Source organism: Chamaea fasciata, unplaced genomic scaffold (genome assembly GCF_029207755.1).
Source record: "Chamaea fasciata isolate MVZ Bird 193981 ecotype frontalis unplaced genomic scaffold, bChaFas1.0.hap1 SCAF_65, whole genome shotgun sequence".
Lineage (NCBI taxonomy): Eukaryota > Metazoa > Chordata > Aves > Passeriformes > Sylviidae > Chamaea > Chamaea fasciata.
Window position 1 is genome coordinate 90 of NW_027094150.1, and position 142,203 is coordinate 142,292.

Consider the following 142,203-nt stretch of genomic DNA (forward strand, 5'->3'; position numbering starts at 1 on the left):
TTTCCCCATTTTTTTACCCAAATCTGAGGGATTTCCCCCCATTTCCTCACGTAGGGGGAGGGGCAGCTCCAGCTCCGGCGCCTCCTCTGCGGCAGGAGGGGAGGGGAGAGAAAAAGTCACAGAAATCGTCAAAATTGACCCAAAATTGACCCAAAATGAACCAAAATGTACCAAAAATGATGAAAAGACACAAAGTGGTTCAAAATTGACCCAAAATTGACCCAAAATTGACCCAAAATGGCCGAAAAATGACCCAAAAATATTCAAAAATGAGTCAAAATTGTCCAAAATTGACCCAAAAGGAGCCAAAACCACCCAAAATGATAAAAAAAATCAAAAATGTCAAAAATGTCCAAAATTTGGCCCAAAAGGAGCCAAAAAATAAGCAAAAAAAAAGATCAAAAAATTGACCAACATTGACCCAAAAAAATGAGGAAAAAAAAGGTGAAATGCAATAGGCGAGCAGGGGCCGGCAGCCAGCACGGAGGGGCAGAACCCCGCAGCACCGCTCGGAGCCCCTGCCTACAGCAAGAGGCACTCGAGGGCAACAAGAAGAGTCTTGGTGGGGGCCAGAACAGTCTGCAGACAGTCCAGCTGCTTCTAGCCGAGTGTTCACACCCCTAAGTCACCCAGATGTCTGATCAATTATCCTTCTCTGTGCTGCCAAATTCAGGTCCCTTGTTTTGTGTACAACGCAAACAGTACCTGCAGTAAGACGGATTCTCCCCACACTCCCCTTTTTGATTAAAGTAGCTAAAGCATTGCTATTGTAAATGTACATTGACTCTTTTTTACATGGCAATAGGAAGTTCAAGTATTTAATAAAAACCTGAAGTATGTATTTACACGGTGATCTGATCCATTGATTTTGGTCAAAAGGTGATAGATACAGAAACTACACATTTACTGCTGGAATAAAGATATTTCAGATCCTGTACATTACTTATCCTGGAATTCAAATGTGAACATGATGTTGTGACTAAACCAAACCTTGTCACTCTTCCCCCATCACCCTCTCAGCCACTGAAGGACTAAGCAACAGTTTTCAGTTACTTTGACCAATTAATTCTTCACGACAGTAAAATCAAGGAGTCGCACAGATTTCTGTGCCACTTTCACAACAATAGATTAGAATCCCATTTAGATCTATTTCTTATTTCTTACCAATATTGTCACTAGTTAGTCTAGTCACAGCTAATGAGAAAGTTTCATTAGCTTCCAGCTGTCTTTGAAAACAGATGTAATCATCATGTGTGCATATACTTACATAGATTTACAATGGGCAGCTTAAATTCCTTCAATGCTGTTAGTGATGCAGAAGCCCAGAGAACTTTATTAACCAATTATCTGGTATCAAACTTCTTTTGATCCGCATGTCTGAGGATCAAGGGTTTACAAGATTTGCTGAACTGACATTGGTTTCAACTAAATGAACTCAAGAACTGAATCAGAACACTTTCAAATTCTCCTTAGTTTTACTGTTGTTTCACTCCTCTGGAATAAAGAAATTGACCAGTTGAATGTTAATCTAAAGCAAAAAATATGCAATATTATGGCCACCACTTAAAACCCAAACTTTTGTAATAAAGCATTATTCCATGCACATGTCAAAAATGCTTAATCAACCCAAAGATCAGAAATAATATGCAAGAAAGGAAATAAACATCTGAAAGCCCTTAAAGCTCAGTAACACTGGATATGTTCAATAGCAACTAAGACATAATTGGCTTTATTTTTTTTTCAAGCTCCATCATTAAGAGACTGATTAATTACACAGTGCAGAAATTAAAATCTCATGGCAACTCACTCCAAACAGTCTGCACTGCAAAGCATCTGTAATTCAAATAGAAGTTTCAGATAAATGTAGTGTGCAGTGAATTCCAGCAGTACCTCAGGCTCTGGGGTACTGGGTAGACGGAACCACACAGATGCCAAACCCTGCTGATCTCTCACACAAGTGAGCCTGTGTGGCCAAAGGCTTCTTTTGCAAAAACCCAGATGCTTGTGCTGGCAGGCAGAATGTAAAACACAGTGGTCTGTAGCACCTGCCTCTTCTGCATCTTCACATTGGTTAGTCCCCAGAAGTTTTAGTTATGTCTGCTTTATTCTCTGTTCCAGTTCATGCTTGTGTTTAATAAGCCGTTCTATTTCTGTTCCTAAAGTTTGCAGGTTTTCCTTCGTGGGAGGGGAAAAAATGATAAGTTATACAGGGAAATTAATCCATCAGCACAAAATGCACTAATAAGTCAAAATTAGTGTTTATGTCAGCAGGTTGATACTTTCAAGTATCCAGAACAAATGCAAATTATCAGAGTCAGAAAAAAAACAAACTCATTTCAATAAAAAACTCAAAGCTCTTGGCAAGTCCTTTTTTGCAGTTACCAGTACTCCACAGGATGCCCAGAAGGTAGAATGCTAGTTCCCCTAAGCATTTAAGGGAAATGATGATTACAGGAAGAGATCTCCAGCTTGTGCACAACCCTGCAGCCCAGCTGGCAGCCTGCACACCATTTTCCAGCCTGCCAGCTCTCCGTGGCAGCAGAGGTGCTGCCCCAGCAGCTCAGGAGGGCCAGGCAGGCAGAGCCCATGCTCCTGGTTCCACATGCCCAGGGGAGAGCATGGAGAGACCCTGCCCTGCTGAAGGCACAGGCACTCCAGGTCTTATCTCAAGCAGCAGCCCATTAGTGCAGCATACTCTGAGGGTACCAAACTGGAGGAACATGGCATCATGTCACGTAACTCCCCGGTTAACCTCAATGCTATCAGTGGCACCAAATCACAATGAGCTGACTTCTGAAAAGCCTTTCACAGCATGCAGTGAAGGAAGCATCTAAGAACCACAAGAATGTGCACAAGAACTGGCACAGCTACTCACTTTCAATGTAATATTCTTCAGGAATGTATCTTCTAACACAGCCTGAAGCTTCCTGTTTATCTCTAAGGAGAGTTCCAAGGTGAGCCCACTGTCTGCAGGGTGAGATGTATACAGAGATGCCATAATCCCACCACGCCTGCTCAAGTGAACTTTGTTGAAGTCAGAGGCCTCTGATGAGAGGGTTCCAGCCTCTTCCCTCAAAATATAGCTCTGAATAATTCTGGAGGATAAAAAAATAAAAAAACCAACATCATAGCATTGCAAGGCAGAGAAGAGTCTGATGCTGAAATAACTTTAGATTCCTGACATGAGTAATTTTACTTTCAAGCAGTACTGTATTACCAAAAAAAAGCAGTAAAAGTTTACTCCTGCAATTTCTATGCCAGAGGAAAACCTGGGATACCAGTAGTGATACAGGAAATGCTGGCAAATCAAGAGACTACAATGTGCAGCATTTACTTATTTAAAAGTATTCTGAAAAGATACTGGGACAAGAAAGATCTTTCTGGTAAAAAGTCTACTTTTCTTTGCTGAAGGACTCCAGACACGGAATCTTAAGCTTTCTACACATGAGAAAAAAATTACAAAGTCACTTCTCAAGAGTTTAGGAGGGGCTGGTTCAGCTCAGCCTTGCTGATAAAGCAATTTGGGTTTTTCCTCATCAATCTGTTTCATTAACTACAAATGCAGAATTGGAGAAGTTGTTGGATATTTTTGCGTTTTTCTGCAGCTGGCGGCAGGAGACTTTGCTCAGACTGGGGGTTGGGGCTGTCCAGCCTGGAGAAGAGAAAGACCTGGGGAGATTTCACTGGGGCCTTCCAAGACCACAAGGGAGCCTGAAAGAGCTGCAGAGGGACCTTGGACAAGGACCTGGAGTGCCAGGACAAGGGGGAATGGCTTTAAACTACAGGAGGAGAGATTTAGATGGGATCTTGGGAAGGAATTCCTCCCTGGGAGGGGGGGGAGGGCTGGGCTGGAATTCCCAGAGCAGCTGTGGCTGCCCCTGGATCCCTGGGAGTGTCCAAGGCCAGGTTGGAGCCCCTGGGACAGTGGGAGGTGTCCCTGCCCGTGGCAGGGTGGGGCTTGAAGGTCCTTCCACCCCAAATTCCATGATTCCAACCCAAAGATAACCTGGATTGGAGGCAGCAGTGCCTGGGGGCTAAAGCACCTTCCCAGCTGTTATCAGAACAGGAGTTGCAGACATTTTATCCCTGGGTTTTCTTCATTGTCCCTCAGCTGGGAGGTGATGGGAACGACCAGCAGGAGCTTCCCCAGGCCCTGGGAGTGGGACACTGGGAAGGGGACACTGGGAGTGGGACACTTTGGGAACGGGATACTTTGGGAGTGAGACACTGGGAATGGGACACTGGGAGTAGGAGACTGGGAATGGGACTCTTTGGGATACTGTGGGAATGGGACACTTTGGGAATGAGACACTGGGAATGGGACATTTTGGGACAGTTTGGGAAGGGGACTCTTTGGGAGTGGGACGCTTTGGGAGTGGCACTTTTACAACCACTATTGGCTTTGTGGTTTATCCTGAGACAACAGACCCAACCATAAATTGTCACTTCAGGGCCAGCATTTAGTGCCAGCTCAGGGAAATGCAGGGTGGTTGTGGCAGGTATTAAACACCCCCAATAAATCCTGGAGGAGGATCCCAGGGTAACAATGCCTGCTTGCCAAATCTGTTTGCAGAGCGCACAAAAGCAATGAGGAAAACATTGCAACAGCACAAAGGTTTTCTCACAGCTCCACCACAGGCTTCTGCCTCAGCAAAGCTGATTGTTGGTGCTTTTCTTCCAGCCCCAAACTGGGATTGAGCCAGGCCCTGCATCCATTGGGACTGGGATGCTGTGGCTGTAGGATAAACCCCCAGCCAAGCCCCGCAGGGAGCCATTTATCCTGTTTGGAGCCCGTTTATTTTTCCTCCTTCCCCTGAAGATGTGTGTGAGGAGCAGAGATTCAGCCAGGCCCTCTTCCCAGGCCCATGGGATGTGTGTTTCTTTCCCATTTCCTGGAAGCGCTCGGTGTTTGGGGAAGGTTGCTGGGCCACGAGGAGCTGCTGGACACCATCCACAGCCCCTCTCAGGCATTTTCTGCTGGGTGGGACTCCCTGAAAATCCCTTCAGCTTTGTAGGGAAAGCACTTTTCCTACGGGGCACACAGGGTGTGAGGCTGGCTCTGGGAAAGAAATATTCCCAGGGAAGAAAGGCTGGGAACGTGCTGACGGCAGCACTGCTCTTTCAGGTGTCACTGTAAGAAGCTTCTAAAAAGCTCCATTTCTGCTTGGTGGGCAGAAAGTGCAGGAAAAAGTGCTGGGAATGTCCACATGGACTTCAATTAGCATCAAGCAGCATCACAAGTGGTTTCGTCCAGGCAGGAGTCACAGTCACTGTGAGGTGATGAAAACGGAGATGGGATCTGCTTGAGGCGGATGGTGCAGCGGCTGCGCACCTGCGACGTGTATCCCTCAGGGTACCTATTTCTTTAGAACACTATGAAGACTAGAGGGAATTGAAAGTCCACTGCAGTTTAGGTTGTTCTTCACGAGATTGTTCAAGTCGAGCACAGCCATTCTGTTCAGCAGACACACGGGCAGGGGCTTCTTGGAGCGCTGCTCTGGCACCCATTCTTTGGAGGAGGGGATTGCAGGAAAGAAGAAAAGAAGCTCATCAACTACTGAAGAGGAAGAGTCACTGACAGGAAGCAGTGGGTTAAGAAATGTGAGGGGGAAAAAGGCAGAAAACATGAGGTGACAAGTGTGAGAAATGGGAGTGGAAAAAGGAGGGAAGTGTGAGGGAAAAAAGGGAAGGAAACCTGAGTGGGAAAGGCTGAGAAAACTGAGGGGAAAATGGTGAAGACGTGAGTGAAAGTAGGAGAGGAAGGTGAGAGGAGGAAAAGGCAGGAAATATGATGGGAAAATTCTAAGAAACATGATCATGGAAGGCTGAAAAACATAGAGGAAAAAATGGAGGGAAATGTGAGGGGAAGAGAGGGAGAAAATTACTGGCAGAGAGAGAGAAACAGGCAGCAAATGTGAGGGGAACATTGTGAGAATCCTGAGGGGAAAAAAGGGAGAAACCAGAGGGCAGAAAAAGGCAGAAAACATTAGGGGGGAAAAAAGGGTGGGAAGTTGGATGGGAAAAGTGGCAGAAAACAGGAGTGTAAAAAGGGCAGAAAATGCTAGAGGAAAAGTAGAAGCAACATGAGGGGGAAAGAATGATAAACGTGAGGGGGAAAGTGGGAGAAATATAAGAGGGAAAGCCTGGGAAACATGAGGGCAAAAGTGAGAAACATGGGGAGACAACTTGGAGAAAAATGACTGAGGAAAGGAGAAAAGCATGAGGGGAGAAAAGGGCAGGATAAGTGAGGGGAAAATTGTGAGAATCGTGAGAGAACAAAAAAGCAGGAAAAAGCGGGAAGTTGGGGAAATGTGAGAGGCAAAGCGTGAGGAAAGGGAGCTGAAAAGGGTGGGGAAAATGAGTAAAACTTGGGAGGCAAACATGAGAGGAAAACTGTGAGACTCGAGAGGGGGAAGGGGTGGAAATGTGAGAGGGAAAAGAACAGGAAACGTGAAGGGAGAAAAGGAGAGAAGGCAGGATTGGCATGACAGCTGAAATGATTCCTAACACATTCCCCCATGCATTTGCCCATTTATTGCACTAGCCCAGGGCTTCTCTGTATGTCCGTCTCCCCCTGTGCCTTGATTCCTGTTCGGAAGCAGTAGAAGTGCAGGATGTGCCCACCAGCAGGAGCTGCTCCAAGCTGGGAAGGGGCCAGGTGGTGCTGATTTCCAGAGGCTTCTGTGTCCCAGGTGAGGCCAAGGCAGGAGTGGGTTGAAAGGTGCTGCTGCTGCTCCTCTGTGCCAGAGAGCCCTGGCCGGGCAGGGCACGGCGCCCACTGCACTGCGGGCTCTTTCTCCTGCCACAGCTGGGCACACCTGGCAACAAATCATGACGACTTGTGGGGAAACCAAGGGCTTTGTGGAGGCTGCCTTGCTCTGCACACACCCGGGCCACCTGCAGCACAGAGCTTTGGCCCCCAGAAAGGCAAACCCGAGGGGAACAGCTGGAAAAGGTTTCATTTTCACCTGTCAATAGATGACTTCATTTCAGTGCTGGGTGCGTGGGGAATCACTTTCCTAACACGTGCTCAGCCAGAAATCCCACCTACTCATTAATAACCATGGAAATAAGACCGACTCATTACTTTGCTGAAACTCACAGGCTAAACATTCCCTCAAATTAGTTGACATATTTAAATCACTTCTCAGAAGTTACTGACAGGAGAGTAGGGCTCTCTTGAGAGTCTCGGCTGGTCATTTGGGGAACATCCCATTCCTGCAATTCTCCTCTGATGCTCAAGAGCCTCCTACAACCACTCTTTTCCCCCTGAATGCATTCCAGCTACATTCTTGGGAAGACTATTCTCAAGGCTAAGGTAGTCACTTGCACACATCAATCACTGCTCTGGAGGAATAGAGGGCTCAACAGTCTGTTAATGCAAAGGGAATTCACAATTTGTTACAGTTCAATATTTTCTCAAAACCTGCCTTCTCTGGGCATTGCTCACAAGCATTTCTTTAATTCACCTTGAAAATGTTTTTGCTGACTGAAGCCACATTGTGTCTTTCCTTCAGCAATTCAGAAGAAAAACACAAACTGCCTGCTGAAACCCTTCTGCTCCCTTCCAAATCAGTTCACTGCTCAAGCACGAGCCACAGGCTCCTGCCCGATTCCCTCTGTGAGATAGGAGGTAATATTTTGCTGCAGCTGCAGGGTTATGAGAAGAAAGAACGAAAGCTGTTGGTTCTTGGGGTTGTTATTTAGGGTTTGGGTTTGTTCTAGTTGATTTGTTGGGTGTTGCTGTGAGCTGGGAGAGGGGCCAGCGTGAAGACCAAACCAAAAGGGAAGTAGGAGAAGAGGGGAGGGGACAGAAAAGGAGGCGGTGGGGACAGAATACAAGTTTCCTATTTCCCGGCCAAAGGGAAAGGGGACACGGTTCGCCCTGGGCTGGGAAAGGCAATAAAAAGCAGCATTTTCTGTGTGTGTGTTGTGTGTGTGTTTGGCTCTTGGGAGAGGGAGATACACACCCAGCTCAGGTGAATCCATCCTAAAAAACAGTTCTCTTTGGCTTTGATGACGTTGTCACCCCATTAAATTTCATCTGACAGTTGGCTCCTCTCTAACACCTCTCTATCTCCCAGCAGCTCAGAGCTGCATTGCACAGTGCTTGCTGTGTGCCAGAGAGCTCAAAGCAGGCTGGCCTGGCGCCCCGGAATATTTCTGCAGAACACTCTGCATTTCACTCTTTTGCTCTGGCTCAGTGCACAACTCCAGCACTGCAGGCGCTTCCTCCCAGAGCCGTGTGAGGCCCCGGCTCCTGCAGATGTGAGCTGACAAGCTGTCCCTGCCTGCCGCTGGCCTCGCTTCCCCCGGCAGAAGCGCCGTGCCTGAAGGAGGCTGCCCTGTGCCGGAGCCTGCGGAGCAGCCCGGCTCCCTCCCCTGTGCCCAGAGCGCTGCACACACTGCTCACCTTGGCCAGGAGTTAGAGGGCAGCCGGCACAAGGGTGGCAATCCTCAGCCAGGCCTGCAGCCCTCGCCTGTGGTTTGCCTTTCTCTGCTCCTGTGCACGCTCCGGACGGCCGATGCCACCGGTCTGTGCTGTGCCCAGCACGGCCACGCTTCCCCTCGGGAGAGCCTTCCCCACTTTCCAACTGTACCAAAGAAGCCATCAATGTCACTCTCCACCTCTAAGAAAAAACTGACACTTCAGAAGAAAATGTTGAGCTTTCTCAGAGGCTCAGAAGGAGGGGAATCTTTGAAAGGAGTTGAGGTTTCACAAACTTTATTTCCAATCCTATGCTACTATCCTACTCCACTGTCCTAGCTGCAATCCTACTCTACAGTCCTATTCTACAATCCTTCTCTATACTGGTGTTGGAGAAAACAGTTGTCTGATTCCTGTCTCCTCTTTCCACTCTTTCACTGAAGTGATCAGTGGCACCAGGCTGGACACAGGCTTGGCTGATGTTACAAATGGATGCTGCAGAAAGAAAAAAAAAAAAACCAAGAATGAACCATTACTTTGCAAGCTAAGAGCCTCAAAGGCAGGGCAATATTTTTCAAAGGAAAAGGAGATTGAATCAGAGTACATCTAAGGAGCAACAGTGGGGCCACATTGGCACAGCTTGCTGCAAGAGCTGCTATGTGCCCCAGGCCTGGAAATATCTCCGGTCTGAGCATCCTGATCTCTTGAAAGAGGTCCCTGGTCATATTGCAGGGCACTTGGAGCAGATGACCCTTACAGGCCCTTGCCAGCCCAGCCCAGTCTAGGATTCCTGACTGTTCTCATTTGAACAGCACCAAGAGTGGAGGTGAGGAGGAGGAGGCTCCCCTGATGCCTTGCACTTCAGTGCAGGAGGAGCCCGTCCCTGGGACACTGTTTCCCCTGCAGCCCCTTGGCATTTTACCTGCAGCAGCTCCTTGGCAGACCAGCGCCGCGCCTCGTCTCTCTGCAGGCAGCAGCTCAGGAAGTCACGCAGAAAAGGGGAGAGGAGCTTGGGCTGCTGCAGCTTTGGGATCCCTTTGGTGGCTTTCAGGAGTTGAGCCTGGAGAAAAAGGAAACACGAGTTTCTCACCCGCTTCTTTCACGTCTGGAACTGCTCTCCCAGATCCCATTGTTTCAGGTGCACTCTGCAGTGGCACTTTCTGCCGTGGCACAGAGGCAGAGATGACTTTCCTGACCAACAAAACACCCAAAGCCCGATGCAGCCACAGCTTTCCCAGCATCCAGCAGCTCTTGCCTTGGCAGTTGATTTCATTGACTGGCCTTGTTAGTGGAAACAATAGCAGCAAAAGCAGGTTTCCTTCTCTGAGGGTTCACCTGAGCAGCTTGACAGGCTATTTGGAAGAGGCACTTTGCTCTACTAACTCACTCTACTATTTCCAAAGATAATTACATGAAAAGCATCTCTGCAGCTCTTGTTGGTCCCTTAAGCACAGCTGCCATCAAACCAAAGCCATCAAGCTTTTTCCTTGGTTCTTGAAAACAATGGGAATTGCAAGCACAGAAAGGAAATCCCTCAGTTATTCCTCAGGTAAGGAAACAAACATTTGGAATCTCATCTTCCACACAGACACATGAAGATGCATGCACAAATGTCTTGGGACGAAAATGCCTCTTTGGGCACACAGGCAACACCTGCACCTCCGTCTCTCATCAGACTGCAAATTTCAGCTTCCCTTAGGCAGCAAAAGGAAAATTTTGGTGGTCAAAGCAGAAGAGGGAGAAACGCCATCCATGTGGTAGCCCTCTGCTCATTTGGACACTCAAGTCAATGCATTAATGGCATGGCCATCCTAGAAAGTGCCTGGAAACAAAGGGGTGGGTTTGGCCGGCTCTCCACATGGCCAGGCTTCATCTTAGTGACATGGAGGTGACGGCTTGGGTTAGGAAAGAAAGACGGTCACTGAGTGTTTCAGCAGCACCGCACAAGAAGCACAAGAGACTCTGTGGCCTTCACACCCTCTTGTCAAGGTTTCAGGCAAATTTCCTTGTGAGAAGAATGGGGGTGCACTTCTTCTCTCCAAACCACTGTTTTATAAACATCCTCGGGTTTGGGTTACTTTCCTTCATTTCAGGAAAGATAACACCACTTCTAAGATGCTTGTTTGCTGCTATTAGGGCTGTCTACAAAGCCAAAAGAGCTGGAACGACTTCTAAGCCAAAGCCCAGTGTTGCCTGAGAAGGGAGATTGTTTGCCTGGGCTAAGGCTTGAGTTCCCCCACGGATGCAACCAAAACCCCAGCAGATGCTGATGTGCTGCCGGGACATTTTCAGAAAGGGACTGTGGTGGAAGTAGTTCCAGCGGATGGCAATGGCATTTTGTCCAGTGGCACACACAAAGTGGGATGGGGGAGAAAGACAGCGGGATCAGAGAGTATTTACACCTTACCATGGCAGAATTTTCCTCCCAGTCAGGAGCTTCTCCTTCCACCATTTCAATGACCACGATTCCCAAAGACCATATGTCCACTTTGGGCCCATAGGGTTCACCGTTCACTTCAGGTGCCATCCACTGAAGAGTCCCGACCACCGATCTCCGTCTACTCTGCTCAGGGGTGAGTTGAGCAGAGAGGCCAAAATCAGCTGGGGAGAGAGCAAAAGACCGTTTCTATTTGAATCCTGTGCAATTAGGAAAGCACGCAAAAGAATTTCCCGGTAGAAGTTTGAGAATGTGCTCTTGAATCTCCTGGACAACTGTCCCTGCTCTGTTTCCTCAGGACTTTAGCCAAGGAAATATGGTGCTGGCTGCTTCAGAAATCCCCACATTTTTTACACTGCCTCCAGCAGGGGCTTTTCAAACTTTAGACATGTAGCTCCCTCCCTCTGGAAGGGACACGCACAGAGCAATGCCACTGTGGACTGCTCGAGCCTTGCCATAGGTCTGTGCACGTTGCCACCGCGTGGTCAGCTCACAACAGGCTCCCTGCACTGCCACCAGCGCCATTTTGGGGGGCTGGCACTCACTCAAAAGCAGCCCCACAGCCCACATATCCCTGGAACGCTGCACCTGCCCAAGAATATACTGACCCAGCTTGACAGAGCCATCCGTTTTGAGAAGGATGTTGAGGCTTTTCAAATCTCTGTGCATCACGTGGTTGGCGTGGAGAAAATGCAGTCCTTGCAGGCACTGAGAGAGAAACCAGAAACAGGAGGGCAAAAATCAGTGATGTGATTTCATCACACAAGAAAGGAAACAGCTCTCCAAGATTCCCTCTGCAGGGGAATGAGGAGTAATGGCAGAACACAGTGCCACTGAGGGGAAGAGCTCGCTGCTCCAACACAGGCAGAGCAGCACCTTTCTAAAGAAAGGCATGTCAGCTTGCCAAAGAGCAACAGCAACTGCTGGTGTAGACTCTGCCCTGCAAACCAGCCAGGATGACTGCTGCTGCAGTGGATGTGCTCAGAAGCACACAGCACTCTGGCTGCACTGCTAACCTTTCCAGCTGAGGACTCAGAGAAATGAGTCTCTCTTTCTTCTTTGCTGTTCCTTTCAAATGCTCCCACCATCACCACCTTTGCTTTTACAGGCAAGGAATGCAGTGCCAACAGACCAAAGTTTAGAGAGGCAAGATGGAGAAGAGCAAATACAAGAGCCAGAGTGAAAATGCAACAGCAGGAGACAAGAGGACAAGAACAGAGTCCAGTGAGTGCAGGGGCACTGGCAGGCAGTTCATTTGAGAGGCTCTTGCTTGCCCAGAGCATATCAGCCACACAGAAACAAAGCCTGGCTCATGGTATCGCCCCTGTTCTGAGCCCCTTTCCCAGACAATCCTGCCCAAGCTCTGGGAAGCACAGCTGGGATCCCCGACTGACCTCCCGACTGATGATGGCAATCTCGTCTTCTGTCAGGCGAGTCTTTTGGATTGTGTCGTAAAGACTGCCTCCATCCATGTACTCCATCACCAGCCACAGTTCTTCATGCACAAGGTAGCTGAAAGAAGGGAACAAGGCCATGCAGATGAACATGCATTCGTTGGCTCCTTTGCTTGATTCTTGTTTCCGGGTTGCTTTGTGACAAGGACAGAATTAAAAGAATTAAAGACATTCCCTCCGGGCTGTGGGTTGTTTGCAGTCTGTGCAGTCTCAAGGAGAACAGCACATCTGTCAAAAGGAGATGTCTCTGATGGCCAGCAATCAAAAAGTGCAGTTTAGTAACAGCCAAGATGAAAAACCTGTCCCGCGTGGTATTTCTGGAAAGAAGCACCTAGTGTTCCTGGCATGGCCAGCCCTGGAAAAGAGGGGCAACAACCCAAGGGAAATCCTCCCTAGCATGCTTCATCAGCATTGAAGAAACCTTAAAAAATCCATCCTGAGACAACATGGAGGCAGCCAACTTACAGGGTACTGACTTCTTATGGTAGAGTTGATGCAGGTTTTTGAACAATTTTTCAACTATGTGTTGGAAAGCCAGGGATGACTCACGGAGATAAACTGCACTCTCTTCCCATCCATTGGAGATGAGTAGAGAAATAATAATGAAGCAATAATTAACAGCTTTCTTTTCTGCTAGTGTCCAAAGTGGGGTTTTAACCTTGCATACTTTTACTATGTAAACAAACCTTCATGGGATGAGACCATGACCACTCACCCGTCTAAATAATGGACAAGATGGGGACTCATATTCCTCTTCATGACCGTGATTTCAGTAACAATATCCTCCATCTCGCTCGGTCCCCGAAGATAGATTTTCTTGATAGCCACCTAGAATGACATTGAAAATCAGTAACTTTAGAAGTTGGAGGAATGAGACCAAAACACACATGGGGAGAGAGATTTTGCAATGACACCGCCAAGCCGTGCCAAAGTGCCTTGTAATTAGACAAAGGAGTAATTAGGAAGTGACATTCCTACAGCCCATTTCTCTGCTCCTTTGGGGGCCAGATCCAGGACACGTGGCCACTGACCACATTTTGCCTTGTCCACTTGTTAGCAATGGTGTGTCAACTCTCACCCCCCCAAAGCTCTGAGCACACTCTCTGTCTGTCTGTACTTGAGAAGAAGTAATGCGTGACTTGGTACTCTGTGGATACATCTCGGGCTATAGGCAGGGCTTGGGGCTTTTAGGGACACCTTGCAGATCTCTCCCTACGTGCAGTTCCCAAGTGCAGCACTGCAGGTGGCTAAGGAACTGCCAGGAACATTCAGATGTATTTGCTGGCAGCCAGAAATGAGAATTCAGGACTCTGAAGCCGTAGCCCCAGAGAGCAGTGAGATGCTCCTTTGTTGGAGCAATTGAGAGCCAGGGAGAGCATCCTTCTCTGAAAGGAACCGCTGTCCTCCTTGCCTTCCTTCTGGCAGCTGAGCAGGACAAAGACTGCCCCAAATGCAGCTGGCAGGCTGGCACCAGTCTGTGCTTCTTGTGCCTTTGCAGCACAGCTCTAGCCACAGCTGCAGCCGCAGCTGACACGAGACAGGAAAGCCCTGGAGAGCAGCAGAATCTGCAGGGGCTCTTGACATTTACCTCTCCGCCCGTGGCAGTGTCGATCGCTCTGCAAACCTCTCCAAAAGCCCTAGAAACAAAACAGCAGCAAAGAAAGGAGAAGCCATTTAGACCTTGGAGTGAAAGCCAGCCCAGACAGGAGATGTCTGCTGGAAATGCCTCCAACCTGCAGCATGCAGGAGGGCACTGCCAGAAGGCAGATGATGCATGTTCCTCTCCAGTGCATGGGCACTGGGCCTGTTTCTGAAGCATTGGGGTTTAGTGCCTCAGCTCCAAAGGCCAGGTGATTCTTTCATCGTGGATTTCAGTTTCTAAACTGGGCGGTTTTTATCCTCACCACAGACTATTTCCTTCAGCAAACTCTTGGGAAGAAATGCTCCTGAGAAGTGTTATCTGACTGCTATGATAGGGGGTAGGTTGCTGTTTCTGGCAATGAAATAGAAGTGTCTTTGATAATGCCTTCTGACCACACTTCCAAATTCTGGCCGGTACTGAGAGACGGGGCAGACTAACCCCAGTGTCTGAATATGTTTGCAGCTTGCCTGACTTCACACTTGACAGATATTCCAGCAGCAAATCAGCTGCCCTGTGATTGTGTAGAAGCAACTGTGGTTGGACTCACCCTCTGCCAACAATTTCCTTTTCAGTGTATTTCCTCCGGGGATTTTCTGTGCTCACCATTTGCCCTGAGGGAAACAAAATGCAAAATGCTCACTTGAAAGCAGACATCCCACCATCCAAGAGATACAAAAGGCAGCCCTGCTGGGGCTCTACAGTCTGGCCTTCTGAGTCCTTTGTGGCCAGCTGGGTAACAACAACAACAACAACAACAATTGCAACAAGACAGGCAGCTCTGCAGTACAAGCAGGTCAGCACAGAGAATGATTTTCTACAGTCCTTTGAAGAGATGCCTTGGCAGAAAACAAAGCACAGGGAGATGCATTCCCAGGAGAGGAGGGCATCTTCCCCACCTTGCAGCAGTTTCCCAAAGGAATGCCTTTCCCTTTGTAAACCCAAGCAGCTCATGCTCTAACCAACCCCAAGGGGCCTTCAGCAGCAGGACCCTCACCCTTGATGAGCAGGCTGAGCTGGAAGACGCCCTTGCCGTGGCCCACGTGAAGAACCACACTGCTTCTCCTCCCCCTGACAGCAGGGATCAGTCCCTGCCATTGCACTCGCCCTCTCAGCCCCGCACACGTGCCCACCTTCCCGCAGCGGGCAAGGGCAGCAAGGACAGCAGTGCTCCTCAGGTGCCGGCGGGACACGGACAGCTGCCCAGAGGAGATGCTGACCCTCTGTGAGCCCAGCCCAGGCCGTGCAGGAGCCGGCCCAGAGCAGGGGCTGCTGCCTCGGGGCAGCTCCGTGCTGCAGCGGCCGGCCGGCAGCGGCACTCTCCCAGCTAAGGAAGGCTCCAGCCTCGGCGCTCACACCAGCCCTCAGGGCCAGGGCAGCCACCGCCACAAAGCTGCCAAAGCCCAGGCACCAGCACTGACAAGCAATGGCAAGAAGGCACGGCCACACCCAGCCCCTTCCAAGCCGGTGCCCCCACTGAGGACACAGCAGGATTGGCTTGGAGAGCAGACACACCCAGGTGCACGTCAGTGCCCTTTTGTGCCAACAGGTGATGGGAGGCAGAGAGTCAGCTGGGCTCTCTTCTCAGCCCCACCAGGTCTTATCTGAGGGCACAGGACGGGCAGCTGCTCTGGGCAAGAAGCAGCTTCAATGACTTGTGCTGTACAATCACAAAGGGCACTGAGATGAGGAGGATCAATGGGTCCAGCTATGCTGACACATGCTCACAATACACTGTCCCTCAGAGAAGAAAGACACAAGACGTACTCATGAACCCCAGGAAGTCATCCTCCTCATACTCCATCTCCTGTTGCTGAGCAGCAGCTTTGTCAGTGCTGGAGATGAAGGAACTGCCCAGGCTCCACTGCTCAGCTGGGGCAGGCCAGGCCCCTTCAGGTGACACTGCTGCTCCTGCTGCTGCAGCTTCAATAGAAGAGCCTGTGGAGATCTGAGACAACAAAAGAGTTTGTGTCAGAAAAGTGGCTGGCAGAGATTAGCCCCAGATCCCATTTTAAATGCAAGCCCTTAGGAAGGTGCTGTCAGCCAGTGACTGGGAGCTGCTGTCAAGCTCAGCTTTTTCACCTTTCTGCCCACAATTCACATTAATTCAGCCACTTCTTTCTGCTTCCCTGCCCACCTCTGCTTCCATTTTACCAAAAGAACAACCTGGCAACCAAGGCACCAAAATCCCTGACTTGAAGCAGAAGCTCCACGTCCCCAGTGTGTCTCTGAAATGCTCCCAGGTAAGCACAGCCAAGAAGCTCGTGGGGACAAACCGCCCCAAAAAGCTTGTGTTGTCACATCAATACTTCTTGTGCCTGTGGGTACTTGGCGAGTCTGTGGAGGGGGACAGGTGTCCCCAGACCACAGCGTCCCCTACGTATCCACCAAGGCTGAGCACAGTGCCTTTGACATGCTCCCTCCTCTGCAGACAGGGAACCTTCCTGCTCCAGGCTGGCCTCTATCAGAATCCCAGCAAGCTGGGGCCTAAACATGGCAGCTCAAAGCCCATTTTCCAGCTGTCACTGGCTGAGGGGAATGGCTAGGTCTGGCAGGACTGCAGCACTCGGCATCCTCAGCCACCAACAGCAAGAGCTGGCTGCTCAGAAGCTTGCAGCTCTGCCTCGCACTAAAGACAGCGCCCTCCAGAAGTGGCACTTACCGTCTTGGAAAGTTGCGGCTGTGGTGTGACCACAGCTGGAGCCTTGTGGTCATTTGGCTCTTCTTTGCCTTCTCGTCCAGGAGCAGAGGAAGCCAGAGGAGAGTCTGCTCTTGGTTCTGGGATCTGTGGACAGACAGGAGCGTTAGACACAGGCCATGACCTATCATTTAGAACCTTCTTTCTCTTCAGCTCTAGAACCAGCTCTACTAAGCACAAATCATCAACTTGCAGAGCAAGGGGATTCTAAGTCCCTCAGACTAAATTCTAATGGGCTGATTCAACTGGACACTGCAAATTGCTCCAAATTACATATTCCCCCCTGACTACTATCAGGAAGCACATTCTCTCTGCAAAACTTATCTTTTAGTTCTTTTAAAGCTCTGAAATGGAAAATTAGGAAATAGGCAGTGATGCCTTTGCTCTTGCTGCTGTAGACATGGAAATGGATTTTCTTGCAGCCTACTCAGCTGGCCCTCTACACTCTACTGCCACAGGCCAAGCTCACAGCTTGCTGCACAATTCTTAAACGCCAAGAACATCAAATGTTCTTTCCTTACTCACCTTGGGATCAGCACCTCTGAATACCCGGCTCAGGTGACCTGCAGTGGGCAAGGGAAAATGAAGCAGATGCTTTGAGAAAACTGGAGACAACCAGAGCATTTTTAGAAGACCTTCCAAGGCCTCCCAGTCTACATTTTCAAAGTTGTCCTGCTTGACCCAGCAAGGGAGGAATTGGCAAACTCTGCTGCCACAGACTCTCCAACAGAGGGAACGCAACCCCTGCAGGCTCCCTTGCAAATGCTGCCCGCACGGCCGTGGCTACACACACCCCCTTTGGAGCTGAACATGTTGACAGGAGCTTTACCCAAGCGGCATCTGGATGGCCTTTCTGTTTCCAAATGAACTCAGTCACTAAGAAAGAGTAGGAAGACACAAAAACCAGGTTAGGTGACACTCAGGGAAAACCTCTACTTACCTGCCAGGTTAGTTAGGAAATAGCAGGAATAGGCAACTCCATAAACAGTGAAAACTGCAGCGGCGAGTTGCCCAATCATTGTGGCAACTGCTGTGCAAGTTTGCAGACTGCGCTCTAACGCTAGCTAAAAGAAGTCTCCTGTCAGTCAGCAGCTGCCCCCTGACAAAAGCCTCAAGCACAGGACCAAGTTCCTGCACTGAGCAAGGCCAAGAGCTGCTCTGACACCCCTGAGGCCTTCCGTGCACCAAGGCAACCTTGTGATGTCACCACGACCACGTGACAACCGTGCCCTGACATCACAAAGCAAACGCTCTGCCTTGATCTGGATGGATGGAGGAGGGCACGTGGACTCGACTACTGAGGACTCATTGCAGATGCTAGAATTAAGGGCTGTCCTTTGGATCATTATGAATTGGCCTGATCAGGGTGTAAATATTGTCACAGACTCATGATACGTAGTAGGGGTGGTGCTGCGGATTGAGGATGCATTGATAAAGGATATAAAGAATGACAGGTTATGGGAACTTTTGAGGCAGCTGAGGCAAGCTGTTCGGCTGCGCTCAGCTCCTTTTGCGATTTTGCATATTCGAAGCCACAAATGGTCAGAAGGTTTGGGTCAGGGTAATGCCATAGCTGATCAGTTGGTTTCTGTTGCAGTACCACAAGACGGATTTCAGCAGGCACGTATTGCTCATGAGACTTTTCACCAGAATGCGCGAGGCCTAAAGAAACAGTTTCGCATATCTCTGAATGATGCCCGTGGTATTGTCAGATCCTGTCCTCTCTGTAGTCAGCATGGGCCTGGACTAGGGATGGGAGTAAACCCACGGGGCCTTGGACCCAATCAGATCTGGCAAATGGATGTAACTCACGTATCCTCCTTTGGTAGATTGAAATATGTGCATGTTACAATTGATACTTTCAGTAAATTTATTTGGGCTTCAGCGCAGCTGGGAGAGAAAGCTCTCCACGTGGTACGACACCTAACTACTTGCTTTGCGGTGATGGGGGTGCCAGAACAGATTAAGACAGATAATGGCCCTGCATATGTGAGCAGCAGGATCCAAAGGTTCTTACAGAAGTGGGGTGTGACACACATCACAGGTATCCCACATTCACCAACAGGTCAGGCGATTGTGGAGCGAGCCCACCAAACACTCAAGGATTATCTGTTAAAATATAAGGAGGAGGTGGAAGTGCAGACCATGCTATCAAAAACACTATTTGTATTAAACTATCTGTGTGTAATGGGGGACCACTCGGAGCCCCCTGCGGTCATCCACTCAGGCGGAGTAAAGGAGGAAGCAACTAAGCCATTGTTTAAAGTCATGTACCGAGATCCCAAAACTGGAGTATGGGAAGGTCCCGCAGAGGTTCAGTACATGGGTAGAGGTTATGTTTGTGTTCTTACCCCCACAGGGCCCCAATGGATACCTAGTAAATGGATCCGTCCTGCTAATGACCCTGCAAGAGCGACATCGATACTGGACAGCCAGGGTTAGAGGGGGTACACTTAATTGAAGACTTAAGGGCAAGAGAAAACCTACAACTGTTCTGGCAGTTTGACAAGGTAGTACAGAGAGATCACTCCATGTCAATTCATACCCAAATAGCTAAGTTGTAAGAACTCACTAGTCATTTGCAGCAAGACACAGGCTTGGCTTTAACAGATTGGCTATGATCTTTCGGGCTAGGGCCTTGGATAACCTCCCTACTGCAACATGTAATCAATATTGTGATTGTTATTATACTGCTTGTACTTTTTGTATCTTGCTTTTTTTGCTGCTTGCAACAGATGATGTATCGCATAGCAGAAACAGTAACTACTCGACACGCTGCGTTTGCTGCACAAAATAAAAAAGAGGGAATTGTTGAAGAATGGTTAGCAGAGCAAGGCCACGGATCATTAGAGGCCTCATGGCCCGATACCAAGTGCTAGCAGCCTACGCGCTGCTAAGATAAGCTGTCCTTGGGACAGCAGTAAGCACGGATACAGGCCAAAGATAAAAGAACTTGTGCTTAATAGAGCGTAGCAGTAAGCACGTATACAAAGTTTTCAGCATGCCAAGAGGAGGAACCTTCTCACGCTTGATATAGCCAATCAAGTATAGATGAGTAGTGTATGCTAACCAATTATAATTTGACAAGTATGCTGAATGCTTGGGGCAAAAGTATAAGAACGGATGTTATGGGCAATAAAGTTGAACAATGCTTTACCAATCATATTGATTGATTGCATTCTTCCCTCGCCGAAATCCTCCGCAGTGCAGCACATCCTGCGTAGGAGATGGTCCTGGTGTCCCAGAGGACACCTAATTGATCTTTGTGTCTAGTGAGTTGTTGTAGATGTTGGCAATAAATTAAGGTTTTCTTAACTGAAGTGGATATTTCTATATTTTTACATAGCATTGTTGTAAAAATCTAATAAATTCCTTTTTTTAAACTTAAATTGACATCAGCATAGTTCTGTATTGTCAGCGCGGGTGTAGCGATTTGTAATAAATGACATTTTTCATGTGAAATCAATTCTGGTGTATTTGTCGATCAGCAGTGCAGCTGTAGGAATCTGCAAGAAATTACAATTGTCAACTGCGATGGGTGTTTTGTGATTTGTGCTGTCCAGAGCAATGAGCAGTTGTAAATACTGGAGGATTTTGGCCATGGAAATCTCCATCCGTGCCCAGCACGTGCCCCACTTGCACTCAGGCTGGGCAGGGCAGCTGCAGATTTGGGATGGCAGCAGAGCCACACCTTGGCTGAGAACTTGCTGCAAAGGCAGCTGAGAAAACTCCGGGACTCCACGGAGCATCCAGCTCCAACCAGAGCCACCCGGGAGGGCAAATCCACCCACCATGCCACGGGCAGCTCTTCAGGAAGCGCTCCACGTGTCCCTCTGAAGGTCATCCTGGAGCCCAGGAGCCAACAGGGATCCTGAGCCAGCTCCGCTGCCTTTGGCAGCACTTTGCAAATGAGCTGCAGCAAGGGGGAGGCCGCAGGGGCTGTGAGTGCTGCAGGCTGGCGATGAAGGAAGGGCCATGGACACCTGTGCTGACATGCTCAGAAATCCACAAGGATGGTGAAGAACTGGCAAGCAACAAGTTCCCACAGCCACAACAGTGATGGAAGCCCTTGGTGTGAAGTTCCCTGGAGGAACTCCCAGGGGAGTTGCTGCTCGGATCAGCAGCAGCAGAAGCCAGCAGGATCTGCTGCTTTTCCTGGCTCTGTGTGCAGGGCACAGGCTGTGATGGCCCCTGCCCCACAAAGCCCTTGCCCATGGAGGCTGCAGGCTCAAAGCAATCCCATTGCAGAGAGAGGCTTTGCAGTTGAAGTCCACTGCCCTTGTGTTTCGGGCTGGAGTGGCTCTCGTGCCAAAGCACAGCAGGTAACCAGGGCTTTGGGAGGCAGAGCCTTTAGAGGGAAAGAGAGGTCAGGCACTCACATGCCTGAAACTCCTTCAGCTCTCTTCTTTTATAGAATGAGAAAGCAGCAGGCTGGGGGGAGGCACATACAGTCCTTTGAAAAAACACGGTGTCTAACAAGTCCTGTGGCAGAAGAAAAATAGCTGGCAATCTTGCCTTGTTTTCATAGCCTGCATCTTCTGCAGAGGAGACAATGGGATGGGCAGGAGGAAGGGAAGGGCAGGGGAGGAATGACTGTGCTAACCCAGTCTGCCTTGCTGTGTCCTGCTATACTTTGTAGCAGTGAACATTAGAGGTAATGCCAAATTCCTATTTAGCACCATGACACGCTGCTGCTTCATTGCAAAACTGCCTCAGTGTTGTTATAAATACATATTAAGTGTTTGGCTTTTTACAAATATGAAAATGAATCTCATATGCGTTATGGTAGAAAGTTATGCTACAGTAATATACCCTCTTGTAGTAGTGGGATAAATACAGTTTTTAGGCTATAGCAGATGCTTTTTGTAACTAGCTCAAAAAATAAAAATAAAAGAACCAAAACCAAAAAACAAACAAACAAACAAAACAAATGGGAGAAGCAATTAAGAAATTCCTCACAGCATCTCATGTGGATAGACATAACAGCAAGGACACCAAGGACTCCAACAAGAAGAATTTATTGCCTTCGTTATCAAGAGATTTGCGACTTTGTGAAGCCACAAAAACTTTATGTGCAGGAAAGAATGGTGGGGGAGAAAAGTTGCAATTAAGCAGAAACACCTAAAGTCAAAAGGAATGTTTAAATCGCGGATGAAATGTATGAATATGCCATACCTATGGTATTTAAAGGTCCTTTGCTGGCAAGCCGTGCCTTGAGTGGAAACACCAGGCACCCAGATGTCTGTCATTTTGCTTTTCTTATGTCTCTTCTTGTCTTATTGTTTATTATTAAACTTTTAAAATTTTAACAAAAAATGAACCGTGTTTTTCACAGAGAAAGTCAGCTGAATTTCTTGTTAGTTACATTAGGTGTGGTGAGAAACAGTGACAGTGAGTCAAACAGGTTTTCTAGCCTCATCATCCAAAGGGAATTTAGTGTTCCCTTTTCTTCATTGTATGCACAACATTTTGGAGTTGTTCTGGATTCTTCAAGGGGGTATCCACTACAGACCAAAAAAGAAAAGGGGGATTATTGCATTCATTCTCTTTTAACACCTATTTGCACTAAGTTGTAGCTTCAACTTAGTAAGGAAAAGGAGAGATTTTCTTTAGTCATGCAGTGTGGAATCAATGGTGTAGAACAGCCACCATCCCAGCTGTAAGAACAGCGTGTTCTTGCTCTTAACAGCACATTGTGGACAAAAAAGCACCACAATGCTCATGATTCACGTCTTAGGTAAAACCAGAATGGTTCATGGTGTCAAACTAGCAGGTGATAGAAATAACAAATGTCCCTGGGCTGGGGCAGAAGCAGAAGTTTCCCTCTTTTCCCCCGTTGCCTGAGGTACTTGAGAGTTACATACTTCCCAGAGTGCCCAATACCCAAAATTCCTCCTTAACGTACAACCCCCTTTAAACTTTGAATTTTTATGGAATTTATGGGGTTTCCCCATTGTTTCTTTCATCTTTCAACATCCATTTTCATTTATCAGCAAACCCACCATTTGTTTGTGAAGGCAAACATCTTCTTTTCCATTCATCAATCAGTGGGATCCTTCCCATTGTTTCTTTTCTCTCTCAGTGCTGGTTTTATCCACCAGCAGACCCAGAGTTTGTTTGTAAAGACAAACCTGTCATTCCTCTCAGAAGTGTCAATGTAAAGATAAATGTCAATCTTTAGAAAGGTGATGAGTGTATTTTCTGATTGGGACATAGTGTGAATAGTAGAAAAATTCATTTTTTCTTTGTGACATCTGAGACTGACCAAGCCAACAATTATGAGGGAGAGGTCATCACCCTACATAAAAGCTGCTGGATTTCTAGTTTCTCTATCAAAATAAAACCAGCCAAAACCCATGTTACCAAACACAATAAAAAGGCCCACAAACAAATCGATCAAATAAGATAATTAGCAAAACTTTAAACAAGCAAACAAAAAGTTTTAATATCTATTGAATATGCAAAACAGCAATCCTTAAAAACACAGCCATTGAAAAGAGAAGGGCGTTGCTTTCTGGTGAGGCACCCCAGCTGAAACGTTTGCTCTTATGTCTCCTAATTGTCTGTCTTTAATTTTTATTAAACTCATAAACATTTGAAAAGAGAGTGGAGCTCGTTTTTCACACAGTGGAAATGAATTCCCTCCTGTCCTGGCAGTCCCTGATGAACACTCCCACTCCGGTTTCCCTGTAGATCTTTCAAACACTGCAAGTTTTCTCTTCTCCAAAGTCATTTTGTTCTTGAGCTCTTTGCTCCAAAAGGTTCTTGCCATATTATTCAAACCCTTGAAAAAGCTATTTTTTTTTAACTGTGAAAAGCTCCAGTCTGCTATCAAATTTCATCTCCTTGCACCAAAAACGACCTGAATCCTGTGTGCCCATCAATTGCTTTCTGATTAAAAAATGTTCTTCTTAAATAAAATGTGCTTTTAACGAGGCAAAACCACATTAAAAAACCTCTGGATTGAAGCCAGAGGATTTATTTACCTCTTCAAGGTGTAGAAAGCAAAGGGCTGAGTTTTACCTGAGATGTTGAACAACACGTTCACTTTCCAGCGACTCTGGCATGAATTTGAGAAGGAACCACAGAAAAAGAAAAAAAAGTCAAAACAACTTCTCACAACACGCAGGTATCATGTTGGGAATCAGCTGCAAACTCCTCTTGGACATAAAACGCTTCATTTCCCTTGATCCGTGTCTTTTCAGAGATCTGTCAGAAGAGAACTGTGTTATTAAATGGATCGCCTTCAACTGCTCTGAAGTGGTTTCGATTCCTGGAAACCCGAGCATCTCCGTTTGCTACAGCTGCTGTGAAAAACACGAGCACGAATGACAGGGCTTCGTTAGGAAAGGAGTTGTGCAACAAATTGGGAAGTTTCAGGGACCAGCTCAAGGATTTCAGTGACAAACTCGAGGGGTTTTGTACAAAACTCGAGGGTTTCTGTGACAAAGTTGAGGATTGCAGTGACAAACTCGGGGATTTCTATTGCAAACTCCAAGATTTCTATGACAAACTCGAGGATTTTTATGACAAACTCCAGGATCTCTATGACAAACTCGAGAATTTCTATGACAAACTCGAGAATTTTTTGTAAGAAACTCAAGGATTTCTGTGACAAACCCCAAGGTTTCAGTGCCGCTTGAGGGAGCTCAAAGATAATTGACCTCGCAGAGCCACCTGGAGTTTCCTAATTCCAGGGAAACAATTTCTATCCACAGATAAAACGCATAACTTTGGAAAGCTAAAGCTAAACCGAGCCTGGGGTTGTCTTTTTCTTGTTCTGTGTAACACCAGGCTCTTTATCCTAGGAAGAAATCTCAGCCACGTATCCGGAATATTTACCAGGAGAAAAGGACGGTTTTCCATTTGCTAATTCCCAAGATTTGCCTTTCTCCCCTGTCACCTTCAGCTTGGCTGTGACCTTGCTGTGCCCGTGATATTCCTGTGAGTTCAGGCACATGCCTTGCAGGGGAGTGTTTATGTGCCAAATAAATACAGTGGATCGCTCTTAAACTCAGCTTTAGGATGTTTGTTACAGATGGAGTTGCTGCCTCTCTGTAAATCAGAGCACTTAAAGTGCCATAGGATCCCACAAAGGCTGTGTTTATCAGCAGTAAATGCAGGAAAAGCTGTGTACAGGACTTTCGAGGGGCCATAAAATCCTGCCCTCCTTGCAGTGCAGGTGCAGGGAGCACTGAGGGCAGTAAAAACTCCCAGGAGACAAGGATGAGTCTCGGGGTTCAGCTCCTCAGAGTTATTGCTGTCTTTGGGAAGGTGCTTCAAAACTGCAGCCAAGCAGGAGCTGTATTTCACGTGATTAAATGGACTCCACCATCAGTACCCCATTATCCAGTTTCTGGAGGAAAAATCTCACGTTTTCCCCTCAGAGGATGAAGGATCTGTCCCACACAGGCATGCAAACAGTTCTGAATCACTCCGTGTGCTGAGGAATGGGTTATTATAAACCTCTCTGTATCACTCGAATGTTATTGGGCGTTTATGCACCATCCCAAGACAAGTCTGATGTCTTCAGAGTGCTGGGAAGAGGCTGAGGGAGCTTTTCTGCCCCACAAATCTCAGTGAGAGCAAAGATCCTGGCCTGAGGAAGCTCCTGTGCCAAAGCAAACAGCTCCTGCCTCTGCTGAGTCACACCAGCAGGGTGGGTTTATGGCTGTCCCACACTGTTAAATGCTGTTCTGCATCCTCCCCAAAATTCACAGCTTTTCCCGAGGGCAGCTGGTGCCAGGCTCCTTCTCCAGCAGCCAGCTCAGGGAATGGAGTGAAAAACACCCCCTGGGAGAGTGCAGGAGCACCAATAATGATGTGCAGCTTCTCAGCTGAGCCAGGACTTCCAGGAGGAATTTTTTTTTTTTTTTTTGATGCTCCAGGTCATGTTGGACAGGGCTTGGAGCAGCCTGGTCCAGTGGAAGGTGTGGTGAATGGTTTGAAGGTCCCTTCCCACCCAAACCAGTCTGGGGTTCCTTGATCCTGGGAATTCAGAGCTTTGGGCTCTGGGGACCAGAATTGAATTTCTAGGTAACACCTGAACTTGGCTCCATGCACAAACTTTCCTGTTGTGCCTGTTTTCCTCAACATACACAAACTCCTGGAGGATCTTCCAGGTTATTTGGTGGAAATCCTGAACAACTGCAGCTGCCTGCGAGCCACTGAAGCAAAGCATTTCCTGGGTAGTTCACCTTTGAAAAGATGCATTCTGAAAAGATTTAAACTCCTTCAAACTCTGCAGTTTCTTCCAGCGGGATGGACACGAAGGATTGCGTCGCTAAGGGCTGGAATTGCAGGAGGAAGCTTTGATCCTGAATCAGATGCTGGAGGTTGGTGTCACCCAGGCTGGGAGTGAAGGAAGTTCCCAGCCTGGGCAAAGGCTCTGCTTCCCTTCTCTGGCTGAGGGCCGAGGAGAGCTGGTTGTCACCAGGGCTCCTCATCCTCTGGGAGCACAGAATGGATGGGACAGGGAACTGCTCCCCACGTGGCAGGGCTGACACAGAAACCATCCTGTTCCCAAATCCAGGGCTGTGGGACAGCCCAGCAGCTCCTCACTGCAGGCTCCTGCTGTCCCCTCTGAGCTCTGTGTTCTCTCCCTCAGTTCTTTATCCCAAGGGCAGAGCTCCAGGCAGGCTCCTGCTTCTCCCCCGCCCAGGGCTGAGCGTTTTCTGCACATCCAGAAGTTCCTCCTCAGGCATTTCCTCTGCCCTCCAGTGCCTGAACTTTGCTGGAGATTTTCCAAGACCTGGCTGAGGTGGGCTGGGTTTCTTTCCTTCTCTCTGCTGCAGCCTGGAGAATTTCCCAAGCAGACAACTTGATTCAGTGCTCCCCTTGTTTCCTCAACTTGAATTCCTTTGCTGATACACCTGATCCCTCACTTTTAGATTAATTCCTCCCCTCTGTGGAATTCCTTCTCAGCAGCTCTGCCAGGCCTTGGATCTGAGGAAATTCAATTAAATTCTACCCCTGTAGCTGACATGGTTGTGTTAAATATTCTCATTGGGTTGAGATGGTTTAAAATAAAACCCAAAAAGAAAAGTCACAATTATTCCAATAATCCTGAGTCATCTCCACGTATCCTGGTTTATCTCAGAGCATGAGGCTTTGCTTCATAACCCAAGAAAGTGATACCATGGGGGAAAAAAATGACAAAAAGCTCTAATTTGGATGAGAAAAGGGTGGGAAAGGGGGAGCACAATCATTTCCTTATAGGCAAAGAATTGGAAACAAGCTGGAAGAGGGGAGGAAAAAACCATTTCACAAACTGATAATTCAAATTAGAGGACAAGAAATTCTGCCTAGGTATACATTAAAGTAAGGAGCTGGAGAGGGAGGTGAAATGCAATTTTCTTCTTTATTTCCTTCAAAGAGTGAATGAGAAATTATTTTGCACAGCAGAAAAAAATCCCTAGTGATCTAATTCTGAAAATATATTGTTTCCTTTAGAAGCATCTTGCTCAACACTCGATTTCAGAGTTTCACCCACAGATTACAATTCTTTGCATTTTGATGTCCCTGAGCTCCCCACCTTGTGGTTTTCAAGTGCAAACAATTTCCTCAGTGTTATTCACGGCCTGAGAGAAGGAAACGAGTGTGTTCACCTTGCTGTTCCCCACAAATGCCAAGTGTATAAAACACAAATCCTACAGGTGAGTATCTGAGATATTCCCCTGGCCTTTCCTGGCACCACAACCAGCTCATCCCCACTCAGGAAATGTGAAGGGAATTATTCCCAGCCCAGAGTTTCAAGGAAAGATTCATCCCAGCTTCCTTGGCTTGCAAAATTTGGTCATTTCTTAGGGGACCTCCAGGACTCACCTTCTTCCCCCGAGGCAGGAAAAATGGTGCTGTGCTTTCACCTGAGTCACAGCTGGGCCTGGGCTCCACATGCTCCTTGAGAAGGAGGAAAAAGAACAGGATTCATTGACAAGAACCTGGTTTGAGCAGAAGGAAATGAGTAAAGCAAGTTCTCGGATTGTTTTAGTGGAAATTGTGAGAAGCTTTCCCTCACAACTTGGTTTCTTTCTATTTTTAGTTCTTCCATTTGGGCAAATCCTGAATTCCACCCACCCCTGACCACCAGCACGAGGAATGGACATCCCAGCCTGCAGTGGAGTGTTTGCTGCCTTGTTTGAGCTGCCTGGCAAACTGGGAACTCACACTTCTTATGTTTCAGCCCAGAAAGAAAAGCTTTGGGGCAGGCCTTGGCTCCAGGATGTCCAGCTGAATTCCCTGGATCCAACTGAACATGGAGCCTGCTGGGGAACAGACTCCTCATTCCTTTGGGAATTCACCCCTGGGACTCTGCCCAAGCCCTGCGAAGCACTGGGCTCTTTTCCTTGGCTTCTCTGAGTTTACATCCCCAGCAAAAGTGGAGAAACAACCGATGAGGGCTTTTGTCACTCCTTCAAATCTGATTCTTGCGGGGAATTGGAGCCAGCAGATGCACCGGAGATAAGGGGTGGGATGAGGCCCAGCTGAGCCCTGCTCTGGGGGTGCTGGGGAGGAGGGGATGGCACCACCACAAAATTCACAGCACAGCTCTGACAGTCAGGGACCCCAAATCTGTGTCTTCAGGAGCCCAAACACGCTGCGAATCGGTCATAATTCATCAGCTCTGTATAAATTCTTTTGTCTAGAATTCACATGTTCAAGCTTTCTCTTCCTTTTAAGGCTGCCTGTTCCTTCCCTGCTGAGCATTCCTGCCTCCAGCCCGAGCTGTCCCAACATCATTTCAGCTCCTACTCCACACATTCCCAGCACTTTTTCCTGCACTTTCTGCCCACCAAGCAGAAATGGAGCTTTTTAAAAGCTTCTTACAGTGACACCTGAAAGAGCAGTGCTGCCGTCAGCACGCTCCCAGCCTTTCTTCCCTGGGAATATTTCTTTCCCAGAGCCAGCCTCACACCCTGTGTGCCCCGTAGGAAAAGTGCTTTCCCTACAAAGCTGAAGGGATTTTCAGGGAGTCCCACCCAGCAGAAAATGCCTGAGAGGGGCTGTGGATGGTGTTCAGCAGCTCCTCGTGGCCCAGCAACCTTCCCAAACACCGAGCGCTTCCAGGAAACGGGAAAGAAACACACATCCCATGGGCCTGGGAAGAGGGCCTGGCTGAATCTCTGCTCCTCACACACATCTTCAGGGGAAGGAGATAAAATAAACGGGCTCCAAACAGGATAAATGGCTCCCTGGGGGGCTTGGCTGGGGGTTTATCCTACAGCCACAGCATCCCAGTCCCAATGGATGCAGGGCCTGGCTCAATCCCAGTTTGGGGCTGGAAGAAAAGCACCAAAAATCAGCTCTCCTGAGGCAGAAGCCTGTGGTGGAGCTGTGAGAAAACCTTTGTGCTGTTGCAATGTTTTCCTCATTGCTTTTGTGCACTCTGCAAACAGATTTGGCAAGCAGGCATTGTTACCCTGGGATCCTCCTCCAGGATTTTTTGGGGGTGTTTAATACCTGCCACAACCACCCTGCATTTCCCTGAGCTGGCACTAAATGCTGGCCCTGAAGTGACAATTTATGGTTGGGTCTGTTGTCTCAGGATAAACCACAAAGCCAATAGTGGTTGTAAAAGTGCCACTCCCAAAGCGTCCCACTCCCAAAGTGTCCCACTCCCAGTGTCCCACTCCCAGTGTCCCATTTCCAGTGTCTCACTCCCAAAGTATCCCATTCCCAAAGTGTCCCACTCCCAGTGTCCCTTTCCCAGTGTCCCAGTCCCAGGGCCTGGGGAAGCTCCTGCTGGTCGTTCCCATCACCTCCCAGCTGAGGGACAATGAAGAAAACCCAGGGATAAAATGTCTGCAACTCCTGTTCTGATAACAGCTGGGAAGGTGCTTTAGCCCCCAGGCACTGCTGCCTCCAATCCAGGTTATCTTTGGGTTGGAATCATGGAATTTGGGATGGAAGGACCTTCAAGCCCCACCCTGCCACGGGCAGGGACACCTCCCACTGTCCCAGGGGCTCCAAGCTGGCCTTGGACACTCCCAGGGATCCAGGGGCAGCCACAGCTGCTCTGGGAATTCCAGCCCAGCCCTCCCCACCCTCCCAGGGAGGAATTCCTTCCCAAGATCCCATCTAAATCTCTTCTCCTGTAGTTTAAAGCCATTCCCCCTTGTCCTGGCGCTCCAGGTCCTTGTCCAAGGTCCCTCTGCAGCTCTTTCAGGCTCCCTTGTGGTCTTGGAAGGCCCCAATGAAATCTCCCCAGGTCTTTCTCTTCTCCAGGCTGGACAGCCCCAACCCCCAGTCTGAGCAAAGCCTCCTGCAGCCAGCTGCAGAAAAACGCAAAAATATCCAACAACTTCTCCAATTCTGCATTTGTAGGTAATGAAACAGATTGATGAGGGAAAACCCAAATTGCTTTATCAGCAAGGCTGAGCTGAACCAGCCCCTCCTAAACTCCTGCCCCTTCCTTGCTTTGGAAACCCAGCAAATGGAAAGATGGAAACAGATGGAAACACAGCAAAAACAAAAGAAGGAAGGATTAATTTGGTTTGATTTTTGGTATTGACCTTCTACCCCCTCACATTTCTTTTAGCACACATCCCATTTCTGTTGCCTTCTCCAGCTCACTGAAACCTTCTGTGACTGCAGTGATGGCCCCTCCTGAGCCAGGCTTCTCTTGCCCTGGGGCAGAATTGTTTTCTGTTCCCTTCATGTTGAGCAATGAGATCATTGCTGCCAAAAAAACCTGGGTGAATTCAGCCCAGGTGCTGTGACTCTTCCCCTGGCACTGCCAGGCGTTTCCTCTCCCAGACACATGAAATATTAACATCCCTCCCCTCCCTTTTCAGAGTCTTGTGAAGAAATGGCAATTTATCCCTAAATCCAACTTACTCTGCTGCCCCTCAAACCCTGCAACCACCACAACAAACATGGAAAGCTGATCATTAGACTTCAGAAGGCTGGGAAAAGGAATTGATTACAAAGAAATCTCTGACCTTTGGAGCTGTTCAGAGCAGTGTAACTCCCCCAGCAGCACCTTCTGAATGAACCAGGAAGGTGGATCTCGGATGTCTCCTTGTGCCACTGGAATACAGGAGTTTTCCAGGTTGATAACAATTCCCTCAGGGAAGAGGCTCGTGGATCCCGAGGCTGGAGCAGAGCCAGAGGATTTGCCAGGGGAAGGAAAAGGGCTCGGTGGTGAGGGGAGCGTTTCCCATGATTGTGCTGTAAATACCCTCAGCACTCACTCCCCTCCCATTGTTCTCCTCTGGAATCAAGGGCAGGCAGGATCAGGGGAAGAAAGGAAAGTAAAATGTCAATACAGGTTGGAGCTTTCTGCAGGGAAACTCTGCAATGGCTAACACACACAGAAAGGGGAAAGTTCTCCCTTAAATACTCAAAGTAAAAATCCTTCCAGAGGAAAAGGTGGGTGATATCAGGGATTCAGGCACAACATCACTTCAATCATGGGTTACACTATATATATATAGATGTATTTATTTATAATTTATGTAGATGTGGCACTGTGGTGTTGGTAAACACGTCACCAATCTAAAGAGATCTATGCTTAATAAATAATTATAGCAGCAGGCTCTTAACTGGCAGCAAACTATTTCATCTGGGATAATTTCATTCATTTCATCCATAAAAATAGTTCAGCACATTCTAGAACATGGAAGAATAAAATTCCACAATTCTGAAGGGATTTTTGTTTTGGAAAAAAACCCAAATTACCTAACCCATCCTGGACATGGTTTTATATCCTAAGCCAAACCCAAATATTATAACCCAAATCCCTCCCTGGGAGGGTGATGAGGGCTGGGATGGAATTCCCAGAGAAGCTGTGGCTGCCCCTGGCTTCCTGGAAGTGTCCCAGGCCAGGCGGGAGAAGCCTGGGACAGTGGGAGGTGTCCCTGTCCATGGCAGGGCTTGGGAATGAGAGATTTAAGGTCCCTTCCAACCCATCCAGCGTGGAATTCCATGGTTCTGTGAACATTTGAAGGTACCGAATCCTCATTTGCCTCCACCCACCATGCCACTGACACCACATAGAGCAAATAGACTGCCCTCATCACACAGCGCGCCCATATTAAAACACAAATCACCCATAAATTTTAAAAATAATTACAAACTGACCAGAAAAGAAAAAAAACAACAACTTTAGTCTCACAGACAAAGAAAAGCAAGAACAAGTGACACAAGCAAAAAAAGCTCCTTCGTACAACCAACTGCCGGCAAAAAAACCACGCTACGCCCTTTTCACTGACGGTTCCTGTCGCATCGTAAAAATGAACCATAAGTAGAAAGCAGCCGTATAAAACCCCACACGACAAGTTGCAAAAGCCACTGAAAGGAAAAAAAAAAAATCAAGTCAGCTTGCTAAACTCAAAGCTGTCCAATTAACCCTTGACATTGCTAAAAACAAAGAGCAGCCAAAGCTCTACCTCTACACTAATTCGGAAGTAGCAGCCAATGCTCCGTAGAGTTGGCTAAAAAAGTAGAAAAAGGCCAACTTGCAACATAAAAAAAAAAAAAAATCTAGGCTGCTGATGAATAAAAAAACATTGCCCCTCGCATAAAAAACTACCTGTAAAAATCCGCCACGTAATTCCCACATGTTCCCAAGAATCAAGCTAATAAAAAACAGCAAAATAATAAGCAAGTCAATCAAGCTGCCAAAATAAAAGTATCAAAATTTCAATTAGCAAGACAGAAAAAAGTTGTTCCTAGCTCAATAAGCCCATAATGCCTCGAATCATCCAAGCAGAAATGCCACCTCTAAGTGAGCCCAAAACCAAGAAGTAAATTTAACCATAGACAGTATTTCTCAAGTTATCCATAACTATAAAACATGTGCTGCAATCAAGCAAGCCAAGCAAGTAAAGCCCTTATGGTATAGTAAGCAGTAGTCCAAATATAAATATAAAAAAACCTAACAAATTAACTACATCAGCCTTCTCCAAACCCGCCAGGGCAAGCGCTATGTACTAACGATAGGAAAAGCCATCACTAAATAGTTAAAAACCTACCCTGTGCCTCATGCTACTGTCCAAAACACCATTCTGAGCCTAAAAAACAAGTCCTGTGAAAACACAGCACCCCTGAAAAAATCAAATCAAACAATAAAACCCATTTCAAAAATTGTCTTATAAGCACCTAAGCTAAAAAACACAGCATTAAGTAAGTATGCCATATTCCTTATCATGCACCAGCGGTCGAAAAAATTAAACAGTGCAATAACCTGCTTAAAGCTACCTTAAAAGCACTAAGTAAAAAAAACTTTCAAAACCTAAAGTATTAATTTAGCAAAAGCCACATAGCTAGTAAACACTCAAAGTTCCACCAACCGAGCAAATCCTGCCCAATCTAAGCCCGTGCAAACAACAACAAAAAATAAAGTTCCAATAGTACACATGAAAAGTATACTGAAAAAACCTGTTTAAATTAATCCTGCCTCCAGCAAAAAAAATCTCATCCGTGAAATTGTCTTCGCTCAGAAACCAAGTTGTGCCTGGTAAATAATGCAAAAAAATAAAAAAAAACCCCCAATGCATACCTCAAAAAAACCTTGTCTTAAAGTAAACTATCCATGACAATGTGACTGTATCCATATTTGCATGTATATATATATAAATATATATATATATATATTACAGTTTAAACTCAATATAATATGTTAGTAGGAAAAAAAATTCAAAGTAGATAATGTTGAGAGTTAGGTTTGTTCCTTCTTTCTCTAAAGAATTTTTTCCCCATAAGTTACCAAAGCAACCAAATGTTAAATACTTCAAAATACTTAGCTGAAACAAAAACAGAAACAAAATAACAAAAAACCCCCACACAAGTAAAAAACAAAGCTTAAAGCAGCTAGAAGCTGTCCTTCTTTTTTTTTTTTTCCCCGAGGTTCAAAAAAAAGAGAAAAAAAACCGGCTAAACTGTTGCTAACTGGAAAAGTTTCACTGTAGCCAAAAAAAATCCAGTCCTCAAAAATCTACTCTGGCCAGTTCAGCCGGAATCCGGAGCCTTCTCTGCCACCCGCAGGAGTTAAGCCAGCCCTGCCCCACCTTCGGCTTCTTCAGCGCTGCTCCTCTTGCTGCAGAGTGACCCTGCAGCCCCGCGCTGCCGGGACACCCTGCCATCCCAGGTACCAGCCCGAAACTTTCCACTCTTTCAGCTTGCTGCTCTAAAAATCCTGCAAGAACACCAAAACCAAACTGCCCTAAGTTTTGTAAGACAAAACCCTCAAAGTTCTTAATACAGTTTTTCTTTTGCTATTAATACTGTAGTTATTTGAAGGGTTTTTTTGTTTACTTTGTAATACATACTAATAAAAAACTGCTATTCCTATTTCCCAAATCTTTGCCTAAAAACCTCTAATTGTAAATTTATAATTAAAAAAAAAAAAAAAGTTTACGCTCTCCATTCCAAAAAAACCTCCAACTTTTACCTAGCAAATACCTGTCTTCCCAAACCAAAACAAGTTGCCATGCTCATCCATAAGGATAAAGTGGCTAATCCAGCTTTTGCCAACTCAGCTGAGTGGAAGGGGGAAGAGGAGGAGAGGATCAGCAGTGACCCAAAAAGAGAAATTAAAGAGCAATTGGTCATTTTGGATCGAGCAGCCTTTTGGAGATCTTAGCTGCCCAAGGGTTTGCCTGCACTGAGCTGGGTTTGAAGTGAAAGCCTGACTTTGGTTGAAGACAATTATCAGCTGAGAGAAGGGAGGCCGTGCCAGCTTCTGCGGCAGGCCCCGTGCCCTTCCTGCTGCGGCTGCGTCGGCAGCCCTGGGGGCTCCTTCTGCCGCCCTGAGCCCGCAGAGCAGGGCAGCGGTTGCCGATGGCTCGAGCCATCAAATCATTCAAGGTCCTGTTGGGCTCTCTTAGACACTTGGGCCGAGGGATTCCTTCGGACCTGGGCCACTTTGGGTGGAGCGGGGGCAGGGCCGGGGCAGGTGGCAGGGTGTGCATGGGCCCTTTGTGACACGGTGCAGCAGCGTGGTCACCGTGGCAGGGAACAGCACAGGGTGTCCGAGGAGCCTTTGTGACACGCGGTGACATAGGTGCTGGCAACAACGCAGCCACGCCACAGTGCTCGGAGCACGCCACGGGACAGGACGCGCCAGAGAGGTGCTGTGAGGAGTTCCCACACAGCCCGCTCGTTTGTGCCCGACCCGGAGCCTTTCCGAAGCGCTGCTCCTGCAGCTGACCTCGCGGCCAGACTGCGGGACTTGGTGACTCGGAGCTTTCCCGAGGCATCTCCCAACCCTGCGGTCGGTGCCCTCGCGGCCAGACCACAGGATCTGGTGACCTGAAGCACCACGAGGAGTCTCCTGTCGTTGTGGCAGGAGCCCTCAAGACCAGTGTGCAGGACTTGCTCTCCTGCAGCCTTCCTGAGGCTTCTTTGCCGCAGGTGCCTTTAAGGCACAACTGCACGACTTGTTGCCTCAGGGTTTTCCCTGGTTTCCTCAGAGGCATCTGTCTGAAGGTGCCCTCGAGGCCAGACGCTGACATGGCGGGCAGATTTTGCGACCTCTTCACAGTTTGCTGGAGGAGAAGAAATACAAGCCCTGGAGATGCTCCAGCACAACCCCCTCAAGAGCTGGAGCAGTTCCAGCCACAGCAGGATGGTGAGTGGCAGAGCCGGGCCACAAGGCCGATGGCTGCGGACAGCTTGGCCCCATCCCATCCCATCCCCGTTCCCATTCCGCCCACTGACAGGATGGAAGAGGGGCCGAGGCTGCCCCTGCAGCAGCTGTGCTCCATCCCCTGGGGCATCCCGGGGCTGTCCCTGCCTGGGGAGAGCAGGGCTGGCTTCTCTGGCCTCTCCTGCAACCCCTCAGCTCTGGCTGCGCTCGCTCTTTGCCAGATGCAACCATGGAGCAGACACAGGAGAAGAAGCCCACTCGTGGCCGCTTCCGCAGATCACTGAAGGTACGTGCAGCCATCCCCGCCTGGGCTGGGCCTGCTGTCACTGCTCGGCCGAGCTCCGTGCTTGGAGCACTCCATGGAACGCGTCTCTCTTCCCTGTCCTTTGCTCTCCTGCAGATGTTCCGGAGGCTCGTGCCCATTCGGGGTAGGACGACCAGAAGTCGTGCAACAGCTGAGCCTGACCGCAGGCCGACTGAGCTCCAGGCAGAGCCCAATGTCAGCCCAGATTTGGCTCAGCGCTTGGATGCTGCAATCAATGACGCAGCAAATACGGACATGGCAGTGACTGAGTCCGTGGCCTTCAGAAACACCAACACAAAAGAGACCCTGAGTCTTGGAGGCCAGGAGAGTGTGGCGGGAGGGGAAGCACTTCTTGGGGAAAGCTGCTCCCTTGGACAGCGCTCCAGGTCTTCCCCATATCTCCTCAAGGTGCCAGCCATGGTGAAGGACCTTCACCAGAGACTGGCGGCCTGTGTCACTTTGGATGCCAGGATGCGCTTGGACTTTCTGAGGCTGGCCGAAGAGCAACCTGCTGACGTTGTGCTGACCCTCCTGCGCTGTGCCCCAACGTGTGACAGGTATGGGGCCCACCTGCCTTGAGAGCTCAGGGCTCAGCAGCCTTTAGGGCCCATTGCCCTGCAGAGCCTGTCCAATGGGCTCTGCCAGACAGGCGGAGCGGTCCAGGACCCTTGGGCCCCTCTGTTCCACCAGCCTGCTGCCATGCTCCCTCCCTGCCCCTCAGGGCACCAGGGCTCTGTCACCTGGGCCTCCACAGCTGCACAGGGCATGCTACTGTGACTGAGACGGCCCTGACACAGAGCTCCAATCCCACAGAGCTGCTGCAAGCATGTGGAGAGCCATAGGCTCGTCGGCTGTGACAGCGGAGAAGGTGCTGCCAGCACTCATCCGCGTGATGGAGGATTGGCCTCTGCATACAACGACCACCTCCGATGGCGACGACGAGGACGTTTTTGCCCTGGCGGTGAGCTTCTGGAACCGGCCTCTGCTCGCTCCCCGGTCGCCTCTCCATCAGCTCTCCGTCCTCTCCCTGCCTCAGGCACTGGCTTAGGGCAGGCTCAGGGGGCTCCAGGCCCGTCGCTCCCCCTGCGTCTCCCCTCGGGCCCTGCCACACGGACATCTTAGCACTGAGCTCTGTCTCGGGCTGCTTCTTTTGCAGGCAACTCTGGGGCTGTGGCTGACTGTCCAGGTGCCCAAATGCCACAGGGCAGTGCTCCTTCATTCAGCCCGTCTGTTTGTTGCTCTCCTCTTCCACATTGTCATCACCACACAAGAGATGCCAGTGGAAGTTGCTGACTTCTGGAGAGCGTGCCAGGAGGAACACGGCCTTCCCAGCAACCCCAACAGGTGCCAGTCCTCCTGTCTTTTCAATGTCCTTGTGGCCGGCGCCAGCGCTCGCCGTGTGACCTGGGTTTTGCTCTGCGCACAGGTTTGCAGTGCAGGCCATGAAGGCTCTGTTCAGCCAAATGTGGTGGAACACAGAGATGATGGCTATGGAGCGCAAGCGTGGCTGGGACACGCTGCTCTGTGCTGACACCCAGCACTATGCCGTGGGTCTGCTGGCCAGGTGAGAACCCCTTCTCTCCCACATTTGTCCCCTGTGCCCCACACAGTCCCTGTGCTCATGGCCTCGAGGGCCTCGTCACCGAGGGCCGGCCAAGCCGACTGGAAAAGGCTGGCAGAGGAGGGTGCCCAGAAGGGGCCGCCTCCCAAAGCGCCCACATCTCCCTCCAGAGATACTGGGGAAAGACCGGACCTGTGAGTTAGACCTCCTGGGAGAAGACTGTCCCCCCCACCTCAGGCTCTTGCTGCCTTTTTCCCCCTGACAGGGAGATGCGCCGTCACTTGGGCCACACCTGTTCCCGCATTGGCTTCTACCTACTCCAGCCACTAAGCAGGGAGGAGCCACGCTGGGATCTGCCCTCCCTGGCATTCCTGGTGGAGGTGAGCCAGCGCTGCCTCGCTCAGCTGCCTCTCAGCCCTCTGCCCTCTCGTAGCTGCAGCTGCCTGGGCCGGTGCCCGAGCCCTGTGCTGCTGCTGCTGCTGCTGCCTGGGCCCGGCCCTGTGCGCTTCTGGGCTCCTGCTGTTCGGGTCACCTGTCACTGCCCTGTGCCTTTCAGGTCATCGAGTACCTGGACCTGAGGGAATGCGCAGGCCGTGTCCTGGAGGAGATGTCAAGGCACCTGCGGGGCACGTGCAGGCAGAGACGTCACCTGGCGCTCAAAGGCCTTGTGCTGCTCAGCGAGGAGCCCTCGATGGTGAGAAGGGGGCAGCGGCTGAAGCTGCGCTGGGGAAAGCAGCCCCTTGGGCTGGCTGGGCTTCAGGAGCTGAGGCAGCTGCTCCCAGCTCTCCTGCCTCCTGCTCCAGCTGCTCGAGTGCTTCGGGACCGGCCTTTGGCCTCTGGGCCCAGCAGCGGCAGGGTGGGCTAGCAGAGCCAGGGCGGTGTTGGCGCTGCAGCTCTTGGTGGCTTCCCAGCACAGCCTTGTGTTCCATACAGGCCGGAGGTGTACGCAGCCTGCTTCCAAGCCTCCTGGAGCGGCTTGGTGATGCCGACGGAGAGGTGGTCGCCATGTCCCTCTCTGCGCTCACCAATGTGTGCCAGCGGAAAGACTCCGTGATCGGCAGGACCACTGCCCTGAAGCTAGCCGACCTCCTCCTGTCGCTCTTTGGAAACGTAAGGCTCTGCGTGCCACGGGCATTAGCTGCTGCGCAGAAACTTTGTGCCCTGGGGATTTTTAGGCATTTGCCCGGCTGGGCTGGAGAAATTGGTGCTGAGGCCTCTTCTCCTTCCTTTCCTTCAGGACAACAGCCAGGTGCAGCTGCTCTCCATTCAGCTTTTCCAAAAGGTGATGGGCTTGGTAGCGGATGAGGGCAAAGAGCCACTGAACACAGTTGTGAGCCAGAGCCTGCTCCCACTCTACTTGCACTGCCACGAGGTGAACGAGCGCGTGGCCAAGGTGAGGCATTGTGTGATGCCGGTGCATCCCTGACAGGGGGCTCGGCTGCCTCCTGCCCGGGCACCTCTCCCGGCTTGCAGCCTCCTGCTGGCCCTGGCGCAGGGACGCAGGGCCCGTGCCCTGGGCTGGGCTGCGCTGCCAGCTCCCGTCTCTGCTGCTCTCCAGGCCTCTCGGGAAACGCTGCATTGTGCGGCCGGCTTCCTGAAGAGGAGCGACCTTGAGCACGTGCTGAAGACGGAGAAGCTGTTCAAGTTCGCCGAGTGCGTGGTAAGGACGGCCTCTGGAGAAGCCCCCTGACGGCGGGGCTCGGTGTGCGGGGCTGGCAGCCGTGGCCCCTGCCCAGCGCCGCACGCAGGGGCTCCGGCCTGCGCCCCACACGCCGCTCCCTTCCGTGGGGCCGCGCGGGCTCTTCTCCAGGCTCCTGTGCCCCGAGTCGGGCGCCGACGGAGCGCCGGCCCAGCGGGGCTGCGGGGCGGGGCGGCACCGCGGCTCCCCGGGCAGCGCCCGGCCCTCCGCCCCCTCCGGAGCCCGGCGCCCGCTGGCCGGGCCTCGGGGCTGTGCGGGCAGCGCAGGCCGGGGCTGGGCGCCGGGAGCGCCCGGCCGAGGGGCTGAGCCCGCGCCAACCCTTCCCTCCCTCCTGCCGTTCTCTCCAGCTGGCAGACGACAGGAGCCGAGCGGCCGAACACCTGCGCCTGGCCCTGCCCTACCTGGAGCACCCACAGGAGCCCCTGCGAGAGGCGGCCATCAAGCTCATCGGTGAGCCACGAGCCCGGGCTCCCTCCCAGCCCCAGCCCCAGCCCCAGCCCCAGCCCCCGTCCCGGCAGCGGCATCCGCGCCCGGCGCCGTGGAGCCGCGCCTGCCCTCGGGGCTGCTGCCGCCCTCTGCGGCCGTGCCCTTGGGCGGCAGGATGCGGCAAGGGCCCGGGCCGAGCCCTGCCGGGGCAGGAGGCCGTGTGGCCACAGGGCTGGCAGCGCCGCTGGCAGGGCGCCGTGCCGCTGGGGCCCTGACAGGCTCTGTGTTCCCAGGGATCGCCGGGGTGCGCCTGAGGAGGCAGAAGGAAGAGCTCCAGGCCCTCAGCGAGGGTGAGTGAGGGCAGCGGGTTCTCAGCGGGGCTGCCGGGAGGAGCCGCAATGCTCGCGCAGGGGGCTGCAATCCCTGTCCTGGCTGCGGAGGGCCTGGCTCCCTGTGCGGACAAGGGCTGGCGTGCGCAGAACACGGAGAGATTTCGGGGACGCGGGCGGGGCGATTCGTGTTTAGCACCTTGCGGCGAATCCCGTTGGCCCCTCTCTCCTCTCTTGTGGTGGCCACGGCAGGAGCTGGCTCGGATGGCCCTTGGCAGGAGGGTCTCCTTGGACTCCCGCACATCCGGGCTTTGACCGGGGCTCTGTGCCTGTCTCTTCCAGCTCTTCAGGCCCTGAGAGACGACGACAGCCCCTCTCGGATAAGCCTCTTTGTCCAGCTGATGTTCGAGGAGCGAATTGCAGAACTGCAGTCATCTGCTAGCTCAGAAGAACCGGTGGCCTTAGAAGACCTTCAGGGGCCACAGAAGATGAGACCGCCTGGAGACGGAGGAGCCGGAGCTCCAGGCACAGCTGATGATTGACACAGCTTATGCCTGTGGGAAGCTCCCGTGCCTTCAACCCTCTCCCTGCCTTGCTACACCATCCGTCCCTTTTCCCTCCACCCTTCCTCCCTTTTGACAGCTCCATGTCTTCAGCCCTCAGACCATGCCCCTCCCCTTTTTTCCCTCCCAGCTCATCCCTTTGCTTTGCCTTCCATTAATAAACATTCAAAGAGAAGTTGATTGAAGGCACTGAGGTGCTTTTCCCAAAGACTGGACTCGGTTCCATGGGATCACAGACTGGTTTGGGCTGGAAGGACTTTCAAAATCACCTTCCACCACGTCAGGGTGCTCCAAACCCCAATGTCCAGCCCGGCCTTGGACACTGCCAGGGATGGACACCCCAGGATGGACACCTCGTTCCAGGACCAAGGCTGGTGCACATCAGGCACCCAAACAAGCCCCAGCAGCTGCAGCCTCGGTGGTTTTAATCCCAACCATCCAACATTCCCGAGCCGGCAGCGCGGCAGTGCTGACCTCTAGTGAGAGGTCCCTGGAAAAGGGAGGATTTCTTGGGATAAAGTTCCCTTCCCAAAGCCTCCAAAGGCAACACCAGAACCCTCAACAACCAAAAAGCATGGGTGACAGTGTCCAACGAAAGGTTTTCTTTAAAAAACACCCCAAATTCACAAGGAAAGCATCCAATCAAAGCCTCAGGGCTGGTCCCGAGGAGCCCAGAATGGACCAGGACAGCTCAGGGGGACAGGGAGCTCCCAAACTGCTCCTTTGGGTCCCCTCATTGTCCTCCAGAATCCAGAACTTTCACCCAAAATGTCCCTCGGGAAGATGAGAATTTTCCAGGCAAGTCAAAGAAATCTCCACTGCACAAAAATCTCTTTTAAAACCAAGCTTAAAGACTGGGAGTTCTGCTTAGATTGAAACGATGAAATTCAGGATATTCTACATCAAATGCAGCATTTTTGATTCTAACAGACTCCTCTCCCTGCAGCCAAACAAACGTCAAAGGTTCCTGAGCTTTTTGTGGCACACCAGGATTCCCTGGAGCCATCCCAGGAACATTTCCTGGAGTATCCCAGGAATGTTCCCCATTCCTGGGGCTCCACAAACCTCCTGCCCCTTTACAGCAAGCTCAGCTCGGGTCAGAGATAATTGATCCAATTACCTCCAGGAGGAATGAAAGCAAAGCAAAGCAAAGCGCACTCTGCAGGAGCCCTGGGAAGTCCCTGTTCAGCAAGGAGCTTCCCACTGAAATGATGGGAAAATGATGAGTTCCAGCATGAAATTCAAGGCTTTTCCCTCTGGAAGCAAAATCCAGTCCTTGCATTACCTCTTTTTATTGGTTTTAGTCACTAAGTCTTAAAAAATAAATCGGTTTTCACATTGTTCAGGCTTGGAGAGGTTAGTGCTTTTCCTGAGCTGGGATAAATTCCTGAGGCTGAGCACTTTTTGTACTTCTGGAACTGGAGATTCCTCTGCAATATTCCCTGGGGAGCTTCTCCTCACCTTTTCCTCCCCCAGAAAAACGAAGCAGAGCAAGGAAGGTGTCCAAGAAGGAGAGGCTGGAGAAGCCCCACCTCCCTCCAGGCTCATTCCAGCACTTTCCTGATGGAATTTTCCCATTTCACAGCCAGAGAGCAACCCCTGGCCCCTGACTCAGCTACTCACGGAGTAATTAGAGCCAAGAGGCTGGAGCAGGTACTCAGAGGTTCCACCAGAGCCACAATCCCCCATCAGGATCCTCTATATTGTCCAGGAAGGAGGAGTTTTTAGGCAATATTGGAAATCTAGGATCTAGGCTTGCAGCAAAGCACGGAACATCTGCTGGCGCTGGGCTCTGCGTCCCAGGAAATTCAGTGGATTCCTGCTTCTCCACAGGGCCAAGCTGCTATTTCAACACACTTCTGTGGGCCAGGGTTGAGAAACAGGAGGAGTAATGAGCTGGGAGCTGCAAAAAAATAAAATTCAAGACATTCCTCAGCTTCTGAAATGGGCCAACCTTCGAATCCTTTTTCTTCATTAGATTTTTCATTACTGGGAGGTTTCTTCCTGAGAACAAATCCCTGGGATTTCATTCAGAGGTGGAGTTGCTGGCTGGTAAAAACAACCAAATCCTTTAAATAAACCCCTCAGCATTCTGGTTTTTAATCAGTGATACCTGAGTTCCAAGTTTGGACAGGCATTTATTCCTTAAACTAAAGGCATCAGCTTTTGGCAGCAATTTGGCCAAATCATCGTCCTTCTGTCTCCTGAGCCTCTCCTGCTCTTCTGCTCTGCAAAAGAAAAGCGGTGAAAGATGGTTTGCCCTGAGGGAAAAGCCTGCCAAAGCAGGGAACTGCTGTTATTTGAGTGTTAGTTCATATTTTAATGTTGTTGTTGTTGTTTGAATACCTAGGAAACGCTTTGGGGCAGCAGGTGAACGACCCTGAGAGGCGCAGGGCTCAGTAACTCAGTGTAAAGAAAGAGAGAGGCTGATTTCTGCAGGTTCCTTTTATTTCACTCCAAGATTTCAGTAGAAAGAGAAACCTTTTGGTTTTTCCCCAGATTACAAGGTGCTCCTTTTAGAATTTTTTCAGATGTATCTCAGGAGGAAAGAGCATTTACCTCTCTCACCTGTGGAAGCAGCCTGGGTTTGTGCACACTGCCAGAAAGAGTCAAACATGGCCACAGGCTTTAGTGCGTGTTGCTTAAACACATGCTCTGGACATTTTCCTACTGGCAGCAGAAAGGATGATGGGGACAGTTACATCAATTGAACTGAACTCTAGAATTCCATATCTAGTTTTTTTAGTTCCTTTTTTTATGCATTTGCAAACCATCATCTTACCTTCTGCCCCTTCTCTTACTGTTACTGGATATTGTCTTGTTGGATGTAATGTTTTAGGGTAGCTCAAAATAGATTTTAACAGCTTGAGATTTCCTTACACCTTAATTATAGAGGTTGTAAGTCAGTCCGTATTTTTTTCTGACAGATGCCTCATTTTTATACCTCAAGCTTAGTGTATTAAAGTCTCTACTGTTTCAGAACCCACAGTTATCATGGATACAAAGAACAGTTTAAAATGCATCATTTAGTAATAGATACAAAGCTGAGGGGCAAATAGGCATCATGTACCCTTTGTGAGAAACCAACTCTAAAAGCTGTACAGACACATTGCCACTCACATCTCAGGGAAGGGATAGATTTTTTCATTTAGGTCAGCAGGAAATGGAAATTTTCTGGCAGTTTAAAACTTACCACCAACTCCTGAAGTTTTGTGCAAAATCCCAGTGTGTAACATCTGGGTATTTTGCAAAGTCACCTGGCTGCAAACCTCAGCCTCCAACAAATGAAGTGCAGCTCAGCTGTGAGGATTTTTCTGTAACATCTTTAGAACATAAGAGGTAATTAAAAACCAGTTCTGTTGCCTAGTGTTACAAAATTGATTACAACTACATGCAGTAACTGCTTTAGACTTGGGAGTTATTTTTAAAAGAAAAAAAGTCCACCACATAAAACATTGCCCAAAAAATCCCCTTGCAAGGTAGTTTTAATGAATCTTTCATGGTTCAATGAGCTATTGTATTAGGTCATTCTCCTGATGAAGCAATGCTCCAATCTCATTACATTTAGTCAGAAAGAAATAAGCTGCTAGTGTTATTGGATTTCTTATAATTAGTTAAAAAGCAATTTTTTAGAATTTCCTTTCATAGGGTTGGGGGAGGAGGGAAGTTGAGACGAGTAATATTGTGCTGCATATAAGTAAAATATAGTGCTCCACACACAATAACCATTCCCAGCTGAGATGTGCTTTAAGGTTTGGGTAAGTCAGCCTCTTTCTCCTGTATCCTTCCTTCCCGCTCCTGTCATCTCTGCTTTTCCAAACAGCAAACCTGAGAACGAGCTCAAAAGGCTGAAAGTCCAAAGAAAAAACACCAGGCAGTCCCCAGAGCTGGTGGTAATTAATAGAAAGTGAATCAGTTGCTTTGTATAGCAGATAAAGGAAAAGCCCAGCCAGAATAACCTGCCTCATCACCACATTGTGTTCCCAACAGAAATTAATTTTGTGAGCTGTGGGAGTTTGAAACAAACATGTGAGGGCTAAAAAGACCTAATGCCATCATCCCAGCGTGGAGAGGAAGATTGAAAGGTGCTTTCAGGAGAACGGCTGCAGTCTCTGGGTAGGGACAATATTTTCCCCCCTGTGGCCTTTATGAAAAAAGAGTAGAATAAATAGTGCCACATGTCTGCACAGCTGGAACATCTGTGACTGGTTGGCACAATTTTACAATCCTACCTGACCGCCTGAATCTGGCTGTAATTGACAGACACGGCCGTAATGGCAACATCCTATCGATCTTCCCTGGGACCAGAGCACCTCAGGCTTGAACGACTAAATTGTGGTAAAGGAGCACGAGATCCCTCAAACATTCACAGAGAAAAAAAGCATTCTCACATTTTAGAACGTACGCCTGATTTTTCATACGAGCCCAAAGGCAGCCTGCACAAGTTGATGTAAAGGCATCTGATGAAGGTTGCTAAATACACAGAAGCTCATTAAGTGCCTGCTTCAAAAGAGCTGGAGCCTGGAAAAACTTTTCAAAATACCAAGTATGCTTATCCGGCATCTGGGTAGAAATCTGCTGTCAACACAGCTAGAAATGGGCTCATTGAACTCCATGGAGTTCTCCTAAATCCTTGTTTAACACGAGATACAACGGATGTGATTGCAAGTCCTTGTATGTAGGTGATAAAGCAGCCCATCCACAACAAAATAAATGCTATTTTATAAAACTACAGCTTCTTATTCAACATGCTGAAGGCACCTAAAAGTTTTGCAGTGCAGCATGAACTATATTAGCCCAAGTAAACAGCATGAAAACACAACTGGTGCGAGCAAAAACCCTCTCAGATTTTCAATACCTCCACTCTCCTCCCCACATTCAAGTTTCCTCTAGATTCAAGATTATTCTAGTATAAATTCCTAAAGACATGATTCCATCTTTATACTAGTTGGCGTTTTTATTTATTCCCACTAAAATGTGTTTTGCAGAAAAATATTTTCCAATACAAAACTCCAAAACATTTCACAGACATACTTCAGAAAAGAAGAAAATAATAGGTTTGCTAAGGAATTCACAGGCCTGCCGTGCATAACTACAAACCTCTTTCAGCTGTGATCAAGACACCTTCTGTATTTATAAATCTTAAAACTTAAGTCTTATTTACTGGATAGAAGCTTGGGGTTTTTTTGTTTTAGTTTTTTGGGGGTTTTGGGGGGTTTTTTTGCTTGGTTAGTTTTTGAGGTTTTTGGTTTTGGTTTGGTTGGTTTTTATTTTGATTATGTTGGTTTTATAAGAAAGAAAAAGCATGCTGTGATAAGACTGTGAGATTTTTTTTTTCCTGGGTTCATTTCTTGCTTTGGGAAGCACTGCCTTTTTAACAATATTTGCAAAAGAGGTTGAGGGATACACTGAAACACACTCTAAAATACTACAGAGATAAACAGGGATCCACCATCCCTGTGCCCTGGATTCCTATCCCTCATTCCCACTCCTGGAAATGCTTTTGATAACAATAAAACATGTTGAACTCTTTTCTGTACTCGCTGACACCACTGCTAAATCCCAATAAGATATAAAAGATTTGCAGCTTGCTTGGATTTACATCCAAAAGAAACAAAAGGCACAAGACTGGGAAAGGGTGAAAAGTCCTCCACAAAAGCAGTCATGCTTTGCAATGTCCAAATGAAGGAAGACACACAAATATTTTCAGGAAGACCGAATGTAGAATGGAAACACTTGGAGATGGGCAAAAATAATAGAAAAGTGAGCAACCTGAAACTCCTGGCATGCCCAGAGACCTCCTGACACCACGCCAGCCTTAAAACAGAGCTACTGCTGCTCACAGAATAACCATTCGAGGGAGGCTATTTTGAATTATTTCACACAATTTCAGTTCCCAAAGGGGCTATAAAGCACTATTGGTAGTCATCTGTACTACAATCATTGATCTTAACTTTAATTATTATTAATGCAAAAATATTTATGAACCAAAGCTATTCCCTTCCATTTCTCTGTCCCTTTCAAAGCTGCTAAGAGCTGGATAACTAAGCAAAGGAGTGCCCTCTGGGAAGTCAGCGGTGATTGCCTCATCCTCAAACGGGAAATTGGAAATTCAGAGTAGGGCAAGAAGCTTAACTCCAGCTATTGAACAGCTGCCATAAAAGAAAGAGTTAAGTAGACAAGGGCACTTGTGTGGAGAAGAGGCAGCTGAAGAAAAGGTAAAAACCAGACAGCTGTGAATGCAGGCACTGAACAGAAAGCAATTATTCTTTTTTAGAAGAATATGGAAACATCAAACTAAACCAGTAGAATGAAGACCAGGATTCCTCGCAATGTGCAATGGGGACACTTTTGGACAATCCTATGTCCCAGGTGCACAGTTAGGGACTCTTCCAGAGCCAAAAGACTAGACTGGAAATCTCCTTAACTGGATTTAGCACACGCTTGCAGCTTCATTGTGTTCAGAGGAACACTCACCGTAAAGGTAAAATCCCGAGGAAGCCACACACAGCACACTGTGGAACAAGCAATTTCCTCTTAACCCATGTTAGTTCCTTTGCCAAGACCCAAAACCAGAAGAATGGCAGCAAAGTGGATTTTTCCCCTGATATACCTAATCTTTCTATCAATTAAATGTATTCCCAAATGCTTTGATGGACGGGTTTTAATTATTACTTCTACCACTTAAGAAACAGTCTCAATAATTTCCTTAAAAATCGCTGAAGCAAGACACCGTTCAAATGAAGGATACAATTAAATGGGGCTATTGATAAAAATTTTCTCCATATTCAGAATTTTTCCTGTGATTCACATGCATTAGCAAAAGCAGTATCAACTCTTCCCTGCCAGAGTAGTTGAGCATCTTCCTGCTACTAATTCAGCACACATATTTCAGCCATTACCCAGGGAATGCAGTGATTAGGCAGCTTTCCAGTAAACAGTCCTTAAAACAGTTCATAAAAATTCCATTTAGAAAAAGGTTTGTTTCCTGCTCGAGAATTTGATAAGATGTTGCAATTACTGCTTAGGGATATATTTCAAGTCCGCCAAGTGAGGTAAATTCCATTTCCACGCACGCTATCATAGCGTTTGCAGGTTAAAATGCCATAAAGTAGTTCTTACGTACTCAGAAGATGCAATTAATTTGGGTGCTGCTTTTTTAGAAACACACGCTTAGAAAATCCTGAAAACTTGCAATGAAAAAAGTGAAATACCCATAAAACAGGCCACAAAAGGCAGATTCTCAAGTAGAAATCTAGTGGCATTGTCTGAATCCCAACTTGCCCAGACCAAAAACTGTTCCTAGTAATGGAGAGAAAACAGCATCACAATCTATATATTCTTTTGACATCCCACCTGAGGTAAGACCCCTAGTTCAAAGGTCCCAGAATAACCAGAAACAGTCAGTTTTACAGGTTACAAGGAAATCAAAGAAATACTCAAATTTTGGCACAGTAATTCCTAAACTTAGAGCATCAGTTTGTTATCCATAAATGGAAAGCATTTAGCTTGTCTTAACAACTTCCTAAAAAAAACAAGATTCAATTGCAACATTTATTATCTAAAAGTGTTCTGGTCAAAATAAAAATGAAACTCAAAATTATGAACTCTTTTTATGAAAATAGCTGATACTTATTAGGCAATAAACTCTTGCTCTCTCCTGCTTTCATTTCCTCAAAAAAGCAACATAAACTAAAAGAATGTAATCTCATGTGTTCAGGCTCCATATTTGTTGTTTTGAGAAAAGGCTTTATAACAGCTTCATTGAAGGCTCTTTAAGAAACTAAATCTTTCTAGTTTAATAGAGTGACAAGGTGTATATGAGGGCATCAAATGAAAAGGAAAATGAGCTGTCACAATAAAGTACTACTGAAAGCCTCAGCACAAACTGCATGACAAGCTAAAAGAAAAAGAATTATTTTGTTCCTTTTGCTTTAACCAAAGTCCTAACACTTAGGACCTGCAAACCGCTGCCATTTTAGAGACAAACTGTATTTTAAGTGGATGTAACTAGCCCTCGCAAACGTAGCAAAAAGTGAAATGTTCTCAAATTGGTCTTAGCATGTGCACTAATCCATCCACACCACATCAGACGTATCTTGTAGTTGATAATATTTTACATGCTTACAATAATTACTGTAATTCAGAACCTTGACACCCATTTTCCTAAGATAAATCAACGTAAGAAAAATTATTCAACCTCCCTTTTCTTCTAAGGGTAAATGCAAAGCAGTTTGAAGCTCACTGTAGGTTTAAATTTTAATCCAAGGGCTGATGGTCTGCAATATGATTACAGTCCTTCCAATGTCAAAAGTTAACAGAGGAGTGGAGTCTATTTCAAATGACTGGCTCTAAACATCTCATAATTACATTAGATAAATTACACTTTACACATAATTGCAACAAGTTTTTGCCTTATTAGGCACCGGTCTGAAATACTTGGCAGTTTCACAGTGAAACACTATTCCTCTTGATGCATTTGGATGAGGTCCTTACCCTTCTACCATCACAGTCAGGGATCTGCCACTGGCATAAAATTCCAGATGGATAATGCCAGCAATCCTAACTACTTCACAAAACAAACAGGTAAGGAGGGAAATTGATTAATATGCTGTTCTTTTCCCCTTTCAACTGACAGAAGTTTTGCATGCTTAAAAAAAAAATCCGGTTTTTCCATGACATCATTCGGCTTGAATGCTACTGCTTTTCCTTAATGCAACTACATGTACATGGATGTAAAACTTCTCTTTACACAGAAGCAACGCCCAACTTTACATGTTTTTCTTTACTCTGTTTCCCCTGATTATAATTCTAAGATCCTTTCTGATTTTTACGCCATTTCCCTGTCTTAATTCTTCAGTGTTGTTAAATGAAGTGCCCCTCTCCATTCTGTGAAGATAGAGTGATTTACAGCAGCTAAAAATCAGGGGATTGTCCAGTAATTACAGCTTTTCTCCGTAAAATAGTAGTATTGGATTCATTAACAGTGTTTGGATTCATTAACAATTAAAGTTTATTTCACTGAACAACAAGTACAAAGCTGGGTCAAGCTCCCTTGTTAGGCTTTGACACTTCCTTCAGGAAGACTACAATTCAACCCAGGGCTTCATTTTCTGTTTGGCTGCTTGTAAAATAGAAGGCATCTTGAAAACGATACTTCCATTTAGGGCTCTTACTGTGGACCTTACAGGCACTGTAAATGTGGAGTGGCTTTGTCTTAAACAGCCTAATCCTGCCCATTCCACAGAACAGACATTTGGAGTACAACGACGATGGGAGCATGAAAACGCAGCATTAACAACTTCTTCATTGCAAAGAGTAAGCGCAATCCAAGTCTTGCTGTTTCCTTGGTAAGACCATAAGAAATGAGGCAGGGAAAGTGAATGTTTTGGGCTTGCAAGCCATTTTCCTTGAGCTGGGACATCTGCTGATTGCAAGGGTGTTGGGGGTTAGGTTTGTTCTTTTTTTCTCTAAAGAATTTTTTCCCCACAAGTTACCAAGGAGATCAAGTGTTGGATACTTGAGAGTACTTAACCGAAACAAAGAGGTGGACAAAAAGTGGAAGGGGGAGATAACGCAAGTAAAAGACAAAGCTTGAGGCAGCTGCGTGCTTTTCTTCTTCCGGCGTTCGGGGAGACGCGTGTCTGCCGCTCCTCGAGGAGCTCAGCCGCCGCAAAGCACGCCGAGCGGAGAACGGCTGTTGCTGGCTGGAGGAGTTTCACTGTGGCCAAAGGGATCCAGTCCTGGGAAATCTACTATCACCGGTTCGACCTGAATCCTGAGTTTTTCTCTGCCACTCGCGGAAGCTGGGCCGCTTTTTGCCTCGCCTTCGGCTTCTTCGGCGCTGCTCCTCTTGCTGCAGAGTGACCCTGCACCCCCTGCGCTGCCGGGACATCCTGCCCCTGCCTGCCGGGACACCCTGCCATCCCAGCGACCAGCCCGGGACTTTTCCACTGTTCCAGCTTGGTGCTCTGAGGATCCTGCAGGGACACCGAAACCAAACTGCCCTGGGTTTTGTGAAACAAAGCCCTCAAGGTTCTTGGTACTGTTGTCGTTTGTCATTAATGCTGCAGTTGTTTGGTGGGGGGGGAGTTTTTTTATTTTTGTGTTTGTTTGCTTTGTATTACATACTAGTGAAGAACTGCTATTCCTATTTCCCAAATCTTTGCCAAAGAGCCTCTGATTGTAATTTTACCTAGCAGATACCTGTCTTCCTAAACCAAGACACCAGGGCTCCTGCAGAGTGCGCTTTGCTTTGCTTTCATTCCTCCTGGAGGTAATTGGATCAATTATCTCTGACCCGAGCTGAGCTTGCTGTAAAGGGGCAGGAGGTTTGTGGAGCCCCAGGAATGGGGAATATTCCTGGGATACTCCAGGAAATGTTCCTGGGATGGCTCCAGGGAATCCTGGTGTGCCACAAAAAGCTCAGGAGCCTTTGACGTTTGTTTGGCTGCAGGGAGAGGAGTCCGTTAGAATCAAAAATGCTGCATTTGATGTAGAATATCCTGAATTTCATCGTTTCAATCTAAGCAGAACTCCCAGTCTTAAAGCTTGGTTTTAAAAGAGATTTTTGTGCAGTGGAGATTTCTTTGACGTGCCTGGAAAATTCTCATCTTCCCGAGGGACATTTTGGGTGAAAGTTCTGGATTCTGGAGGACAATGAGGGGACCCAAAGGAGCAGTTTCGGAGCTCCCTGTCCCCCTGAGCTGTCCTGGTCCGTTCTGGGCTCCTCGGGACCAGCCCTGAGGCTTTGATTGGACGCTTTCCTTGTGAATTTGGGATGTTTTTTAAAGAAAACCTTTCGTTGGACACTGTCACCCATGCTTTTTGGTTGTTGAGGGTTCTGGTGTTGCCTTCGGAGGCTTTGGGAAGGGAACTTTATCCCAAGAAATCCTCCCTTTTCCAGGGACCTCTCACTAGAGGTCAGCACTGCCACGCTGCTGGCTCGGGAATGTTGGATGGTTGGGATTAAAACCACCGAGGCTGCAGCTGCTGGGGCTTGTTTGGGTGCCTGATGTGCACCAGCCTTGGTCCTGGCACGAGGTGTCCATCCTAGGGTGTCCATCCCTGGCAGTGTCCAAGGCCGGGCTGGACATTGGGGTTTGGAGCACCCTGGCATGGTGGAAGGTGATTTTGAAGGTCCTTCCAGCCCAAACCAGTTTGTGATCCCATGGAACCGAGTCCAGTCTTTGGGAAAAGCACCTCAGTGCCTTCAATCAGCTTCTCTTTGAATGTTTATTAATGGAAGGCAAAGCAAAGGGATGAGCTGGGAGGGAAAAAAGGGGAGGGGCATGGTCTGAGGGCTGAAGACATGGAGCTGTCAAAAGGGAGGAAGGGTGGAGGGAAAAGGGACGGATGGTGTAGCAAGGCATGGAGTGGGTTGAAGGCACGGGAGCTTCCCACAGGCATCAGCTGTGTCAATCATCAGCTGTGCCTGGAGCTCCGGCTTCTCCGTCTCCAGGCGGTCTCATCTTCTGTGGCCCCTGAAGGTCTTCTAAGGCCACCGGTTCTTCTGAGCTAGCAGATGACTGCAGTTCTGCAATTCGCTCCTCGAACATCAGCTGGACAAAGAGGCTTATCTGGGAGGGGCTGTTGTCGTCTCTCAGGGCCTGAAGAGCTGGAAGAGACAGGCACAGAGCCCCGGTCAGAGCCCGGATGTGCGGGAGTCCAAGGAGACCCTCCTGCCAAGGGCCATCCGAGCCAGCTCCTGCCGTGGCCACCACAAGAGAGGAGAGGGGGGCCAACGGGATTCGCCGCAAGGTGCTGAACACGAATCGCCCCGCCCGCGTCCCCGAAATCTCTCCGTGTTCTGCGCACGCCAGCCCTTGTCCGCACAGGGAGCCAGGCCCTCCGCAGCCAGGACAGGGATTGCAGCCCCCTGCGCGAGCATTGCGGCTCCCCCCGGCAACCCCGCTGAGAGCCCGCTGCCCTCACTCACCCTCGCTGAGGGCCTGGAGCTCTTCCTTCTGCCTCCTCAGGCGCACCCCGGCGATCCCTGGGAACACAGAGCCTGTCAGGGCCCCAGCGGCACGGCGCCCTGCCAGCGGCGCTGCCAGCCCTGTGGCCACACTGCCTCCTGCCCCGGCAGGGCTCGGCCCGGGCCCTTGCCGCATCCTGCCGCCCCAGGGCACGGCCGCAGAGGGCGGCAGCAGCCCCGAGGGCAGGCGCGGCTCCACGGCGCCGGGCGCGGATGCCGCTGCCGGGACGGGGGCTGGGGCTGGGGCTGGGGCTGGGAGGGAGCCCGGGCTCGTGGCTCACCGATGAGCTTGATGGCCGCCTCTCGCAGGGGCTCCTGTGGGTGCTCCAGGTAGGGCAGGGCCAGGCGCAGGTGTTCGGCCGCTCGGCTCCTGTCGTCTGCCAGCTGGAGAGAACGGCAGGAGGGAGGGAAGGTTTGGCGCGGGCTCAGCCCCTCGGCCGGGCGCTCCCGGCGCCCAGCCCCGGCCTGCGCTGCCCGCACAGCCCCGAGGCCCGGCCAGCGGGCGCCGGGCTCCGGAGGGGGCGGAGGGCCGGGCGCTGCCCGGGGAGCCGCGGTGCCGCCCCGCCCCGCGGCCCCGCTGGGCCGGCGCTCCGTCGGCGCCCGACTCGGGGCACAGGAGCCTGGAGAAGAGCCCGCGCGGCCCCACGGAAGGGAGCGGCGTGTGGGGCGCAGGCCGGAGCCCCTGCGTGCGGCGCTGGGCAGGGGCCACGGCTGCCAGCCCCGCACACCGAGCCCCGCCGTCAGGGGGCTTCTCCAGAGGCCGTCCTTACCACGCACTCGGCGAACTTGAACAGCTTCTCCGTCTTCAGCACGTGCTCAAGGTCGCTCCTCTTCAGGAAGCCGGCCGCACAATGCAGCGTTTCCCGAGAGGCCTGGAGAGCAGCAGAGACGGGAGCTGGCAGCGCAGCCCAGCCCAGGGCACGGGCCCTGCGTCCCTGCGCCAGGGCCAGCAGGAGGCTGCGAGCCGGGAGAGGTGCCCGGGCAGGAGGCAGCCGAGCCCCCTGTCAGGGATGCACCGGCATCACACAACGCCTCACCTTGGCCACGCGCTCGTTCACCTCGTGGCAGTGCAAGTAGAGTGGGAGCAGGCTCTGGCTCACAACTGTGTTCAGTGGCTCTTTGCCCTCATCCGCTACCAAGCCCATCACCTTTTGGAAAAGCTGAATGGAGAGCAGCTGCACCTGGCTGTTGTCCTGAAGGAAAGGAAGGAGAAGAGGCCTCAGCACCAATTTCTCCAGCCCAGCCGGGCAAAAGCCTAAAAATCCCCAGGGCACAAAGTTTCTGGGCAGCAGCTAATGCCCGTGGCACGCAGAGCCTTACGTTTCCAAAGAGCGACAGGAGGAGGTCGGCTAGCTTCAGGGCAGTGGTCCTGCCGATCACGGTGTCTTTCCGCTGGCACACATTGGTGAGCGCAGAGAGGGACATGGCGACCACCTCTCCGTCGGCATCACCAAGCCGCTCCAGGAGGCTTGGAAGCAGGCTGCGTACACCTCCGGCCTGTATGGAACACAAGGCTGTGCTGGGAAGCCACCAAGAGCTGCAGCGCCAACACCGCCCTGGCTCTGCTAGCCCACCCTGCCGCTGCTGGGCCCAGAGGCCAAAGGCCTGTCCCGAAGCACTCGAGCAGCTGGAGCAGGAGGCAGGAGAGCTGGGAGCAGCTGCCTCAGCTCCTGAAGCCCAGCCAGCCCAAGGGGCTGCTTTCCCCAGCGCAGCTTCAGCTGCTGCCCCCTTCTCACCATCGAGGGCTCCTCGCTGAGCAGCACAAGGCCTTTGAGCGCCAGGTGACGTCTCTGCCTGCACGTGCCCCGCAGGTGCCTTGACATCTCCTCCAGGACACGGCCTGCGCATTCCCTCAGGTCCAGGAACTTGATGACCTGAAAGGCACAGGGCAGTGACAGGTGACCCGAACAGCAGGAGCCCAGAAGCGCACAGGGCCGGGCCCAGGCAGCATCAGCAGCAGCAGCAGCACAGGGCTCGGGCACCGGCCCAGGCAGCTGCAGCTACGAGAGGGCAGAGGGCTGAGAGGCAGCTGAGCGAGGCAGCGCTGGCTCACCTCCACCAGGAATGCCAGGGAGGGCAGATCCCAGCGTGGCTCCTCCCTGCTTAGTGGCTGGAGTAGGTAGAAGCCAATGCGGGAACAGGTGTGGCCCAAGTGACGGCGCATCTCCCTGTCAGGGGGAAAAAGGCAGCAAGAGCCTGAGGTGGGGGGGACAGTCTTCTCCCAGGAGGTCTAACTCACAGGTCCGGTCTTTCCCCAGTATCTCTGGAGGGGGATGTGGGCGCTTTGGGAGGCGGCCCCTTCTGGGCACCCTCCTCTGCCAGCCTTTTCCAGTCGGCTTGGCCGGCCCTCGGTGACGAGGCCCTCGAGGCCATGAGCACAGCGACTGTGTGGGGCACAGGGGACAAATGTGGGAGAGAAGGGGTTCTCACCTGGCCAGCAGACCCACGGCATAGTGCTGGGTGTCAGCACAGAGCAGCGTGTCCCAGCCACGCTTGCGCTCCATAGCCATCATCTCTGTGTTCCACCACATTTGGCTGAACAGAGCCTTCATGGCCTGCACTGCAAACCTGTGTGCAGAGCAAAACCCAGGTCACACGGCGAGCGCTGGCGCCGGCCACAAGGACATTGAAAAGACAGGAGGACTGGCACCTGTTGGGGTTGCTGGGAAGGCCGTGTTCCTCCTGGCACGCTCTCCAGAAGTTAGCAACTTCCACTGGCATCTCTTGTGTGGTGATGACAATGTGGAAGAGGAGAGCAACAAACAGACGGGCTGAATGAAGGAGCACTGCCCTGTGGCATTTGGGCACCTGGACAGTCAGCCACAGCCCCAGAGTTGCCTGCAAAAGAAGCAGCCCGAGACAGAGCTCAGTGCTAAGATGTCCGTGTGGCAGGGCCCGAGGGGAGACGCGGGGGGAGCGACGGGCCTGGAGCCCCCTGAGCCTGCCCTAAGCCAGTGCCTGGGGCAGGGAGAGGACGGAGAGCTGATGGAGAGGCGACCGGGGAGCAAGCAGAGGCCGGTTCCAGAAGCTCACCGCCAGGGCAAAAACGTCCTCGTCGTCGCCATCGGAGGTGGTCGTTGTATGCAGAGGCCAATCCTCCATCACGCGGATGAGTGCTGGCAGCACCTTCTCCGCTGTCACAGCCGACGAGCCTATGGCTCTCCACATGCTTGCAGCAGCTCTGTGGGATTGGAGCTCTGTGTCAGGGCCGTCTCAGTCACAGTAGCATGCCCTGTGCAGCTGTGGAGGCCCAGGTGACAGAGCCCTGGTGCCCTGAGGGGCAGGGAGGGAGCATGGCAGCAGGCTGGTGGAACAGAGGGGCCCAAGGGTCCTGGACCGCTCCGCCTGTCTGGCAGAGCCCATTGGACAGGCTCTGCAGGGCAATGGGCCCTAAAGGCTGCTGAGCCCTGAGCTCTCAAGGCAAGTGGGCCCCATACCTGTCACACGTTGGGGCACAGCGCAGGAGGGTCAGCACAACGTCAGCAGGTTGCTCTTCGGCCAGCCTCAGAAAGTCGAAGCGCATCCTGGCATCCAAAGTGACACAGGCCGCCAGTCTCTGGTGAAGGTCCTTCACCATGGCTGGCACCTGGAGGAGACATGGGGAAGACCTGGAGCGCTGTCCAAGGGAGCAGCTTTCCCCAAGAAGTGCTTCCCCTCCCGCCACACTCTCCTGGCCTCCAAGACTCAGGGTCTCCTTTGTGTCGGTGTTTCTGAAGGCCACGCACTCAGTCACTGCCATGTCCGTATTTGCTGCGTCATTGATTGCAGCATCCAAGCGCTGAGCCAAATCTGGGCTGACATTGGGCTCTGCCTGGAGCTCAGTCAGCCTGTGGTCAGGCTCAGCTGTTGCACGGCTTCTGGTCATCCTATGGCGAATGGGCACGAGCCTCCGGAACATCTGCAGGAGAGCAAAGGACAGGGAAGAGAGACGCGTTCCATGGAGTGCTCCAAGCACGGAGCTCGGCCGAGCAGTGACAGCAGGCCCAGCCCAGGCGGGGATGGCTGCACGTACCTTCAGTGATCTGCGGAAGCGGCCACGGGTGGGCTTCTTCTCCTGTGTCTGCTCCATGGTTGCATCTGGCAAAGAGCGAGCGCAGCCAGAGCTGAGGGGTTGCAGGAGAGGCCAGAGAAGCCAGCCCTGCTCTCCCCAGGCAGGGACAGCCCCGGGATGCCCCAGGGGATGGAGCACAGCTGCTGCAGGGGCAGCCTCGGCCCCTCTTCCATCCTGTCAGTGGGCGGAATGGGGATGGGATGGGATGGGGCCAAGCTGTCCGCAGCCATCGGCCTTGTGGCCCGGCTCTGCCACTCACCATCCTGCTGTGGCTGGAACTGCTCCAGCTCTTGAGGGTGTTGTGCTGGAGCATCTCCAGGGCTTGTATTTCTTCTCCCCCAGCAAACTGTGAAGAGGTCGCGAAATCTGCCCGCCATGTCAGCGTCTGGCCTCGAGGGCACCTTCAGACAGATGCCTCTGAGGAAACCAGGGAAAACCCTGAGGCAACAAGTCGTGCAGTTGTGCCTTGAAGGCACCTGCGACAAAGAAGCCTCAGGAATGCTGCAGGACAGCAAGTCCTGCACACTGGTCTTGAGGGCTCCTGCCACAACGACAGGAGACTCCTTGTGGTGCTTCAGGTCACCAGATCCTGTGGTCTGGCCGCGAGGGCACCGACCGCAGGGTTGGGAGATGCCTCGGGAAAGCTCCGAGTCACCAAGTCCCGCAGTCTGGCCGCAAGGTCAGCTGCAGGAGCAGCGCTTCGGAAAGGCTCCGGGTCGGGCACAAACGAGCGGGCTGTGTGGGAACTCCTCACAGCACCTCTCTGGCGCGTCCTGTCCCGTGGCGTGCTCCAAGCACTGTGGCGTGGCTGCGTTGTTGCCAGCACCTATGTCACCGCGTGTCACAAAGGCTCCTCGGACACCCTGTGCTATTCCCTGCCACGGTGACCACGCTGCTGCACCGTGTCACAAAGGGCCCATGCACACCCTGCCACCTGCCCCGGCCCTGCCCCCGCTCCACCCAAAGTGGCCCAGGTCGGAAGGAATCCCTCGGCCCAAGTGTCTAAGAGAGCCCAACAGGACCTTGAATGATTTGATGGCTCGAGCCATCGGCAACCGCTGCCCTGCTCTGCGGGCTCAGGGCGGCAGAAGGAGCCCCCAGGGCTGCCGACGCAGCCGCAGCGGGAAGGGCACGGGGCCTGCCACAGAAGCTGGCACGGCCTCCCTTCTCTCAGCTGATAATTGTCTTCAGCCAAAGTCAGGCTTTCACTTCAAAGCCAGCTCAGTGCAGGCAAACCCTTGGGCAGCTAAGATCTCCAAAAGGCTGCTCGATCCAAAATGACCAATTGCTCTTTAATTTCTCTTTTTGGGTCACTGCTGATCCTCTCCTCCTCTTCCCCCTTCCACTCAGCTGAGTTGGCAAAGGCTGGATTAGCCACTTTATCCTTATGGATGAGCATGGCAACTTGTTTTGGTTTGGGAAGACAGGTATTTGCTAGGTAAAAGTTGGAGGTTTTTTTGGAATGGAGAGCGTAAACTTTTTTTTTGCTAAATTATAAATTTACAATTAGAGGTTTTTAGGCAAAGATTTGGGAAATAGGAATAGCAGTTTTTTATTAGTATGTATTACAAAGTAAACAAAAAAACCCTTCAAATAACTACAGTATTAATAACAAAAGAAAAACAGTATTAAGAACTTTGAGGGCTTTGTTTTACAAAACTTAGGGCAGTTTGGTTTTGGTGTTCTCAGTGGATTTTTAGAGCAGCAAGCTGAAAGAGTGGAAAGTTTCGGGCTGGTAGCTGGGATGGCAGGGTGTCCCGGCAGCGCGGGGCTGCAGGGTCACTCTGCAGCAAGAGGAGCAGCGCTGAAGAAGCCAAAGGCGGGGCAGGGCTGGCTTAACTCCTGCGGGTGGCAGAGAAGGCTCCGGATTCCGGCTGAACTGGCCAGAGTAGATTTTTGAGGACTGGATTTTTTTTGGCTACAGTGAAACTTTTCCAGTTAGCAACAGTTTAGCCGGTTTTTTTTCTCTTTTTTTTGAACCTCGGGGAAAAAAAAAAAAAGAAGGACAGCTTCTAGCTGCTTTAAGCTTTGTTTTTTACTTGTGTGGGGGTTTTTTGTTATTTTGTTTCTGTTTTTGTTTCAGCTAAGTATTTTGAAGTATTTAACATTTGGTTGCTTTGGTAACTTATGGGGAAAAAATTCTTTAGAGAAAGAAGGAACAAACCTAACTCTCAACATTATCTACTTTGAATTTTTTTTCCTACTAACATATTATATTGAGTTTAAACTGTAATATATATATATATATATTTATATATATATATACATGCAAATATGGATACAGTCACATTGTCATGGATAGTTTACTTTAAGACAAGGTTTTTTTGAGGTATGCATTGGGGGGGTTTTTTTATTTTTTTGCATTATTTACCAGGCACAACTTGGTTTCTGAGCGAAGACAATTTCACGGATGAGATTTTTTTTGCTGGAGGCAGGATTAATTTAAACAGGTTTTTTCAGTATACTTTTCATGTGTACTATTGGAACTTTATTTTTTGTTGTTGTTTGCACGGGCTTAGATTGGGCAGGATTTGCTCGGTTGGTGGAACTTTGAGTGTTTACTAGCTATGTGGCTTTTGCTAAATTAATACTTTAGGTTTTGAAAGTTTTTTTTACTTAGTGCTTTTAAGGTAGCTTTAAGCAGGTTATTGCACTGTTTAATTTTTTCGACCGCTGGTGCATGATAAGGAATATGGCATACTTACTTAATGCTGTGTTTTTTAGCTTAGGTGCTTATAAGACAATTTTTGAAATGGGTTTTATTGTTTGATTTGATTTTTTCAGGGGTGCTGTGTTTTCACAGGACTTGTTTTTTAGGCTCAGAATGGTGTTTTGGACAGTAGCATGAGGCACAGGGTAGGTTTTTAACTATTTAGTGATGGCTTTTCCTATCGTTAGTACATAGCGCTTGCCCTGGCGGGTTTGGAGAAGGCTGATGTAGTTAATTTGTTAGGTTTTTTTATATTTATATTTGGACTACTGCTTACTATACCATAAGGGCTTTACTTGCTTGGCTTGCTTGATTGCAGCACATGTTTTATAGTTATGGATAACTTGAGAAATACTGTCTATGGTTAAATTTACTTCTTGGTTTTGGGCTCACTTAGAGGTGGCATTTCTGCTTGGATGATTCGAGGCATTATGGGCTTATTGAGCTAGGAACAACTTTTTTCTGTCTTGCTAATTGAAATTTTGATACTTTTATTTTGGCAGCTTGATTGACTTGCTTATTATTTTGCTGTTTTTTATTAGCTTGATTCTTGGGAACATGTGGGAATTACGTGGCGGATTTTTACAGGTAGTTTTTTATGCGAGGGGCAATGTTTTTTTATTCATCAGCAGCCTAGATTTTTTTTTTTTTTTATGTTGCAAGTTGGCCTTTTTCTACTTTTTTAGCCAACTCTACGGAGCATTGGCTGCTACTTCCGAATTAGTGTAGAGGTAGAGCTTTGGCTGCTCTTTGTTTTTAGCAATGTCAAGGGTTAATTGGACAGCTTTGAGTTTAGCAAGCTGACTTGATTTTTTTTTTTTCCTTTCAGTGGCTTTTGCAACTTGTCGTGTGGGGTTTTATACGGCTGCTTTCTACTTATGGTTCATTTTTACGATGCGACAGGAACCGTCAGTGAAAAGGGCGTAGCGTGGTTTTTTTGCCGGCAGTTGGTTGTACGAAGGAGCTTTTTTTGCTTGTGTCACTTGTTCTTGCTTTTCTTTGTCTGTGAGACTAAAGTTGTTGTTTTTTTTCTTTTCTGGTCAGTTTGTAATTATTTTTAAAATTTATGGGTGATTTGTGTTTTAATATGGGCGCGCTGTGTGATGAGGGCAGTCTATTTGCTCTATGTGGTGTCAGTGGCATGGTGGGTGGAGGCAAATGAGGATTCGGTACCTTCAAATGTTCACAGAACCATGGAATTCCACGCTGGATGGGTTGGAAGGGACCTTAAATCTCTCATTCCCAAGCCCTGCCATGGACAGGGACACCTCCCACTGTCCCAGGCTTCTCCCGCCTGGCCTGGGACACTTCCAGGAAGCCAGGGGCAGCCACAGCTTCTCTGGGAATTCCATCCCAGCCCTCATCACCCTCCCAGGGAGGGATTTGGGTTATAATATTTGGGTTTGGCTTAGGATATAAAACCATGTCCAGGATGGGTTAGGTAATTTGGGTTTTTTTCCAAAACAAAAATCCCTTCAGAATTGTGGAATTTTATTCTTCCATGTTCTAGAATGTGCTGAACTATTTTTATGGATGAAATGAATGAAATTATCCCAGATGAAATAGTTTGCTGCCAGTTAAGAGCCTGCTGCTATAATTATTTATTAAGCATAGATCTCTTTAGATTGGTGACGTGTTTACCAACACCACAGTGCCACATCTACATAAATTATAAATAAATACATCTATATATATATAGTGTAACCCATGATTGAAGTGATGTTGTGCCTGAATCCCTGATATCACCCACCTTTTCCTCTGGAAGGATTTTTACTTTGAGTATTTAAGGGAGAACTTTCCCCTTTCTGTGTGTGTTAGCCATTGCAGAGTTTCCCTGCAGAAAGCTCCAACCTGTATTGACATTTTACTTTCCTTTCTTCCCCTGATCCTGCCTGCCCTTGATTCCAGAGGAGAACAATGGGAGGGGAGTGAGTGCTGAGGGTATTTACAGCACAATCATGGGAAACGCTCCCCTCACCACCAAACCCTTTTCCTTCCCCTGGCAAATCCTCTGGCTCTGCTCCAGCCTCGGGATCCACGAGCCTCTTCCCTGAGGGAATTGTTATCAACCTGGAAAACTCCTGTATTCCAGTGGCACAAGGAGACATCCGAGATCCACCTTCCTGGTGCATTCAGAAGGTGCTGCTGGGGGAGTTACACTGATCTGAACAGCTCCAAAGGTCAGAGATTTCTTTGTAATCAATTCCTTTTCCCAGCCTTCTGAAGTCTAATGATCAGCTTTCCATGATTGTTGTGGTGGTTGCAGGGTTTGAGGGGCAGCAGAGTAAATTGGATTTAGGGATAAATTGCCATTTCTTCACAAGACTCTGAAAAGGGAGGGGAGGGATGTTAATATTTCATGTGGCTGGGAGAGGAAATGCCTGGCAGTGCCAGGGGAAGAGTCACAGCACCTGGGCTGAATTCACCCAGGTTTTTTTGGCAGCAATGATCTCATTGCTCATGATGAAGGGAACAAAAAACAATTCTGCCCCAGGGCAAGAGAAGCCTGGCTCAGGAGGGGCCATCACTGCAGTCACAGAAGGTTTCAGTGAGCTGGAGAAGGCAACAGAAATGGGATGTGTGCTAAAAGAAATGTGAGGGGGTAGAAGGTCAATACCAAAAATCAAACCAAATTAATCCTTCCTTCTTTTGTTTTTGCTGTGTTTCCATCTGTTTCCATCTTTCCATTTGCTGTGTTTCCAAAGCAAGGAAGGGGCAGGAGTTTAGGAGGGGCTGGTTCAGCTCAGCCTTGCTGATAAAGCAATTTGGGTTTTCCCTCATCAATCTGTTTCATTAACTAAAAATGCAGAATTGGAGAAGTTGTTGGATATTTTTGCGTTTTTCTGCAGCTGGCGGCAGGAGACTTTGCTCAGACCGGGGGTTGGGGCTGTCCAGCCTGGAGAAGAGAAAGGCCTGGGGAGATTTCATTGGGGCCTCCCAAGACCACAAGGGAGCCTGAAAGAGCTGCAGAGGCACCTTGGACAAGGACCTGGAGTGCCAGGACAAGGGGGAATGGCTTTAAACTACAGGAGGAGAGATTTAGATGGGATCTTGGGAAGGAATTCCTCCCTGGGAGGGTGGGGAGGGCTGGGCTGGAATTCCCAGAGCAGCTGTGGCTGCCCCTGGATCCCTGGGAGTGTCCAAGGCCAGGTTGGAGCCCCTGGGACAGTGGGAGGTGTCCCTGCCCGTGGCAGGGTGGGGCTTGAAGGTCCTTCCATCCCAAATTCCATGATTCCAACCCAAAGAAAACCTGGATTGGAGGCAGCAGTGCCTGGGGGCTAAAGCACCTTCCCAGCTGTTATCAGAACAGGAGTTGCAGACATTTTATCCCTGGGTTTTCTTCCTTGTCCCTCAGCTGGGAGGTGATGGGAACGACCAGCAGGAGCTTCCCCAGGCCCTGGGAGTGGGACACTGGGAAGGGGACACTGGGAGTGGGACACTGGGAGTGGGACACTGGGAGTGGGACACTTTGGGAGTGGGACACTTTGGGAATGGGACACTGGGAGTAGGAGACTGGGAATGGGACTCTTTGGGATACTGTGGGAATGGGACACTTTGGGAATGAGACACTGGGAATGGGACATTTTGGGACAGTTTGGGAAGGGGACTCTTTGGGAGTGGGATGCTTTGGGAGTGGCACTTTTACAACCACTATTGGCTTTGTGGTTTATCCTGAGACAACAGACCCAACCATAAATTGTCACTTCAGGGCCAGCATTTAGTGCCAGCTCAGGGAAATGCAGGGTGGTTGTGGCAGGTATTAAACACCCCCAATAAATCCTGGAGGAGGATCCCAGGGTAACAATGCCTGCTTGCCAAATCTGTTTGCAGAGCGCACAAAAGCAACGAGGAAAACATTGCAACAGCACAAAGGTTTTCTCACAGCTCCACCACAGGCTTCTGCCTCAGCAAACTGATTGTTGGTGCTTTTCTTCCAGCCCCAAACTGGGATTGAGCCAGGCCCTGCATCCATTGGGACTGGGATGCTGTGGCTGTAGGATAAACCCCCAGCCAAGCCCCGCAGGGAGCCATTTATCCTGTTTGGAGCCCGTTTATTTTTCCTCCTTCCCCTGAAGATGTGTGTGAGGAGCAGAGATTCAGCCAGGCCCTCTTCCCAGGCCCATGGGATGTGTGTTTCTTTCCCATTTCCTGGAAGCGCTCGGTGTTTGGGGAAGGTTGCTGGGCCACGAGGAGCTGCTGGACACCATCCACAGCCCCTCTCAGGCATTTTCTGCTGGGTGGGACTCCCTGAAAATCCCTTCAGCTTTGTAGGGAAAGCACTTTTCCTACGGGGCACACAGGGTGTGAGGCTGGCTCTGGGAAAGAAATATTCCCAGGGAAGAAAGGCTGGGAACGTGCTAACGGCAGCACTGCTCTTTCAGGTGTCACTGTAAGAAGCTTCTAAAAAGCTCCATTTCTGCTTGGTGGGCAGAAAGTGCTGGAAAAAGTGCTGGGAATGTGTGGAGTAGGAGCTGAAATGATGTTGGGACAGCTCGGGCTGGAGGCAGGAATGCTCAGCAGGGAAGGAACAGGCAGCCTTAAAAGGAAGAGAAAGCTTGAACGTGTGAATTCTAGACAAAAGAATTTATACAGAGCTGATGAATTATGACCGATTCGCAGCGTGTTTGGGCTCCTGAAGACACAGATTTGGGGTCCCTGACTGTCAGAGCTGTGCTGTGAATTTTGTGGTGGTGCCATCCCCTCCTCCCCAGCACCCCCAGAGCAGGGCTCAGCTGGGCCTCATCCCACCCCTTATCTCCGGTGCATCTGCTGGCTCCAATTCCCCGCAAGAATCAGATTTGAAGGAGTGACAAAAGCCCTCATCGGTTGTTTCTCCACTTTTGCTGGGGATGTAAACTCAGAGAAGCCAAGGAAAAGAGCCCAGTGCTTCGCAGGGCTTGGGCAGAGTCCCAGGGGTGAATTCCCAAAGGAATGAGGAGTCTGTTCCCCAGCAGGCTCCATGTTCAGTTGGATCCAGGGAATTCAGCTGGACATCCTGGAGCCAAGGCCTGCCCCAAAGCTTTTCTTTCTGGGCTGAAACATAAGAAGTGTGAGTTCCCAGTTTGCCAGGCAGCTCAAACAAGGCAGCAAACACTCCACTGCAGGCTGGGATGTCCATTCCTCGTGCTGGTGGTCAGGGGTGGGTGGAATTCAGGATTTGCCCAAATGGAAGAACTAAAAATAGAAAGAAACCAAGTTGTGAGGGAAAGCTTCTCACAATTTCCACTAAAACAATCCGAGAACTTGCTTTACTCATTTCCTTCTGCTCAAACCAGGTTCTTGTCAATGAATCCTGTTCTTTTTCCTCCTTCTCAAGGAGCATGTGGAGCCCAGGCCCAGCTGTGACTCAGGTGAAAGCACAGCACCATTTTTCCTGCCTCGGGGGAAGAAGGTGAGTCCTGGAGGTCCCCTAAGAAATGACCAAATTTTGCAAGCCAAGGAAGCTGGGATGAATCTTTCCTTGAAACTCTGGGCTGGGAATAATTCCCTTCACATTTCCTGAGTGGGGATGAGCTGGTTGTGGTGCCAGGAAAGGCCAGGGGAATATCTCAGATACTCACCTGTAGGATTTGTGTTTTATACACTTGGCATTTGTGGGGAACAGCAAGGCGAACACACTCGTTTCCTTCTCTCAGGCCGTGAATAACACTGAGAAAATTGTTTGCACTTGAAAACCACAAGGTGGGGAGCTCAGGGACATCAAAATGCAAAGAATTGTAATCTGTGGGTGAAACTCTGAAATCGAGTGTTGAGCAAGATGCTTCTAAAGGAAACAATATATTTTCAGAATTAGATCACTAGTGATTTTTTTCTGCTGTGCAAAATAATTTCTCATTCACTCTTTGAAGGAAATAAAGAAGAAAATTGCATTTCACCTCCCTCTCCAGCTCCTTACTTTAATGTATACCTAGGCAGAATTTCTTGTCCTCTAATTTGAATTATCAGTTTGTGAAATGGTTTTTTCCTCCCCTCTTCCAGCTTGTTTCCAATTCTTTGCCTATAAGGAAATGATTGTGCTCCCCCTTTCCCACCCTTTTCTCATCCAAATTAGAGCTTTTTGTCATTTTTTTCCCCCATGGTATCACTTTCTTGGGTTATGAAGCAAAGCCTCATGCTCTGAGATAAACCAGGATACGTGGAGATGACTCAGGATTATTGGAATAATTGTGACTTTTCTTTTTGGGTTTTATTTTAAACCATCTCAACCCAATGAGAATATTTAACACAACCATGTCAGCTACAGGGGTAGAATTTAATTGAATTTCCTCAGATCCAAGGCCTGGCAGAGCTGCTGAGAAGGAATTCCACAGAGGGGAGGAATTAATCTAAAAGTGAGGGATCAGGTGTATCAGCAAAGGAATTCAAGTTGAGGAAACAAGGGGAGCACTGAATCAAGTTGTCTGCTTGGGAAATTCTCCAGGCTGCAGCAGAGAGAAGGAAAGAAACCCAGCCCACCTCAGCCAGGTCTTGGAAAGTCTCCAGCAAAGTTCAGGCACTGGAGGGCAGAGGAAATGCCTGAGGAGGAACTTCTGGATGTGCAGAAAACGCTCAGCCCTGGGCGCGGGAGAAGCAGGAGCCTGCCAGGAGCTCTGCCCTTGGGATAAAGAACTGAGGGAGAGAACACAGAGCTCAGAGGGGACAGCAGGAGCCTGCAGTGAGGAGCTGCTGGGCTGTTCCACAGCCCTGGATTTGGGAACAGGATGGTTTCTGTGTCAGCCCTGCCACGTGGGGAGCAGTTCCCTGTCCCATCCATTCTGTGCTCCCAGAGGATGAGGAGCCCTGGTGACAACCAGCTCTCCTCGGCCCTCAGCCAGAGAAGGGAAGCAGAGCCCTTGCCCAGGCTGGGAACTTCCTTCACTCCCAGCCTGGGTGACACCAACCTCCAGCATCTGATTCAGGATCAAAGCTTCCTCCTGCAATTCCAGCCCTTAGCGACGCAATCCTTCGTGTCCATCCCGCTGGAAGAAACTGCAGAGTTTGAAGGAGTTTAAATCTTTTCAGAATGCATCTTTTCAAAGGTGAACTACCCAGGAAATGCTTTGCTTCAGTGGCTCTCAGGCAGCTGCAGTTGTTCAGGATTTCCACCAAATAACCTGGAAGATCCTCCAGGAGTTTGTGTATGCTGAGGAAAACAGGCACAACAGGAAAGTTTGTGCATGGAGCCAAGTTCAGGTGTTACCTAGAAATTCAATTCTGGTCCCCAGAGCCCAAAGCTCTGAATTCCCAGGATCAAGGAACCCCAGACTGGTTTGGGTGGGAAGGGACCTTCAAACCATTCACCACACCTTCCACTGGACCAGGCTGCTCCAAGCCCTGTCCAACCTGACCTGGAGCATCAAAAAAAAAAAAAGAAAAAAAAAAAAATTCCTCCTGGAAATCCTGGCTCAGCTGAGAAGCTGCACATCATTATTGGTGCTCCTGCACTCTCCCAGGGGGTGTTTTTCACTCCATTCCCTGAGCTGGCTGCTGGAGAAGGAGCCTGGCACCAGCTGCCCTTGGGAAAAGCTGTGAATTTTGGGGAGGATGCAGAACAGCATTTAACAGTGTGGGACAGCCATAAACCCACCCTGCTGGTGTGACTCAGCAGAGGCAGGAGCTGTTTGCTTTGGCACAGGAGCTTCCTCAGGCCAGGATCTTTGCTCTCACTGAGATTTGTGGGGCAGAAAAGCTCCCTCAGCCTCTTCCCAGCACTCTGAAGACATCAGACTTGTCTTGGGATGGTGCATAAACGCCCAATAACATTCGAGTGACACAGAGAGGTTTGTAATAACCCATTCCTCAGCACACGAAGTGATTCAGAACTGTTTGCATGCCTGTGTGGGACAGATCCTTCATCCTCTGAGGGGAAAACGTGAGATTTTTCCTCCAGAAACTGGATAATGGGGTACTGATGGTGGAGTCAATTTGATCACGTGAAATACAGCTCCTGCTTGGCTGCAGTTTTGAAGCACCTTCCCAAAGACAGCAATAACTCTGAGGAGCTGAACCCCGAGACTCATCCTTGTCTCCTGGGAGTTTTTACTGCCCTCAGTGCTGCCTGCACCTGCACTGCAAGGAGGGCAGGATTTTATGGCCCCTCGAAAGTCCTGTACACAGCTTTTCCTGCATTTACTGCTGCTAAACACAGCCTTTGTGGGATCATATGGCACTTTAAGTGCTCTGATTTACAGAGAGGCAGCAACTCCATCTGTAACAAACATCCTAAAGCTGAGTTTAAGAGCGATCCACTGTATTTATTTGGCACATAAACACTCCCCTGCAAGGCATGTGCCTGAACTCACAGGAACATCACGGGCACAGCAAGGTCACAGCCAAGCTGAAGGTGACAGGGGAGAAAGGCAAATCTTGGGAATTAGCAAATGGAAAACCGTCCTTTTCTCCTGGTAAATATTCCGGATACGTGGCTGAGATTTCTTCCTAGGATAAAGAGCCTGGTGTTACACAGAACAAGAAAAAGACAACCCCAGGCTCGGTTTAGCTTTAGCTTTCCAAAGTTATGCGTTTTATCTGTGGATAGAAATTGTTTCCCTGGAATTAGGAAACTCCAGGTGGCTCTGCGAGGTCAATTATCTTTGAGCTCCCTCAAGTGGCACTGAAACCTTGGGGTTTGTCACAGAAATCTTCGAGTTTCTTACAAAAAATTCTCGAGTTTGTCATAGAAATTCTCGAGTTTGTCATAGAGATCCTGGAGTTTGTCATAAAAATCCTCGAGTTTGTCATAGAAATCTTGGAGTTTGCAATAGAAATCCCCGAGTTTGTCACTGCAATCCTCAACTTTGTCACAGAAACCCTCGAGTTTTGTACAAAACCCCTCGAGTTTGTCACTGAAATCCTTGAGCTGGTCCCTGAAACTTCCCAATTTGTTGCACAACTCCTTTCCTAACGAAGCCCTGTCATTCGTGCTCGTGTTTTTCACAGCAGCTGTAGCAAACGGAGATGCTCGGGTTTCCAGGAATCGAAACCACTTCAGAGCAGTTGAAGGCGATCCATTTAATAACACAGTTCTCTTCTGACAGATCTCTGAAAAGACACGGATCAAGGGAAATGAAGCGTTTTATGTCCAAGAGGAGTTTGCAGCTGATTCCCAACATGATACCTGCGTGTTGTGAGAAGTTGTTTTGACCTTTTTTTTTTTTTTTCTTCTGTGGTTCCTTCTCAAATTCATGCCAGAGTCGCTGGAAAGTGAACGTGTTGTTCAACATCTCAGGTAAAACTCAGCCCTTTGCTTTCTACACCTTGAAGAGGTAAATAAATCCTCTGGCTTCAATCCAGAGGTTTTTTAATGTGGTTTTGCCTCGTTAAAAGCACATTTTATTTAAGAAGAACATTTTTTAATCAGAAAGCAATTGATGGGCACACAGGATTCAGGTCGTTTTTGGTGCAAGGAGATGAAATTTGATAGCAGACTGGAGCTTTTCACAGTTAAAAAAAAATAGCTTTTTCAAGGGTTTGAATAATATGGCAAGAACCTTTTGGAGCAAAGAGCTCAAGAACAAAATGACTTTGGAGAAGAGAAAACTTGCAGTGTTTGAAAGATCTACAGGGAAACCGGAGTGGGAGTGTTCATCAGGGACTGCCAGGACAGGAGGGAATTCATTTCCACTGTGTGAAAAACGAGCTCCACTCTCTTTTCAAATGTTTATGAGTTTAATAAAAATTAAAGACAGACAATTAGGAGACATAAGAGCAAACGTTTCAGCTGGGGTGCCTCACCAGAAAGCAACGCCCTTCTCTTTTCAACGGCTGTGTTTTTAAGGATTGCTGTTTTGCATATTCAATAGATATTAAAACTTTTTGTTTGCTTGTTTAAAGTTTTGCTAATTATCTTATTTGATCGATTTGTTTGTGGGCCTTTTTATTGTATTTGGTAACATGGGTTTTGGCTGGTTTTATTTTGATAGAGAAACTAGAAATCCAGCAGCTTTTATGTAGGGTGATGACCTCTCCCTCATAATTGTTGGCTTGGTCAGTCTCAGATGTCACAAAGAAAAAATGAATTTTTCTACTATTCACACTATGTCCCAATCAGAAAATACACTCATCACCTTTCTAAAGATTGACATTTATCTTTACATTGACACTTCTGAGAGGAATGACAGGTTTGTCTTTACAAACAAACTCTGGGTCTGCTGGTGGATAAAACCAGCACTGAGAGAGAAAAGAAACAATGGGAAGGATCCCACTGATTGATGAATGGAAAAGAAGATGTTTGCCTTCACAAACAAACGGTGGGTTTGCTGATAAATGAAAATGGATGTTGAAAGATGAAAGAAACAATGGGGAAACCCCATAAATTCCATAAAAATTCAAAGTTTAAAGGGGGTTGTACGTTAAGGAGGAATTTTGGGTATTGGGCACTCTGGGAAGTATGTAACTCTCAAGTACCTCAGGCAACGGGGGAAAAGAGGGAAACTTCTGCTTCTGCCCCAGCCCAGGGACATTTGTTATTTCTATCACCTGCTAGTTTGACACCATGAACCATTCTGGTTTTACCTAAGACGTGAATCATGAGCATTGTGGTGCTTTTTTGTCCACAATGTGCTGTTAAGAGCAAGAACACGCTGTTCTTACAGCTGGGATGGTGGCTGTTCTACACCATTGATTCCACACTGCATGACTAAAGAAAATCTCTCCTTTTCCTTACTAAGTTGAAGCTACAACTTAGTGCAAATAGGTGTTAAAAGAGAATGAATGCAATAATCCCCCTTTTCTTTTTTGGTCTGTAGTGGATACCCCCTTGAAGAATCCAGAACAACTCCAAAATGTTGTGCATACAATGAAGAAAAGGGAACACTAAATTCCCTTTGGATGATGAGGCTAGAAAACCTGTTTGACTCACTGTCACTGTTTCTCACCACACCTAATGTAACTAACAAGAAATTCAGCTGACTTTCTCTGTGAAAAACACGGTTCATTTTTTGTTAAGATCTTAAAAGTTTAATAATAAACAATAAGACAAGAAGAGACATAAGAAAAGCAAAATGACAGACATCTGGGTGCCTGGTGTTTCCACTCAAGGCACGGCTTGCCAGCAAAGGACCTTTAAATACCATAGGTATGGCATATTCATACATTTCATCCGCGATTTAAACATTCCTTTTGACTTTAGGTGTTTCTGCTTAATTGCAACTTTTCTCCCCCACCATTCTTTCCTGCACATAAAGTTTTTGTGGCTTCACAAAGTCGCAAATCTCTTGATAACGAAGGCAATAAATTCTTCTTGTTGGAGTCCTTGGTGTCCTTGCTGTTATGTCTATCCACATGAGAGGCTGTGAGGAATTTCTTAATTGCTTCTCCCATTTGTTTTGTTTGTTTGTTTGTTTTTTGGTTTTGGTTCTTTTATTTTTATTTTTTGAGCTAGTTACAAAAAGCATCTGCTATAGCCTAAAAACTGTATTTATCCCACTACTACAAGAGGGTATATTACTGTAGCATAACTTTCTACCATAACGCATATGAGATTCATTTTCATATTTGTAAAAAGCCAAACACTTAGTATGTATTTATAACAACACTGAGGCAGTTTTGCAATGAAGCAGCAGCGTGTCATGGTGCTAAATAGGAATTTGGCATTACCTCTAATGTTCACTGCTACAAAGTATAGCAGGACACAGCAAGGCAGACTGGGTTAGCACAGTCATTCCTCCCCTGCCCTTCCCTTCCTCCTGCCCATCCCATTGTCTCCTCTGCAGAAGATGCAGGCTATGAAAACAAGGCAAGATTGCCAGCTATTTTTCTTCTGCCACAGGACTTGTTAGACACCGTGTTTTTTCAAAGGACTGTATGTGCCTCCCCCCAGCCTGCTGCTTTCTCATTCTATAAAAGAAGAGAGCTGAAGGAGTTTCAGGCATGTGAGTGCCTGACCTCTCTTTCCCTCTAAAGGCTCTGCCTCCCAAAGCCCTGGTTACCTGCTGTGCTTTGGCACGAGAGCCACTCCAGCCCGAAACACAAGGGCAGTGGACTTCAACTGCAAAGCCTCTCTCTGCAATGGGATTGCTTTGAGCCTGCAGCCTCCATGGGCAAGGGCTTTGTGTGGCAGGGGCCATCACAGCCTGTGCCCTGCACACAGAGCCAGGAAAAGCAGCAGATCCTGCTGGCTTCTGCTGCTGCTGATCCGAGCAGCAACTCCCCTGGGAGTTCCTCCAGGGAACTTCACACCAAGGGCTTCCATCACTGTTGTGGCTGTGGGAACTTGTTGCTTGCCAGTTCTTCACCATCCTTGTGGATTTCTGAGCATGTCAGCACAGGTGTCCATGGCCCTTCCTTCATCCCCAGCCTGCAGCACTCACAGCCCCTGCGGCCTCCCCCTTGCTGCAGCTCATTTGCAAAGTGCTGCCAAAGGCAGCGGAGCTGGCTCAGGATCCCTGTTGGCTCCTGGGCTCCAGGATGACCTTCAGAGGGACACGTGGAGCGCTTCCTGAAGAGCTGCCCGTGGCATGGTGGGTGGATTTGCCCTCCCGGGTGGCTCTGGTTGGAGCTGGATGCTCCGTGGAGTCCCGGAGTTTTCTCAGCTGCCTTTGCAGCAAGTTCTCAGCCAAGGTGTGGCTCTGCTGCCATCCCAAATCTGCAGCTGCCCTGCCCAGCCTGAGTGCAAGTGGGGCACGTGCTGGGCACGGATGGAGATTTCCATGGCCAAAATCCTCCAGTATTTACAACTGCTCATTGCTCTGGACAGCACAAATCACAAAACACCCATCGCAGTTGACAATTGTAATTTCTTGCAGATTCCTACAGCTGCACTGCTGATCGACAAATACACCAGAATTGATTTCACATGAAAAATGTCATTTATTACAAATCGCTACACCCGCGCTGACAATACAGAACTATGCTGATGTCAATTTAAGTTTAAAAAAAGGAATTTATTAGATTTTTACAACAATGCTATGTAAAAATATAGAAATATCCACTTCAGTTAAGAAAACCTTAATTTATTGCCAACATCTACAACAACTCACTAGACACAAAGATCAATTAGGTGTCCTCTGGGACACCAGGACCATCTCCTACGCAGGATGTGCTGCACTGCGGAGGATTTCGGCGAGGGAAGAATGCAATCAATCAATATGATTGGTAAAGCATTGTTCAACTTTATTGCTCATAACATCCGTTCTTATACTTTTGCCCCAAGCATTCAGCATACTTGTCAAATTATAATTGGTTAGCATACACTACTCATCTATACTTGATTGGCTATATCAAGCGTGAGAAGGTTCCTCCTCTTGGCATGCTGAAAACTTTGTATACGTGCTTACTGCTACGCTCTATTAACCACAAGTTCTTTTATCTTTGGCCTGTATCCGTGCTTACTGCTGTCCCAAGGACAGCTTATCTTAGCAGCGCGTAGGCTGCCAGCACATGGTATCGGGCCATGAGGCCTCTAATGATCCGTGGCCTTGCTCTGCTAACCATTCTTCAACAATTCCCTCTTTTTTATTTTGTGCAGCAAACGCAGCGTGCCGAGTAGTTACTGTTTCTGCTATGCGATACATCATCTGTTGCAAGCAGCAAAAAAAGCAAGATACAAAAAGTACAAGCAGTATAATAACAATCACAATATTGATTACATGTTGCAGTAGGGAGGTTATCCAAGGCCCTAGCCCGAAAGATCATAGCCAATCTGTTAAAGCCAAGCCTGTGTCTTGCTGCAAATGACTAGTGAGTTCTTACAACTTAGCTATTTGGGTATGAATTGTCATGGAGTGATCTCTCTGTACTACCTTGTCAAACTGCCAGAGCAGTTGTAGGTTTTCTCTTGCCCTTAAGTCTTCAATTAAGTGTACCCCCTCTAACCCTGGCTGTCCAGTATCGATGTCGCTCTTGCAGGGTCATTAGCAGGACGGATCCATTTACTAGGTATCCATTGGGGCCCTGTGGGGGTAAGAACACAAACATAACCTCTACCCATGTACTGAACCTCTGCGGGACCTTCCCATACTCCAGTTTTGGGATCTCGGTACATGACTTTAAACAATGGCTTAGTTGCTTCCTCCTTTACTCCGCCTGAGTGGATGACCGCAGGGGGCTCCGAGTGGTCCCCCATTACACACAGATAGTTTAATACAAATAGTGTTTTTGATAGCATGGTCTGCGCATCCACCTCCTCCTTATATTTTAACAGATAATCCTTGAGTGTTTGGTGGGCTCGCTCCACAATCGCCTGACCTGTTGGTGAATGTGGGATACCTGTGATGTGTGTCACACCCCACTTCTGTAAGAACCTTTGGATCCTGCTGCTCACATATGCAGGGCCATTATCTGTCTTAATCTGTTCTGGCACCCCCATCACCGCAAAGCAAGTAGTTAGGTGTCGTACCACGTGGAGAGCTTTCTCTCCCGGCTGCGCTGAAGCCCAAATAAATTTACTGAAAGTATCAATTGTAACATGCACATATTTCAATCTACCAAAGGAGGATACGTGAGTTACATCCATTTGCCAGATGTGATTGGGTCCAAGGCCCCGTGGGTTTACTCCCATCCCTAGTCCAGGCCCATGCTGACTACAGAGAGGACAGGATCTGACAATACCACGGGCATCATTCAGAGATATGCGAAACTGTTTCTTTAGGCCTCGCGCATTCTGGTGAAAAGTCTCATGAGCAATACGTGCCTGCTGAAATCCGTCTTGTGGTACTGCAACAGAAACCAACTGATCAGCTATGGCATTACCCTGACCCAAACCTTCTGACCATTTGTGGCTTCGAATATGCAAAATCGCAAAAGGAGCTGAGCGCAGCCGAACAGCTTGCCTCAGCTGCCTCAAAAGTTCCCATAACCTGTCATTCTTTATATCCTTTATCAATGCATCCTCAATCCGCAGCACCACCCCTACTACGTATCATGAGTCTGTGACAATATTTACACCCTGATCAGGCCAATTCATAATGATCCAAAGGACAGCCCTTAATTCTAGCATCTGCAATGAGTCCTCAGTAGTCGAGTCCACGTGCCCTCCTCCATCCATCCAGATCAAGGCAGAGCGTTTGCTTTGTGATGTCAGGGCACGGTTGTCACGTGGTCGTGGTGACATCACAAGGTTGCCTTGGTGCACGGAAGGCCTCAGGGGTGTCAGAGCAGCTCTTGGCCTTGCTCAGTGCAGGAACTTGGTCCTGTGCTTGAGGCTTTTGTCAGGGGGCAGCTGCTGACTGACAGGAGACTTCTTTTAGCTAGCGTTAGAGCGCAGTCTGCAAACTTGCACAGCAGTTGCCACAATGATTGGGCAACTCGCCGCTGCAGTTTTCACTGTTTATGGAGTTGCCTATTCCTGCTATTTCCTAACTAACCTGGCAGGTAAGTAGAGGTTTTCCCTGAGTGTCACCTAACCTGGTTTTTGTGTCTTCCTGCTCTTTCTTAGTGACTGAGTTCATTTGGAAACAGAAAGGCCATCCAGATGCCGCTTGGGTAAAGCTCCTGTCAACATGTTCAGCTCCAAAGGGGGTGTGTGTAGCCACGGCCGTGCGGGCAGCATTTGCAAGGGAGCCTGCAGGGGTTGCGTTCCCTCTGTTGGAGAGTCTGTGGCAGCAGAGTTTGCCAATTCCTCCCTTGCTGGGTCAAGCAGGACAACTTTGAAAATGTAGACTGGGAGGCCTTGGAAGGTCTTCTAAAAATGCTCTGGTTGTCTCCAGTTTTCTCAAAGCATCTGCTTCATTTTCCCTTGCCCACTGCAGGTCACCTGAGCCGGGTATTCAGAGGTGCTGATCCCAAGGTGAGTAAGGAAAGAACATTTGATGTTCTTGGCGTTTAAGAATTGTGCAGCAAGCTGTGAGCTTGGCCTGTGGCAGTAGAGTGTAGAGGGCCAGCTGAGTAGGCTGCAAGAAAATCCATTTCCATGTCTACAGCAGCAAGAGCAAAGGCATCACTGCCTATTTCCTAATTTTCCATTTCAGAGCTTTAAAAGAACTAAAAGATAAGTTTTGCAGAGAGAATGTGCTTCCTGATAGTAGTCAGGGGGGAATATGTAATTTGGAGCAATTTGCAGTGTCCAGTTGAATCAGCCCATTAGAATTTAGTCTGAGGGACTTAGAATCCCCTTGCTCTGCAAGTTGATGATTTGTGCTTAGTAGAGCTGGTTCTAGAGCTGAAGAGAAAGAAGGTTCTAAATGATAGGTCATGGCCTGTGTCTAACGCTCCTGTCTGTCCACAGATCCCAGAACCAAGAGCAGACTCTCCTCTGGCTTCCTCTGCTCCTGGACGAGAAGGCAAAGAGGAGCCAAATGACCACAAGGCTCCAGCTGTGGTCACACCACAGCCGCAACTTTCCAAGACGGTAAGTGCCACTTCTGGAGGGCGCTGTCTTTAGTGCGAGGCAGAGCTGCAAGTTTCTGAGCAGCCAGCTCTTGCTGTTGGTGGCTGAGGATGCCGAGTGCTGCAGTCCTGCCAGACCTAGCCATTCCCCTCAGCCAGTGACAGCTGGAAAATGGGCTTTGAGCTGCCATGTTTAGGCCCCAGCTTGCTGGGATTCTGATAGAGGCCAGCCTGGAGCAGGAAGGTTCCCTGTCTGCAGAGGAGGGAGCATGTCAAAGGCACTGTGCTCAGCCTTGGTGGATACGTAGGGGACGCTGTGGTCTGGGGACACCTGTCCCCCTCCACAGACTCGCCAAGTACCCACAGGCACAAAAAGTATTGATGTGACAACACAAGCTTTTTGGGGCGGTTTGTCCCCACGAGCTTCTTGGCTGTGCTTACCTGGGAGCATTTCAGAGACACACTGGGGACGTGGAGTTTCTGCTTCAAGTCAGGGATTTTGGTGCCTTGGTTGCCAGGTTGTTCTTTTGGTAAAACGGAAGCAGAGGTGGGCAGGGAAGCAGAAAGAAGTGGCTGAATTAATGTGAATTGTGGGCAGAAAGGTGAAAAAGCTGAGCTTGACAGCAGCTCCCAGTCACTGGCTGACAGCACCTTCCTAAGGGCTTGCATTTAAAATGGGATCTGGGGCTAATCTCTGCCAGCCACTTTTCTGACACAAACTCTTTTGTTGTCTCAGATCTCCACAGGCTCTTCTATTGAAGCTGCAGCAGCAGGAGCAGCAGTGTCACCTGAAGGGGCCTGGCCTGCCCCAGCTGAGCAGTGGAGCCTGGGCAGTTCCTTCATCTCCAGCACTGACAAAGCTGCTGCTCAGCAACAGGAGATGGAGTATGAGGAGGATGACTTCCTGGGGTTCATGAGTACGTCTTGTGTCTTTCTTCTCTGAGGGACAGTGTATTGTGAGCACGTGTCAGCATAGCTGGACCCAATGATCCTCCTCATCTCAGTGCCCTTTGTGATTGTACAGCACAAGTCATTGAAGCTGCTTCTTGCCCAGAGCAGCTGCCCGTCCTGTGCCCTCAGATAAGACCTGGTGGGGCTGAGAAGAGAGCCCAGCTGACTCTCTGCCTCCCATCACCTGCTGGCACAAAAGGGCACTGACGTGCACCTGGGTGTGTCTGCTCTCCAAGCCAATCCTGCTGTGTCCTCAGTGGGGGCACCGGCTTGGAAGGGGCTGGGTGTGGCCGTGCCTTCTTGCCATTGCTTGTCAGTGCTGGTGCCTGGGCTTTGGCAGCTTTGTGGCGGTGGCTGCCCTGGCCCTGAGGGCTGGTGTGAGCGCCGAGGCTGGAGCCTTCCTTAGCTGGGAGAGTGCCGCTGCCGGCCGGCCGCTGCAGCGCGGAGCTGCCCCGAGGCAGCAGCCCCTGCTCTGGGCCGGCTCCTGCACGGCCTGGGCTGGGCTCACAGAGGGTCAGCATCTCCTCTGGGCAGCTGTCCGTGTCCCGCCGGCACCTGAGGAGCACTGCTGTCCTTGCTGCCCTTGCCCGCTGCGGGAAGGTGGGCACGTGTGCGGGGCTGAGAGGGCGAGTGCAATGGCAGGGACTGATCCCTGCTGTCAGGGGGAGGAGAAGCAGTGTGGTTCTTCACGTGGGCCACGGGCAAGGGCGTCTTCCAGCTCAGCCTGCTCATCAAGGGTGAGGGTCCTGCTGCTGAAGTCCCCTTGGGGTTGGTTAGAGCATGAGCTGCTTGGGTTTACAAAGGGAAAGGCATTCCTTTGGGAAACTGCTGCAAGGTGGGGAAGATGCCCTCCTCTCCTGGGAATGCATCTCCCTGTGCTTTGTTTTCTGCCAAGGCATCTCTTCAAAGGACTGTAGAAAATCATTCTCTGTGCTGACCTGCTTGTACTGCAGAGCTGCCTGTCTTGTTGCAATTGTTGTTGTTGTTGTTGTTGTTACCCAGCTGGCCACAAAGGACTCAGAAGGCCAGACTGTAGAGCCCCAGCAGGGCTGCCTTTTGTATCTCTTGGATGGTGGGATGTCTGCTTTCAAGTGAGCATTTTGCATTTTGTTTCCCTCAGGGCAAATGGTGAGCACAGAAAATCCCCGGAGGAAATACACCGAAAAGGAAATTGTTGGCAGAGGGTGAGTCCAACCACAGTTGCTTCTACACAGTCATGGGGCAGCTGATTTGCTGCTGGAATATCTGTCAAGTGTGAAGTCAGGCAAGCTGCAAACATATTCAGACACGCGGGTTAGTCTGCCCCATCTCTCAGTACTGGCCAGAATTTGGAAGTGTGGTCAGAAGGCATTATCAAAGACACTTCTATTTCATTGCCAGAAACAGCAACCTACCCCCTATCATAGCAGTCAGATAACACTTCTCAGGAGCATTTCTTCCCAAGAGTTTGCTGAAGGAAATAGTCTGTGGTGAGGATAAAAACCGCCCAGTTTAGAAACTGAAATCCACGATGAAAGAATCACCTGGCCTTTGGAGCTGAGGCACTAAACCCCAATGCTTCAGAAACAGGCCCAGTGCCCATGCACTGGAGAGGAACATGCATCATCTGCCTTCTGGCAGTGCCCTCCTGCATGCTGCAGGTTGGAGGCATTTCCAGCAGACATCTCCTGTCTGGGCTGGCTTTCACTCCAAGGTCTAAATGGCTTCTCCTTTCTTTGCTGCTGTTTTGTTTCTAGGGCTTTTGGAGAGGTTTGCAGAGCCATCGACACTGCCACGGGCGGAGAGGTAAATGTCAAGAGCCCCTGCAGATTCTGCTGCTCTCCAGGGCTTTCCTGTCTCGTGTCAGCTGCGGCTGCAGCTGTGGCTAGAGCTGTGCTGCAAAGGCACAAGAAGCACAGACTGGTGCCAGCCTGCCAACTGCATTTGGGGCAGCCTTTGTCCTGCTCAGCTGCCAGAAGGAAGGCAAGGAGGACAGCGGTTCCTTTCAGAGAAGGATGCTCTCCCTGGCTCTCAGATGCTCCAACAAAGGAGCATCTCACTGCTCTCTGGGGCTACAGCTTCAGAGTCCTGAATTCTCATTTCTGGCTGCCAGCAAATACATCTGAATGTTCCTGGCAGTTCCTTAGCCACCTGCAGTGCTGCACTTGGGAACTGCACGTAGGGAGAGATCTGCAAGGTGTCCCTAAAAGCCCCAAGCCCTGCCTATAGCCCGAGATGTATCCACAGAGTACCAAGTCACGCATTACTTCTTCTCAAGTACAGACAGACAGAGAGTGTGCTCAGAGCTTTGGGGGGGTGAGAGTTGACACACCATTGCTAACAAGTGGACAAGGCAAAATGTGGTCAGTGGCCACGTGTCCTGGATCTGGCCCCCAAAGGAGCAGAGAAATGGGCTGTAGGAATGTCACTTCCTAATTACTCCTTTGTCTAATTACAAGGCACTTTGGCACGGCTTGGCGGTGTCATTGCAAAATCTCTCTCCCCATGTGTGTTTTGGTCTCATTCCTCCAACTTCTAAAGTTACTGATTTTCAATGTCATTCTAGGTGGCTATCAAGAAAATCTATCTTCGGGGACCGAGCGAGATGGAGGATATTGTTACTGAAATCACGGTCATGAAGAGGAATATGAGTCCCCATCTTGTCCATTATTTAGACGGGTGAGTGGTCATGGTCTCATCCCATGAAGGTTTGTTTACATAGTAAAAGTATGCAAGGTTAAAACCCCACTTTGGACACTAGCAGAAAAGAAAGCTGTTAATTATTGCTTCATTATTATTTCTCTACTCATCTCCAATGGATGGGAAGAGAGTGCAGTTTATCTCCGTGAGTCATCCCTGGCTTTCCAACACATAGTTGAAAAATTGTTCAAAAACCTGCATCAACTCTACCATTAGAAGTCAGTACCCTGTAAGTTGGCTGCCTCCATGTTGTCTCAGGATGGATTTTTTAAGGTTTCTTCAATGCTGATGAAGCATGCTAGGGAGGATTTCCCTTGGATTGTTGCCCCTCTTTTCCAGGGCTGGCCATGCCAGGAACACTAGGTGCTTCTTTCCAGAAATACCACGCGGGACAGGTTTTTCATCTTGGCTGTTACTAAACTGCACTTTTTGATTGCTGGCCATCAGAGACATCTCCTTTTGACAGATGTGCTGTTCTCCTTGAGACTGCACAGACTGCAAACAACCCACAGCCCGGAGGGAATGTCTTTAATTCTTTTAATTCTGTCCTTGTCACAAAGCAACCCGGAAACAAGAATCAAGCAAAGGAGCCAACGAATGCATGTTCATCTGCATGGCCTTGTTCCCTTCTTTCAGCTACCTTGTGCATGAAGAACTGTGGCTGGTGATGGAGTACATGGATGGAGGCAGTCTTTACGACACAATCCAAAAGACTCGCCTGACAGAAGACGAGATTGCCATCATCAGTCGGGAGGTCAGTCGGGGATCCCAGCTGTGCTTCCCAGAGCTTGGGCAGGATTGTCTGGGAAAGGGGCTCAGAACAGGAGCGATTCCGTGAGCCAGGCTTTGTTTCTGTGTGGCTGATATGCTCTGGGCAAGCAAGAGCCTCTCAAATGAACTGCCTGCCAGTGCCCCTGCACTCACTGGACTCTGTTCTTGTCCTCTTGTCTCCTGCTGTTGCATTCTCACTCTGGCTCTTGTATTTGCTCTTCTCCATCTTGCCTCTCTAAACTTTGGTCTGTTGGCACTGCATTCCTTGCCTGTAAAAGCAAAGGTGGTGATGGTGGGAGCATTTGAAAGGAACAGCAAAGAAGAAAGAGAGACTCATTTCTCTGAGTCCTCAGCTGGAAAGGTTAGCAGTGCAGCCAGAGTGCTGTGTGCTTCTGAGCACATCCACTGCAGCAGCAGTCATCCTGGCTGGTTTGCAGGGCAGAGTCTACACCAGCAGTTGCTGTTGCTCTTTGGCAAGCTGACATGCCTTTCTTTAGAAAGGTGCTGCTCTGCCTGTGTTGGAGCAGCGAGCTCTTCCCCTCAGTGGCACTGTGTTCTGCCATTACTCCTCATTCCCCTGCAGAGGGAATCTTGGAGAGCTGTTTCCTTTCTTGTGTGATGAAATCACATCACTGATTTTTGCCCTCCTGTTTCTGGTTTCTCTCTCAGTGCCTGCAAGGACTGCATTTTCTCCACGCCAACCACGTGATGCACAGAGATTTGAAAAGCCTCAACATCCTTCTCAAAACGGATGGCTCTGTCAAGCTGGGTCAGTATATTCTTGGGCAGGTGCAGCGTTCCAGGGATATGTGGGCTGTGGGGCTGCTTTTGAGTGAGTGCCAGCCCCCCCAAAATGGCGCTGGTGGCAGTGCAGGGAGCCTGTTGTGAGCTGACCACGCGGTGGCAACGTGCACAGACCTATGGCAAGGCTCAAGCAGTCCACAGTGGCATTGCTCTGTGCGTGTCCCTTCCAGAGGGAGGGAGCTACATGTCTAAAGTTTGAAAAGCCCCTGCTGGAGGCAGTGTAAAAAATGTGGGGATTTCTGAAGCAGCCAGCACCATATTTCCTTGGCTAAAGTCCTGAGGAAACAAGGCAGGGACGGTTGTCCAGGAGATTCAAGAGCACATTCTCAAACTTCTACCGGGAAATTCTTTTGCGTGCTTTCCTAATTGCACAGGATTCAAATAAAAACGGTCTTTTGCTCTCTCCCCAGCTGATTTTGGCCTCTCTGCTCAACTCACCCCTGAGCAGAGTAGACGGAGATCGGTGGTCGGGACTCTTCAGTGGATGGCACCTGAAGTGAACGGTGAACCCTATGGGCCCAAAGTGGACATATGGTCTTTGGGAATCGTGGTCATTGAAATGGTGGAAGGAGAAGCTCCTGACTGGGAGGAAAATTCTGCCATGGTAAGGTGTAAATACTCTCTGATCCCGCTGTCTTTCTCCCCCATCCCACTTTGTGTGTGCCACTGGACAAAATGCCATTGCCATCCGCTGGAACTACTTCCACCACAGTCCCTTTCTGAAAATGTCCCGGCAGCACATCAGCATCTGCTGGGGTTTTGGTTGCATCCGTGGGGGAACTCAAGCCTTAGCCCAGGCAAACAATCTCCCTTCTCAGGCAACACTGGGCTTTGGCTTAGAAGTCGTTCCAGCTCTTTTGGCTTTGTAGACAGCCCTAATAGCAGCAAACAAGCATCTTAGAAGTGGTGTTATCTTACCTAAAATGAAGGAAAGTAACCCAAACCCGAGGATGTTTATAAAACAGTGGTTTGGAGAGAAGAAGTGCACCCCCATTCTTCTCACAAGGAAATTTGCCTGAAACCTTAACAAGAGGGTGTGAAGGCCACAGAGTCTCTTGTGCTTCTTGTGCGGTGCTGCTGAAACACTCAGTGACCGTCTTTCTTTCCTAACCCAAGCCGTCACCTCCATGTCACTAAGATGAAGCCTGGCCATGTGGAGCGCCGGCCAAACCCACCCCTTTGTTTCCAGGCACTTTCTAGGATGGCCATGCCATTAATGCATTGACTTGAGTGTCCAAATGAGCAGAGGGCTACCACATGGATGGCGTTTCTCCCTCTTCTGCTTTGACCACCAAAATTTTCCTTTTGCTGCCTAAGGGAAGCTGAAATTTGCAGTCTGATGAGAGACGGAGCTGCAGGTGTTTCCTGTGTGCCCAAAGAGGCATTTTCGTCCCAAGACATTTGTGCATGCATCTTCATGTGTCTGTGTGGAAGATGAGATTCCAAATGTTTGTTTCCTTACCTGAGGAATAACTGAGGGATTTCCTTTCTTTGCTTGCAATTCCCATTGTTTTCAAGAACCAAGGAAAAAGCTTGATGACTTTGGTTTGATGGCAGCTGTGCTTAAGGGACCAACAAGAGCTGCAGAGATGCTTTTCATGTAATTATCTTTGGAAATAGTAGAGTGAGTTAGTAGAGCAAAGTCCCTCTTCCAAATAGCCTGTCAAGCTGCTCAGGTGAACCCTCAGAGAAGGAAACCTGCTTTTGCTGCTATTGTTTCCACTAACAAGGCCAGTCAATGAAATCAGCTACCAAGGCAAAAGCTGCTGGATGCTGGGAAAGCTGTGGCTGCATCGGGCTTTGGGTGTTTTGTTGGTCAGGAAAGTCATCTCTGCCTCTGTGCCACGGCAGAAAGTGCCACTGCAGAGAGCACCTGAAACAATGGGATCTGGGAGAGCAGTTCCAGACGTGAAAGAAGCGGGTGAGAAACTCGTGTTTCCTTTCTCTTCAGGCTCAACTCCTGAAAGCCACCAAAGGGATCCCAAAGCTGCAGCAGCCCAAGCTCCACTCCCCTTTGCTGTGTGACTTCCTGAGCTGCTGCCTGCAGAGGGACGAGGCGCGGCGCTGGTCTGCCAAGGAGCTGCTGCAGGTAAAATGCCAAGGGGCTGCAGGGGAAACAGTGTCCCAGGGACGGGCTCCTCCTGCACTGAAGTGCAAGGCATCAGGGGAGCCTCCTCCTCCTCACCTCCACTCTTGGTGCTGTTCAAATGAGAACAGTCAGGAATCCTAGACTGGGCTGGGCTGGCAAGGGCCTGTAAGGGTCATCTGCTCCAAGTGCCCTGCAATATGACCAGGGACCTCTTTCAAGAGATCAGGATGCTCAGACCGGAGATATTTCCAGGCCTGGGGCACATAGCAGCTCTTGCAGCAAGCTGTGCCAATGTGGCCCCACTGTTGCTCCTTAGACGTACTCTGATTCAATCTCCTTTTCCTTTGAAAAATATTGCCCTGCCTTTGAGGCTCTTAGCTTGCAAAGTAATGGTTCATTCTTGTTTTTTTTTTTTTTCTTTCTGCAGCATCCATTTGTAACATCAGCCAAGCCTGTGTCCAGCCTGGTGCCACTGATCACTTCAGTGAAAGAGTGGAAGGAGGAGACAGGAATCAGACAACTGTTTTCTCCAACACCAGTATAGAGAAGGATTGTAGAATAGGACTGCAGAGTAGGATTGCAGCTAGGACAGTGGAGTAGGATAGTAGCATAGGATTGGAAATAAAGTTTGTGAAACCTCAACTCCTTTCAAAGATTCCCCTCCTTCTGAGCCTCTGACAAAGCTCAACATTTTCTTCTGAAGTGTCAGTTTTTTCTTAGAGGTGGAGAGTGACATTGATGGCTTCTTTGGTACAGTTGGAAAGTGGGGAAGGCTCTCCCGAGGGGAAGCGTGGCCGTGCTGGGCACAGCACAGACCGGTGGCATCGGCCGTCCGGAGCGTGCACAGGAGCAGAGAAAGGCAAACCACAGGCGAGGGCTGCAGGCCTGGCTGAGGATTGCCACCCTTGTGCCGGCTGCCCTCTAACTCCTGGCCAAGGTGAGCAGTGTGTGCAGCGCTCTGGGCACAGGGGAGGGAGCCGGGCTGCTCCGCAGGCTCCGGCACAGGGCAGCCTCCTTCAGGCACGGCGCTTCTGCCGGGGGAAGCGAGGCCAGCGGCAGGCAGGGACAGCTTGTCAGCTCACATCTGCAGGAGCCGGGGCCTCACACGGCTCTGGGAGGAAGCGCCTGCAGTGCTGGAGTTGTGCACTGAGCCAGAGCAAAAGAGTGAAATGCAGAGTGTTCTGCAGAAATATTCCGGGGCGCCAGGCCAGCCTGCTTTGAGCTCTCTGGCACAGCACAAGCACTGTGCAATGCAGCCCTGAGCTGCTGGGAGATAGAGAGGTGTTAGAGAGGAGCCAACTGTCAGATGAAATTTAATGGGGTGACAACGTCATCAAAGCCAAAGAGAACTGTTTTTTAGGATGGATTCACCTGAGCTGGGTGTGTATCTCCCTCTCCCAAGAGCCAAACACACACACAACACACACACAGAAAATGCTGCTTTTTATTGCCTTTCCCAGCCCAGGGCGAACCGTGTCCCCTTTCCCTTTGGCCGGGAAATAGGAAACTTGTATTCTGTCCCCACCGCCTCCTTTTCTGTCCCCTCCCCTCTTCTCCTACTTCCCTTTTGGTTTGGTCTTCACGCTGGCCCCTCTCCCAGCTCACAGCAACACCCAACAAATCAACTAGAACAAACCCAAACCCTAAATAACAACCCCAAGAACCAACAGCTTTCGTTCTTTCTTCTCATAACCCTGCAGCTGCAGCAAAATATTACCTCCTATCTCACAGAGGGAATCGGGCAGGAGCCTGTGGCTCGTGCTTGAGCAGTGAACTGATTTGGAAGGGAGCAGAAGGGTTTCAGCAGGCAGTTTGTGTTTTTCTTCTGAATTGCTGAAGGAAAGACACAATGTGGCTTCAGTCAGCAAAAACATTTTCAAGGTGAATTAAAGAAATGCTTGTGAGCAATGCCCAGAGAAGGCAGGTTTTGAGAAAATATTGAACTGTAACAAATTGTGAATTCCCTTTGCATTAACAGACTGTTGAGCCCTCTATTCCTCCAGAGCAGTGATTGATGTGTGCAAGTGACTACCTTAGCCTTGAGAATAGTCTTCCCAAGAATGTAGCTGGAATGCATTCAGGGGGAAAAGAGTGGTTGTAGGAGGCTCTTGAGCATCAGAGGAGAATTGCAGGAATGGGATGTTCCCCAAATGACCAGCCGAGACTCTCAAGAGAGCCCTACTCTCCTGTCAGTAACTTCTGAGAAGTGATTTAAATATGTCAACTAATTTGAGGGAATGTTTAGCCTGTGAGTTTCAGCAAAGTAATGAGTAGGTCTTATTTCCATGGTTACAAATGAGTAGGTGGGATTTCTGGCTGAGCACGTGTTAGGAAAGTGATTCCCCACGCACCCAGCACTGAAATAAAGTCATCTATTGACAGGTGAAAATGAAACCTTTTCCAGCTGTTCCCCTCGGGTTTGCCTTTCTGGGGGCCAAAGCTCTGTGCTGCAGGTGGCCCGGGTGTGTGCAGAGCAAGGCAGCCTCCACAAAGCCCTTGGTTTCCCCACAAGTCGTCATGATTTGTTGCCAGGTGTGCCCAGCTGTGGCAGGAGAAAGAGCCCGCAGTGCAGTGGGCGCCGTGCCCTGCCCAGCCAGGGCTCTCTGGCACAGAGGAGCAGCAGCAGCACCTTTCAACCCACTCCTGCCCTGGCCTCACCTGGGACACAGAAGCCTCTGGAAATCAGCACCACCTGGCCCCTTCCCAGCTTGGAGCAGCTCCTGCTGGTGGGCACATCCTGCACTTCTACTGCTTCCGAACAGGAATCAAGGCACAGGGGGAGACGGACATACAGAGAAGCCCTGGGCTAGTGCAATAAATGGGCAAATGCATGGGGGAATGTGTTAGGAATCATTTCAGCTGTCATGCCAATCCTGCCTTCTCTCCTTTTCTCCCTTCACATTTCCTGTTCTTTTCCCTCTCACATTTCCACCCCTTCCCCCTCTCGAGTCTCACAGTTTTCCTCTCATGTTTGCCTCCCAAGTTTTACTCATTTTCCCCACCCTTTTCAGCTCCCTTTCCTCACGCTTTGCCTCTCACATTTCCCCAACTTCCCGCTTTTTCCTGCTTTTTTGTTCTCCCACGATTCTCACAATTTTCCCCTCACTTATCCTGCCCTTTTCTCCCCTCATGCTTTTCTCCTTTCCTCAGTCATTTTTCTCCAAGTTGTCTCCTCATGTTTCTCACTTTTGCCCTCATGTTTCCCAGGCTTTCCCTCTTACATTTCTCCCACTTTTCCCCTCACGTTTATCATTCTTTCCCCCTCATGTTGCTTCTACTTTTCCTCTAGCATTTTGTGCCGTTTTTCCACTCCTGTTTTCTGCCACTTTTCCCATCCAACTTCCCACCCTTTTTTCCCCCCTAATGTTTCCTGCCTTTTTCTGCCCTCTGGTTTCTCCCTCTTTTCCCCTCAGGATTCTCACAATGTTCCCCTCACATTTGCTGCCTGTTTCTCTCTCTCTGCCAGTAATTTTCTCACTCTCTTCCCCTCACATTTCCCTCCATTTTTTCCTCTATGTTTTTCAGCCTTCCCTGATCATGTTTCTTAGAATTTTCCCATCATATGTCCTGCCTTTTCCTCCTCTCACCTTCCTCTCCTACTTTCACTCACATCTTCACCATTTTCCCCTCCGTTTTCTCACCCTCTCCCACACAGGTTTCCTACCCTTTTCTTCCCTCACACTTCCCTCCTTTTTCCACTCCCATTTCTCACACTTGTCACCTCTAGTTTTCTGCCTTTTTCCCCCTCACATTTCTTAACCCACTGCTTCCTGTCAGTGACTCTTCCTCTTCAGTAGTTGATGAGCTTCTTTTCTTCTTTCCTGCAATCCCCTCCTCCAAAGAATGGGTGCCAGAGCAGCGCTCCAAGAAGCCCCTGCCCGTGTGTCTGCTGAACAGAATGGCTGTGCTCGACTTGAACAATCTCGTGAAGAACAACCTAAACTGCAGTGGACTTTCAATTCCCTCTAGTCTTCATAGTGTTCTAAAGAAATAGGTACCCTGAGGGATACACGTCGCAGGTGCGCAGCCGCTGCACCATCCGCCTCAAGCAGATCCCATCTCCGTTTTCATCACCTCACAGTGACTGTGACTCCTGCCTGGACGAAACCACTTGTGATGCTGCTTGATGCTAATTGAAGTCCATGTGCACAAGGAGTGCTTTTAGCCCTCTTTCAAAAAAAAAAAAAAAAAAAAAAAAAAAAAAAAAAAAAAAAAAATTATTTTAAAACGTTCAATGCCTGGAGTTTCGTATTTTCACCTATTTGAATTGCCTTGACATCAAAGTACTGCCAGTTGGCGTTCCAAACTGGCTGGTCTATGTTTGTGTGCACAGAGCAAAGGTGCCAGACCGTGTCCTTTTCCCGGGTGTCCGTTAATGTCCATTTCAACAGGCACTGAAGGGGGGCTCTGCCTGCCCCACACAGGATGGCAGCCAGAGGGCTGAGGCTGCGCCTCCTAGTGAGATCAGCCGCCCTGGCAGCCCAGCCCCAGCCGCCATCTTGTGTGTGGCTCTCCAGCCCTGGCCGCCATCTTGTGTGTGGCTCCCTCAGCCCTGGCCGCCATCTTTTGCACTGACCTAGTCCAGCTCTTAAGCGAATGTGTTGCTGTTTTGTCGGCAGTCAGGGTCCGCCCCAAAGACACCAACACCAGCAGGACAGGCTACAGGGAATGGCACGGGTTTGGCTCAAAGCAGCCAGCCCTGACTTGTCACTGTCCTTTATCCATGAACACGTGCCCATATGCAGCCACAGCAAATGTCCAACAGCAGCTCCATCAGCCACTTCCTCCCGCTGGCGTTGGCAGACACGCGGCAGCTGCAGCTCCTGCACTTCTGCCTCTTCCTGGGCATCTCCCTGGCTGCCCTCCTGGGCCACGGCCTCGTCACCAGCGCCGTAGCCTGCGGCCACCACCTGCACAGCCCCATGTTCTTCTTCCTGCTCAACCTGGCCCTCAGCGACCTGGGCTCCATCTGCACCACTGTCCCCAAAGCCATGCACAATTCCCTCTGGGACACCAGGACCATCTCCTACGCAGGATGTGCTGCACTGCGGAGGATTTCGGCGAGGGAAGAATGCAATCAATCAATATGATTGGTAAAGCATTGTTCAACTTTATTGCTCATAACATCCGTTCTTATACTTTTGCCCCAAGCATTCAGCATACTTGTCAAATTATAATTGGTTAGCATACACTACTCATCTATACTTGATTGGCTATATCAAGCGTGAGAAGGTTCCTCCTCTTGGCATGCTGAAAACTTTGTATACGTGCTTACTGCTACGCTCTATTAACCACAAGTTCTTTTATCTTTGGCCTGTATCCGTGCTTACTGCTGTCCCAAGGACAGCTTATCTTAGCAGCGCGTAGGCTGCCAGCACATGGTATCGGGCCATGAGGCCTCTAATGATCCGTGGCCTTGCTCTGCTAACCATTCTTCAACAATTCCCTCTTTTTTATTTTGTGCAGCAAACGCAGCGTGCCGAGTAGTTACTGTTTCTGCTATGCGATACATCATCTGTTGCAAGCAGCAAAAAAAGCAAGATACAAAAAGTACAAGCAGTATAATAACAATCACAATATTGATTACATGTTGCAGTAGGGAGGTTATCCAAGGCCCTAGCCCGAAAGATCATAGCCAATCTGTTAAAGCCAAGCCTGTGTCTTGCTGCAAATGACTAGTGAGTTCTTACAACTTAGCTATTTGGGTATGAATTGTCATGGAGTGATCTCTCTGTACTACCTTGTCAAACTGCCAGAGCAGTTGTAGGTTTTCTCTTGCCCTTAAGTCTTCAATTAAGTGTACCCCCTCTAACCCTGGCTGTCCAGTATCGATGTCGCTCTTGCAGGGTCATTAGCAGGACGGATCCATTTACTAGGTATCCATTGGGGCCCTGTGGGGGTAAGAACACAAACATAACCTCTACCCATGTACTGAACCTCTGCGGGACCTTCCCATACTCCAGTTTTGGGATCTCGGTACATGACTTTAAACAATGGCTTAGTTGCTTCCTCCTTTACTCCGCCTGAGTGGATGACCGCAGGGGGCTCCGAGTGGTCCCCCATTACACACAGATAGTTTAATACAAATAGTGTTTTTGATAGCATGGTCTGCGCATCCACCTCCTCCTTATATTTTAACAGATAATCCTTGAGTGTTTGGTGGGCTCGCTCCACAATCGCCTGACCTGTTGGTGAATGTGGGATACCTGTGATGTGTGTCACACCCCACTTCTGTAAGAACCTTTGGATCCTGCTGCTCACATATGCAGGGCCATTATCTGTCTTAATCTGTTCTGGCACCCCCATCACCGCAAAGCAAGTAGTTAGGTGTCGTACCACGTGGAGAGCTTTCTCTCCCGGCTGCGCTGAAGCCCAAATAAATTTACTGAAAGTATCAATTGTAACATGCACATATTTCAATCTACCAAAGGAGGATACGTGAGTTACATCCATTTGCCAGATGTGATTGGGTCCAAGGCCCCGTGGGTTTACTCCCATCCCTAGTCCAGGCCCATGCTGACTACAGAGAGGACAGGATCTGACAATACCACGGGCATCATTCAGAGATATGCGAAACTGTTTCTTTAGGCCTCGCGCATTCTGGTGAAAAGTCTCATGAGCAATACGTGCCTGCTGAAATCCGTCTTGTGGTACTGCAACAGAAACCAACTGATCAGCTATGGCATTACCCTGACCCAAACCTTCTGACCATTTGTGGCTTCGAATATGCAAAATCGCAAAAGGAGCTGAGCGCAGCCGAACAGCTTGCCTCAGCTGCCTCAAAAGTTCCCATAACCTGTCATTCTTTATATCCTTTATCAATGCATCCTCAATCCGCAGCACCACCCCTACTACGTATCATGAGTCTGTGACAATATTTACACCCTGATCAGGCCAATTCATAATGATCCAAAGGACAGCCCTTAATTCTAGCATCTGCAATGAGTCCTCAGTAGTCGAGTCCACGTGCCCTCCTCCATTCATCCAGATCAAGGCAGAGTGTTTGCTTTGTGATGTCAGGGCACGGTTGTCACGTGGTCGTGGTGACATCACAAGGTTGCCTTGGTGCACGGAAGGCCTCAGGAGTGTCAGAGCAGCTCTTGGCCTTGCTCAGTGCAGGAACTTGGTCCTGTGCTTGAGGCTTTTGTCAGGGGGCAGCTGCTGACTGACAGGAGACTTCTTTTAGCTAGCGTTAGAGCGCAGTCTGCAAACTTGCACAGCAGTTGCCACAATGATTGGGCAACTCGCCGCTGCAGTTTTCACTGTTTATGGAGTTGCCTATTCCTGCTATTTCCTAACTAACCTGGCAGGTAAGTAGAGGTTTTCCCTGAGTGTCACCTAACCTGGTTTTTGTGTCTTCCTGCTCTTTCTTAGTGACTGAGTTCATTTGGAAACAGAAAGGCCATCCAGATGCCGCTTGGGTAAAGCTCCTGTCAACATGTTCAGCTCCAAAGGGGGTGTGTGTAGCCACGGCCGTGCGGGCAGCATTTGCAAGGGAGCCTGCAGGGGTTGCGTTCCCTCTGTTGGAGAGTCTGTGGCAGCAGAGTTTGCCAATTCCTCCCTTGCTGGGTCAAGCAGGACAACTTTGAAAATGTAGACTGGGAGGCCTTGGAAGGTCTTCTAAAAATGCTCTGGTTGTCTCCAGTTTTCTCAAAGCATCTGCTTCATTTTCCCTTGCCCACTGCAGGTCACCTGAGCCGGGTATTCAGAGGTGCTGATCCCAAGGTGAGTAAGGAAAGAACATTTGATGTTCTTGGCGTTTAAGAATTGTGCAGCAAGCTGTGAGCTTGGCCTGTGGCAGTAGAGTGTAGAGGGCCAGCTGAGTAGGCTGCAAGAAAATCCATTTCCATGTCTACAGCAGCAAGAGCAAAGGCATCACTGCCTATTTCCTAATTTTCCATTTCAGAGCTTTAAAAGAACTAAAAGATAAGTTTTGCAGAGAGAATGTGCTTCCTGATAGTAGTCAGGGGGGAATATGTAATTTGGAGCAATTTGCAGTGTCCAGTTGAATCAGCCCATTAGAATTTAGTCTGAGGGACTTAGAATCCCCTTGCTCTGCAAGTTGATGATTTGTGCTTAGTAGAGCTGGTTCTAGAGCTGAAGAGAAAGAAGGTTCTAAATGAGCCTGTATCTCACGCTCCTGTCTGTCCACAGATCACTGAAGGAAGAACAGACTCCCCTCCGGCTTCCTCTGCTCCTGGACAAGAAGCCAACGAGGAGCCAAATGACCACAAGGCTCCAGCTGTGGTCACACCACAGCCGCAACTTTCCCAGCCAGTAAGTGCCACTTCTGGAGGGTGCTGTCTTTAGTGCGAGGCAGAGCTGCAAGTTTCTGAGCAGCCAGCTCTTGCTGTTGGTGGCTGAGGATGCCGAGTGCTGCAGTCCTGCCAGACCTAGCCATTCCCCTCAGCCAGTGACAGCTGCAAAATGGGCTTTGAGCTGCCATGTTTAGGCCCCAGCTTGCTGGGATTCTGATAGAGGCCAACCTGGAGCAGGAAGGTTCCCTGTCTGCAGAGGAGGGAGCATGTCAAAGGCACTGTGCTCAGCCTTGGTGGATACGTAGGGGACGCTGTGGTCTGGGGACACCTGTCCCCCTCCACAGACTCGCCAAGTACCCACAGGCACAAAAAGTATTGATGTGACAACACAAGCTTTTTGGGGCGGTTTGTCCCCACGAGCTTCTTGGCTGTGCTTACCTGGGAGCATTTCAGAGACACACTGGGGACGTGGAGTTTCTGCTTCAAGTCAGGGATTTTGGTGCCTTGGTTGCCAGGTTGTTCTTTTGGTAAAATGGAAGCAGAGGTGGGCAGGGAAGCAGAAAGAAGTGGCTGAATTAATGTGAATTGTGGGCAGAAAGGTGAAAAAGCTGAGCCTGACAGCAGCTCCCAGTCACTGGCTGACAGCACCTTCCTAAGGGCTTGCATTTAAAATGGGATCTGGGGCTAATCTCTGCCAGCCACTTTTCTGACACAAACTCTTTTGTTGTCTCAGATCTCCACAGGCTCTTCTATTGAAGCTGCAGCAGCAGGAGCAGCAGTGTCACCTGAAGGGGCCTGGCCTGCCCCAGCTGAGCAGTGGAGCCTGGGCAGTTCCTTCATCTCCAGCACTGACAAAGCTGCCGCTCAGCAACAGGAGATGGAGTATGAGGAGGATGACTTCCTGGGGTTCATGAGTACGTCTTGTGTCTTTCTTCTCTGAGGGACAGTGTATTGTGAGCACGTGTCAGCATAGCTGGACCCATTGATCCTCCTCATCTCAGTGCCCTTTGTGATTGTACAGCACAAGTCATTGAAGCTGCTTCTTGCCCAGAGCAGCTGCCCGTCCTGTGCCCTCAGATAAGACCTGGTGGGGCTGAGAAGAGAGCCCAGCTGACTCTCTGCCTCCCATCACCTGTTGGCACAAAAGGGCACTGACGTGCACCTGGGTGTGTCTGCTCTCCAAGCCAATCCTGCTGTGTCCTCAGTGGGGGCAGCAGCTTGGAAGGGGCTGGGTGTGGCCGTGCCTTCTTGCCATTGCTTGTCAGTGCTGGTGCCTGGGCTTTGGCAGCTTTGTGGCGGTGGCTGCCCTGGCCCTGAGGGCTGGTGTGAGCGCCGAGGCTGGAGCCTTCCTTAGCTGGGAGAGTGCCGCTGCCGGCCGGCCGCTGCAGCGCGGAGCTGCCCCGAGGCAGCAGCCCCTGCTCTGGGCCGGCTCCTGCACGGCCTGGGCTGGGCTCACAGAGGGTCAGCATCTCCTCTGGGCAGCTGTCCGTGTCCCGCCGGCACCTGAGGAGCACTGCTGTCCTTGCTGCCCTTGCCCGCTGCGGGAAGGTGGGCACGTGTGCGGGGCTGAGAGGGCGAGTGCAATGGCAGGGACTGATCCCTGCTGTCAGGGGGAGGAGAAGCAGTGTGGTTCTTCACGTGGGCCACGGGCAAGGGCGTCTTCCAGCTCAGCCTGCTCATCAAGGGTGAGGGTCCTGCTGCTGAAGGCCCCTTGGGGTTGGTTAGAGCATGAGCTGCTTGGGTTTACAAAGGGAAAGGCATTCCTTTGGGAAACTGCTGCAAGGTGGGGAAGATGCCCTCCTCTCCTGGGAATGCATCTCCCTGTGCTTTGTTTTCTGTCAAGAGATCTCTTCAAAGGACTGTAGAAAATCATTCTCTGTGCTGACCTGCTTGTACTGCAGAGCTGCCTGTCTTGTTGCAATTGTTGTTGTTGTTGTTGTTGTTACCCAGCTGGCCACAAAGGACTCAGAAGGCCAGACTGTAGAGCCCCAGCAGGGCTGCCTTTTGTATCTCTTGGATAGTGGGATGTCTGCTTTCAAGTGAGCATTTTGCATTTTGTTTCCCTCAGGGCAAATGGTGAGCACAGAAAATCCCCAGAGGAAATACACCGAAAAGGAAATTGTTGGCAGAGGGTGAGTCCAACCACAGTTGCTTCTACACAGTCATGGGGCAGCTGATTTGCTGCTGGAATATCTGTCAAGTGTGAAGTCAGGCAAGCTGCAAACATATTCAGACACGCGGGTTAGTCTGCCCCATCTCTCAGTACCGGCCAGAATTTGGAAGTGTGGTCAGAAGGCATTATCAAAGACACTTCTATTTCATTGCCAGAAACAGCAACCTACCCCCTATCATAGCAGTCAGATAACACTTCTCAGGAGCATTTCTTCCCAAGAGTTTGCTGAAGGAAATAGTCTGTGGTGAGGATAAAAACCGCCCAGTTTAGAAACTGAAATCCACGATGAAAGAATCACCTGGCCTTTGGAGCTGAGGCACTAAACCCCAATGCTTCAGAAACAGGCCCAGTGCCCATGCACTGGAGAGGAACATGCATCATCTGCCTTCTGGCAGTGCCCTCCTGCATGCTGCAGGTTGGAGGCATTTCCAGCAGACATCTCCTGTCTGGGCTGGCTTTCACTCCAAGGTCTAAATGGCTTCTCCTTTCTTTGCTGCTGTTTTGTTTCTAGGGCTTTTGGAGAGGTTTGCAGAGCCATCGACACTGCCACGGGCGGAGAGGTAAATGTCAAGAGCCCCTGCAGATTCTGCTGCTCTCCAGGGCTTTCCTGTCTCGTGTCAGCTGCGGCTGCAGCTGTGGCTAGAGCTGTGCTGCAAAGGCACAAGAAGCACAGACTGGTGCCAGCCTGCCAACTGCATTTGGGGCAGTCTTTGTCCTGCTCAGCTGCCAGAAGGAAGGCAAGGAGGGCAGCGGTTCCTTTCAGAGAAGGATGCTCTCCCTGGCTCTCAGATGCTCCAACAAAGGAGCATCTCACTGCTCTCTGGGGCTACGGCTTCAGAGTCCTGAATTCTCATTTCTGGCTGCCAGCAAATACATCTGAATGTTCCTGGCAGTTCCTTAGCCACCTGCAGTGCTGCACTTGGGAACTGCACGTAGGGAGAGATCTGCAAGGTGTCCCTAAAAGCCCCAAGCCCTGCCTATAGCCCGAGATGTATCCACAGAGTACCAAGTCACGCATTACTTCTTCTCAAGTACAGACAGACAGAGAGTGTGCTCAGAGCTTTGGGGGGGTGAGAGTTGACACACCATTGCTAACAAGTGGACATGGCAAAATGTGGTCAGTGGCCACGTGTCCTGGATCTGGCCCCCAAAGGAGCAGAGAAATGGGCTGTAGGAATATCACTTCCTAATTACTCCTTTGTCTAATTACAAGGCACTTTGGCACGGCTTGGCGGTGTCATTGCAAAATCTCTCTCCCCATGTGTGTTTTGGTCTCATTCCTCCAACTTCTAAAGTTACTGATTTTCAATGTCATTCTAGGTGGCTATCAAGAAAATCTATCTTCGGGGACCGAGCGAGATGGAGGATATTGTTACTGAAATCACGGTCATGAAGAGGAATATGAGTCCCCATCTTGTCCATTATTTAGACGGGTGAGTGGTCATGGTCTCATCCCATGAAGGTTTGTTTACATAGTAAAAGCATGCAAGGTTAAAACCCCACTTTGGACACTGGCAGAAAAGAAAGCTGTTAATTATTGCTTCATTATTATTTCTCTACTCATCTCCAATGGATGGGAAGAGAGTGCAGTTTATCTCCGTGAGTCATCCCTGGCTTTCCAATACATAGTTGAAAAATTGTTCAAAAACCTGCATCATCTCTACCATAAGAAGTCAGTACCCTGTAAGTTCGCTGCCTCCATGTTGTCTCAGGATGGATTTTTTAAGGTTTCTTCAATGCTGATGAAGCATGCTAGGGAGGATTTCCCTTGGGTTGTTGCCCCTCTTTTCCAGGGCTGGCCATGCCAGGAACACTAGGTGCTTCTTTCCAGAAATACCACGCGGGACAGGTTTTTCATCTTGGCTGTTACTAAACTGCACTTTTTGATTGCTGGCCATCAGAGACATCTCCTTTTGACAGATGTGCTGTTCTCCTTGAGACTGCACAGACTGCAAACAACCCACAGCCCGGAGGGAATGTCTTTAATTCTTTTAATTCTGTCCTTGTCACAAAGCGACCCGGAAACAAGAATCAAGCAAAGGAGCCAACGAATGCATGTTCATCTGCATGGCCTTGTTCCCTTCTTTCAGCTACCTTGTGCATGAAGAACTGTGGCTGGTGATGGAGTACATGGATGGAGGCAGTCTTTACGACACAATCCAAAAGACTCGCCTGACAGAAGACGAGATTGCCATCATCAGTCGGGAGGTCAGTCGGGGATCCCAGCTGTGCTTCCCAGAGCTTGGGCAGGATTGTCTGGGAAAGGGGCTCAGAACAGGAGCGATTCCATGAGCCAGGCTTTGTTTCTGTGTGGCTGATATGCTCTGGGCAAGCAAGAGCCTCTCAAATGAACTGCCTGCCAGTGCCCCTGCACTCACTGGGCTCTGTTCTTGTCCTCTTGTCTCCTGCTGTTGCATTCTCACTCTGGCTCTTGTATTTGCTCTTCTCCATCTTGCCTCTCTAAACTTTGGTCTGTTGGCACTGCATTCCTTGCCTGTAAAAGCAAAGGTGGTGATGGTGGGAGCATTTGAAAGGAACAGCAAAGAAGAAAGAGAGACTCATTTCTCTGAGTCCTCAGCTGGAAAGGTTAGCAGTGCAGCCAGAGTGCTGTGTGCTTCTGAGCACATCCACTGCAGCAGCAGTCATCCTGGCTGGTTTGCAGGGCAGAGTCTACACCAGCAGTTGCTGTTGCTCTTTGGCAAGCTGACATGCCTTTCTTTAGAAAGGTGCTGCTCTGCCTGTGTTGGAGCAGCGAGCTCTTCCCCTCAGTGGCACTGTGTTCTGCCATTACTCCTCATTCCCCTGCAGAGGGAATCTTGGAGAGCTGTTTCCTTTCTTGTGTGATGAAATCACATCACTGATATTTGCCCTCCTGTTTCTGGTTTCTCTCTCAGTGCCTGCAAGGACTGCATTTTCTCCACGCCAACCATGTGATGCACAGAGATTTGAAAAGCCTCAACATCCTTCTCAAAACGGATGGCTCTGTCAAGCTGGGTCAGTATATTCTTGGGCAGGTGCAGCGTTCCAGGGATATGTGGGCTGTGGGGCTGCTTTTGAGTGAGTGCCAGCCCCCCCAAAATGGCGCTGGTGGCAGTGCAGGGAGCCTGTTGTGAGCTGACCACGCGGTTGCAACGTGCACAGACCTATGGCAAGGCTCGATCAGTCCACAGTGGCATTGCTCTGTGCGTGTCCCTTCCAGAGGGAGGGAGCTACATGTCTAAAGTTTGAAAAGCCCCTGCTGGAGGCAGTGTAAAAAATGTGGGGATTTCTGAAGCAGCCAGCACCATATTTCCTTGGCTAAAGTCCTGAGGAAACAAGGCAGGGACGGTTGTCCAGGAGATTCAAGAGCACATTCTCAAACTTCTACCGGGAAATTCTTTTGCGTGCTTTCCTAATTGCACAGGATTCAAATAAAAACGGTCTTTTGCTCTCTCCCCAGCTGATTTTGGCCTCTCTGCTCAACTCACCCCTGAGCAGAGTAGACGGAGATCGGTGGTCGGGACTCTTCAGTGGATGGCACCTGAAGTGAACGGTGAACCCTATGGCCCCAAAGTGGACATATGGTCTTTGGGAATCGTGGTCATTGAAATGGTGGAAGGAGAAGCTCCTGACTGGGAGGAAAATTCTGCCATGGTAAGGTGTAAATACTCTCTGATCCCGCTGTCTTTCTCCCCCATCCCACTTTGTGTGTGCCACTGGACAAAATGCCATTGCCATCCGCTGGAACTACTTCCACCACAGTCCCTTTCTGAAAATGTCCCGGCAGCACATCAGCATCTGCTGGGGTTTTGGTTGCATCCGTGGGGGAACTCAAGCCTTAGCCCAGGCAAACAATCTCCCTTCTCAGGCAACACTGGGCTTTGGCTTAGAAGTCGTTCCAGCTCTTTTGGCTTTGTAGACAGCCCTAATAGCAGCAAACAAGCATCTTAGAAGTGGTGTTATCTTTCCTGAAATGAAGGAAAGTAACCCAAACCCGAGGATGTTTATAAAACAGTGGTTTGGAGAGAAGAAGTGCACCCCCATTCTTCTCACAAGGAAATTTGCCTGAAACCTTAACAAGAGGGTGTGAAGGCCACAGAGTCTCTTGTGCTTCTTGTGCGGTGCTGCTGAAACACTCAGTGACCGTCTTTCTTTCCTAACCCAAGCCGTCACCTCCATGTCACTAAGATGAAGCCTGGCCATGTGGAGAGCCGGCCAAACCCACCCCTTTGTTTCCAGGCACTTTCTAGGATGGCCATGCCATTAATGCATTGACTTGAGTGTCCAAATGAGCAGAGGGCTACCACATGGATGGCGTTTCTCCCTCTTCTGCTTTGACCACCAAAATTTTCCTTTTGCTGCCTAAGGGAAGCTGAAATTTGCAGTCTGATGAGAGACGGAGCTGCAGGTGTTTCCTGTGTGCCCAAAGAGGCATTTTCGTCCCAAGACATTTGTGCATGCATCTTCATGTGTCTGTGTGGAAGATGAGATTCCAAATGTTTGTTTCCTTACCTGAGGAATAACTGAGGGATTTCCTTTCTTTGCTTGCAATTCCCATTGTTTTCAAGAACCAAGGAAAAAGCTTGATGACTTTGGTTTGATGGCAGCTGTGCTTAAGGGACCAACAAGAGCTGCAGAGATGCTTTTCATGTAATTATCTTTGGAAATAGTAGAGTGAGTTAGTAGAGCAAAGTCCCTCTTCCAAATAGCCTGTCAAGCTGCTCAGGTGAACCCTCAGAGAAGGAAACCTGCTTTTGCTGCTATTGTTTCCACTAACAAGGCCAGTCAATGAAATCAACTGCCAAGGCAAGAGCTGCTGGATGCTGGGAAAGCTGTGGCTGCATCGGGCTTTGGGTGTTTTGTTGGTCAGGAAAGTCATCTCTGCCTCTGTGCCACGGCAGAAAGTGCCACTGCAGAGTGCACCTGAAACAATGGGATCTGGGAGAGCAGTTCCAGACGTGAAAGAAGCGGGTGAGAAACTCGTGTTTCCTTTCTCTTCAGGCTCAACTCCTGAAAGCCACCAAAGGGATCCCAAAGCTGCAGCAGCCCAAGCTCCGCTCCCCTTTGCTGTGTGACTTCCTGAGCTGCTGCCTGCAGAGAGACGAGGCGCGGCGCTGGTCTGCCAAGGATCTGCTGCAGGTAAAATGCCAAGGGGCTGCAGGGGAAACAGTGTCCCAGGGACGGGCTCCTCCTGCACTGAAGTGCAAGGCATCAGGGGAGCCTCCTCCTCCTCACCTCCACTCTTGGTGCTGTTCAAATGAGAACAGTCAGGAATCCTAGACTGGGCTGGGCTGGCAAGGGCCTGTAAGGGTCATCTGCTCCAAGTGCCCTGCAATATGACCAGGGACCTCTTTCAAGAGATCAGGATGCTCAGACCGGAGATATTTCCAGGCCTGGGGCACATAGCAGCTCTTGCAGCAAGCTGTGCCAATGTGGCCCCACTGTTGCTCCTTAGATGTACTCTGATTCAATCTCCTTTTCCTTTGAAAAATATTGCCCTGCCTTTGAGGCTCTTAGCTTGCAAAGTAATGGTTCATTCTTGTTTTTTTTTTTTTTTCTTTGTGCAGCATCCATTTGTAACATCAGCCAAGCCTGTGTCCAGCCTGGTGCCACTGATCACTTCAGTGAAAGAGTGGAAGGAGGAGACAGGAATCAGACAACTGTTTTCTCCAACACCAGTATAGAGAAGGATTGTAGAATAGGACTGTAGAGTAGGATTGCAGCTAGGACAGTGGAGTAGGATAGTAGCATAGGATTGGAAATAAAGTTTGTGAAACCTCAACTCCTTTCAAAGATTCCCCTCCTTCTGAGCCTCTGAGAAAGCTCAACATTTTCTTCTGAAGTGTCAGTTTTTTCTTAGAGGTGGAGAGTGACATTGATGGCTTCTTTGGTACAGTTGGAAAGTGGGGAAGGCTCTCCCGAGGGGAAGCGTGGCCGTGCTGGGCACAGCACAGACCGGTGGCATCGGCCGTCCGGAGCGTGCACAGGAGCAGAGAAAGGCAAACCACAGGCGAGGGCTGCAGGCCTGGCTGAGGATTGCCACCCTTGTGCCGGCTGCCCTCTAACTCCTGGCCAAGGTGAGCAGTGTGTGCAGCGCTCTGGGCACAGGGGAGGGAGCCGGGCTGCTCCGCAGGCTCCGGCACAGGGCAGCCTCCTTCAGGCACGGCGCTTCTGCCGGGGGAAGCGAGGCCAGCGGCAGGCAGGGACAGCTTGTCAGCTCACATCTGCAGGAGCCGGGGCCTCACACGGCTCTGGGAGGAAGCGCCTGCAGTGCTGGAGTTGTGCACTGAGCCAGAGCAAAAGAGTGAAATGCAGAGTGTTCTGCAGAAATATTCCGGGGCGCCAGGCCAGCCTGCTTTGAGCTCTCTGGCACAGCACAAGCACTGTGCAATGCAGCCCTGAGCTGCTGGGAGATAGAGAGGTGTTAGAGAGGAGCCAACTGTCAGATGAAATTTAATGGGGTGACAACGTCATCAAAGCCAAAGAGAACTGTTTTTTAGGATGGATTCACCTGAGCTGGGTGTGTATCTCCCTCTCCCAAGAGCCAAACACACACACAACACACACACAGAAAATGCTGCTTTTTATTGCCTTTCCCAGCCCAGGGCGAACCCTGTCCCCTTTCCCTTTGGCCGGGAAATAGGAAACTTGTATTCTGTCCCCACCGCCTCCTTTTCTGTCCCCTCCCCTCTTCTCCTACTTCCCTTTTGGTTTGGTCTTCACGCTGGCCCCTCTCCCAGCTCACAGCAACACCCAACAAATCAACTAGAACAAACCCAAACCCTAAATAACAACCCCAAGAACCAACAGCTTTCGTTCTTTCTTCTCATAACCCTGCAGCTGCAGCAAAATATTACCTCCTATCTCACAGAGGGAATCGGGCAGGAGCCTGTGGCTCGTGCTTGAGCAGTGAACTGATTTGGAAGGGAGCAGAAGGGTTTCAGCAGGCAGTTTGTGTTTTTCTTCTGAATTGCTGAAGGAAAGACACAATGTGGCTTCAGTCAGCAAAAACATTTTCAAGGTGAATTAAAGAAATGCTTGTGAGCAATGCCCAGAGAAGGCAGGTTTTGAGAAAATATTGAACTGTAACAAATTGTGAATTCCCTTTGCATTAACAGACTGTTGAGCCCTCTATTCCTCCAGAGCAGTGATTGATGTGTGCAAGTGACTACCTTAGCCTTGAGAATAGTCTTCCCAAGAATGTAGCTGGAATGCATTCAGGGGGAAAAGAGTGGTTGTAGGAGGCTCTTGAGCATCAGAGGAGAATTGCAGGAATGGGATGTTCCCCAAATGACCAGCCGAGACTCTCAAGAGAGCCCTACTCTCCTGTCAGTAACTTCTGAGAAGTGATTTAAATATGTCAACTAATTTGAGGGAATGTTTAGCCTGTGAGTTTCAGCAAAGTAATGAGTAGGTCTTATTTCCATGGTTACAAATGAGTAGGTGGGATTTCTGGCTGAGCACGTGTTAGGAAAGTGATTCCCCACGCACCCAGCACTGAAATAAAGTCATCTATTGACAGGTGAAAATGAAACCTTTTCCAGCTGTTCCCCTCGGGTTTGCCTTTCTGGGGGCCAAAGCTCTGTGCTGCAGGTGGCCCGGGTGTGTGCAGAGCAAGGCAGCCTCCACAAAGCCCTTGGTTTCCCCACAAGTCGTCATGATTTGTTGCCAGGTGTGCCCAGCTGTGGCAGGAGAAAGAGCCCGCAGTGCAGTGGGCGCCGTGCCCTGCCCGGCCAGGGCTCTCTGGCACAGAGGAGCAGCAGCAGCACCTTTCAACCCACTCCTGCCCTGGCCTCACCTGGGACACAGAAGCCTCTGGAAATCAGCACCACCTGGCCCCTTCCCAGCTTGGAGCAGCTCCTGCTGGTGGGCACATCCTGCACTTCTACTGCTTCCAAACAGGAATCAAGGCACAGGGGGAGACGGACATACAGAGAAGCCCTGGGCTAGTGCAATAAATGGGCAAATGCATGGGGGAATGTGTTAGGAATCATTTCAGCTGTCATGCCAATCCTGCCTTCTCTCCTTTTCTCCCTTCACATTTCCTGTTCTTTTCCCTCTCACATTTCCACCCCTTCCCCCTCTCGAGTCTCACAGTTTTCCTCTCATGTTTGCCTCCCAAGTTTTACTCATTTTCCCCACCCTTTTCAGCTCCCTTTCCTCACGCTTTGCCTCTCACATTTCCCCAACTTCCCGCTTTTTCCTGCTTTTTTGTTCTCCCACGATTCTCACAATTTTCCCCTCACTTATCCTGCCCTTTTCTCCCCTCATGCTTTTCTCCTTTCCTCAGTCATTTTTCTCCAAGTTGTCTCCTCATGTTTCTCACTTTTGCCCTCATGTTTCCCAGGCTTTCCCTCTTACATTTCTCCCACTTTTCCCCTCACGTTTATCATTCTTTCCCCCTCATGTTGCTTCTACTTTTCCTCTAGCATTTTCTGCCCTTTTTTCACTCCTGTTTTCTGCCACTTTTCCCATCCAACTTCCCACCCTTTTTTCCCCCCTAATGTTTCCTGCCTTTTTCTGCCCTCTGGTTTCTCCCTCTTTTCCCCTCAGGATTCTCACAATGTTCCCCTCACATTTGCTGCCTGTTTCTCTCTCTCTGCCAGTAATTTTCTCACTCTCTTCCCCTCACATTTCCCTCCATTTTTTCCTCTATGTTTTTCAGCCTTCCCTGATCATGTTTCTTAGAATTTTCCCATCATATGTCCTGCCTTTTCCTCCTCTCACCTTCCTCTCCTACTTTCACTCACATCTTCACCATTTTCCCCTCCGTTTTCTCACCCTCTCCCACACAGGTTTCCTACCCTTTTCTTCCCTCACACTTCCCTCCTTTTTCCACTCCCATTTCTCACACTTGTCACCTCTAGTTTTCTGCCTTTTTCCCCCTCACATTTCTTAACCCACTGCTTCCTGTCAGTGACTCTTCCTCTTCAGTAGTTGATGAGCTTCTTTTCTTCTTTCCTGCAATCCCCTCCTCCAAAGAATGGGTGCCAGAGCAGCGCTCCAAGAAGCCCCTGCCCGTGTGTCTGCTGAACAGAATGGCTGTGCTCGACTTGAACAATCTCGTGAAGAACAACCTAAACTGCAGTGGACTTTCAATTCCCTCTAGTCTTCATAGTGTTCTAAAGAAATAGGTACCCTGAGGGATACACGTCGCAGGTGCGCAGCCGCTGCACCATCCGCCTCAAGCAGATCCCATCTCCGTTTTCATCACCTCACAGTGACTGTGACTCCTGCCTGGACGAAACCACTTGTGATGCTGCTTGATGCTAATTGGAGTCCATGTGCACAAGGAGTGCTTTTAGCCCTCTTTCAAAAAAAAAAAAAAAAAAAAAAAAAAAAAAAAAAATTTTATTTTAAAACGTTCAATGCCTGGAGTTTCGTATTTTCACCTATTTGAATTTCCTTGACATCAAAGTACTGCCAGTTGGCAGTCCAAACTGGCTGGTCTGTGTTTGTGTGCACAGAGCAAAGGTGCCAGACCGTGTCCTTTTCCCGGGTGTCCGTTAATGTCCATTTCAACAGGCACTGAAGGGGGGCTCTGCCTGCCCCACACAGGATGGCAGCCAGAGGGCTGAGGCTGCGCCTCCTAGTGAGATCAGCCGCCCTGGCAGCCCAGCCCCAGCCGCCATCTTGTGTGTGGCTCTCCAGCCCTGGCCGCCATCTTGTGTGTGGCTCCCTCAGCCCTGGCCGCCATCTTTTGCACTGACCTAGTCCAGCTCTTAAGCGAATGTGTTGCTGTTTTGTCGGCAGTCAGGGTCCGCCCCAAAGACACCAACACCAGCAGGACAGGCTACAGGGAATGGCACGGGTTTGGCTCAAAGCAGCCAGCCCTGACTTGTCACTGTCCTTTATCCATGAACACGTGCCCATATGCAGCCACAGCAAATGTCCAACAGCAGCTCCATCAGCCACTTCCTCCCGCTGGCGTTGGCAGACACGCGGCAGCTGCAGCTCCTGCACTTCTGCCTCTTCCTGGGCATCTCCCTGGCTGCCCTCCTGGGCCACGGCCTCGTCACCAGCGCCGTAGCCTGCGGCCACCACCTGCACAGCCCCATGTTCTTCTTCCTGCTCAACCTGGCCCTCAGCGACCTGGGCTCCATCTGCACCACTGTCCCCAAAGCCATGCACAATTCCCTCTGGGACACCAGGACCATCTCCTACGCAGGATGTGCTGCACTGCGGAGGATTTCGGCGAGGGAAGAATGCAATCAATCAATATGATTGGTAAAGCATTGTTCAACTTTATTGCTCATAACATCCGTTCTTATACTTTTGCCCCAAGCATTCAGCATACTTGTCAAATTATAATTGGTTAGCATACACTACTCATCTATACTTGATTGGCTATATCAAGCGTGAGAAGGTTCCTCCTCTTGGCATGCTGAAAACTTTGTATACGTGCTTACTGCTACGCTCTATTAACCACAAGTTCTTTTATCTTTGGCCTGTATCCGTGCTTACTGCTGTCCCAAGGACAGCTTATCTTAGCAGCGGCGTAGGCTGCTAGCACTTGGTATCGGGCCATGAGGCCTCTAATGATCCGTGGCCTTGCTCTGCTAACCATTCTTCAACAATTCCCTCTTTTTTATTTTGTGCAGCAAACGCAGCGTGCCGAGTAGTTACTGTTTCTGCTACGCGATACATCATCTGTTGCAAGCAGCAAAAAAAGCAAGATACAAAAAGTACAAGCAGTATAATAACAATCACAATATTGATTACATGTTGCAGTAGGGAGGTTATCCAAGGCCCTAGCCCGAAAGATCATAGCCAATCTGTTAAAGCCAAGCCTGTGTCTTGCTGCAAATGACTAATGAGTTCTTACAACTTAGCTATTTGGGTATGAATTGTCATGGAGTGATCTCTCTGTACTACCTTGTCAAACTGCCAGAGCAGTTGTAGGTTTTCTCTTGCCCTTAAGTCTTCAATTAAGTGTACCCCCTCTAACCCTGGCTGTCCAGTATCGATGTCGCTCTTGCAGGGTCATTAGCAGGACGGATCCATTTACTAGGTATCCATTGGGGCCCTGTGGGGGTAAGAACACAAACATAACCTCTACCCATGTACTGAACCTCTGCGGGACCTTCCCATACTCCAGTTTTGGGATCTCGGTACATGACTTTAAACAATGGCTTAGTTGCTTCCTCCTTTACTCCGCCTGAGTGGATGACCGCAGGGGGCTCCGAGTGGTCCCCCATTACACACAGATAGTTTAATACAAATAGTGTTTTTGATAGCATGGTCTGCACATCCACCTCCTCCTTATATTTTAACAGATAATCCTTGAGTGTTTGGTGGGCTCGCTCCACAATCGCCTGACCTGTTGGTGAATGTGGGATACCTGTGATGTGTGTCACACCCCACTTCTGTAAGAACCTTTGGATCCTGCTGCTCACATATGCAGGGCCATTATCTGTCTTAATCTGTTCTGGCACCCCCATCACCGCAAAGCAAGTAGTTAGGTGTCGTACCACGTGGAGAGCTTTCTCTCCCGGCTGCGCTGAAGCCCAAATAAATTTACTGAAAGTATCAATTGTAACATGCACATATTTCAATCTACCAAAGGAGGATACGTGAGTTACATCCATTTGCCAGATGTGATTGGGTCCAAGGCCCCGTGGGTTTACTCCCATCCCTAGTCCAGGCCCATGCTGACTACAGAGAGGACAGGATCTGACAATACCACGGGCATCATTCAGAGATATGCGAAACTGTTTCTTTAGGCCTCGCGCATTCTGGTGAAAAGTCTCATGAGCAATACGTGCCTGCTGAAATCCGTCTTGTGGTACTGCAACAGAAACCAACTGATCAGCTATGGCATTACCCTGACCCAAACCTTCTGACCATTTGTGGCTTCGAATATGCAAAATCGCAAAAGGAGCTGAGCGCAGCCGAACAGCTTGCCTCAGCTGCCTCAAAAGTTCCCATAACCTGTCATTCTTTATATCCTTTATCAATGCATCCTCAATCCGCAGCACCACCCCTACTACGTATCATGAGTCTGTGACAATATTTACACCCTGATCAGGCCAATTCATAATGATCCAAAGGACAGCCCTTAATTCTAGCATCTGCAATGAGTCCTCAGTAGTCGAGTCCACGTGCCCTCCTCCATCCATCCAGATCAAGGCAGAGCGTTTGCTTTGTGATGTCAGGGCACGGTTGTCACGTGGTCGTGGTGACATCACAAGGTTGCCTTGGTGCACGGAAGGCCTCAGGGGTGTCAGAGCAGCTCTTGGCCTTGCTCAGTGCAGGAACTTGGTCCTGTGCTTGAGGCTTTTGTCAGGGGGCAGCTGCTGACTGACAGGAGACTTCTTTTAGCTAGCGTTAGAGCGCAGTCTGCAAACTTGCACAGCAGTTGCCACAATGATTGGGCAACTCGCCGCTGCAGTTTTCACTGTTTATGGAGTTGCCTATTCCTGCTATTTCCTAACTAACCTGGCAGGTAAGTAGAGGTTTTCCCTGAGTGTCACCTAACCTGGTTTTTGTGTCTTCCTGCTCTTTCTTAGTGACTGAGTTCATTTGGAAACAGAAAGGCCATCCAGATGCCGCTTGGGTAAAGCTCCTGTCAACATGTTCAGCTCCAAAGGGGGTGTGTGTAGCCACGGCCGTGCGGGCAGCATTTGCAAGGGAGCCTGCAGGGGTTGCGTTCCCTCTGTTGGAGAGTCTGTGGCAGCAGAGTTTGCCAATTCCTCCCTTGCTGGGTCAAGCAGGACAACTTTGAAAATGTAGACTGGGAGGCCTTGGAAGGTCTTCTAAAAATGCTCTGGTTGTCTCCAGTTTTCTCAAAGCATCTGCTTCATTTTCCCTTGCCCACTGCAGGTCACCTGAGCCGGGTATTCAGAGGTGCTGATCCCAAGGTGAGTAAGGAAAGAACATTTGATGTTCTTGGCGTTTAAGAATTGTGCAGCAAGCTGTGAGCTTGGCCTGTGGCAGTAGAGTGTAGAGGGCCAGCTGAGTAGGCTGCAAGAAAATCCATTTCCATGTCTACAGCAGCAAGAGCAAAGGCATCACTGCCTATTTCCTAATTTTCCATTTCAGAGCTTTAAAAGAACTAAAAGATAAGTTTTGCAGAGAGAATGTGCTTCCTGATAGTAGTCAGGGGGGAATATGTAATTTGGAGCAATTTGCAGTGTCCAGTTGAATCAGCCCATTAGAATTTAGTCTGAGGGACTTAGAATCCCCTTGCTCTGCAAGTTGATGATTTGTGCTTAGTAGAGCTGGTTCTAGAGCTGAAGAGAAAGAAGGTTCTAAATGATAGGTCATGGCCTGTGTCTAACGCTCCTGTCTGTCCACAGATCCCAGAACCAAGAGCAGACTCTCCTCTGGCTTCCTCTGCTCCTGGACGAGAAGGCAAAGAAGAGCCAAATGACCACAAGGCTCCAGCTGTGGTCACACCACAGCCACAACTTTCCAAGACGGTAAGTGCCACTTCTGGAGGGCGCTGTCTTTAGTGCGAGGCAGAGCTGCAAGCTTCTGAGCAGCCAGCTCTTGCTGTTGGTGGCTGAGGATGCCGAGTGCTGCAGTCCTGCCAGACCTAGCCATTCCCCTCAGCCAGTGACAGCTGGAAAATGGGCTTTGAGCTGCCATGTTTAGGCCCCAGCTTGCTGGGATTCTGATAGAGGCCAGCCTGGAGCAGGAAGGTTCCCTGTCTGCAGAGGAGGGAGCATGTCAAAGGCACTGTGCTCAGCCTTGGTGGATACGTAGGGGACGCTGTGGTCTGGGGACACCTGTCCCCCTCCACAGACTCGCCAAGTACCCACAGGCACAAAAAGTATTGATGTGACAACACAAGCTTTTTGGGGCGGTTTGTCCCCACGAGCTTCTTGGCTGGGCTTACCTGGGAGCATTTCAGAGACACACTGGGGACGTGGAGTTTGTGCTTCAAGTCAGGGATTTTGGTGCCTTGGTTGCCAGGTTGTTCTTTTGGTAAAATGGAAGCAGAGGTGGGCAGGGAAGCAGAAAGAAGTGGCTGAATTAATGTGAATTGTGGGCAGAAAGGTGAAAAAGCTGAGCTTGACAGCAGCTCCCAGTCACTGGCTGACAGCACCTTCCTAAGGGCTTGCATTTAAAATGGGATCTGGGGCTAATCTCTGCCAGCCACTTTTCTGACACAAACTCTTTTGTTGTCTCAGATCTCCACAGGCTCTTCTATTGAAGCTGCAGCAGCAGGAGCAGCAGTGTCACCTGAAGGGGCCTGGCCTGCCCCAGCTGAGCAGTGGAGCCTGGGCAGTTCCTTCATCTCCAGCACTGACAAAGCTGCTGCTCAGCAACAGGAGATGGAGTATGATGAGGATGACTTCCTGGGGTTCATGAGTACGTCTTGTGTCTTTCTTCTCTGAGGGACAGTGTATTGTGAGCACGTGTCAGCATAGCTGGACCCATTGATCCTCCTCATCTCAGTGCCCTTTGTGATTGTACAGCACAAGTCATTGAAGCTGCTTCTTGCCCAGAGCAGCTGCCCGTCCTGTGCCCTCAGATAAGACCTGGTGGGGCTGAGAAGAGAGCCCAGCTGACTCTCTGCCTCCCATCACCTGTTGGCACAAAAGGGCACTGACGTGCACCTGGGTGTGTCTGCTCTCCAAGCCAATCCTGCTGTGTCCTCAGTGGGGGCAGCAGCTTGGAAGGGGCTGGGTGTGGCCGTGCCTTCTTGCCATTGCTTGTCAGTGCTGGTGCCTGGGCTTTGGCAGCTTTGTGGCGGTGGCTGCCCTGGCCCTGAGGGCTGGTGTGAGCGCCGAGGCTGGAGCCTTCCTTAGCTGGGAGAGTGCCGCTGCCGGCCGGCCGCTGCAGCGCGGAGCTGCCCCGAGGCAGCAGCCCCTGCTCTGGGCCGGCTCCTGCACGGCCTGGGCTGGGCTCACAGAGGGTCAGCATCTCCTCTGGGCAGCTGTCCGTGTCCCGCCGGCACCTGAGGAGCACTGCTGTCCTTGCTGCCCTTGCCCGCTGCGGGAAGGTGGGCACGTGTGCGGGGCTGAGAGGGCGAGTGCAATGGCAGGGACTGATCCCTGCTGTCAGGGGGAGGAGAAGCAGTGTGGTTCTTCACGTGGGCCACGGGCAAGGGCGTCTTCCAGCTCAGCCTGCTCATCAAGGGTGAGGGTCCTGCTGCTGAAGGCCCCTTGGGATTGGTTAGAGCATGAGCTGCTTGGGTTTACAAAGGGAAAGGCATTCCTTTGGGAAACTGCTGCAAGGTGGGGAAGATGCCCTCCTCTCCTGGGAATGCATCTCCCTGTGCTTTGTTTTCTGCCAAGGCATCTCTTCAAAGGACTGTAGAAAATCATTCTCTGTGCTGACCTGCTTGTACTGCAGAGCTGCCTGTCTTGTTGCAATTGTTGTTGTTGTTGTTGTTGTTACCCAGCTGGCCACAAAGGACTCAGAAGGCCAGACTGTAGAGCCCCAGCAGGGCTGCCTTTTGTATCTCTTGGATAGTGGGATGTCTGCTTTCAAGTGAGCATTTTGCATTTTGTTTCCCTCAGGGCAAATGGTGAGCACAGAAAATCCCCGGAGGAAATACACCGAAAAGGAAATTGTTGGCAGAGGGTGAGTCCAACCACAGTTGCTTCTACACAGTCATGGGGCAGCTGATTTGCTGCTGGAATATCTGTCAAGTGTGAAGTCAGGCAAGGTGCAAACATATTCAGACACTGGGGTTAGTCTGCCCCATCTCTCAGTACCGGCCAGAATTTGGAAGTGTGGTCAGAAGGCATTATCAAAGACACTTCTATTTCATTGCCAGAAACAGCAACCTACCCCCTATCATAGCAGTCAGATAACACTTCTCAGGAGCATTTCTTCCCAAGAGTTTGCTGAAGGAAATAGTCTGTGGTGAGGATAAAAACCGCCCAGTTTAGAAACTGAAATCCACGATGAAAGAATCACCTGGCCTTTGGAGCTGAGGCACTAAACCCCAATGCTTCAGAAACAGGCCCAGTGCCCATGCACTGGAGAGGAACATGCATCATCTGCCTTCTGGCAGTGCCCTCCTGCATGCTGCAGGTTGGAGGCATTTCCAGCAGACATCTCCTGTCTGGGCTGGCTTTCACTCCAAGGTCTAAATGGCTTCTTTCTTTGCTGCTGTTTTGTTTCTAGGGCTTTTGGAGAGGTTTGCAGAGCGATCGACACTGCCACGGGCAGAGAGGTAAATGTCAAGAGCCCCTGCAGATTCTGCTGCTCTCCAGGGCTTTCCTGTCTCGTGTCAGCTGCGGCTGCAGCTGTGGCTAGAGCTGTGCTGCAAAGGCACAAGAAGCACAGACTGGTGCCAGCCTGCCAACTGCATTTGGGGCAGTCTTTGTCCTGCTCAGCTGCCAGAAGGAAGGCAAGGAGGACAGCGGTTCCTTTCAGAGAAGGATGCTCTCCCTGGCTCTCAGATGCTCCAACAAAGGAGCATCTCACTGCTCTCTGGGGCTACGGCTTCAGAGTCCTGAATTCTCATTTCTGGCTGCCAGCAAATACATCTGAATGTTCCTGGCAGTTCCTTAGCCACCTGCAGTGCTGCACTTGGGAACTGCACGTAGGGAGAGATCTGCAAGGTGTCCCTAAAAGCCCCAAGCCCTGCCTATAGCCCGAGATGTATCCACAGAGTACCAAGTCACGCATTACTTCTTCTCAAGTACAGACAGACAGAGAGTGTGCTCAGAGCTTTGGGGGGGTGAGAGTTGACACACCATTGCTAACAAGTGGACAAGGCAAAATGTGGTCAGTGGCCACGTGTCCTGGATCTGGCCCCCAAAGGAGCAGAGAAATGGGCTGTAGGAATGTCACTTCCTAATTACTCCTTTGTCTAATTACAAGGCACTTTGGCACGGCTTGGCGGTGTCATTGCAAAGTCTCTCTCCCCATGTGTGTTTTGGTCTCATTCCGCCAGCTTCTAAAGTTACTGATTTTCAATGTCATTCTAGGTGGCCATCAAGAAAATCTATCTTCGGGGACCGAGCGAGATGGAGGATATTGTTACTGAAATCACGGTCATGAAGAGGAATATGAGTCCCCATCTTGTCCATTATTTAGACGGGTGAGTGGTCATGGTCTCATCCCATGAAGGTTTGTTTACATAGTAAAAGCATGCAAGGTTAAAACCCCACTTTGGACACTGGCAGAAAAGAAAGCTGTTAATTATTGCTTCATTATTATTTCTCTACTCATCTCCAATGGATGGGAAGAGAGTGCAGTTTATCTCCGTGAGTCATCCCTGGCTTTCCAACACATAGTTGAAAAATTGTTCAAAAACCTGCATCATCTCTACCATAAGAAGTCAGTACCCTGTAAGTTCGCTGCCTCCATGTTGTCTCAGGATGGATTTTTTAAGGTTTCTTCAATGCTGATGAAGCATGCTAGGGAGGATTTCCCTTGGATTGTTGCCCCTCTTTTCCAGGGCTGGCCATGCCAGGAACACTAGGTGCTTCTTTCCAGAAATACCACACGGGACAGGTTTTTCATCTTGGCTGTTACTAAACTGCACTTTTTGATTGCTGGCCATCAGAGACATCTCCTTTTGACAGATGTGCTGTTCTCCTTGAGACTGCACAGACTGCAAACAACCCACAGCCCGGAGGGAATGTCTTTAATTCTTTTAATTCTGTCCTTGTCACAAAGCGACCCGGAAACAAGAATCAAGCAAAGGAACCAACGAATGCATGTTCATCTGCATGGCCTTGTTCCCTTCTTTCAGCTACCTTGTGCATGAAGAACTGTGGCTGGTGATGGAGTACATGGATGGAGGCAGTCTTTATGACACAATCCAAAAGACTCGCCTGACAGAAGACGAGATTGCCATCATCAGTCGGGAGGTCAGTCGGGGATCCCAGCTGTGCTTCCCAGAGCTTGGGCAGGATTGTCTGGGAAAGGGGCTCAGAACAGGAGCGATTCCATGAGCCAGGCTTTGTTTCTGTGTGGCTGATATGCTCTGGGCAAGCAAGAGCCTCTCAAATGAACTGCCTGCCAGTGCCCCTGCACTCACTGGACTCTGTTCTTGTCCTCTTGTCTCCTGCTGTTGCATTCTCACTCTGGCTCTTGTATTTGCTCTTCTCCATCTTGCCTCTCTAAACTTTGGTCTGTTGGCACTGCATTCCTTGCCTGTAAAAGCAAAGGTGGTGATGGTGGGAGCATTTGAAAGGAACAGCAAAGAAGAAAGAGAGACTCATTTCTCTCAGTCCTCAGCTGGAAAGGTTAGCAGTGCAGCCAGAGTGCTCTGTACTTCTGAGCACATCCACTGCAGCAGCAGTCATCCTGGCTGGTTTGCAGGGCAGAGTCTACACCAGCAGTTGCTGTTGCTCTTTGGCAAGCTGACATGCCTTTCTTTAGAAAGGTGCTGCTCTGCCTGTGTTGGAGCAGCGAGCTCTTCCCCTCAGTGGCACTGTGTTCTGCCATTACTCCTCATTCCCCTGCAGAGGGAATCTTGGAGAGCTGTTTCCTTTCTTGTGTGATGAAATCACATCACTGATTTTTGCCCTCCTGTTTCTGGTTTCTCTCTCAGTGCCTGCAAGGACTGCATTTTCTCCACGCCAACCATGTGATGCACAGAGATTTGAAAAGCCTCAACATCCTTCTCAAAACGGATGGCTCTGTCAAGCTGGGTCAGTATATTCTTGGGCAGGTGCAGCGTTCCAGGGATATGTGGGCTGTGGGGCTGCTTTTGAGTGAGTGCCAGCCCCCCCAAAATGGCGCTGGTGGCAGTGCAGGGAGCCTGTTGTGAGCTGACCACGCGGTGGCAACGTGCACAGACCTATGGCAAGGCTCGAGCAGTCCACAGTGGCATTGCTCTGTGCGTGTCCCTTCCAGAGGGAGGGAGCTACATGTCTAAAGTTTGAAAAGCCCCTGCTGGAGGCAGTGTAAAAAATGTGGGGATTTCTGAAGCAGCCAGCACCATATTTCCTTGGCTAAAGTCCTGAGGAAACAGAGCAGGGACAGTTGTCCAGGAGATTCAAGAGCACATTCTCAAACTTCTACCGGGAAATTCTTTTGCGTGCTTTCCTAATTGCACAGGATTCAAATAAAAACGGTCTTTTGCTCTCTCCCCAGCTGATTTTGGCCTCTCTGCTCAACTCACCCCTGAGCAGAGTAGACGGAGATCGGTGGTCGGGACTCTTCAGTGGATGGCACCTGAAGTGAACGGTGAACCCTATGGGCCCAAAGTGGACATATGGTCTTTGGGAATCGTGGTCATTGAAATGGTGGAAGGAGAAGCTCCTGACTGGGAGGAAAATTCTGCCATGGTAAGGTGTAAATACTCTCTGATCCCGCTGTCTTTCTCCCCCATCCCACTTTGTGTGTGCCACTGGACAAAATGCCATTGCCATCCGCTGGAACTACTTCCACCACAGTCCCTTTCTGAAAATGTCCCGGCAGCACATCAGCATCTGCTGGGGTTTTGGTTGCATCTGTGGGGGAACTGAAGCCTTAGCCCACGCAAACAATCTCCCTTCTCAGGCAACACTGAGCTTTGGCTTAGAAGTCGTTCCAGCTCTTTTGGCTTTGTAGACAGCCCTAATAGCAGCAAACAAGCATCTTAGAAGTGGTGTTATCTTTCCTGAAATGAAGGAAAGTAACCCAAACCCGAGGATGTTTATAAAACAGTGGTTTGGAGAGAAGAAGTGCACCCCCATTCTTCTCACAAGGAAATTTGCCTGAAACCTTAACAAGAGGGTGTGAAGGCCACAGAGTCTCTTGTGCTTCTTGTGCGGTGCTGCTGAAACACTCAGTGACCGTCTTTCTTTCCTAACCCAAGCCGTCACCTCCATGTCACTAAGATGAAGCCTGGCCATGTGGAGAGCCGGCCAAACCCACCCCTTTGTTTCCAGGCACTTTCTAGGATGGCCATGCCATTAATGCATTGACTTGAGTGTCCAAATGAGCAGAGGGCTACCACATGGATGGCGTTTCTCCCTCTTCTGCTTTGACCACCAAAATTTTCCTTTTGCTGCCTAAGGGAAGCTGAAATTTGCAGTCTGATGAGAGACGGAGCTGCAGGTGTTTCCTGTGTGCCCAAAGAGGCATTTTCGTCCCAAGACATTTGTGCATGCATCTTCATGTGTCTGTGTGGAAGATGAGATTCCAAATGTTTGTTTCCTTACCTGAGGAATAACTGAGGGATTTCCTTTCTTTGCTTGCAATTCCCATTGTTTTCAAGAACCAAGGAAAAAGCTTGATGACTTTGGTTTGATGGCAGCTGTGCTTAAGGGACCAACAAGAGCTGCAGAGATGCTTTTCATGTAATTATCTTTGGAAATAGTAGAGTGAGTTAGTAGAGCAAAGTCCCTCTTCCAAATAGCCTGTCAAGCTGCTCAGGTGAACCCTCAGAGAAGGAAACCTGCTTTTGCTGCTATTGTTTCCACTAACAAGGCCAGTCAATGAAATCAACTGCCAAGGCAAGAGCTGCTGGATGCTGGGAAAGCTGTGGCTGCATCGGGCTTTGGGTGTTTTGTTGGTCAGGAAAGTCATCTCTGCCTCTGTGCCACGGCAGAAAGTGCCACTGCAGAGTGCACCTGAAACAATGGGATCTGGGAGAGCAGTTCCAGACGTGAAAGAAGCGGGTGAGAAACTCGTGTTTCCTTTCTCTTCAGGCTCAACTCCTGAAAGCCACCAAAGGGATCCCAAAGCTGCAGCAGCCCAAGCTCCGCTCCCCTTTGCTGTGTGACTTCCTGAGCTGCTGCCTGCAGAGAGACGAGGCGCGGCGCTGGTCTGCCAAGGATCTGCTGCAGGTAAAATGCCAAGGGGCTGCAGGGGAAACAGTGTCCCAGGGACGGGCTCCTCCTGCACTGAAGTGCAAGGCATCAGGGGAGCCTCCTCCTCCTCACCTCCACTCTTGGTGCTGTTCAAATGAGAACAGTCAGGAATCCTAGACTGGGCTGGGCTGGCAAGGGCCTGTAAGGGTCATCTGCTCCAAGTGCCCTGCAATATGACCAGGGACCTCTTTCAAGAGATCAGGATGCTCAGACCGGAGATATTTCCAGGCCTGGGGCACATAGCAGCTCTTGCAGCAAGCTGTGCCAATGTGGCCCCACTGTTGCTCCTTAGATGTACTCTGATTCAATCTCCTTTTCCTTTGAAAAATATTGCCCTGCCTTTGAGGCTCTTAGCTTGCAAAGTAATGGTTCATTCTTGTTTTTTTTTTTTTTTCTTTGTGCAGCATCCATTTGTAACATCAGCCAAGCCTGTGTCCAGCCTGGTGCCACTGATCACTTCAGTGAAAGAGTGGAAGGAGGAGACAGGAATCAGACAACTGTTTTCTCCAACACCAGTATAGAGAAGGATTGTAGAATAGGACTGTAGAGTAGGATTGCAGCTAGGACAGTGGAGTAGGATAGTAGCATAGGATTGGAAATAAAGTTTGTGAAACCTCAACTCCTTTCAAAGATTCCCCTCCTTCTGAGCCTCTGAGAAAGCTCAACATTTTCTTCTGAAGTGTCAGTTTTTTCTTAGAGGTGGAGAGTGACATTGATGGCTTCTTTGGTACAGTTGGAAAGTGGGGAAGGCTCTCCCGAGGGGAAGCGTGGCCGTGCTGGGCACAGCACAGACCGGTGGCATCGGCCGTCCGGAGCGTGCACAGGAGCAGAGAAAGGCAAACCACAGGCGAGGGCTGCAGGCCTGGCTGAGGATTGCCACCCTTGTGCCGGCTGCCCTCTAACTCCTGGCCAAGGTGAGCAGTGTGTGCAGCGCTCTGGGCACAGGGGAGGGAGCCGGGCTGCTCCGCAGGCTCCGGCACAGGGCAGCCTCCTTCAGGCACGGCGCTTCTGCCGGGGGAAGCGAGGCCAGCGGCAGGCAGGGACAGCTTGTCAGCTCACATCTGCAGGAGCCGGGGCCTCACACGGCTCTGGGAGGAAGCGCCTGCAGTGCTGGAGTTGTGCACTGAGCCAGAGCAAAAGAGTGAAATGCAGAGTGTTCTGCAGAAATATTCCGGGGCGCCAGGCCAGCCTGCTTTGAGCTCTCTGGCACAGCACAAGCACTGTGCAATGCAGCCCTGAGCTGCTGGGAGATAGAGAGGTGTTAGAGAGGAGCCAACTGTCAGATGAAATTTAATGGGGTGACAACGTCATCAAAGCCAAAGAGAACTGTTTTTTAGGATGGATTCACCTGAGCTGGGTGTGTATCTCCCTCTCCCAAGAGCCAAACACACACACAACACACACACAGAAAATGCTGCTTTTTATTGCCTTTCCCAGCCCAGGGCGAACCCTGTCCCCTTTCCCTTTGGCCGGGAAATAGGAAACTTGTATTCTGTCCCCACCGCCTCCTTTTCTGTCCCCTCCCCTCTTCTCCTACTTCCCTTTTGGTTTGGTCTTCACGCTGGCCCCTCTCCCAGCTCACAGCAACACCCAACAAATCAACTAGAACAAACCCAAACCCTAAATAACAACCCCAAGAACCAACAGCTTTCGTTCTTTCTTCTCATAACCCTGCAGCTGCAGCAAAATATTACCTCCTATCTCACAGAGGGAATCGGGCAGGAGCCTGTGGCTCGTGCTTGAGCAGTGAACTGATTTGGAAGGGAGCAGAAGGGTTTCAGCAGGCAGTTTGTGTTTTTCTTCTGAATTGCTGAAGGAAAGACACAATGTGGCTTCAGTCAGCAAAAACATTTTCAAGGTGAATTAAAGAAATGCTTGTGAGCAATGCCCAGAGAAGGCAGGTTTTGAGAAAATATTGAACTGTAACAAATTGTGAATTCCCTTTGCATTAACAGACTGTTGAGCCCTCTATTCCTCCAGAGCAGTGATTGATGTGTGCAAGTGACTACCTTAGCCTTGAGAATAGTCTTCCCAAGAATGTAGCTGGAATGCATTCAGGGGGAAAAGAGTGGTTGTAGGAGGCTCTTGAGCATCAGAGGAGAATTGCAGGAATGGGATGTTCCCCAAATGACCAGCCGAGACTCTCAAGAGAGCCCTACTCTCCTGTCAGTAACTTCTGAGAAGTGATTTAAATATGTCAACTAATTTGAGGGAATGTTTAGCCTGTGAGTTTCAGCAAAGTAATGAGTAGGTCTTATTTCCATGGTTACAAATGAGTAGGTGGGATTTCTGGCTGAGCACGTGTTAGGAAAGTGATTCCCCACGCACCCAGCACTGAAATAAAGTCATCTATTGACAGGTGAAAATGAAACCTTTTCCAGCTGTTCCCCTCGGGTTTGCCTTTCTGGGGGCCAAAGCTCTGTGCTGCAGGTGGCCCGGGTGTGTGCAGAGCAAGGCAGCCTCCACAAAGCCCTTGGTTTCCCCACAAGTCGTCATGATTTGTTGCCAGGTGTGCCCAGCTGTGGCAGGAGAAAGAGCCCGCAGTGCAGTGGGCGCCGTGCCCTGCCCGGCCAGGGCTCTCTGGCACAGAGGAGCAGCAGCAGCACCTTTCAACCCACTCCTGCCCTGGCCTCACCTGGGACACAGAAGCCTCTGGAAATCAGCACCACCTGGCCCCTTCCCAGCTTGGAGCAGCTCCTGCTGGTGGGCACATCCTGCACTTCTACTGCTTCCAAACAGGAATCAAGGCACAGGGGGAGACGGACATACAGAGAAGCCCTGGGCTAGTGCAATAAATGGGCAAATGCATGGGGGAATGTGTTAGGAATCATTTCAGCTGTCATGCCAATCCTGCCTTCTCTCCTTTTCTCCCTTCACATTTCCTGTTCTTTTCCCTCTCACATTTCCACCCCTTCCCCCTCTCGAGTCTCACAGTTTTCCTCTCATGTTTGCCTCCCAAGTTTTACTCATTTTCCCCACCCTTTTCAGCTCCCTTTCCTCACGCTTTGCCTCTCACATTTCCCCAACTTCCCGCTTTTTCCTGCTTTTTTGTTCTCCCACGATTCTCACAATTTTCCCCTCACTTATCCTGCCCTTTTCTCCCCTCATGCTTTTCTCCTTTCCTCAGTCATTTTTCTCCAAGTTGTCTCCTCATGTTTCTCACTTTTGCCCTCATGTTTCCCAGGCTTTCCCTCTTACATTTCTCCCACTTTTCCCCTCACGTTTATCATTCTTTCCCCCTCATGTTGCTTCTACTTTTCCTCTAGCATTTTGTGCCGTTTTTCCACTCCTGTTTTCTGCCACTTTTCCCATCCAACTTCCCACCCTTTTTTCCCCCCTAATGTTTCCTGCCTTTTTCTGCCCTCTGGTTTCTCCCTCTTTTCCCCTCAGGATTCTCACAATGTTCCCCTCACATTTGCTGCCTGTTTCTCTCTCTCTGCCAGTAATTTTCTCACTCTCTTCCCCTCACATTTCCCTCCATTTTTTCCTCTATGTTTTTCAGCCTTCCCTGATCATGTTTCTTAGAATTTTCCCATCATATGTCCTGCCTTTTCCTCCTCTCACCTTCCTCTCCTACTTTCACTCACATCTTCACCATTTTCCCCTCCGTTTTCTCACCCTCTCCCACACAGGTTTCCTACCCTTTTCTTCCCTCACACTTCCCTCCTTTTTCCACTCCCATTTCTCACACTTGTCACCTCTAGTTTTCTGCCTTTTTCCCCCTCACATTTCTTAACCCACTGCTTCCTGTCAGTGACTCTTCCTCTTCAGTAGTTGATGAGCTTCTTTTCTTCTTTCCTGCAATCCCCTCCTCCAAAGAATGGGTGCCAGAGCAGCGCTCCAAGAAGCCCCTGCCCGTGTGTCTGCTGAACAGAATGGCTGTGCTCGACTTGAACAATCTCGTGAAGAACAACCTAAACTGCAGTGGACTTTCAATTCCCTCTAGTCTTCATAGTGTTCTAAAGAAATAGGTACCCTGAGGGATACACGTCGCAGGTGCGCAGCCGCTGCACCATCCGCCTCAAGCAGATCCCATCTCCGTTTTCATCACCTCACAGTGACTGTGACTCCTGCCTGGACGAAACCACTTGTGATGCTGCTTGATGCTAATTGAAGTCCATGTGCACAAGGAGTGCTTTTAGCCCTCTTTCAAAAAAAAAAAAAAAAAAAAAAAAAAAAAAAAAATTTTATTTTAAAACGTTCAATGCCTGGAGTTTCGTATTTTCACCTATTTGAATTTCCTTGACATCAAAGTACTGCCAGTTGGCAGTCCAAACTGGCTGGTCTGTGTTTGTGTGCACAGAGCAAAGGTGCCAGACCGTGTCCTTTTCCCGGGTGTCCGTTAATGTCCATTTCAACAGGCACTGAAGGGGGGCTCTGCCTGCCCCACGCAGGATGGCAGCCAGAGGGCTGAGGCTGCGCCTCCTAGTGAGATCAGCCGCCCTGGCAGCCCAGCCCCAGCCGCCATCTTGTGTGTGGCTCTCCAGCCCTGGCCGCCATCTTGTGTGTGGCTCCCTCAGCCCTGGCCGCCATCTTTTGCACTGACCTAGTCCAGCTCTTAAGCGAATGTGTTGCTGTTTTGTCGGCAGTCAGGGTCCGCCCCAAAGACACCAACACCAGCAGGACAGGCTACAGGGAATGGCACGGGTTTGGCTCAAAGCAGCCAGCCCTGACTTGTCACTGTCCTTTATCCATGAACACGTGCCCATATGCAGCCACAGCAAATGTCCAACAGCAGCTCCATCAGCCACTTCCTCCCGCTGGCGTTGGCAGACACGCGGCAGCTGCAGCTCCTGCACTTCTGCCTCTTCCTGGGCATCTCCCTGGCTGCCCTCCTGGGCCACGGCCTCGTCACCAGCGCCGTAGCCTGCGGCCACCACCTGCACAGCCCCATGTTCTTCTTCCTGCTCAACCTGGCCCTCAGCGACCTGGGCTCCATCTGCACCACTGTCCCCAAAGCCATGCACAATTCCCTCTGGGACACCAGGACCATCTCCTACGCAGGATGTGCTGCACTGCGGAGGATTTCGGCGAGGGAAGAATGCAATCAATCAATATGATTGGTAAAGCATTGTTCAACTTTATTGCTCATAACATCCGTTCTTATACTTTTGCCCCAAGCATTCAGCATACTTGTCAAATTATAATTGGTTAGCATACACTACTCATCTATACTTGATTGGCTATATCAAGCGTGAGAAGGTTCCTCCTCTTGGCGTGCTGAAAACTTTGTATACGTGCTTACTGCTACGCTCTATTAACCACAAGTTCTTTTATCTTTGGCCTGTATCCGTGCTTACTGCTGTCCCAAGGACAGCTTATCTTAGCAGCGGCGTAGGCTGCTAGCACTTGGTATCGGGCCATGAGGCCTCTAATGATCCGTGGCCTTGCTCTGCTAACCATTCTTCAACAATTCCCTCTTTTTTATTTTGTGCAGCAAACGCAGCGTGCCGAGTAGTTACTGTTTCTGCTACGCGATACATCATCTGTTGCAAGCAGCAAAAAAAGCAAGATACAAAAAGTACAAGCAGTATAATAACAATCACAATATTGATTACATGTTGCAGTAGGGAGGTTATCCAAGGCCCTAGCCCGAAAGATCATAGCCAATCTGTTAAAGCCAAGCCTGTGTCTTGCTGCAAATGACTAATGAGTTCTTACAACTTAGCTATTTGGGTATGAATTGTCATGGAGTGATCTCTCTGTACTACCTTGTCAAACTGCCAGAGCAGTTGTAGGTTTTCTCTTGCCCTTAAGTCTTCAATTAAGTGTACCCCCTCTAACCCTGGCTGTCCAGTATCGATGTCGCTCTTGCAGGGTCATTAGCAGGACGGATCCATTTACTAGGTATCCATTGGGGCCCTGTGGGGGTAAGAACACAAACATAACCTCTACCCATGTACTGAACCTCTGCGGGACCTTCCCATACTCCAGTTTTGGGATCTCGGTACATGACTTTAAACAATGGCTTAGTTGCTTCCTCCTTTACTCCGCCTGAGTGGATGACCGCAGGGGGCTCCGAGTGGTCCCCCATTACACACAGATAGTTTAATACAAATAGTGTTTTTGATAGCATGGTCTGCACATCCACCTCCTCCTTATATTTTAACAGATAATCCTTGAGTGTTTGGTGGGCTCGCTCCACAATCGCCTGACCTGTTGGTGAATGTGGGATACCTGTGATGTGTGTCACACCCCACTTCTGTAAGAACCTTTGGATCCTGCTGCTCACATATGCAGGGCCATTATCTGTCTTAATCTGTTCTGGCACCCCCATCACCGCAAAGCAAGTAGTTAGGTGTCGTACCACGTGGAGAGCTTTCTCTCCCGGCTGCGCTGAAGCCCAAATAAATTTACTGAAAGTATCAATTGTAACATGCACATATTTCAATCTACCAAAGGAGGATACGTGAGTTACATCCATTTGCCAGATGTGATTGGGTCCAAGGCCCCGTGGGTTTACTCCCATCCCTAGTCCAGGCCCATGCTGACTACAGAGAGGACAGGATCTGACAATACCACGGGCATCATTCAGAGATATGCGAAACTGTTTCTTTAGGCCTCGCGCATTCTGGTGAAAAGTCTCATGAGCAATACGTGCCTGCTGAAATCCGTCTTGTGGTACTGCAACAGAAACCAACTGATCAGCTATGGCATTACCCTGACCCAAACCTTCTGACCATTTGTGGCTTCGAATATGCAAAATCGCAAAAGGAGCTGAGCGCAGCCGAACAGCTTGCCTCAGCTGCCTCAAAAGTTCCCATAACCTGTCATTCTTTATATCCTTTATCAATGCATCCTCAATCCGCAGCACCACCCCTACTACGTATCATGAGTCTGTGACAATATTTACACCCTGATCAGGCCAATTCATAATGATCCAAAGGACAGCCCTTAATTCTAGCATCTGCAATGAGTCCTCAGTAGTCGAGTCCACGTGCCCTCCTCCATCCATCCAGATCAAGGCAGAGCGTTTGCTTTGTGATGTCAGGGCACGGTTGTCACGTGGTCGTGGTGACATCACAAGGTTGCCTTGGTGCACGGAAGGCCTCAGGGGTGTCAGAGCAGCTCTTGGCCTTGCTCAGTGCAGGAACTTGGTCCTGTGCTTGAGGCTTTTGTCAGGGGGCAGCTGCTGACTGACAGGAGACTTCTTTTAGCTAGCGTTAGAGCGCAGTCTGCAAACTTGCACAGCAGTTGCCACAATGATTGGGCAACTCGCCGCTGCAGTTTTCACTGTTTATGGAGTTGCCTATTCCTGCTATTTCCTAACTAACCTGGCAGGTAAGTAGAGGTTTTCCCTGAGTGTCACCTAACCTGGTTTTTGTGTCTTCCTGCTCTTTCTTAGTGACTGAGTTCATTTGGAAACAGAAAGGCCATCCAGATGCCGCTTGGGTAAAGCTCCTGTCAACATGTTCAGCTCCAAAGGGGGTGTGTGTAGCCACGGCCGTGCGGGCAGCATTTGCAAGGGAGCCTGCAGGGGTTGCGTTCCCTCTGTTGGAGAGTCTGTGGCAGCAGAGTTTGCCAATTCCTCCCTTGCTGGGTCAAGCAGGACAACTTTGAAAATGTAGACTGGGAGGCCTTGGAAGGTCTTCTAAAAATGCTCTGGTTGTCTCCAGTTTTCTCAAAGCATCTGCTTCATTTTCCCTTGCCCACTGCAGGTCACCTGAGCCGGGTATTCAGAGGTGCTGATCCCAAGGTGAGTAAGGAAAGAACATTTGATGTTCTTGGCGTTTAAGAATTGTGCAGCAAGCTGTGAGCTTGGCCTGTGGCAGTAGAGTGTAGAGGGCCAGCTGAGTAGGCTGCAAGAAAATCCATTTCCATGTCTACAGCAGCAAGAGCAAAGGCATCACTGCCTATTTCCTAATTTTCCATTTCAGAGCTTTAAAAGAACTAAAAGATAAGTTTTGCAGAGAGAATGTGCTTCCTGATAGTAGTCAGGGGGGAATATGTAATTTGGAGCAATTTGCAGTGTCCAGTTGAATCAGCCCATTAGAATTTAGTCTGAGGGACTTAGAATCCCCTTGCTCTGCAAGTTGATGATTTGTGCTTAGTAGAGCTGGTTCTAGAGCTGAAGAGAAAGAAGGTTCTAAATGATAGGTCATGGCCTGTGTCTAACGCTCCTGTCTGTCCACAGATCCCAGAACCAAGAGCAGACTCTCCTCTGGCTTCCTCTGCTCCTGGACGAGAAGGCAAAGAAGAGCCAAATGACCACAAGGCTCCAGCTGTGGTCACACCACAGCCACAACTTTCCAAGACGGTAAGTGCCACTTCTGGAGGGCGCTGTCTTTAGTGCGAGGCAGAGCTGCAAGCTTCTGAGCAGCCAGCTCTTGCTGTTGGTGGCTGAGGATGCCGAGTGCTGCAGTCCTGCCAGACCTAGCCATTCCCCTCAGCCAGTGACAGCTGGAAAATGGGCTTTGAGCTGCCATGTTTAGGCCCCAGCTTGCTGGGATTCTGATAGAGGCCAGCCTGGAGCAGGAAGGTTCCCTGTCTGCAGAGGAGGGAGCATGTCAAAGGCACTGTGCTCAGCCTTGGTGGATACGTAGGGGACGCTGTGGTCTGGGGACACCTGTCCCCCTCCACAGACTCGCCAAGTACCCACAGGCACAAAAAGTATTGATGTGACAACACAAGCTTTTTGGGGCGGTTTGTCCCCACGAGCTTCTTGGCTGGGCTTACCTGGGAGCATTTCAGAGACACACTGGGGACGTGGAGTTTGTGCTTCAAGTCAGGGATTTTGGTGCCTTGGTTGCCAGGTTGTTCTTTTGGTAAAATGGAAGCAGAGGTGGGCAGGGAAGCAGAAAGAAGTGGCTGAATTAATGTGAATTGTGGGCAGAAAGGTGAAAAAGCTGAGCTTGACAGCAGCTCCCAGTCACTGGCTGACAGCACCTTCCTAAGGGCTTGCATTTAAAATGGGATCTGGGGCTAATCTCTGCCAGCCACTTTTCTGACACAAACTCTTTTGTTGTCTCAGATCTCCACAGGCTCTTCTATTGAAGCTGCAGCAGCAGGAGCAGCAGTGTCACCTGAAGGGGCCTGGCCTGCCCCAGCTGAGCAGTGGAGCCTGGGCAGTTCCTTCATCTCCAGCACTGACAAAGCTGCTGCTCAGCAACAGGAGATGGAGTATGATGAGGATGACTTCCTGGGGTTCATGAGTACGTCTTGTGTCTTTCTTCTCTGAGGGACAGTGTATTGTGAGCACGTGTCAGCATAGCTGGACCCATTGATCCTCCTCATCTCAGTGCCCTTTGTGATTGTACAGCACAAGTCATTGAAGCTGCTTCTTGCCCAGAGCAGCTGCCCGTCCTGTGCCCTCAGATAAGACCTGGTGGGGCTGAGAAGAGAGCCCAGCTGACTCTCTGCCTCCCATCACCTGTTGGCACAAAAGGGCACTGACGTGCACCTGGGTGTGTCTGCTCTCCAAGCCAATCCTGCTGTGTCCTCAGTGGGGGCAGCAGCTTGGAAGGGGCTGGGTGTGGCCGTGCCTTCTTGCCATTGCTTGTCAGTGCTGGTGCCTGGGCTTTGGCAGCTTTGTGGCGGTGGCTGCCCTGGCCCTGAGGGCTGGTGTGAGCGCCGAGGCTGGAGCCTTCCTTAGCTGGGAGAGTGCCGCTGCCGGCCGGCCGCTGCAGCGCGGAGCTGCCCCGAGGCAGCAGCCCCTGCTCTGGGCCGGCTCCTGCACGGCCTGGGCTGGGCTCACAGAGGGTCAGCATCTCCTCTGGGCAGCTGTCCGTGTCCCGCCGGCACCTGAGGAGCACTGCTGTCCTTGCTGCCCTTGCCCGCTGCGGGAAGGTGGGCACGTGTGCGGGGCTGAGAGGGCGAGTGCAATGGCAGGGACTGATCCCTGCTGTCAGGGGGAGGAGAAGCAGTGTGGTTCTTCACGTGGGCCACGGGCAAGGGCGTCTTCCAGCTCAGCCTGCTCATCAAGGGTGAGGGTCCTGCTGCTGAAGGCCCCTTGGGATTGGTTAGAGCATGAGCTGCTTGGGTTTACAAAGGGAAAGGCATTCCTTTGGGAAACTGCTGCAAGGTGGGGAAGATGCCCTCCTCTCCTGGGAATGCATCTCCCTGTGCTTTGTTTTCTGCCAAGGCATCTCTTCAAAGGACTGTAGAAAATCATTCTCTGTGCTGACCTGCTTGTACTGCAGAGCTGCCTGTCTTGTTGCAATTGTTGTTGTTGTTGTTGTTGTTACCCAGCTGGCCACAAAGGACTCAGAAGGCCAGACTGTAGAGCCCCAGCAGGGCTGCCTTTTGTATCTCTTGGATAGTGGGATGTCTGCTTTCAAGTGAGCATTTTGCATTTTGTTTCCCTCAGGGCAAATGGTGAGCACAGAAAATCCCCGGAGGAAATACACCGAAAAGGAAATTGTTGGCAGAGGGTGAGTCCAACCACAGTTGCTTCTACACAGTCATGGGGCAGCTGATTTGCTGCTGGAATATCTGTCAAGTGTGAAGTCAGGCAAGGTGCAAACATATTCAGACACTGGGGTTAGTCTGCCCCATCTCTCAGTACCGGCCAGAATTTGGAAGTGTGGTCAGAAGGCATTATCAAAGACACTTCTATTTCATTGCCAGAAACAGCAACCTACCCCCTATCATAGCAGTCAGATAACACTTCTCAGGAGCATTTCTTCCCAAGAGTTTGCTGAAGGAAATAGTCTGTGGTGAGGATAAAAACCGCCCAGTTTAGAAACTGAAATCCACGATGAAAGAATCACCTGGCCTTTGGAGCTGAGGCACTAAACCCCAATGCTTCAGAAACAGGCCCAGTGCCCATGCACTGGAGAGGAACATGCATCATCTGCCTTCTGGCAGTGCCCTCCTGCATGCTGCAGGTTGGAGGCATTTCCAGCAGACATCTCCTGTCTGGGCTGGCTTTCACTCCAAGGTCTAAATGGCTTCTTTCTTTGCTGCTGTTTTGTTTCTAGGGCTTTTGGAGAGGTTTGCAGAGCGATCGACACTGCCACGGGCAGAGAGGTAAATGTCAAGAGCCCCTGCAGATTCTGCTGCTCTCCAGGGCTTTCCTGTCTCGTGTCAGCTGCGGCTGCAGCTGTGGCTAGAGCTGTGCTGCAAAGGCACAAGAAGCACAGACTGGTGCCAGCCTGCCAACTGCATTTGGGGCAGTCTTTGTCCTGCTCAGCTGCCAGAAGGAAGGCAAGGAGGACAGCGGTTCCTTTCAGAGAAGGATGCTCTCCCTGGCTCTCAGATGCTCCAACAAAGGAGCATCTCACTGCTCTCTGGGGCTACGGCTTCAGAGTCCTGAATTCTCATTTCTGGCTGCCAGCAAATACATCTGAATGTTCCTGGCAGTTCCTTAGCCACCTGCAGTGCTGCACTTGGGAACTGCACGTAGGGAGAGATCTGCAAGGTGTCCCTAAAAGCCCCAAGCCCTGCCTATAGCCCGAGATGTATCCACAGAGTACCAAGTCACGCATTACTTCTTCTCAAGTACAGACAGACAGAGAGTGTGCTCAGAGCTTTGGGGGGGTGAGAGTTGACACACCATTGCTAACAAGTGGACAAGGCAAAATGTGGTCAGTGGCCACGTGTCCTGGATCTGGCCCCCAAAGGAGCAGAGAAATGGGCTGTAGGAATGTCACTTCCTAATTACTCCTTTGTCTAATTACAAGGCACTTTGGCACGGCTTGGCGGTGTCATTGCAAAGTCTCTCTCCCCATGTGTGTTTTGGTCTCATTCCGCCAGCTTCTAAAGTTACTGATTTTCAATGTCATTCTAGGTGGCCATCAAGAAAATCTATCTTCGGGGACCGAGCGAGATGGAGGATATTGTTACTGAAATCACGGTCATGAAGAGGAATATAAGTCCCCATCTTGTCCATTATTTAGACGGGTGAGTGGTCATGGTCTCATCCCATGAAGGTTTGTTTACATAGTAAAAGCATGCAAGGTTAAAACCCCACTTTGGACACTGGCAGAAAAGAAAGCTGTTAATTATTGCTTCATTATTATTTCTCTACTCATCTCCAATGGATGGGAAGAGAGTGCAGTTTATCTCCGTGAGTCATCCCTGGCTTTCCAACACATAGTTGAAAAATTGTTCAAAAACCTGCATCATCTCTACCATAAGAAGTCAGTACCCTGTAAGTTCGCTGCCTCCATGTTGTCTCAGGATGGATTTTTTAAGGTTTCTTCAATGCTGATGAAGCATGCTAGGGAGGATTTCCCTTGGATTGTTGCCCCTCTTTTCCAGGGCTGGCCATGCCAGGAACACTAGGTGCTTCTTTCCAGAAATACCACACGGGACAGGTTTTTCATCTTGGCTGTTACTAAACTGCACTTTTTGATTGCTGGCCATCAGAGACATCTCCTTTTGACAGATGTGCTGTTCTCCTTGAGACTGCACAGACTGCAAACAACCCACAGCCCGGAGGGAATGTCTTTAATTCTTTTAATTCTGTCCTTGTCACAAAGCGACCCGGAAACAAGAATCAAGCAAAGGAACCAACGAATGCATGTTCATCTGCATGGCCTTGTTCCCTTCTTTCAGCTACCTTGTGCATGAAGAACTGTGGCTGGTGATGGAGTACATGGATGGAGGCAGTCTTTATGACACAATCCAAAAGACTCGCCTGACAGAAGACGAGATTGCCATCATCAGTCGGGAGGTCAGTCGGGGATCCCAGCTGTGCTTCCCAGAGCTTGGGCAGGATTGTCTGGGAAAGGGGCTCAGAACAGGAGCGATTCCATGAGCCAGGCTTTGTTTCTGTGTGGCTGATATGCTCTGGGCAAGCAAGAGCCTCTCAAATGAACTGCCTGCCAGTGCCCCTGCACTCACTGGACTCTGTTCTTGTCCTCTTGTCTCCTGCTGTTGCATTCTCACTCTGGCTCTTGTATTTGCTCTTCTCCATCTTGCCTCTCTAAACTTTGGTCTGTTGGCACTGCATTCCTTGCCTGTAAAAGCAAAGGTGGTGATGGTGGGAGCATTTGAAAGGAACAGCAAAGAAGAAAGAGAGACTCATTTCTCTCAGTCCTCAGCTGGAAAGGTTAGCAGTGCAGCCAGAGTGCTCTGTACTTCTGAGCACATCCACTGCAGCAGCAGTCATCCTGGCTGGTTTGCAGGGCAGAGTCTACACCAGCAGTTGCTGTTGCTCTTTGGCAAGCTGACATGCCTTTCTTTAGAAAGGTGCTGCTCTGCCTGTGTTGGAGCAGCGAGCTCTTCCCCTCAGTGGCACTGTGTTCTGCCATTACTCCTCATTCCCCTGCAGAGGGAATCTTGGAGAGCTGTTTCCTTTCTTGTGTGATGAAATCACATCACTGATTTTTGCCCTCCTGTTTCTGGTTTCTCTCTCAGTGCCTGCAAGGACTGCATTTTCTCCACGCCAACCATGTGATGCACAGAGATTTGAAAAGCCTCAACATCCTTCTCAAAACGGATGGCTCTGTCAAGCTGGGTCAGTATATTCTTGGGCAGGTGCAGCGTTCCAGGGATATGTGGGCTGTGGGGCTGCTTTTGAGTGAGTGCCAGCCCCCCCAAAATGGCGCTGGTGGCAGTGCAGGGAGCCTGTTGTGAGCTGACCACGCGGTGGCAACGTGCACAGACCTATGGCAAGGCTCGAGCAGTCCACAGTGGCATTGCTCTGTGCGTGTCCCTTCCAGAGGGAGGGAGCTACATGTCTAAAGTTTGAAAAGCCCCTGCTGGAGGCAGTGTAAAAAATGTGGGGATTTCTGAAGCAGCCAGCACCATATTTCCTTGGCTAAAGTCCTGAGGAAACAGAGCAGGGACAGTTGTCCAGGAGATTCAAGAGCACATTCTCAAACTTCTACCGGGAAATTCTTTTGCGTGCTTTCCTAATTGCACAGGATTCAAATAAAAACGGTCTTTTGCTCTCTCCCCAGCTGATTTTGGCCTCTCTGCTCAACTCACCCCTGAGCAGAGTAGACGGAGATCGGTGGTCGGGACTCTTCAGTGGATGGCACCTGAAGTGAACGGTGAACCCTATGGGCCCAAAGTGGACATATGGTCTTTGGGAATCGTGGTCATTGAAATGGTGGAAGGAGAAGCTCCTGACTGGGAGGAAAATTCTGCCATGGTAAGGTGTAAATACTCTCTGATCCCGCTGTCTTTCTCCCCCATCCCACTTTGTGTGTGCCACTGGACAAAATGCCATTGCCATCCGCTGGAACTACTTCCACCACAGTCCCTTTCTGAAAATGTCCCGGCAGCACATCAGCATCTGCTGGGGTTTTGGTTGCATCCGTGGGGGAACTCAAGCCTTAGCCCACGCAAACAATCTCCCTTCTCAGGCAACACTGAGCTTTGGCTTAGAAGTCGTTCCAGCTCTTTTGGCTTTGTAGACAGCCCTAATAGCAGCAAACAAGCATCTTAGAAGTGGTGTTATCTTTCCTGAAATGAAGGAAAGTAACCCAAACCCGAGGATGTTTATAAAACAGTGGTTTGGAGAGAAGAAGTGCACCCCCATTCTTCTCACAAGGAAATTTGCCTGAAACCTTGACAAGAGGGTGTGAAGGCCACAGAGTCTCTTGTGCTTCTTGTGCGGTGCTGCTGAAACACTCAGTGACCGTCTTTCTTTCGTAACCCCAGCCGTCACCTCCATGTCACTAAGATGAAGCCTGGCCATGTGGAGAGCCGGCCAAACCCACCCCTTTGTTTCCAGGCACTTTCTAGGATGGCCATGCCATTAATGCATTGACTTGAGTGTCCAAATGAGCAGAGGGCTACCACATGGATGGCGTTTCTCCCTCTTCTGCTTTGACCACCAAAATTTTCCTTTTGCTGCCTAAGGGAAGCTGAAATTTGCAGTCTGATGAGAGACGGAGGTGCAGGTGTTTCCTGTGTGCCCAAAGAGGCATTTTCGTCCCAAGACATTTGTGCATGCATCTTCATGTGTCTGTGTGGAAGATGAGATTCCAAATGTTTGTTTCCTTACCTGAGGAATAACTGAGGGATTTCCTTTCTTTGCTTGCAATTCCCATTGTTTTCAAGAACCAAGGAAAAAGCTTGATGACTTTGGTTTGATGGCAGCTGTGCTTAAGGGACCAACAAGAGCTGCAGAGATGCTTTTCATGTAATTATCTTTGGAAATAGTAGAGTGAGTTAGTAGAGCAAAGTCCCTCTTCCAAATAGCCTGTCAAGCTGCTCAGGTGAATCCTCAGAGAAGGAAACCTGCTTTTGCTGCTATTGTTTTTACTAACAAGGCCAGTCAATGAAATCAACTGCCAAGGCAAGAGCTGCTGGATGCTGGGAAAGCTGTGGCTGCATCGGGCTTTGGGTGTTTTGTTGGTCAGGAAAGTCATCTCTGCCTCTGTGCCACGGCAGAAAGTGCCACTGCAGAGTGCACCTGAAACAATGGGATCTGGGAGAGCAGTTCCAGACGTGAAAGAAGCGGGTGAGAAACTCGTGTTTCCTTTCTCTTCAGGCTCAACTCCTGAAAGCCACCAAAGGGATCCCAAAGCTGCAGCAGCCCAAGCTCCTCTCCCCTTTGCTGTGTGACTTCCTGAGCTGCTGCCTGCAGAGAGACGAGGCGCGGCGCTGGTCTGCCAAGGATCTGCTGCAGGTAAAATGCCAAGGGGCTGCAGGGGAAACAGTGTCCCAGGGACGGGCTCCTCCTGCACTGAAGTGCAAGGCATCAGGGGAGCCTCCTCCTCCTCACCTCCACTCTTGGTGCTGTTCAAATGAGAACAGTCAGGAATCCTAGACTGGGCTGGGCTGGCAAGGGCCTGTAAGGGTCATCTGCTCCAAGTGCCCTGCAATATGACCAGGGACCTCTTTCAAGAGATCAGGATGCTCAGACCGGAGATATTTCCAGGCCTGGGGCACATAGCAGCTCTTGCAGCAAGCTGTGCCAATGTGGCCCCACTGTTGCTCCTTAGACGTACTCTGATTCAATCTCCTTTTCCTTTGAAAAATATTGCCCTGCCTTTGAGGCTCTTAGCTTGCAAAGTAATGGTTCATTCTTGTTTTTTTTTTTTTTTTTCTTTGTGCAGCATCCATTTGTAACATCAGCCAAGCCTGTGTCCAGCCTGGTGCCACTGATCACTTCAGTGAAAGAGTGGAAGGAGGAGACAGGAATCAGACAACTGTTTTCTCCAACACCAGTATAGAGAAGGATTGTAGAATAGGACTGTAGAGTAGGATTGCAGCTAGGACAGTGGAGTAGGATAGTAGCATAGGATTGGAAATAAAGTTTGTGAAACCTCAACTCCTTTCAAAGATTCCCCTCCTTCTGAGCCTCTGAGAAAGCTCAACATTTTCTTCTGAAGTGTCAGTTTTTTCTTAGAGGTGGAGAGTGACATTGATGGCTTCTTTGGTACAGTTGGAAAGTGGGGAAGGCTCTCCCGAGGGGAAGCGTGGCCATGCTGGGCACAGCACAGACCGGTGGCATCGGCCGTCCGGAGCGTGCACAGGAGCAGAGAAAGGCAAACCACAGGCGAGGGCTGCAGGCCTGGCTGAGGATTGCCACCCTTGTGCCGGCTGCCCTCTAACTCCTGGCCAAGGTGAGCAGTGTGTGCAGCGCTCTGGGCACAGGGGAGGGAGCCGGGCTGCTCCGCAGGCTCCGGCACAGGGCAGCCTCCTTCAGGCACGGCGCTTCTGCCGGGGGAAGCGAGGCCAGCGGCAGGCAGGGACAGCTTGTCAGGTCACATCTGCAGGAGCCGGGGCCTCACACGGCTCTGGGAGGAAGCGCCTGCAGTGCTGGAGTTGTGCACTGAGCCAGAGCAAAAGAGTGAAATGCAGGGTGTTCTGCAGAAATATTCCGGGGCGCCAGGCCAGCCTGCTTTGAGCTCTCTGGCACACAGCAAGCACTGTGCAATGCAGCCCTGAGCTGCTGGGAGATAGAGAGGTGTTAGAGAGGAGCCAACTCTCAGATGAAATTTAATGGGGTGACAACGTCATCAAAGCCAAAGAGAACTGTTTTTTAGGATGGATTCACCTGAGCTGGGTGTGTATCTCCCTCTCCCAAGAGCCAAACACACACACAACACACACACAGAAAATGCTGCTTTTTATTGCCTTTCCCAGCCCAGGGCGAACCGTGTCCCCTTTCCCTTTGGCCGGGAAATAGGAAACTTGTATTCTGTCCCCACCGCCTCCTTTTCTGTCCCCTCCCCTCTTCTCCTACTTCCCTTTTGGTTTGGTCTTCATGCTGGCCCCTCTCCCAGCTCACAGCAACACCCAACAAATCAACTAGAACAAACCCAAACCCTAAATAACAACCCCAAGAACCAACAGCTTTCGTTCTTTCTTCTCATAACCCTGCAGCTGCAGCAAAATATTACCTCCCATCTCACAGAGGGAATCGGGCAGGAGCCTGTGGCTCGTGCTTGAGCAGTGAACTGATTTGGAAGGGAGCAGAAGGGTTTCAGCAGGCAGTTTGTGTTTTTCTTCTGAATTGCTGAAGGAAAGACACAATGTGGCTTCAGTCAGCAAAAACATTTTCAAGGTGAATTAAAGAAATGCTTGTGAGCAATGCCCAGAGAAGGCAGGTTTTGAGAAAATATTGAACTGTAACAAATTGTGAATTCCCTTTGCATTAACAGACTGTTGAGCCCTCTATTCCTCCAGAGCAGTGATTGATGTGTGCAAGTGACTACCTTAGCCTTGAGAATAGTCTTCCCAAGAATGTAGCTGGAATGCATTCAGGGGGAAAAGAGTGGTTGTAGGAGGCTCTTGAGCATCAGAGGAGAATTGCAGGAATGGGATGTTCCCCAAATGACCAGCCGAGACTCTCAAGAGAGCCCTACTCTCCTGTCAGTAACTTCTGAGAAGTGATTTAAATATGTCAACTAATTTGAGGGAATGTTTAGCCTGTGAGTTTCAGCAAAGTAATGAGTAGGTCTTATTTCCATGGTTACAAATGAGTAGGTGGGATTTCTGGCTGAGCACGTGTTAGGAAAGTGATTCCCCACGCACCCAGCACTGAAATAAAGTCATCTATTGACAGGTGAAAATGAAACCTTTTCCAGCTGTTCCCCTCGGGTTTGCCTTTCTGGGGGCCAAAGCTCTGTGCTGCAGGTGGCCCGGGTGTGTGCAGAGCAAGGCAGCCTCCACAAAGCCCTTGCTTTCCCCACAAGTCATCATGATTTGTTGCCAGGTGTGCCCAGCTGTGGCAGGAGAAAGAGCCCGCAGTGCAGTGGGCGCCGTGCCCTGCCCGGCCAGGGCTCTCTGGCACAGAGGAGCAGCAGCAGCACCTTTCAACCCACTCCTGCCCTGGCCTCACCTGGGACACAGAAGCCTCTGGAAATCAGCACCACCTGGCCCCTTCCCAGCTTGGAGCAGCTCCTGCTGGTGGGCACATCCTGCACTTCTACTGCTTCCAAACAGGAATCAAGGCACAGGGGGAGACGGACATACAGAGAAGCCCTGGGCTAGTGCAATAAATGGGCAAATGCATGGGGGAATGTGTTAGGAATCATTTCAGCTGTCATGCCAATCCTGCCTTCTCTCCTTTTCTCCCTTCACATTTCCTGTTCTTTTCCCTCTCACATTTCCACCCCTTCCCCCTCTCGAGTCTCACAGTTTTCCTCTCATGTTTGCCTCCCAAGTTTTACTCATTTTCCCCACCCTTTTCAGCTCCCTTTCCTCACGCTTTGCCTCTCACATTTCCCCAACTTCCCGCTTTTTCCTGCTTTTTTGTTCTCTCATGATTCTCACAGTTTTTCCCTCACTTATCCTGCCCTTTTCTCCCTTCATGCTTTTCTCCTTTCCTCAGTCATTTTTCTCCAGGTTTTCTCCTCATGTTTCTCCCTTTTGTCCTTGTGTTTCCCAGCGTTTCCCTCTCCCATTCCTCCCACTTTTCCCCTCACATTTATCATTCTTTCCCCCTCATGTTGCTTCTACTTTTCCTCTAGCATTTTCTGCCCTTTTTACACTCCTGTTTTCTGCCACTTTTCCCATCCAACTTCCCACCCTTTTTTCCCCCCCTAATGTTTTCTGCCTTTTTCTGCCCTCTGGTTTCTCTCTCTTTTCCCCTCAGGATTCTCACAATGTTCCCCTCACATTTGCTGCCTGTTTCTCTCTCTCTGCCAGTAATTTTCTCACTCTCTTCCCCTCACATTTCCCTCCATTTTTTCCTCTATGTTTTTCAGCCTTCCCTGATCATGTTTCTTAGAATTTTCCCATCATATGTCCTGCCTTTTCCTCCTCTCACCTTCCTCTCCTATTTTCACTCACATCTTCACCATTTTCCCCTCAGTTTTCTCAGCCTTTCCCACTCAGGTTTCCTTCCCTTTTCTTCCCTCACACTTCCCTCCTTTTTCCACTCCCATTTCTCACACTTGTCACCTCATGTTTTCTGCCTTTTTCCCCCTCACATTTCTTAACCCATTGCTTCCTGTCAGTGACTCTTCCTCTTCAGTAGCTGATGAGCTTCTTTTCTTCTTTCCTGCAATCCCCTCCTCCAAAGAATGGGTGCCAGAGCAGCGCTCCAAGAAGCCCCTGCCCGTGTGTCTGCTGAACAGAATGGCTGTGCTCGACTTGAACAATCTCGTGAAGAACAACCTAAACTGCAGTGGACTTTCAATTCCCTCTAGTCTTCATAGTGTTCTAAAGAAATAGGTACCCTGAGGGATACACGTCGCAGGTGCGCAGCCGCTGCACCATCCGCCTCAAGCAGATCCCATCTCCGTTTTCATCACCTCACAGTGACTGTGACTCCTGCCTGGACGAAACCACTTGTGATGCTGCTTGATGCTAATTGAAGTCCACGTGGACATTCCCAGCACTTTTTCCTGCACTTTCTGCCCACCAAGCAGAAATGGAGCTTTTTAGAAGCTTCTTACAGTGACACCTGAAAGAGCAGTGCTGCCGTCAGCACGTTCCCAGCCTTTCTTCCCTGGGAATATTTCTTTCCCAGAGCCAGCCTCACACCCTGTGTGCCCCGTAGGAAAAGTGCTTTCCCTACAAAGCTGAAGGGATTTTCAGGGAGTCCCACCCAGCAGAAAATGCCTGAGAGGGGCTGTGGATGGTGTCCAGCAGCTCCTCGTGGCCCAGCAACCTTCCCCAAACACCAAGCGCTTCCAGGAAACGGGAAAGAAACACACATCCCATGGGCCTGGGAAGAGGGCCTGGCTGAATCTCTGCTCCTCACACACATCTTCAGGGGAAGGAGGAAAAATAAACGGGCTCCAAACAGGATAAATGGCTCCCTGGGGGGCTTGGCTGGGGGTTTATCCTACAGCCACAGCATCCCAGTCCCAATGGATGCAGGGCCTGGCTCAATCCCAGTTTGGGGCTGGAAGAAAAGCACCAACAATCAGCTTTGCTGAGGCAAAAGCCTGTGGTGGAGCTGTGAGAAAACCTTTGTGCTGTTGCAATGTTTTCCTCATTGCTTTTGTGCACTCTGCAAACAGATTTGGCAAGCAGGCATTGTTACCCTGGGATCCTCCTCCAGGATTTATTGGGGGTGTTTAATACCTGCCACAACCACCCTGCATTTCCCTGAGCTGGCACTAAATGCTGGCCCTGAAGTGACAATTTATGGTTGGGTCTGTTGTCTCAGGATAAACCACAAAGCCAATAGTGGTTGTAAAAGTGCCACTCCCAAAGCGTCCCACTCCCAAAGAGTCCCCTTCCCAAACTGTCCCAAAATGTCCCATTCCCAGTGTCCCATTCCCAGTGTCCCATTCCCAGTGTCCCATTCCCAAAGTGTCCCATTCCTAGTGTCCCATTCCCAAAGAGTCCCATTCCCAGTGTCCCATTCTCAAAGAGTCCCATTCCCAAAGAGTCTCATTCCCACAGTGTCCCCACTCCCAAAATGTCCCAATGTGTCCCATTCCCAGTGTCCCATTCCCAAAGTGTCCCACTCCCAAAGTTTCCCACTCCCAGTGTCCCATTCCCAGTGTTCCACTCCCAGTGTCCCACTCCCAAAGTATCCCATTCCCAAAGTGTCCCACTCCCAGTGTCCCATTCCCAGTGTCCCACTCCCAGGGCATGGGGAAGCTCCTGCTGGTCATTCCCATCACCTCCCAACTGAGGGACAAGGAAGAAAACCCAGGGATAAATGTCTGCAACTCCTGTTCTGATAACAGCTGGGAAGGTGCTTTAGCCCCCAGGCACTGCTGCCTCCAATCCAGGTTATCTTTGGGTTGGAATCATGGAATTTGGGGTGGAAGGACCTTCAAGCCCCACCCTGCCACGGGCAGGGACACCTCCCACTGTCCCAGGGGCTCCAACCTGGCCTTGGACACTCCCAGGGATCCAGGGGCAGCCACAGCTGCTCTGGGAATTCCAGCCCAGCCCTCCCAGGGAGGAATTCCTTCCCAAGATCCCATCTAAATCTCTCCTCCTGTAGTTTAAAGCCATTCCCCCTTGTCCTGGTGCTCCAGGTCCTTGTCCAAGGTCCCTCTGCAGCTCTTTCAGGCTCCCTTGTGGTCATGGAAGGCCCCAATGAAATCTCCCCAGGTCTTTCTCTTCTCCAGGCTGGACAGCCCCAACCCCCGGTCTGAGCAAAGTCTCCTGCCGCCAGCTGCAGAAAAACGCAAAAATATCCAACAACTTCTCCAATTCTGCATTTTTAGTTAATGAAACAGATTGATGAGGAAAAACCCAAATTGCTTTATCAGCAAGGCTGAGCTGAACCAGCCCCTCCTAAACTCCTGCCCCTTCCTTGCTTTGGAAACACAGCAAATGGAAAGATGGAAACAGATGGAAACACAGCAAAAACAAAAAAAGGAAGGATTAATTTGGTTTGATTTTTGGTATTGACCTTCTACCCCCTCACATTTCTTTTAGCACACTGTCACGATCCACTCACACAAGTGGGGTTCGTGATGGTTCGTTTTAGGGATCTCAGAGCGCAAAAGACACAGCGGGGGACAAACTCAGTTTACTCAATCACAAATGCACCTTTATTTAGTGCCAACAAATGCGATAGTGGGGAGAGAAAAGAGAATAGTAAGAAAGACAGAAAAAGAGGGCAAGGGGATTATAGCTACCAGCATGGAGGGTCGAGTCCTCGAGGCTTTTGAAGATGCCTATAGACGCGATCTTCTCCAGTGGGATGATCTCAAAAGTGAGCGGGGGTCTCCAGGGTTTTTATAGTCCTCTCCGAAGCGACAGGCAGTTGGCCAAACAGGTGGGGGAAATCATTGCAGTGTGTTCATTTAGAGAGCTCAGAACAAGTCGGTCGTCAGCAGGTACAGTGTCAACCAGTACAAGTCGGCAGGCACAGTCCACCATGACTTGCCCATTGTTTCTGCTCAGGTTCTGATGTTCCCATATGGGTGCTGGGTTTTTCCATCGAACACACCTGCAGGCAGCACTTGGCCAACATCCCACCTCAGCCAGGCCAGAACTCCTGTATTGAGATTTTAAAGTCCCTTTTAGGGGTTTCAGTCTCTGTCCTTGACGATGGTCATGAGGCAGATGAGGGATCTTCAGACTGTCTCTTACACACACATCCCATTTCTGTTGCCTTCTCCAGCTCACTGAAACCTTCTGTGACTGCAGTGATGGCCCCTCCTGAGCCAGGCTTCTCTTGCCCTGGGGCAGAATTGTTTTCTGTTCCCTTCATCATGAGCAATGAGATCACTGCTGCCAAAAAAACCTGGGTGAATTCAGCCCAGGTGCTGTGACTCTTCCCCTGGCACTGCCAGGCGTTTCCTCTCCCAGCCACATGAAATATTAACATCCCTCCCCTCCCTTTTCAGAGTCTTGTGAAGAAATGGCAATTTATCCCTAAATCCAATTTACTCTGCTGCCCCTCAAACCCTGCAACCACCACAACAATCATGGAAAGCTGATCATTAGACTTCAGAAGGCTGGGAGAAGGAATTGATTACAAAGAAATCTCTGACCTTTGGAGCTGTTCAGATCAGTGTAACTCCCCCAGCAGCACCTTCTGAATGCACCAGGAAGGTGGATCTCGGATGTCTCCTTGTGCCACTGGAATACAGGAGTTTTCCAGGTTGATAACAATTCCCTCAGGGAAGAGACTTGTGGATCCCGAGGCTGGAGCAGAGCCAGAGGATTTGCCAGGGGAAGGAAAAGGGCTCAGTGGTGATGGGAGGGTTTGCCATGATTGTGCTGTAAATACCCTCAGCACTCACTCCCCTCCCATTGTTCTCCTCTGGAATCAAGGGCAGGCAGGATCAGGGGAAGAAAGGAAAGCAAAATGTCAACACAGGTTGGAGCTTTCTGCAGGGAAACTCTGCAATGGCTAACACACACAGAAAGGGGAAAGTTCTCCCTGAAATACTCAAATTAAAAATCCTTCCAGAGGGAAAGGTGGGTGATATCAGGGATTCAGGCACAACATCACTTCAATCATGGGTTACACTATATATATATAGATGTATTTATTTATAATTTATGTAGATGTGGCACTGTGGTGTTGGTAAACACATCACCAATCTAAAGAGATCTATGCTTAATAAATAATTATAGCAGCAGGCTCTTAACTGGCAGCAAATTATTTCATCTGGGATAATTTCATTCATTTCATCCATACAAATAATTCAGCATATTCTAGAACCTGGAAGAATAAAATTCCACAATTCTGAAGGGATTTTTGTTTTGGAAAAAACCCAAATTACCTAACCCATCCTGGACATGGTTTTATATCCTAAGCCAAACCCAAATATTATAACCCCAATCCCTCCCTGGGAGGGTGATGAGGGCTGGGATGGAATTCCCAGAGCAGCTGTGGCTGCCCCTGGATCCCTGGAAGTGTCCCAGGCCAGGCTGGAGCAGCCTGGGACAGTGGGAGGTGTCCCCGCCCATGGCAGGGCTTGGGAATGAGAGATTTAAGGTCCCTTCCAACCCATCCAGCGTGGAATTCCATGGTTCTGTGAACATTTGAAGGTACCGAATCCTCATTTGCCTCCACCCACCATGCCACCGACGCCACATAGAGCAAATAGACTGCCCTCATCACACAGCGCACCCGTATTAAAAACACAAATCACCCATAAATTTTAAAAATAATTACAAACTGACCAGAAAAGAAAAAAAAAAAAACTTTAGTCTCACAGACAAAGAAAAGCAAGAACAAGTGACACAAGCTAAAAAAGCTCCTCCGTACAACCAACTGCCGGCAAAAAAAACACACTACGCCCTTTTCACTGACGGTTCCCGTCGCATTGTAAAAATGAACCGCAAGTAGAAAGCAGCCGTATAAAACCCCACACGACAAGTTGCAAAAGCCACTGAAAGGAAAAAAAAAAATCGTGTCAGCTTGCTAAACTCAAGGCTGTCCAATTAACCCTTGACATTGCTAAAAACAAAGAGTAGCCAAAGCTCTACCGCTACACTAATTCGTAAATAGTAGCCAATGCTCCGTAGAGTTGGCTAAAAAAGTAGAAAAAGGCCAACTAGCAACGTAAAAAAACCAATCTAGGCTGCTGATGAAAAAAAAAACATTGCCACTCGCGTAAAAAAATTACCTGTAAAAATCTGCCACGTAAATCCCCATGTTCCCAAGAATCGAGCTAATAAAAAACACCAAAATAATAAGCAAGTCAATCAAGCTGCCAAAATAAAAGTATCAAAAATAAATTTCAATTAGCAAGACAGAAAAAAGTTGTTCCTAGCTCAATAAGCCCATAATGCCTCAAATCCTCCAAGCAAAAATGCCACCTCTAAGTGAGCCCAAAACCAAGAAGTAAATTTAACTATAGACAGCATTTCTCAAGTTATCCATAACTATAAAACACGTGCTGCAATCAAGCAAGCCAAGCAAGTAAAGCCCTTAGAGTATAGAAAGCAGTAGTCCAAATATAAATATAAAAAAACCTAACTAATTAACTACATCACCCGTCCCCAAACCCACCAGGGCAGGCGCTATGTACTAACCATAGTAAAAGCCATCACTAAATAGTTAAAAACCTACCCTGTGCCTCATGCTACTGTCCAAAACACCATCCTGAGCCTAAAAAAACAAGTCCTGTGAAAACACAGCACCCCTGAAAAAATCAAATCGAACAATAAAACCCATTTCAAAAATTGTCTTATAAGCACCTAAGCTAAAAAACACAGCATTAAGTAAGTGTGCCATATTCCTTATCATGCACCAGCGGTCGAAAAAATTAAACAGTGCAATAACCTGCTTAAAACTACCTTAAAAGCACTAAGTAAAAAAACTTTCAAAACCTAAAGTATTAATTTAGCAAAAGCCACATAGCTAGTAAACACTCAAAGTTCCACCAACCGAGCAAATCCTGCCCAATCTAAGGCCGTGCAAACAACAACAAAAAATAAAGTTCCAATAGTACACATGAAAAGTATACTGAAAAAACCTGTTTAAATTAATCCTGCCTCCAGCAAAAACAATCTCATCCGTGAAATTGTCTTCGCTCAGAAACCAAGTTGCACCTGGTAAATAATGCAAAAAAAAAAAAAAAAAAACCAATGCATATCTTAAAAAACCCTTGTCTTAAAGTAAACTACCCATGACAATGTGACTGTATCCATATTTGCATGTATATATATATAAATATATATATATATTTTAACAGTTTAAACTCAATATAATATGTTAGTATAAAAAAAATTCAAAGTAGATAATGTTGGGAGTTAGGTTTGTTCCTTCTTTCTCTAAAGAATTTTTTCCCCATAAGTTACCAAAGAGACTAAATGTTAAACACTTCAAAATACTTAGCCGAAACAAAAACAGAAACAAAGTAACAAAAAACCCCCACGCAAGTAAAAAACAAAGCTTAAAGCAGCTAGAAGCTGTCCTTTTTTTTTTTTTTTTTTTTTTTTTTTTTTCCCCGACGTTCAAAAAAAAAAAGAAAAACACCGGCTAAACTGTTGCTAACTGGAAAAGTTTCACTGTAGCCAAAAAAAATCCAGTCCTCAAAAATCTACTCTGCCCAGTCCAGCCGGAATCCGGAGCCTTCTCTGCCACCCGCAGGAGTTAAGCCAGCCCTGCCCCGCCTTCGGCTTCTTCAGCGCTGCTCCTCTTGCTGCAGAGTGACCCTGCAGCCCCGCGCTGCCGGGACACCCTGCCATCCCAGCTACCTGCCCAAAACTTTCCACTCTTTCAGCTTGCTGCTCTAAAAATCCTGCAAGAACACCAAAACCAAACTGCCCTAAGTTTTGTAAAACAAAGCCCTCAAAGTTCTTAATACTGTTTTCCTTTTGTTATTAATACTGTAGTTATTTGAAGGGGGTTTGTTTGTTTACTTTGTAATACATACTAATAAAAAACTGCTATTCCTATTTCCCAAATCTTTGCCTAAAAACCTCTAATTGTAAATTTATAATTTAGCAAAAAAAAAGTTTACACTCTCCATTCCAAAAAAACCTCCAACTTTTACCTAGCAAATACCTGTCTTCCCAAACCAAAACAAGTTGCCATGCTCATCCATAAGGATAAAGTGGCTAATCCAGCCTTTGCCAACTCAGCTGAGTGGAAGGGGGAAGAGGAGGAGAGGATCAGCAGTGACCCAAAAAGAGAAATTAAAGAGGAATTGGTCATTTTGGATCGAGCAGCCTTTTGGAGATCTTAGCTGCCCAAGGGTTTGCCTGCACTGAGCTGGCTTTGAAGTGAAAGCCTGACTTTGGTTGAAGACAATTATCAGCTGAGAGAAGGGAGGCCGTGCCAGCTTCTGCGGCAGGCCCCGTGCCCTTCCCGCTGCGGCTGCGTCGGCAGCCCTGGGGGCTCCTTCTGCCGCCCTGAGCCCGCAGAGCAGGGCAGCGGTTGCCGATGGCTCGAGCCATCAAATCATTCAAGGTCCTGTTGGGCTCTCTTAGACACTTGGGCCGAGGGATTCCTTCCGACCTGGGCCACTTTGGGTGGAGCGGGGGCAGGGCCGGGGCAGGTGGCAGGGTGTGCATGGGCCCTTTGTGACACGGTGCAGCAGCGTGGTCACCGTGGCAGGGAATGGCACAGGGAGGAGCCTTTGTGACACGCGGTGACATAGGTGCTGGCAACAACGCAGCCACGCCACAGTGCTCGGAGCACGCCACGGGACAGGACGCGCCAGAGAGGTGCTGTGAGGAGTTCCCACACAGCCCGCTCGTTTGTGCCCGACCCGGAGCCTTTCTGAAGCGCTGCTCCTGCAGCTGACCTTGCGGCCAGACTGCGGGACTTGGTGACTCGGAGCTTTCCCGAGGCATCTCCCAACCCTGCGGTCGGTGCCCTCGCGGCCAGACCACAGGATCTGGTGACCTGAAGCACCACAAGGAGTCTCCTGTCTTTGTGGCAGGAGCCCTCAAGACCAGTGTGCAGGACTTGCTGTCCTGCAGCCTTCCTGAGGCTTCTTTGTCGCAGGTGCCTTCAAGGCACAACTGCACGACTTGTTGCCTCAGGGTTTTCCCTAGTTTCCTCAGAGGCATCTGTCTGAAGGTGCCCTCGAGGCCAGACGCTGACATGGCGGGCAGATTTCGCGACCTCCTCACAGTTTGCTGGAGGAGAAGAAATACAAGCCCTGGAGATGCTCCAGCACAACCCCCTCAAGAGCTGGAGCAGTTCCAGCCACAGCAGGATGGTGAGTGGCAGAGCCGGGCCACAAGGCCGATGGCTGCGGACAGCTTGGCCCCATCCCATCCCATCCCCGTTCCCATTCCGCCCACTGACAGGATGGAAGAGGGGCCGAGGCTGCCCCTGCAGCAGCTGTGCTCCATCCCCTGGGGCATCCCGGGGCTGTCCCTGCCTGGGGAGAGCAGGGCTGGCTTCTCTGGCCTCTCCTGCAACCCCTCAGCTCTGGCTACGCTCGCTCTTTGCCAGATGCAACCATGGAGCAGACACAGGAGAAGAAGCCCACCCGTGGCCGCTTCCGCAGATCACTGAAGGTACGTGCAGCCATCCCCGCCTGGGCTGGGCCTGCTGTCACTGCTCGGCCGAGCTCCGCGCTTGGAGCACTCCATGGAACGTGTCTCTCTTCCCTGTCCTTTGCTCTCCTGCAGATGTTCCGGAGGCTCGTGCCCATTCGCCGTAGGACGACCAGAAGCCGTGCAACAGCTGAGCCTGACCGCAGGCCGACTGAGCTCCAGGCAGAGCCCAATGTCAGCCCAGATTTGACTCAGCGCTTGGATGCTGCAATCAGTGACGCAGCAAATACGGACATGGCAGTGACTGAGTCCGTGGCCTTCAGAAACACCAACACAAAAGAGACCCTGAGTCTTGGAGGCCAGGAGAGTGTGGCGGGAGGGGAAGCACTTCTTGGGGAAATCTGCTCCCTTGGACAGCGCTCCAGGTCTTCCCCATGCCTCCTCCAGGTGCCAGCCATGGTGAAGGACCTTCACCAGAGACTGGCGGCCTGTGTCACTTTGGATGCCAGGATGCGCTTGGACTTTCTGAGGCTGGCCGAAGAGCAACCTGCTGACGTTGTGCTGACCCTCCTGCGCTGTGCCCCAACGTGTGACAGGTATGGGGCCCACCTGCCTTGAGAGCTCAGGGCTCAGCAGCCTTTAGGGCCCATTGCCCTGCAGAGCCTGTCCAATGGGCTCTGCCAGACAGGCGGAGCGGTCCAGGACCCTTGGGCCCCTCTGTTCAACCAGCCTGCTGCCATGCTCCCTCCCTGCCCCTCAGGGCACCAGGGCTCTGTCACCTGGGCCTCCACAGCTGCACAGGGCATGCTACTGTGACTGAGACGGCCCTGACACAGAGCTCCAATCCCACAGAGCTGCTGCAAGCATGTGGAGAGCCATAGGCTCGTCGGCTGTGACAGCGGAGAAGGTGCTGCCAGCACTCATCCGCGTGATGGAGGATTGGCCTCTGCATACAACGACCACCTCCGATGGCGACGACGAGGACGTTTTTGCC

At 49.7% G+C, this 142,203-nt stretch overlaps 1 long non-coding RNA gene across 1 annotated transcript; it reads right to left on the reverse strand.

Moving 5' to 3' along the window:
- Positions 1-886: 886 nt before the first annotated feature.
- On the reverse strand, positions 887-3,349 carry LOC136304249 (uncharacterized). The gene is made up of 3 exons (XR_010724448.1): positions 3,218-3,349; positions 2,876-3,095; positions 887-2,175 (listed from the first exon to the last, which is right to left on the reverse strand). It is a non-coding gene; the product is annotated as an uncharacterized lncRNA (long non-coding RNA).
- Positions 3,350-142,203: the final 138,854 nt, after the last annotated feature.